At 44.1% G+C, this 142,264-nt stretch overlaps 9 protein-coding genes and 1 long non-coding RNA gene across 14 annotated transcripts in view; 5 read left to right on the plus strand and 5 right to left on the minus strand.

Annotated features, from left to right (window-relative positions):
• LOC114451968 (uncharacterized) overlaps window positions 1-3,392 on the minus strand; it is a 17,922-nt gene extending 14,530 nt beyond the window's left edge. Inside the window, exon 1 of the long non-coding RNA XR_003672224.1 lies at window positions 3,327-3,392. This is a non-coding gene — a long non-coding RNA (uncharacterized LOC114451968). The remainder of the gene's footprint in view (window positions 1-3,326) is intronic.
• Window positions 3,393-8,351: 4,959 nt separating this feature from the next.
• poc1b (POC1 centriolar protein B) lies at window positions 8,352-42,857 on the minus strand. Its single transcript, XM_028430369.1, has 12 exons — window positions 42,572-42,857; window positions 42,069-42,153; window positions 41,780-41,951; window positions 41,512-41,691; window positions 41,258-41,365; window positions 40,894-41,009; window positions 40,352-40,485; window positions 40,210-40,278; window positions 39,959-40,111; window positions 39,791-39,868; window positions 9,415-9,729; window positions 8,352-9,014 (listed from the first exon to the last, which is right to left on the minus strand). Exons 1-12 carry the CDS (start codon window positions 42,584-42,586, stop codon window positions 8,850-8,852), a joined length of 1,590 nt encoding a protein of 529 aa, XP_028286170.1. The 5' UTR covers window positions 42,587-42,857; the 3' UTR covers window positions 8,352-8,849.
• A 310-nt stretch (window positions 42,858-43,167) lies between these two features.
• On the plus strand, window positions 43,168-49,033 carry cep41 (centrosomal protein 41). Of its 2 annotated transcripts, none has more exons than XM_028430372.1 (11): window positions 43,168-43,287; window positions 43,593-43,656; window positions 43,757-43,804; window positions 45,250-45,311; window positions 45,459-45,528; window positions 45,610-45,742; window positions 46,439-46,590; window positions 46,661-46,728; window positions 46,815-46,929; window positions 47,012-47,236; window positions 48,041-49,033. In XM_028430372.1, the coding sequence occupies exons 1-11, from the start codon at window positions 43,255-43,257 to the stop codon at window positions 48,157-48,159; spliced, it is 1,089 nt and encodes a 362-aa protein (XP_028286173.1). In that variant the 5' UTR covers window positions 43,168-43,254; the 3' UTR covers window positions 48,160-49,033. The 2 variants fall into 2 exon arrangements, with proteins under 2 accessions (XP_028286173.1, XP_028286175.1); XM_028430374.1 differs by having other exon boundaries at window positions 45,613-45,742.
• Window positions 49,034-49,614: 581 nt separating this feature from the next.
• Window positions 49,615-54,456, minus strand: LOC114451612 (carboxypeptidase A1-like). 2 transcript variants are annotated; one of them, XM_028430371.1, is made up of 11 exons: window positions 54,325-54,456; window positions 54,043-54,118; window positions 53,784-53,918; window positions 51,352-51,456; window positions 51,171-51,272; window positions 50,985-51,086; window positions 50,807-50,917; window positions 50,624-50,714; window positions 50,157-50,356; window positions 49,991-50,075; window positions 49,615-49,906 (listed from the first exon to the last, which is right to left on the minus strand). In XM_028430371.1, exons 1-11 carry the CDS (start codon window positions 54,390-54,392, stop codon window positions 49,719-49,721), a joined length of 1,263 nt encoding a protein of 420 aa, XP_028286172.1. In that variant the 5' UTR covers window positions 54,393-54,456; the 3' UTR covers window positions 49,615-49,718. The 2 variants fall into 2 exon arrangements, with proteins under 2 accessions (XP_028286172.1, XP_028286171.1); XM_028430370.1 differs by having other exon boundaries at window positions 54,037-54,118.
• A 2,403-nt stretch (window positions 54,457-56,859) lies between these two features.
• LOC114451786 (carboxypeptidase A1-like) lies at window positions 56,860-59,449 on the minus strand. Of its 2 annotated transcripts, none has more exons than XM_028430649.1 (11): window positions 59,318-59,449; window positions 59,052-59,127; window positions 58,793-58,927; window positions 58,603-58,707; window positions 58,422-58,523; window positions 58,236-58,337; window positions 58,058-58,168; window positions 57,875-57,965; window positions 57,397-57,596; window positions 57,228-57,312; window positions 56,860-57,143 (listed from the first exon to the last, which is right to left on the minus strand). In XM_028430649.1, exons 1-11 carry the CDS (start codon window positions 59,383-59,385, stop codon window positions 56,956-56,958), a joined length of 1,263 nt encoding a protein of 420 aa, XP_028286450.1. In that variant the 5' UTR covers window positions 59,386-59,449; the 3' UTR covers window positions 56,860-56,955. The 2 variants fall into 2 exon arrangements, with proteins under 2 accessions (XP_028286450.1, XP_028286449.1); XM_028430648.1 differs by having other exon boundaries at window positions 59,046-59,127.
• A 597-nt stretch (window positions 59,450-60,046) lies between these two features.
• On the minus strand, window positions 60,047-63,080 carry LOC114452476 (carboxypeptidase A1-like). The gene is made up of 11 exons (XM_028431804.1): window positions 62,929-63,080; window positions 62,270-62,351; window positions 62,034-62,168; window positions 61,848-61,952; window positions 61,663-61,764; window positions 61,474-61,575; window positions 61,273-61,383; window positions 61,095-61,185; window positions 60,674-60,873; window positions 60,487-60,571; window positions 60,047-60,379 (listed from the first exon to the last, which is right to left on the minus strand). The coding sequence occupies exons 1-11, from the start codon at window positions 62,994-62,996 to the stop codon at window positions 60,192-60,194; spliced, it is 1,269 nt and encodes a 422-aa protein (XP_028287605.1). The 5' UTR covers window positions 62,997-63,080; the 3' UTR covers window positions 60,047-60,191.
• Window positions 63,081-67,628: 4,548 nt separating this feature from the next.
• On the plus strand, window positions 67,629-77,451 carry tes (testis derived transcript (3 LIM domains)). The gene is made up of 7 exons (XM_028431925.1): window positions 67,629-67,821; window positions 71,622-71,707; window positions 73,386-74,142; window positions 74,605-75,096; window positions 75,963-76,178; window positions 76,251-76,409; window positions 76,629-77,451. Exons 1-7 carry the CDS (start codon window positions 67,795-67,797, stop codon window positions 76,818-76,820), a joined length of 1,929 nt encoding a protein of 642 aa, XP_028287726.1. The 5' UTR covers window positions 67,629-67,794; the 3' UTR covers window positions 76,821-77,451.
• Window positions 77,452-111,948: 34,497 nt separating this feature from the next.
• cav2 (caveolin 2) lies at window positions 111,949-115,686 on the plus strand. Its single transcript, XM_028431011.1, has 3 exons — window positions 111,949-112,242; window positions 112,493-112,680; window positions 113,850-115,686. Exons 1-3 carry the CDS (start codon window positions 112,093-112,095, stop codon window positions 113,998-114,000), a joined length of 489 nt encoding a protein of 162 aa, XP_028286812.1. The 5' UTR covers window positions 111,949-112,092; the 3' UTR covers window positions 114,001-115,686.
• A 3,136-nt stretch (window positions 115,687-118,822) lies between these two features.
• Window positions 118,823-127,927, plus strand: cav1 (caveolin 1). The gene is made up of 3 exons (XM_028431805.1): window positions 118,823-119,172; window positions 119,910-120,077; window positions 126,095-127,927. Exons 1-3 carry the CDS (start codon window positions 119,137-119,139, stop codon window positions 126,434-126,436), a joined length of 546 nt encoding a protein of 181 aa, XP_028287606.1. The 5' UTR covers window positions 118,823-119,136; the 3' UTR covers window positions 126,437-127,927.
• Window positions 127,928-136,044: 8,117 nt separating this feature from the next.
• met (MET proto-oncogene, receptor tyrosine kinase) overlaps window positions 136,045-142,264 on the plus strand; it is a 56,891-nt gene continuing 50,671 nt past the window's right edge. For both annotated transcript variants that reach the window (XM_028430719.1, XM_028430720.1), the window contains exons 1-2: window positions 136,045-136,277; window positions 137,525-138,719. In XM_028430719.1, coding sequence (XP_028286520.1) covers window positions 137,526-138,719 — 1,194 coding nt within the window. In that variant the 5' untranslated portion in view covers window positions 136,045-136,277; window position 137,525. The remainder of the gene's footprint in view (window positions 136,278-137,524; window positions 138,720-142,264) is intronic.

Here is a 142,264-nt window from a genome sequence, read left to right on the forward strand (position 1 = left end):
GAATGCATCTGTTGAATAACAATCAGGGATGCTTTTCCTGTAGGCTGATTCAAGATCTAGAGTACATGGCCAACATTATAATGCGTCCAAATGTGTCCTTGACCACATTTCAGAAGGAAAAATATTGCTCATTTTAGACGTTCAGATACATTACTGACCCACACTGACAGACGTGTAGCATCCCTGCTACCAGCTAACCAGCTATTTCTATATTTAGAGTCATGGTAGGAACAAAAGGAGCCAGACAAGTCTCACATCATGACAGTTTGGCTAAAATCTAAACCAACATGGGTCAAATTTCTGGGCCTGAAATCTCAACACAATGCAGAGTTATTGTATAATAAGTCAATAGAATAATAGGTCCTAGCTAAAAATGCAGGATTCATAAATAAATGGACATAAATGGATCAATTTTAGGAGAATTAGACACACTGACAGGAGCCATGTGGCCGGAAGATGAGGTTATCCAGGTGGCAGAGGAGACCTTCCAGGTCACACAGCAGAAGATTAGGAGCGACTCCGCTGTCTCGACATTCAGTGAAAGGTCAACAAAGCTTTGCTGATTAAAATGGTTCTGTTAAGCTACAGCAGTGAGGGAAGACAGACTGGTACTGTCTGTCTTCCAGTGCAGGTTGGTTTTTATGGCTAAGATTAACAGCGTCTCTGCACCCAGCCTGCACAGAGCAAGTCAGCAGCACATTACGCACGGAGCACCCACGATTTGTGCTCTTTTTGTCAATTTTAATGGGATGATTCATGCTCAGACCTCTCCAGAGAACACATCTGATTGCGCAAGGAGGATGACGGTTGTATTCTTGGTTATGGTTGTCGATGTACAGTGGGGTTGCTGACGCATGTAAACGCACTTTGGGGTAAAAATGTGAGATTGCTGATGATTGCGCACATGAAGAAGAGAAAAGTGGTTCCACCTGCAGCGGAGCGAACGCCAGCAGGTGTCCAGGTGTAAATCCACTCAGTAGAAGCAAAGAGGATGGAGGGACGGGTGAAAGAAAGGAGGGATCAGAGCAGGAGACACTGCTGTCACGTACAGCAGCTACTGGGAAGTGGGCTACAAACAGTGGTGCATTGTGGGAGCTGACCCAGAGGCAGGAAAGTGCTGAATAGAGGGCTTTGGCTTAGAGCGGTGCTGAAAGTACTAGAAAGGGAAAAAAGGACCTGCAGCGTCCATTCAGAATTATCACCGACTGCAGACCGGCCTATTTATAGACACCAGCTAATGTGCTGCGTGAGGACGGTGAAGGAAAATAAAACGGAAAATAATCTTTGTAAAAAAGACATGATGTCACAAAGATCTTCTGAGCATGTGCAGCACTTTAAAGTGATTAAAGTGAATCTGACTCCGTTCACATAAATCCACGGAGGAGCCGGAGAACCTAACCCGCTCTGACAGGGGACGTGTGGTGTCCTGACTCTCACTCGGACTGGCTGTGACAGCAGGCTTAGAGAGAAAACACTATTAACCAGGAGAGGATCCTCCAGTCCGGAGCCAAACACATGACTGATCAGACACATGGGAGGCCGGCGGGAGGAGGAGGGAGTGACACAGTTACTCACATGAGGAGAGCGAAAGTATCCGGATCTGTCAGCCCGTCTGTCAATCACACGGAGAGGGAAAACGAGGTGAGACAGAAACTTCGGGTTTAAGATTAAAACCACTTCTTGCATCTGGCACGGTGCCTACATTAACACAGATTATCAATGGCAAGCTGGTGAGCATGTTTACCTGACTGGTTAAGCTTCTTATGACATCTGCCAACTGAAAGGAACCATGCCAGGAAATCTGTGAATCAGGAGCTCAGGCCTGCATGTGCTGATATCAGTTCATATTATACTGTACATTAGACCACACAAATACATGTTTAAAACATAAACACAGTTAATGCAGCTGACCTGGACATGGACTAAAGACAAACCAGGACAAAAAAAAACAATCCTGACTGCCTCTGAGGCCAGATGTAATCCTCACAGAGGCCCCATTCACACTGGGGAAATCAATCTGGCTAGAGCGGGATTCGCGCCGTATCTGGATATATCTGGATACGGCGCTATCAGGATATATAATATACATCCTATATATCAGGATATATTTTTCTGAGTGTAAACACCGCGAATCCGGCTATATCCACCACTCGGTGCCCCGAGTTTATTTTCCACAGGGCTACAATGGAATAAACTGCTTTTTAAACCGAAAAAAAACCAAAGGAACGAGTGACACAGGACAAAAAAAAACAAAAAAAAAACACGACACATGCGCACACGCGATCCTACTGAATGGACGAGGTGCTACATAGTGGTTTGGAGGACCGCAAACAAGCCGGATTAAGCTGGATTGAGTGCGGACACGCGTGTGTGATAGCCAGATTTGAAAATAGGTCTGAACGTATCCAGCTTAAAGGCTATCTGGATTCAATCCTACTCTAGCTGGATTAACTTTCTCCAGTGTGAACGGGGCCTTTGTATCAAACATCCTGCTGAGGGCCTCACATCTGCACCATGAGACCAAAAAACTACACCAGGAGAATGTTCTAAATATTAAACCACTGTGTTAAGAACACAAACTTCAGATTCACAGAGGGCGTCACAGAGACATCATCCACTGAACTTGATGGTCATGGAGCCAACACATCACCCATCATGTTCCATGGGTGGAAACACACAAAATAACATACAGACAGCTCAGAGTGTGTAGTTACTGCATGCAAAAAGTTGTGTTATTTTGATTTTGACAGCTGTATAATAAGCAGGAACATGTGGTGTTATGGCGATTTTTAACCCCTCCTGCTTATTGTTTTATCTATTTATTGATTCATAAAATGTGCAAAAAAAGAAATAAGCCTTCAAGATTTCATGTACCGTATGTGGGTCCTCTTCCAGTCATTGATATCAGCAGACATCTTGTAAATAAACCTAGCTGAAGAGAACGCTAATAAATGTTGGCAGGTATCATAAGAAACAACACTGACCTCTGAAGGATGAAGAGGAATGGATCCAAATGATTTCTTATATTTATATGAAACAGCAATATGAAGAATTTTACCCATAAAGCAGCAGCCATGTTGAAAATGTGTGTGTGTGTGTGAAGTGTACATAGGATACACCAGTCAGAGCTGCCACCCACAGCTCAGATGGCGCTTCCCGTAAATCTGTCTTCCTCTGAATTCACACACACACACACACACAAAAACAAGCTTTGATAACACTGACACGATTAAAGCTCTTATCTCACCAAAGTCAACAAACAGGCCAAAATACTGAAGCCCACTCTCCTCCACACAGAGTTAAACACACACACACACACGACTCACCGATCCGAGGCTGTGGACGGCCTGGCGGGAAGGATGTGTGTCCCACTAGAACGACCTTAGACCTACATGGCCCTGGACCAATAACACCACAGGATGCCAGGAAGTCCAGCACTTCCTTATCAGAGGAACGGAGACAACCTGTTCCCATGTTTTGTCCTTTAGTTCAGAGAAAAAAGGATCCAGATAAAACACGAGCCATGTCAGAAACCTGCAGATTTTTATTATTTCTGGGAAGAAGACAAAAAAAGTTTGGAGTCAGTTTGGAGCAGAAAGCTGATAATTAAACTGCAAATGTGACTTTTTTTCGAGCCAGCCTCAAGTGGCCATTTAAGGAACTGCAGTTTTTAGACCAAAAAATGTGCCTTTTTTCATGCATCTGTTCCCCTTTGTGCACCCGGTATAAAGCAGCTCATGATCATGTTGTGTAAATATATGAACCGAAGGTATGTAAGCAGGGAAAGGCATCTGGAGCTGAAGAGTTAATTCGTTTTCTTAGAATATAGCAGCTGGGATTAAATTAAAGTCGCTGTGTTGTTGCCGGTTGAAGGCTTTCTGGACTGCAGTGTGCCCTGTGTTATGTGCCATGGAGGGGTTTAGAACAGTGTGTGTCCAGGATACAGGAAGTCTGAGGAGAAACAAACAACATTTTATTAGCCAACAAAGGAAGGGAAGAGGTCGGAGCTGCTGTGTACATGCATCTCTCTCTGTTTCCTGAGTGAAAGAGGGGAGCAGGAAGGCTGAAAGAGAGCGGCAGAGACAGAAAATCAACTCAGGGATCAAATGACAACAAACAGATCATGCAGGAGCGGAGGTCCCTTTGAACCTTCCCGGTGCGGAAGTCAGCTTTTTTTCCTGAGCCCGCTCTCTCTCTCTCTCTCTCTTTTCTTTTCTTTTTTTTAAACACTCACTTTCCCCTCCTCCCATTTCCACCGGAGATAAGCTTTCAACACACTAAGCCCCGTAAAAACAGGCCCATGAGTGTTTAAGCTGAGACCAGTCTGCAAAGATGTCCTAACGTGCGGCGCTGCATCAGGCCGCCGCCGCCGCTTCCCACTCTCTGTGTGGTCACAACATGCTCAGTGGCAGCAATGATCATGCAGTGTGTGGTGAGATTATTTCAGGCAAATTACACAATCAGCATTTCAAATGTAACACAATGTGAAAACAACTATCACAAGCAAAAACTATCATTTTATTCAAGTCCTCCCTGGAAATACTGTCCGTGTATTCTATGGTTTAGTTTCTACTGTGTGCAGTTACTTTACTGTCGGACAAGAAAAGTACACAAATGTATGTTTTTGTGTGTCTGTGAGTGTCCAAAAGTCTGGTTATCAGAGGCTGAATAAGAGCTTCTGACATTTTTAATGTCCAAAAATTCACCTGACGCAAAGACACCAGCGGTCAAAAATACTCTGACAGACGAGAGGTTTGTTGGTGCCAAATCTGTACGGCGTTTGTAAAAATTTAAATAAGTGCAATAAACCATTTTGTAATTTTTGACCTTTTGGTGATGCACTGCTATTCTGAAGGTTTTAAAGGTAGGGTAGGAGATTTTGAAAGTAAACACACGCCCCTTTCTCTAGGAGCTCACCCCGAAGCCACGCCTCCCAATCACATGGACGCGCATTACCTGAAGACGAGCTGCGGTCTGTGACTTCGGCCATCATGCACGTACCTCTCTGGTGCACGCAGAGCAGGAAGAGAGTGACAACCAGCCAATACTCTGCGCAGGGTCCAGAGGAGGATTGGCTGATGTTCTTAGCGTTTTATAGCTTCCACAGATGATTAATATTCTTCGTTTTAAAGCTAAATTGCCGAACTAATTGGATTGTAAAGAGAAGTTACACTAATTTAACAAAAAGTGCATCAGAATGAAATTTCCTACCCTACCTTTAAAGAACCCAGAAAACGTTGAATACCAAAAGAAAATGTGATTTTTTTTAGAGCCTAGTTATCTAACTTTATTGGCTAGAAGCTAATAGCTAGCTACTGTCTCATCAAAGGTGTTGCATGTAGACAACACATCCTCATGAAAAAACGCCCCATTACCACATACAACACATGGTTACAGTGATGATAACGGAACATATGGATGTATTGCCTAAAACACAACATTATCAATATTACCTTAACTGAACATATGATTTACAAATCATAATGCGCACTCAGGAGTCTGAGGTTCAAGTCCCCTGACACCACCAGCTGTTTTGTTTTCACCTGGTATCTGGTTTTGTTTACACCTGCGGATACATTTTAAGCTGAGGACAGACTACGTGATTTTTTTTGCCTGATTATCTGATATCCAGTCACGCAAAGTCTGCAGCAGTCTGCACTGGTGGGGAACAGTCGGAGCAGATATCAACCTGATGTTGTTCCCGGTGAGGACGGGTTGAGCTGAGTAAAATATCATTCCAAACATCAGTCATAAATATGGAGGCAGAAGCTTTGATATGAGAGGCCAACAGATATAGTGCATTATGTAATTTAAATGTTTACTTTTCAGCGCCGCTGTAATAAAGATGAGGAGCGGTTTGGTCATGTTTACATGTGACTGGCTGACAGAAGCAGGTTTTTAAAGCCTTCTGGCAAACAGGAGTCGTTTTTCCAGCCGTGGAAAAGTCAAACATAAACAAACATCGGCCACAGGTTTTCATGTTTACCTGACCCCCTGTGCAGCCATTTGCACAGGTGTCACATGGTGTGTGTGTGTGTATGTGCATGTAAAATAAACTGCAATCAATTATAGTTAAAGCTGTATGTTCAGAGAGCCTGACTGTAACTCAATAGGCGTGGGTGCAGGATCCTCCTCTCCTCTCCTGCCTTCGTTCTCTACACTCCCTCCTCCTCCTTTGTCCCTGGCCTCTGTTTATCGCTTCATCCTCTGAAGAGGGTTAAGGGGGAATTTCCGAAAAGATAATCCTGTTTTTCAGAGATAGGTAGGAAGCGGCAGGAAAGAGACGAGGGAGGAGGAGAAGAGAGGCTCTCAATTCAGTTGGGAGCTAAAAGACAATGTTTGCTTTCCGCCTTGTGCCAGCTAGGAGGCAACAGCTTCACCATGTGTGCTGCTAAACCATGAAGCTCGTGCTCATTGATGAGCGCCTGAAAACAGAGAGAAAAATATTTTGCGAATAAGGCAACAAGAAAGAGCCAGAAAGCTCTACTCTCATTAAACTAACCTGTATCAAAACCCCTGCAGGTAAACGGGCTCTGTCCACAGACAGTACATGATTTTACGTCTTCCAGCCTGCAGGATAAAGCCATGCACATCTATGGAAACAGCACAATCCTGGCTGGAAGCAGACAGAACTATAAAAGCAGAAATACAAAATGAAATAAAATAAAATAATAAAATGTAATGCTCATTGATTGAAAAAGTCACCTCAGGTGTTAATATCCTGGGGGAAAAAAAACATATATGCTCCATATTCTGTACGAAATTCTGCAAAAAGCTGCAGAATTGTTTACTCCTGGTTGCATATAAATCAGTCACGGCTTCCTAGATGCACCAGGAAATACAGAATTTTTGGTTTTAGGGTTCTGAAAATCAGTTTTTATGACAAATGTTCTTCATGCCTGCAGCAGACAAACAGATATAAACATCATCTAATAAAAAGGCCAATATCTATTATAGCTTGACGAGTCATTACATGTGTCTAATAACCACTAAGAGAACATGGCTTCTACAGCTGTAAACTCAAGGACAAATACACAAACACACACACGGCTCAGCAGTAAACTGCGGCCATGCATTCGCCTGGTGGCAGGTCCGGCAATAAGAGCTCCTTCCTCAGTATCAACAGGAAGCCCCTCCTCTATAGGAAGCTATTAACATGTTATGGGATCATGTTCACAGGGCACTGAAAACCACACACACACACACAGCGCACTTGTGTTCACTGTAAAACAAGGTCTGTGTGCACTTAATGACATCGAAGTGGAAGTGAAGGTGGAAATTGGTCATTAACTGCTGCCATGTGACTCCCTCCTGCTTCTGTAGCCGGCCCGGTTTGTTTGTTTGTGAGTTTTCACTCCTGGACCGGTGCTGTCGCCTCTAAGTGAACAGCACAACAAATCTGTCATCTTACAGTGCAACACCTTACAAAACAAGAACGTTTAGGGTTTTTATTACAGCAGAGAATCATTCAGGTTTCCAGAGTTTGTAAAATGAAGTGACGTTTGGGCTCTTCATGACCAAAAGTAAATGGACGCTACATTAGCACGCTGCTGCAGTTCAGCAGCTGATGATTGTTTGCATTACTGACTGACTCCAATCAATGTACTGTGATAAAAAACAAGTGATACACTAGACAGCCAAAAGTATGTGGACAGCCAGCCACCAAATGTGTTCGCTGGCCTCAGGTCAGATCAGGACAGGCACGCCAAAGAGGGAAGAGAATTTCATTGAGCTTTGTTTTGTGCCAACAAACGCACAATGTCACCATCTCACTCATGATGTGCCCTAAAGCTGCAACAATTAGTCAATGATTGGTGATTTACACTAGTCAGTCCGTAACACATCAGAAAAACAGAGCGGCTAAAGCTGCACATGGTGTCCGTTTACTTTTGGTCACATACTGTACGTAGACTGGATCTTTGGTAGTGAATAGAGGATTTCTTCCTTCCCTCTTTCCACAGCACCAAAGATGTCGCTGAGGACACAAATAGGAATACGGCTCTAAAATTACAGTTTTCCATTTTAAATGGTTTTTGAATTTCATCCAGTCATGCTGCATGACTTCTTATGTCACATGAAACAGCAGGTCTTCAAACCCACTTTATGTAACTAGGGGGGGGGGGGGGGGAGTGAAGGATGTGGTGAGGACGCCAACAGCAGCCAGTGTAGAGCTCCCCCTTTGTGTGGCTTTTTTATGGCTTCCTCCCACCTCGGCCACATCGCTCAACCACATCTCCGCCGCTGGAAAAACATAAACAGCCGTCGCCGTCTGAGCACTGGGCCGGCCGTAAATCTGGATATTTGACAATGACATGGGCGTTGACACTTCACTGCTTTTAGCCCGTTTTTTATGAATGCATGCTCAAAACTATATATTAGCTTTCATTCATTTATTATATTAACTTATTTGAGGCTTTATGAGCACAGCTTGCATTTAAACATGACATTGTGATTTTGCAAAAAATTCAATAAAAATACAGAAGCACCGGGCTGTTAAAACACCTGCTAACTCACAAATATACACATGTAAACAAACACACAAAGAAGTCGCACGGCAGACAAGCACCGTCTGTTTTCATAGCTGCAGCTGTCCTGTGCGCACACACACACACACACACACACACACAGGGAATGTCTGCTTGTCTGTACAGCTGGATGTCCTTAAGAGGTGCAGACAGACATGGAGAAATATGTCGGTATTACACACACACAGAAAATTGGTCATGATTAACCCTCTGACCCCTGAGAAAGACCACCAGAGTGGACATCTAAAAAATGTCACACACACACATATGTTTTTAGCCGTTTGGCGGTTGACACAGTTTTTGTGAGTCTGAGCGAGGATGAGGTCATCCTAAAGAGAAGTGGACAGGCGAGCCGTCCGTCCCCTCGCTCTCCATCCTCCGCCTGTCTCCCGACGCTCTCATGTCCTTGAATATCTGTGACTGGTGGAGGAGACACTCCTTCAACTTGTCCTCAGTCAGGGTGAGACGCTCCTCCAGCACTGAAACCGTCTGCATGAGGTGGAGCAGCAGGGGATGGGTGGAGGATGTGAACACACAGCAGTGAGACAATCATTATACAGGATGCTGTCTCAAACACAAAATTAACAAATGAAGCCATAAAAACCTGCTTCTAACTGTTTAATTGTGTGTTTTTTTTGCCTCTTTTTGGTCACACACACATCACCCAGCAGCTTGCTGCAGGGCTGGGACATGGAAACTACTGCGAAGTGTCACAAACAGCAGTTTCTGGAGTGACCACTGGGGGCAGGATTCAAAAATAAGCCCTTCATGTTAAAATGTTTAAATTCACAGCAGAGATAAGGATGTTTTGCATAATCAGTATGAGATATAAGACAGTATGAAGGACCTGTTGCTGCATGTGCCTCCACCTTGCTGCATTCACACTCACCTGTGTGAGGATATCCAACTGTTGGACAATATGCTGCAGGGTTGAGTCCAGACTCGCAGGATGCCCGGAGAGGACTTCCAATGGGTGCGTCTGCACCGTGTCCTCTTCCTCTTCCTCTCTCCTTCCTCTTCCTCCCCCGCTGGGCACAGTCCTCTTCCCAGCACTCGAACCAGCCCAACCACCACCCTCGGTCTTCGTCCATTCTTCAACTCTTGACCCGGCGTTGTGACGTGCAGACAAACCGTTGGAGTGGTGAGTGCTGGCGGTGGCGGTGGCGGTCTTTGTGGGCGTCAAGCGCGTCCAACTGTTTAAGAGCTGGAGATGAAAGCAAAAGAGAATTTTTGTCATAAGTGCTTCTCTCAAATCTGCCACGAATTGTATCGCACAAGAAACCCACATTAAATCAAATCTGACACGTACTTAAGGACGTGTCAGTGAAAACAATGGCCTCTTAACAATAATGCCCCATTAAAGGGCCCGGCTGACTCCAGCTCCCTGCTGGAGTGAACAGGAAGCACAGAAGAGATATAATTCTGTGGAGGATTTAGGTGTGTTCTGCTCAGCCTACAAGCATAAAAGGAAAGATTTCACCTCTCTCTCCATGTTTGCCATGTACCGGAATCAAAGTGTGAGAGAATAAATCTGAGGTGATATTTATCCTGACTAATATGCCACAGCAACACTGTGCATCCTTCCTGTTTTATTGTCAGCCGAGCAGGCCTTGAGCTTGTTGCGACTTGGCAGACTGAGGAAGGTGGATGACTCACACTGCTGGATGACTGACTGAACGGCAGACTCTGTGACCGACTGACCACCTCCCTCACTCTCACCGAGAGACACGTTCACAAGGTTTATTTGCACTGTAAGACGCAGAGAGCTGCAGCCACCAAGTGTTTCATTTTGTTGTTTTTTTGGCCTTTACTTTTAGTGAGAACAAAGACACATGGAGAGAGAGAGAGAGAGAGAGAGCATGAAGCTAACCAGGGAGACGTTTTCTTTGTCAATTATCGGAGATGACAAACATGGCATCTCTACAGCAGAGGTTCAGTATTCTAGAGTCGAAGGACGCCTGTCCAACTTTTCAGAGTTTGATGATCAAGCCAGAAACTTTCTGTTGAATACATCTGAATGTGGAGTATTTCTTTAAAGTTTAGAACTGGACTTTAAAGCTGCTGCTACCTCCACATGTTCATCCCGGACTTCACAGCTTAAAGTATGGCTACTTACACAAGCAGCGGACAATAAGGCAGCATTAGGAGGAAGAGGAGGGCTTGCAGTGTAGAGCTCTTTATTAATAATGTGGAGCAAAGTCATAGTAATTCAAATGTGAAAGGTGGTGTGGGGGTGTAGGTGCTGCATGGAGGAAGAGAAGAGGAGGTGAAATAAATGTGAGGGATGTGTCAGGAGGATGAAGGAGGAAGGAAGAGGAGGGTGTCACACATTCCAGGCCTAATGCATGGAGCAATCGATTCCGGCTTGCTTCCTGCACACTATCCTCACTTCAAAGAGAGCATGGAGGGAGGCAGCAGAGGGAGGAGGATGGAGGAGGATGGAGGACAAAGCTGTCAGTGTGTGGATGGTGGCTCTTGCTATCTGTTGCTTTCTCTCTGTATTTTCACCCTTGTTGCCCGCCGCCCCCTCCTCCCCCTCCTCGGCTACATCTGGTTAACATCTGCTCAGCTCATTTACGCTCATGTGATCCAGACCTCCATCTTTCTGTGCCTCCCCTCCTCCGCCAGGAAGTTTGGGTGCAATCAAATGTTTAACAGGCAAGGTATCCCAGCTGGCCTGTGTGTCAATCAATGCATGCACACACACACACACACACACACACACACACAGCAGCAGACTTGACATTAAAAGCTCTGCTGGTTTGTTGCATGTCTGTCAAGATGATTTGAAAACCCTGTTTACAAAGGTGCCATAAATAAAAAATAAAGTTACTGCATAATTATTATTACAAATGTCCGAGTCCTTTTTGCATCCAGCAGAGCCACGCAGAGCTGAAGCGTTAACAAGAACCTCATAATTTAAAGGGTAATTTACGAGATTAAATCATGTCTGTTAAGCGCTGCAGACTGTCAGGGGTCACGGCTCGCTGTAATGGTGGTCAGCGGTGGCAGGAATGTGGTGATGGCGTGCTGCCAGCCACGGTTTCTATTCGATGGGAGATGAGTGGGTGGTTAGGTTGGGGTTGCAGAGCAGAGCGGAGCGGAGCAGGAACTGGCTCCTGTTATAATAAAGAGGCAGCCACGGTGACATGAGGGAGCCCCGCGGCTGATAGGGAGGCATCAGGATGTGGCCTCTAAGGCCCCGTTCACACTGGAGAAAGTCATTCCAGCTAGAGTAGGATTGAGCCCAGACAGCCTTTAAGCTGGATGCGTTCAGACCTATTTTCAAATCTGGCTAGCACACAGTTGTGTCTGCACTCAATCCGGCTTCATCCAGCATGTTTGCTGTCCTCCAAACCACTAAGTGGCGCCTCGTAATATACAGAGTCCGTTCAGGCCGCGGTAGGACCGCGTGTGTGCATGCGTTGTGCGTTTTTTTTTCCCGTGTCACGCCCCGTGAACCGGAAGTAGCACATCGCTAACCGGAAGTAGCATGTCGCTAGCCGGATTCACAAGCCACATTTGTGTTCACACCTGAGCCACATTTGAGCCAATCCGGCTAGATCCACCTCTCGTGGCTGGATCTAGCCGGATTGAAACCAAACTGGATACTGCCGAATTCGAGGTGTTCACAAAAACCATCTGGATACATCTGGATGCGGCCCTAATCCCGCTTTAGCCAGATTTTTTCCCCCAGTGTGAACGGGGTATAATATCACTAGGGCTGGGTATTACCATCAATTTCCTAGATCGATTCGATTTCGATTCTTAGGGTTTTAAATTGATTAATCACGATTCAATTCGATTCGATTCGATTCAATCTGAATCGATTCAATCTGCTCTTAAATAATGAAAATATACAATACGTTGCAAAATACACGTCTTTATTTTGTAAATTTGACAGTTCACATGTAACTGTAAACAAAACTGTCTTATCCTATTGTATTAAAAAAAGTGCAAATGTAAAAAGTGCTCATATGAATGTTGCAGAAAATTGCACTTTTTACATGAAAAAATTAGTATTAGTATTAAATATTAACAATCGTAGACAGTAAACTTAAACTGTCACACAGAGATCCTTGTTGAGGAAAAGGAGCTCATTGACATTTGCTGACTGTATTTTCATTCGTGTCACATCTTTCACAGATGTATACATCACGGGGATCACAGTTTCATTCAGATGTTTACGCTGCACCATAACGTAGTGTGGTTCGAGCATCTGAATGAGCTGCCGGAATCCTTCAGTTTCCACTGCCGAGTATGGGCGTAAATCTCTGCAAACAAAAGTTGCGATGGCCTCTGTTGTCTTTATGGGCCACGGAGACTCTGACGGTAATGCTGGCAGGTCCTTCAGTTTCTTTTGTTTTGCTCCGGGCGGTGTACTGTCGGAAGCTAAGTTTAGCGTAGTGTGGTACCTTGTCAGGTGGTTTCTGAGGTTTGTAGTAAACCTACAATAACTGAGCTCTGATTGGCATATCTTGCAAACTACCTTGGTTTTATCAAGCTCTTCGTCCTTTGTCCTTTTAAACTTGAAATGATTCCACACTTCGGATTTCATTTGGGATGGCTTGCCGAGCGGTGTTTTCCCTGCCTTAGCCATTTTGGCTGCGTGCCTGAATGACGCGACGTACGACTGCGCAGCTGCGTCATCACGCACCAGAGCGCTGAGGGAGGAAAATCACACAACACAAAAAAACTCGATCTCATGCCCTGTGAATCGATAGTGCAAAATTTAAATGGAATCGATCCGAAATCGATTAAATCGATTTTTTTACCCAGCCCTAAATATCACTCCAATCTGTGTAATGTGAATGGCACAGACTGTTGACAAACTGACAGGAGTTAATGCTAATCAGCGACTATTCATTCACAACTTGACTGCAGCAGATTTACCTACAATGGCAGCACTGTCAGAGGAGCGATCCAAACTAAAATGTTAATGTTTTCATGATCAAAAGGATCCTCGAGAGAAAACAGATCACAAATAGCCTCCACTCCTCAGTCTAACCACAGATGTCTGATCAAAAACATGATTAGCATGAGCTCCAGAATTAGCCGCACTCTCTCTCTCTCTCTCTCTCTTTGGGCAGGAAACCTCCGACACTCTGACCCTCACATAAAAAAGCTGTTTGATCTTAATTGAGGAGCCTCTCAGATGTAGCACATCCTCTCCCTGCTCCACCTGAAGCCACACACTCATCTTCAAGAACCAATTTTCATGTTTATTATTACCGGACGTAAAAAAAAAAAATCCTCCTCCTAATGAGGTGAAGTTTCTCCAAACCAGGTCAGTGTCATTTAAAAAAAATGATTAAAAATTTATGCACATCTTATTGATGAGATTTTTAGAGGAGAGGTCAGAGCCTCCCGTCCACAGGAGAGGACACAGCTGTGCTCTCCATCCCTGAGATGTTTAGTATTCACACTGCCCTCGTGAAGACAGGCACCGGCTGTGTTTTATCATATTGCGACAAACACTGTGAGGAAGATTTAAGCATTAAAGCTAAAACTCCAGTGAGAACCTGTGACTCAGTGTTCTTAAATGTTCTAACACAAAGGATAAAATCTACTGCAACACAAGTCGTTCAAGGCCCAAACTGTGTGAATATGACGAGCAGGTGAAAGACTCACCTAGGTGAATATTCATCACAAATTATAATATACACAAACACAAATTACATTTTAAGGGTTTAGTTCTCACAGATGTTCTCACATCTATGGCAACAAGGGAAAAACAGAGGACACACACACGTCTCTGTGCACGTTTAGAAAGACAGTGTCCAGTGTTTCATTTGTAGAAAGCCTGCAGAGTGGCCGAGCATGTGGTGTCGATGGACATCACATCTAAAGCTTGGTTATGTTCTCTGGAGGCTTCAAGCTGCAACCTCTGGTGTTCGAAACTGCAGTTCACCTCGCAGCCTCTAGGGGCTGGCTCCAAAAGAGAGTCACTTACCATAGACCACCATGTTCAAATGGCCAACTGCACGGCAGAAATAAACATGTTTACAGCCTGATATACAGAAAACCAAAAATGACTCGAATGAGTATCACATCAAACATGTGATAAAAGGAGTGGCGGCGGGGTTACTATCAAGTACTGCCGCCACTCCTTTCCCTCCTGACCCTCCTTTCCTGCATCAGACAGTCTGGTCTTGTGATGGGAAGGCAGCGTTCCCTGGTCACCGGATGCCATGTAATGCCATTAATAAAGAAGCAGGCTCTGTGGCGGAAGGAAATCCTCGCTAAAAGTAATAATAAATAAATAAATTAAAAAGAGGGAGTAGCTGGGCCTGACCCTCGTCTGACAGCAGAGTGATTTTTCACTCGGCAACCACCAACACCACCCATATACAGCTGGAGTCATGCTGGTGAATTCCTCCCTCGATTGTTTACAGCGTACTTTGTCTTAAATTGCCTATTTCCCTATTTCCATACTTATATGTGCCGTTTCGAGTCCATAAGTGTGTCAATATTCAGAGCATCGGTCGGTTGAGGAGCTGAGTCTGACACAAAGGAGGCTTTGAACCATCGATGGTCGTCATTTAGGGAAAGATGAACACATTTAAAACAGTCCTGCAGGAAAACAGTGGACGGCGCAGTGTGTCTGATCAGGAATTCAAACAGGAACTCTCATCACAAACAAACTAACATCCTCCTCTCCTCTGCTGCGTGAACAGAAATTCAGGCGGCTTGGATTCAACTGACATCTGCCAACGGGCGTGTTCCATCCACACCTATAAACTAGAATCATTTCTCTCCGTGCGAACACAGACAACCAGGAAAACAAGCACGTGGTCACATGATTTCTTTGTCAGAGGTGCGGCATTACATCCACTTGATTCTTCATCCTCGCTCCCTTTTTTTTTTTTTGTGTCTGCCTCCCACACTCTCTAATGAAAAGATCCTCACACACACAAAGAAGCAGTAAACACCTTAACCTTGTCCTCCCATGATTCAGCGGGGCATGCAAAAGAAGCTAAAGGGTACATAAACTTAACGAAAGTCAAGCATACAGAAGAGCAACTGCTCCTGGAACTAATAACAACACACATTCTGACACACACACACACACCTTTATAGAAACACAGCCAGGCAAAGTGAGCGTAAATAAAAACAAGTTCCACTGAATGGATGCCACAGCAACTCATTCATAACACATTCTGAGCCTTTAAGCACCAAGAGTCCTCACTGTCTGGATGAGCCGCTGAACCACAGTGTCAGTATTTATTTGATAATTTATGCATGAAATGCCGCTGTTGGACAGAAGGTGTGGATGGAAGTGTCGAGACTAGCGCATGGAGAGTTTTCTTTTCAAGGACATGAGACATTTTTGGCAGGAAACTACATTAATAAAGTGAATCTTCTAAAATAACCATATGTCTAAAACTGCGTCAGAATATTGGATCTTCCATTTAAAGCTACACTGCAGAACAAAAGCTGCCTGCAACAACACCCATAGGTCTCTGACAACAGGTTTTGAAGTTCAGTATGGCCGTTACCCTCTTGGCAATCCTAAAGCGGGTAGCACAAGATCTGAGGTGTCATGATTATGCGTAGATTTCAGCACAGATATCATTCTTTTTGCTGTAAAGTGGGGGACCTAACACTAACGGATCCCCTTATCCTCAGCACTTGTCACTCGACTTGCTTCATATCACCAAGAAACACATCGTTATATCATCCTGAGGGGTGCTAATGATCCTGGAAACACACCAAACTCAGATGACAGAAGAAAATGCAGCACTGAACCTGAAACCTGAATAAACATTCCAAACCTGGTGAAGCTCTTTAGTGTATTAATGTGAAACATGTAGGTACTTGCACTGATCAGGTCACAGGTTACCACTCATGTTAGACAATTATGCTAAAAATGAACCCACACAGCAGGCCTTTGGATGAAAGCATCCTTCTAAAAAAAAGGGTTGCTAAGTGTTCATTAAAAACATGGTCAAGCACTCTGGGTGTAGGTGTGCAAACAGGCTTTGTTCGCCATCAGGATTTTTATTTTGTACCACAACTCATCACGTGCTAGTCTATCTTTATTACCTGCATTTGGTCTGAAGATTTATTCCCACTGCTTGAAGAGGAATGAGTCACACTGGAGTACATGTCGTGATCTGGCTGAATAGCCCTCATTACCGCCAGTGTTGTGATTCCAAAACAACAAACTAGCGTCCATGCTGAATGGGCTGCAAACCTTATTAAAGGTTTAGAGCTGCAGCACATTTTACAAATAAAGAGATCAGACTGAAACAAAGACAAAAATACTAGTATGCAGCACACACACTGCGTCTGATACAGGCTGGCAGACAGTTATGTACATCGGTGTAATCACATTACAGCCGCCCAGGTGTTAATTCAATCATTCCAGCTCGGCTGTGGTTTTGAAGCAGTGTCCTGCCAATGATCTGGTGTCCCTGTGCCCGTTTTTTGAAGAGGACGCTCCACCCGCTTATGTAACAACATCATGCCAAAGATGAGTCATCGTCATGGGACACGGAGGTTAGGCTTCCTGCAGTTTCCATGAGAAGCAGCGATGCAGTTGTGAAAACATACATGGTTACATACAAGGACACTGAAGCACACGCAAACAACACAAGCGACGCACAAGCTGCAACAAACCTTTTGTGCTATTGGTGCTCTGGTGTAGTCCTGCAATAAACGGACAGTTTTTTTTTTTTTCCACACACAGACCATGTGATATGTGATATGCTATATCACATGCTAGGTGCTAGTAGAGTGGCTGTTGCAGGGTTTTTTATTAATAGTATGATTATCATAAAAAGCAGCTTCTTCTCCATTTTGTTGGTCTTGCACCAACCAGCAAGTTTTACATACAAACAGCGCGGTGAATATCTGAAAACCTCGACACGATCTCTTTTCAAATGTCAATATTAAATCCATATAACAACTTTCTATGGAAGCAGCGACTGAGTTGAAGGTAACGCTTCACAATAATCCTTTGTGGATACTGCAAGCACCACGAGCGCAGCACACACACACACACACACAGAAGGTCAAACCTGAACTCCTGAGTCGTGCAGTAAATTTACCACTTATTTGATAACTTAATTTTCACTTGTATTTTAAAATCACCCACGAGGGAGGAAAGCTTCTCCTTTCAACAGTGATTACAGCTCAGGCATGTAGCTGTGTGTGTGTGTGTGTGTGCGCACAAGTCAACAAGTCATCCATACAACGGTGATGTTAGGCAGGCATGCTGTGGCGGAAATAAACAAGCATGTGTGGCGGCGTGGCTGTAATGCATGTGAACAGGAAGCTATTAACATGGCATTACCAGGCCAACAAGGGGCAGGAAATTAAATTCCGCTGCCTCTGAGAAGGCTGCGTCCCAGCCCTCCCTCCTCGTAGGTAATTGATTATCATGGCTTTTCCACAAGCTCCTGTGCTCATATGAATTTTCCACTTGAACCTTCTACATGTCTTACATTATTAAAGCTGAACATAATCATCACTAAGCTTCCAGAATGAACCAGGAAATCTGGGTTTAATTTTAAACACTACGGTTCATTCGCTGCTGTATTACTAAATAATGCAACAGGAGCTTCATTTAAACTTTTCCAAAACTTCTAATGTTGACTTTTGTGATGATATTTCACATGTGCATCAACATAAACCTTCCTGTGGGTCCTTCACAGTCCAACACACTCCCATCGGATAAAGTGAAATAGTCAATTTTCATGTGCACTGACAGGTGGCGCCATTCATGCTAATGCCGGGCGGCACAATTAAATTTTTTTTTTTTTTAAATTTTGAAATACTTTAATAATCCCATCAGGGTAATTGCAGCAAAGAGCGCCACACACCAGTGAGTGCACTGGAGGCAATGTGGGTAAAGTGCCTTGCCCAAGGACACACAACAAAGACTAGGGAGGACTTGGGATCGAACCCCAACCTTCCGGTTTTTGGACAACCGTGTTTAACGACTGAGCCCTGCTGCCCTAATTTAATTCATTTTAAATGGATTGTCTTTAAAGCCTGCATTGTCTGATTGTCTTTCTTCTTCTTCTCAGTAGGCCGGACACAAACCCAGGGCTCCTGGTTAAAGGTTTAGTGCAGGTTAGAGCCATCTGGCACCATTCTCACTTTCCAACACGCTTCATACTGTGGTCGTCATGTACAAAGCTGGACGATTCCTGTGAGCGCGCACTAGAGTGAGTGATTATATTAACATTTTCCAATTAGCTACTGTCATTCCATGAGTTGCCAACATATGGTTTACTCTATTTAAAAAGACTGATTAGATATAGGACACCCCTGCATGCAGCTTCTAAATGAGGCATCAATCGATTGGACAGGGACCAATGAAAAAGGTCTTCATTGTCTTTAATCAGAAATGACTGCACAATGAATGTATATGTTATGTGTTTATTCTTTAGTTGAATATTGGAGGAGGGAGAGCATGTGACTTTTTCAAGACTGTGCAGTCATGCAGAATGTGATTTGTTTTGCCCTTTCAGGCCAGAAGATGTGCTGCAGAGCCGCTTATTATTTACTAAAAAATATTATCAAATAATAATTTGACCAGGAGTTCTAAAACTTTGCTTCTAACTGTCTGAAGTGCCACCAGGAGTCAGTCAGACTGCACACCACCTCTCCCCAGCTGACAGTAAATATGGCCTGACACTAAGCCTGTTGATCATTAACGTCTGCTTCCTGTCACGACTTTCTTCACTCCAAGATAAAGAGGACAAAGCAAACACAACCTGCAAACATTTCGAACTCACACCCATCATCCAGGATTGTTTTCTTTGGTTCCCTCTGAACGGACGGCAATGTGGAACGGACATGTTTTCTTGTAATTCACTTCACAGACACCCGCACTGTAAATATACTCAGTCTGAAGTGAAGACGTGCGTCGGTGGTGTTACAGACACTGCAACACACCCGGGACACTTGAGCGCTGCACACACTGAGACACCATCACGCCCATGCAAATATGCCCACGTATAATTCTAGACGATGTCTTGATGCTGGTAATTGTGTTTACCATGTGGAGCCATTGTACTCATGTTTTCACATGACACCTGTTTGCAGTCTGGTTTAGCCTCTGTTTGCTCTGAATCACCTCATTTAATGTCCTGTATTAGAGCCCTGACAGAGTTTTTAAACTTTTTTAAACGAGTGAGTCCCATCTTTCATTAAACATCTTAGTAATTCAACTGATTTTAAAATTTTGGACTATGTGAACACAGCTGAAGTAGAGGTAGAGGACCATGCTACATAGTGATATATACATTTACATGATTAAAAAGCTAGCACTGCTTTAAACAAGCTCATTGAGTGCACCTCTGTCCAGGTAGGTGGGTTTGTAGGTGTTCATACACCTCCAGGAACAACAGTGGTGACCAGAGCATCTCTCAAAGAAAACTGAAGTCCTGGATAAAGTCCTGGATAGGACAGGAAAAAAACTAAAATACTTAAATGTGGACAACATGGCTCTACCTCCACCCACTGAACAAAAGTGAGGCCCAAATATCCTGATTAACAGGTGTTTGAACCACAGTCTGTGCAGCGATGGTCAAAAGGTGAAACCACATTGTTGCTGAAACAGCCGTCCATATGAGCACTGAACATTTGGACAAAGATTAGCATGACAAAAACTAGCTTAAGCTATTTCTGGGAAGAAATTAGTTTTTCATTAGTTTTTAAATTGGCTTTGTGCACAGCTTCTGACCGATATTGCAGCCAGCCACCAGGGGGAAATCCAAATATTTGGTCTTACTTTAGGGGAGCTGTCATGTCGTCCATCTTTATATATAGTCTTCTTTTGTACCCACAGTGTCATATTGAAATGATTCCCATGATTCCACTTCTTAACCTTATTAATGAATAGTTTGAACAATGTGGGCAGAGGTTTGCTGGTCTCTGGGCCTGACATCTGAACCACTTAGGTCATCGATGTAGACATTGCAGAACAGGGTTAGTCCATGTTTCCTTCCTTCTCCTGTAACTTTCGGTTCCCGTCTTTCATTTTGCCAGCAGCACCGCTTCTTCTCCTTTCACCACTCCCCCGTTTTTGTCCCGCCTCTTCCTCTTTATACTTCCCCTTTTTTCTCAATTACGTGCCAAATGGCAGTGACTCCATCACCTCATTGTCTGTGTCTATGGTTACACCCCGACTATGTACACCTCTGACTCAACAGCGCAGACACAAAAAGGGAAGAAAACATTACAGATCAGGATCTGTTTTTTTTTTTTTGTCACGAAATGACACGTCCACTCTTCATCCATATGCAGTCTAAACTCTCAGTCTCAATCAGCATTCAGCCGTCTGTCTGGTTTGTTGACATGGCCTAAAACCTTGCTTGTTGTTCAAAGAGTATTAACAGTAAGAGCTCTCACTCCTTCAATTACTCACACCACTACATACAACACACAAACATGCAGTGAGGCTGGGGGTCAGGAGAGAGTGGGACATCAGTGTTATTAAAGATCTTTGCAGCACTGTGAGGTGATAGAAACAGTTTTGAAAGGCACGCTTGCTTCTGGCTCTGATGCAGCAAAACTAAACCACGTACAAACAGCCTTTTTTTTTTTTTTTTTTTTTTTTTTTTTACGGGCAAGCTCTGCTGGCTGCCATGTTTACGTGCGTCTCTGTCAGATACAGGTGGGGGAGGGCTGAGCCCACAGTGTGGTGCATAGGCGTTGGAAGTTAAAATCAGTTTTCATGAAAAGCAAATCGTCCTAAAACGCAAATTCAAATTAATTGATAAAATCAAGCCCTATCCAGAAATACCAAACTCACTAACAGGTTCCCGAAGCCTCTCTGACCGCTCCCGACCCGATAACGAAGCCTATCCCAACCTGACCACCCGCGGAGTTCCATCGGATCCAGAGACATGAAAAGTTTGGCTATTTATGTGTGTTTTCACTTTGGCTACAACAGCCTATACTCCTCTCAAGACATGACCATAGACCAGATGGGATCCGGCACCTTTATGCATGCCCGCCTGCTCCCGCCCGAGGCAATGTTACTCCCACCCAACCCTATGAGATCTGCGTCGGGTCCTGCAGAACCCGCGGGAATTCCCGCACGTTGCAGGTCTCTAGTAGCAAGTATAATGATGACCAAAATAATCCAGATCAGGTTGAGTCAAGAAGGACCCTTGCAGTATGACATATTGGCAAGATGTTATTTCACTTCTATGGAAACTATCCAAAGCTCCATCCATATCTTTGTGGCTCAGCTTTATATTCTTTATTTGGGTAGAAAACTAGGTTTTTTAGTAAAAGGCAACAAGAATGTGGTTCTTTCCTAAATGATTTTGCATCTGTCCCTCATAATTCTTGCTCCTTAACCCCAACCCGCATCTTCTTGTGTGAATATCGACTCACGTATGTTAATAAAATCTGCTGATACACTGGTCTATAGGGTGTAATGATAAACTCTGGAGCCATGGTGCAGCTCAGGTTCCAGTGGGAGCACATTTGTTGTTAGTAGCAAAGCTACACAACACCATAGCTTCACAATACCGTATTTTCACAACCATAAGGCGCACCACATTATAAGGTGCAGTCTCAATTACGGGGTCCATTTCTGTACTCAACACATACATAAGGCGCACCATTTTTTAGGGCGCATTCAACGCTAAAACTTCTACGTTCTACCCTATTGGCATACGGTGGCGTAACTCGCCACCCAGTCTTAGTAAAGCTGTGCTCGCCGTCTGCCATCCATGGCTCCCACGCCACTCGCAACTTTACTTTGAACGCCCTGTTTATGCCAATGTCCAGTGGTTGGAGTTCTTTAGTTAACCCTCCCGGGAACAAGGCAAGCTCTGAATTCATCTGCTTCGCCTGTTATGTTTTTTTTTTTTCGGTGGTGAGAAATTTTTAGGCTTTTATGTGCGCTTTAGGTGAGCTTTAAACCATGTATTACCTATGAATTCCTAATAAAAAGGAGTTTTTTTATTGATATGAGAGACGAATATCGTAACTTTTCTGAAGCACTTCAGATCAAACACCAGGGTTGATCTAAGGCCACACAGACAAACACAATAAAGCCGCTTTCCAAACAGGCTAAACAGCATTAGCTTTGATGACATACACCTATAGCTTTAGTGCAACATTCTTTTAAATAAGCTTTGAATGGATCGACATCACACAGCAGAGGTTTCTATGAAAAGTCTCTTACAGACCAAATGAGGCTTTCACTGAGAAGTTCAGAAGCTCACATCCCAACCAGAGGTTTTTCTTCGGCTTCTTTCCCACCAACGTCTCAAGTGGAGGCGAATCCTTTCACAGCGAGGAAGTGAATGAGCGTCATTGTGGCTTTGCATGGGATTAGCCCATTTTAAAGCCCCTTAGTAAGATTTACCCACATTATTCACATTTTAATGGACATTCCCACCCACACATGCACATGCGGGCGAAAATCAAAATCCATGGCAATGAAACAAGAGGGCAGGCGGCTTAATCCAAGAGAGAAACATTTCAAGGTCCGGTGACCTCACTCAAGTGTGTTGTGTGGAGACAATGAGTGTATTGAAATTATTGAATTTAGTGAGCATGGACATACAAAAAGTAACCAACAAGTGAAACTTTTAATGGTCAACACAGTGTCCTTGGATGCATACTGTATGTAAGGGATGCTGTGTGTGACCAATATCGCCATTTCTGGTCACCTATGATCATCCTTGGTGCCATTCTGTGCCAAGGATGGGAGCAAACACTGGAGATCAAACCTGAAACTATTAGTTTGTCCTCTGGTCGCCAAACAGAGTTTGTATTAGCAATTAGACTTGTTTTAAAGGCTGTTTCTGTCTGAGACTTCGCAGGTCACAGGGGACACTGAGGTCTACTAAAATAAACAGCAGCTATTCAAAATACCAATCACATGGCTCTGCTGACCAATTATAGATGACAAAGTGTGGGGCAGCGTTGAGCATGGCTCTACAATCATTCTGACAAATTAGGTTAGTCACCCTGCCCACACAAATGCAATGTTAACCTTTTATATACACGCGGCCCGAGGACGGGACGGTTCATGTTTTCACTGCAATATCTCCGTCTGGGCGCAGCCATTTTGTGCTCTTTGTTGACAACCTACACCTCGTTGGAAAGCCACTTCCCTACTCTATTGATTGACAGCTCGTTTGACCATACAAAAGGATCGAGGGCCTGTCCCTAGCCAAAAGAATCCAATGAGCGACTATATCGAGCGAAGCACCTCCCCCCACTCTTACGCTTGTATTTTCAGCCCATTATATTTGACGCTGAATCTGATGCAATGGACGTATAGCCAATAAGATTTCCGTCACGGGGATGTCCCACATGAAGGGGTTGTGGAAGGAGGGTGGGCTACAGGCCTAAGCGTAAACATGAACAATGGATGCCGGCTGTCCATGCGTAAATGCGTAATAGTGAGAGTGAGCGTATATCTCCATTCCAGTGGTATTTCCAGTGACCAGAGAGATGGCGAAACGCATGGAAAAGAAGAATTACACTGTTGAAGAAGTTATTGAAGAGTGTACGAGACGGGAAAGCGACTTTTCTGACGAGGATGTGTCGGATGCGCAAAGTTATGTGTCGTCTGTTGACTCGGTGGAGGAGGACATGTTCATTGAAGGAGAAGATATTGTCCATGACAAGTAAGTGTAACTTTTATACATGTTGCAGTTTTATAAATAGAATGTAGACGTTTCAAAGAATTAGTGAATACAGTGTTGTGTCCTTTGTTTTGTTTACCTGTGTGGGGGAGGTGTGCGCTTTTACTATTCCTCCAAAAGTAGTTGTGGAGGACTGATTTGTGAGGTGAACAATGAATACAGCTACAGTTGTTCTGTGAATGAATATCTGATATATACATACAACCATACATACATCTATAGTTATTTTGTTTTATATATATTTTGTGCATTTTTAGGCAAACACTGTGTTCTATTTCATTTACCTGTGTGGGTCCTTTGTTCTGTTTACCTGTGTGGGGGAGGTGTGTGCTTTTACTATTCCTCCAAAAGTAGTTGTGGAGGACTGATTTGTGAGGTGAACAATGAATACAGCTACAGTTGTTCTGTGAATGAATATCTGATATATACATACAACCATACATACATCTATAGTTATTTTGTTTTATATATATTTTTTGCATTTTAGGCAAACACTGTTCTATTTTGTTTACCTGTGTGGTGTGCACTTTTACTATTGATTTGTGAGGTGAACAATGAATGCAGATACAGTTGTTCTGTGAATGAAAACCTTATTTTTTGCATTTTAGGCAAACTGATTCAGATACAGAGTGGGAGCCAAGCACCAGAGCCAGAGCAGCCTCCTACTCCCAGTGTACAACATCACAAGCCAGTCTACATCTCTGGTGACAGTAAGACACCCATCAAGCTTTCTAGCTGTGCTTTGTAGCAGCCCGTGACTGTAACAGTGGCATACTGAGAACAACATGTGGCTGTGAAACCTGTGGAATTGTAAACATGTAAACAGTTTGCTGTAAGTAGTTTGGGTATTTGTTTAGATAAAGGTGTTGTTTTTGACCATATCTCTTGTTCTGAGTCTTTTCTTGTGATGCACAATTTCAGTTTCAGTAGAATAATGAGCATTCAATGTGTTTTTGCTTCACTAACATTATTTCAATCATACTAATAGTGAATCTGAATATGGAATGAGGTTCCTCTAAGTGGCACCTTTCATTAGAGCTCTCATTGATGTCTGTATGTTGAAGCATTCCAGAGTTATGCACTTTGGTGCCAAAGTGTCCATTTGGAGACTCCAAATGGCACTTTTTGGAGAGCGCCTGGGAATACCTACAGAAAAACCTGTCCCAAATGGTCATTTCTTGTCCAATTACTATCTACTTTTAACTGGGAATAGGTAAGACTTCAGCCTGTGTCACTATATTGTCATCTAATCAACATCACCATGCTCCAGTTGTCAAGCAGCCTTTTTTACAAAAAAAATTTAGGCGAGCTACAAAATCTTTTTATTTCTCTGTGTTTAGACTTCTCTCACTGTTAACCATTTGCAATTGCAGTAAATCACACAGCTAAAATAAAAATTTCAGAGTGTTACCTTCACAATGAGACCAAGCTTTTGCACATACTCCTAAGGGCTCACAAACAGCTTGTAGTTTAATTTGGGTATGCCTTTGACAGGCGTTTCATCAACTATTGAGGGTGGTGTTAAAGGGTTAAGGAAGTATGCTGCTTTTAATTAGCAGTCTGTTTCACTTCACTAAAACAGAAGCACCATTAGAGGAGAGCACAAGAGTTAATGTTGCAGTGGCAATTAGATAAAAAAAAAAACTAAAAATGGCTAAAAATGACATACTGGGCTTGCTCACTGAAATGTCAACAACGATCCACAGACACTGTGAACACTCTCCAGCCCCCCCACCCACGAAAAAGCCAACCTGTGGGAAACAGTGATAACAGGTGGCTAAATGAATGACAAGAAAAGGCCAGTTGATTGGGCTAGAAGCCCTGAAAGCAGAGCAGCATCACAGAAAGCACTAAAAGAAGGAGGTAGTTGGGCTGCTTGACTGATAGCTGGAGCAGTGGGTGATGGAGGTCACGCTGTGCCTTTGCCCTTCACGGTACAGGCAGGAGGGAGCAGACGGAGCTGCCCCAGGCCTCGGCAGCAACAGGGGGGCTTTGTGGCCTCATCATGAGTCCCTCCTTCAGAAAGACACACAACAAGAGGACGTTTCTGTCCATACACGGTTCTATATATTTGTGCAACAGCAGTGCTCTTATGAACAGAAACAGCTTGATCAATTCAAGGCTCATATAAGCTGTTTTTGGGCTTTTAAAAGAGTTCCACTGTATTGTATTGTTTTTGACATAAATGGAAGATCTGATGAACTTAATATTAAGGCTTGGCAACAAAACAATAATAGCTACCACAAAATAACGTCTTGAGACATGTTGTAACTAGATTAGGATGATTAGGATATCTTCACATAGATCACAGGTAAATGTCGTAATTTTCGCACAAGCACGGCTGCAACTAATGACTATTTCAATAGTGGACGACCAATTTGGACTGCTGATTTGTCATTGCTTCATCCGTGACCACCACCATGCCTGGAGCCAAAACCCTCGTGCTTTAAAACTCTCTCTCTCTGTGTGTGTGTGTTACACTTGCATGCCATGCGATGACGTCACTAACGAGTCATCGACTACTAAATTACTTGTCGACACATTTTGCCCTCGAATATTACTCGAGTACTCGACTAATCGTTGCAGCCCTAGTCAGGTGCAACTACAGCTGAGAGGACACAAAGCTGCAGTTCCTTGAATAGCCACTTGAGGGTGGCTGTAAAAAATGAGTCAATCCCCATCATAGACCTCCATGTTACAATGTCATTAACACGGCGGCACCAGAGCCTCCCACATCGGACACACATTTAAGGTTACGCTGTCTTCAGACTTTAGATTTTTTTTTTTAAGCTCCATCCTGCTCTGGTGACAGCACTGAGGGTGAATTAGTTCCAGGCTGGAGGAGCTACTGTAAATTAGGCTGACATTCACCGCTCAGACCCCACACCTCAAACGATGGGATACACAAGGACTGTGATGGATTTCCTGAGAACAGGCGGTACCATGTAGAGAGAGAGAGACAGAGAGTGTGTGTGTGTGTGTGTGTGTGTGTGCGTGTGCGTGTGTGTGTGTTCAGGGTTAGCACATTGTTTTTAAAGGAGCTGTTCTAACAGAGAGGCTGACAACGTGACCTAGAAGCAACTGCTGATGCAGATCTCATTTTAAATTAGGTCTCCTTGTCAAAGATGTTCAACAACATTTAAGGATTAATTTGTCTGCAGTTGTGACTTAAGTCCCGTCTGCAGACTGGTAAGTCTCTATACTGTGTTTTAAAAGGCTGCCAAAAACAAAGAGATTAGCAATTTTGTGTTGTGCACCCAAAGCTGATTATTCCAAATAGCAAAAAGGCACGTTCGGCCCATTTCTCGAGCACATTTCCAGTCTATCCAAGAACACACAGATCACCTTGAAATGAGATATGTACTAATACAGAAAGGAGAGGATTACAGTTGTAGAGACAATCCAATAGGTGAGCTCGGGATCCAGCACAGCTGAAGGTAGGTGGTAGATGTGGGTGATTCTGAGGGAAAAGAATCTTTTTTTTTTTTGAATTTCTGGAGATGTGACAGCGTTAGTTGGCAGAGGAGGTGCTTATTTGGTAACCCCAGTGACATTCCTGCGCTCACCCACCTCCTCTAACATCAAAGCCAGGTTTTCATGTAGGCGTTTGGTCTAAATAGCACAGGGGATGGTTACATCAGATTCTGTGTATATTGCTAAAATATCTCATCCACTTCTGCCTCGAAGGCCAGAACAAAAGGTTAGCCTGGTTTTGTGCAAATTACAGTGCAGGAAAAAATGACATTATTGGATAGAATAAATTGTTCTTTCCATAGTACTGAAATGACAGTGGAACATTTTCATACCAGTTTATTCCAGGAGTCGTGTTTGCTTAAACATACAGTGGTCAAAACAAGTAATGTAACTATGAAAGCAAGGTTAATCCTTGATTGTCAATTAGGTGCTTTGACGACCTCCACTGCTGGCTTAAAAGCGATTGGCTACAAAAACGTCAACAACTTCTGCAAACGGAAAGATGATCGCTCCATCCAACCATTCTATAAACTGCTCACGGTCGTGGTAGCTGAAGTTAGAGCAGACAGGCTCAAACATAACGTCCTCCCGTTCCTCCTTGGGCATCCCTAACCACTAAGAGGCCAGCTGTTCAGGCCTGGTAAAGAAAGAATATTTTCAGCTTTCTACTCTCAGTGTAGTCCCACTTCTTACCTAAACTCAGGGACTAAAGCTGGATCCATACTCCACGAGAACGGAGAACTCCCTTCCCCCTGCCGACGTTACGCCCATTGTGCAGCAATCGGACACATGGCCCGGGCAGAACTTTTTCTCTCAGTGCTGTGCGTCAACCATGCTGTGATTGGTCGGAATTTATTGTGGGCGTGATGAATGTGGAGAAGCGCAAGAGCTTCTTCAGGTGCAGAACACACAGACAGAAGGAGGAAGCACAACGACGATGGACAGTTTAGATGAGCAGCTGGCAAACAGCTCCTGGAAGGAGAAACACGGCGCACAGAGGAGAGCGTCTGTCCAAAAGGTGGCGATAAAAACTAATCCCAGTATTGATCACGGCGTTACAGCGGCTGGACGCGCACATTAAACACCAGGAGACGGGCTGTATTATTGCAGACAGTCATCCACACGTTTACATAATTAAACTCACACAGACCAGAGGTCTGCTACAGTCAGCTGCACTGATCTTCTGTTGTCATGCTGTGCGCCCTCTTCACTGAGCATTATCAGCTCGTTAGGCCAGGTAACCACGACTGTGCTCACAATTTACAATACAATTGCATTGTCAACCTTTTGTGTGTGACGTGCGCTGCGTGGGAGGGCCGTATGAGGAGCTCTGCACACACACGTCTCGCGGAGTATGGTACCTCCGTGCGGAAACAAACTTTTTTTTTTTTACTCTTACCACCCGTGGAGCGAGTTCTCCGTTCTCGTGGAGTATGGAACAACCTTAACCCGAGCCATCATCTCTGCTGCTTGTATTCCTGATCAGATAGACAGCCAGTGGGCTTTGAAATCCTGTGAAAATGGCGAGGAGACACAGTTCTCACCAGAGCACCAAGAATGGCCATTAAATCCTGTACTGCTGCAGCTTCTCCTACAATTTACCCTCGGGGACACCCAAGCAAGAGCCATCTCCCATTTAACCCAACAAACGCAGACTGGAGGAACCTCAGCTCTACAGCTTGTTGCTTTCCAACACACTGCAACCACACAGATAAAAAAAGATTTAGAATTTACCTCTTCCTCCTGCTGAACCTCTTTGAGGCCATCAACAGTCATCTCCATGACCTCGACTACAACCACAGCCTTTATTACAACACATTAAACACACATCTTTACATAAAAGTGTAACTTGAGACATCATCGATAGAACAGGATGTATAAGAACCAGAAGGAAAATTCTCAAACAGTGGAAACCTTCTTTTTTGTGTACTGCCTCCACAAAGGTCAGAAGTTCACCTCAAACAAGCCAAACCTTTAAGCCCACTCAGTCCTGAAACAGGTGGATCAACAGAGAAGTGTCAAGAGTTTCCTCCAGAGCTCGAACAAACACCGAAACTATTGTGTCGTGCACCAAGCGTCTAAAACAGAGGAAATGTGGATAGAGGGAGTGTAAGGAGTGTTTAAAAGGAGCATGGACTGAATGAAGAAATCTGTGTTTAAAGTGAAGCTTAACAAAAAGTAAAAGTTCAGTAAGAACACAATGTACAAAATGTGAACATCCTACGGATGCAAAGAAAAAGTAACATGATGGATTCCTACACCAAATCCAATTGATCCCTGCCAAACTCAGACATCCCTTGCTGACCAGAGTTCTTGTCAGTTCCGCTCACATGAGCCGCTCTAAACATAGTTCCTGTTGTGTGTGTCACAAGATTGCTGAATGTTTCCTGACAAGGGCGACGGATATCTGTTCAGACCGAGGCCTTTGAAGTGGTGCAACTGATTCAACAGAGCAGCATTGGGACTCTCTAAGAATAACTAACTAACTGTGGAGAGAGAAATAAATGGGTGACTTCCCTTCATTAGGCTCACTTATGTGATCAAATATAGCCGGTCATGAGGGGGACTCACAGCACGAAGGTGGCGTGTGGACACTTTAATTGAGGGAGAGCTGTAGTAGGTCAGAGCGAGGATATTTTGGTTTCAGTTAAACAGTTTATCTTCATCTCCTTTTTTTTAACTTTATAACAGTTCATTCAAAGTTCATGCTGAACAATATCATAGTTAAAGAATAAGTAGCAGTTATAATATGACTTTATTATAATGCTGATGGAGACTCAAGCTCAGTAACATGTCATGAATGAAACTGGCTTCTGGAGTATGGTTTTCCATTCTCTACGATGTGGGCCTGCAACCATGGAAACCAAGAGCACATTTTTAATGACTGCTGGATCTTTATGTGTTTATATTTTTAGTCATTATCAATACAAATGTCTCCAATAAGTGTATTTCTCAGGAATGAAATGCCACCTTAATGGATTAAAACAAAAGTGCACTCATTCCAAAAAATGTCTGCATCTTCCGTTAATTAATAACTCTTTTTTTCCAGCAGCATCACATTTATGGCTGAACTGTGTAGAAGGCAGTCGACTGTAACACCGGCTATTCACGAGCTGTATACTGTTAAGGCCGTTACATAACTTTGTACAACAGTTAATGCTTAGACAGCTGTATCCAAGAATGATTTCAAGGATGATAAATATGTGACAAGTCAGTTAAAATAGCAAAATAATCTAAAAGTGTTTGATATTTATATTCTAGGAGAAAATATGTTGCCATATGGAGGGCTTACGTGTGTGTGTGTGCATATGTAGGACAGCAGGAGGTTAATCTTTCCATGTAATCTTGACACATTTCCAACCATAAGTATGACTCACATCCTTTCAGCTCTGAGAAACCCAACCTGGACATTACTGGACAGGTAAACAACTCAGAGGGAGAGAAAGATGAAAGAGTGACGGAGAGGATGGCCTCAGAGGAGGAGGAGGAGGCGTGCTGTTTCAAAGTGTCACGGAAAAATCCTGCAACTGGAACTTCATCTGCTGTGAACACCAAAGCCCGGAAAACATGCAGCTAGAAACACCTGAATTTCCACTTAGGGATCAATAAAATATCGATTTATTTATCATCTGCGTGCAAATATTACCATTTTCAAAGGCGGTCACTCTCACAGGAAAGTGCCAAAACAGATGGATGTCTATGAAGGAGCTTGGATTGAGCCGCCTTGCCAAACAAAAGCCTGTTAATCAGCTTTAGCGCTTAAGCTAATTCCAAAAGGACTGCAAAGCACCTGTGGGAAACTCATTTGCCATTCAGAACAACCCAAAGGCTAATTACTAATAGTCTCAGTGTAAGACAATGCAAGCTCTCAGACTATGCTAGCGACCCAACTTTTCCTATGTTCCCACACATACCGGGCTCGCGGCCATCACAAAACACTTAAGCGACTTTACCCAAGAACCTTACATCTGAACCCTGACAAACAATCGTATTAGTAAATAATGCAAGAAACTCATGTGCACTCTCACGACATAAAAATCTTTTTTTTTTTAACACAGATTTTGGCATAAAAGTAGCCTCTTTCTTGGCTGGCTGGGTTTATAATATCTGATTAAGACAAGATTTACTCAAAAGATCAAAAAGGTACCCAGAAGAAAGTGTCAGACAATGCTAAGCTGTATGCACAACAGCTTCTCTATTATAATCTCTGATTTTATTATGGGAACATGATGAATGAAACTTGGCTGCATGGAAGACGGGTGAAATGTTTACACATACGGCTATTTTTTAATGATTTAAAGTTAATTGAAAATCTGTTTCCCTTTGAGTCCAGTCCAATCACAAAGAAAATATGGACAAACATAAAAAAACAAGAGGTGAAAAAGTCATGAACAGATATATATCACCAAGGAGAAAGAGGAAGAGAGTGGAGGGATCAAACAATAAAAGCCCATTAGAGCCGTCCGTCAGTGTGGCTGTGGTCAGAGGTGGGGGATCCAGTTATCCCTCTCCTGGGAACACAGAGATGAATGACTTCCTCACAGGTGGACTATGAGCTTAACAGAAGGTGGAGCTGGGGGGGGGGGGGTGTAGCAATGAGAGGAGGTGGGGTTTAACCTGGGACGGGGGCAGTTTTGGGTTACAGCTGTACCTCCGGAAAGAAACCGTGACCCTGCGGCTTTCTCATCTCACAGGAAGTGTATTTGTTTTCGTAGCCCTTTCCCAGTAATCCTCTATGCACAGAGACATGTAGGAGGAATAACACACGTGTGTGAGACAAAGACTGATGTACATGATGGACATTAACATAGAGTTTCATATAAAAAAACTCTCAACAGTCAAGTCTACAGAGACTGTTTTCAACCTACCATCCAGTTAAGAATGCCATTAAAAAAACAATTTCTAAGAATCCACTGAAAGTACAGTCCTGCCTCAGCTAACCTTCGCCCTTGTCATTCAAGGCCTGCTGGTAGATGCCTCTCTCAATGAGCGGGGGGAGAAAAAAAGAAAACACTTTAAAAAAGAAAAATCAATGTCTGTTTTTCTTCTGCGAGCCTAGATGAGCCGAACAGAAATAAACCCGGCCAGCAGCAGAGCCGTGAGGCGTCTGATCTGCCTACGCGGTTCACCGGGCCACATCCTCTCTGCCTCCACTCAGGGAGAAAATAGCATCAGTGCAGCAACACTGCCAGACATTAAGGTAGCCTGTTATTTCCACACACATACACACACTGATTTCCTTACATTGGATAAGCAGCAGCTGTCTGCCACAGTCAGACACAGTTAAACACGGAGAATACAAGCATCTGGCCTTGATACATTAGCAGCAGGTTTTTAAACTGCGACAACAACATTTTCAATTAAAGCTACTATTCCAGCTTCTATTCTGAATGACTGGTTACATCTAGAGTTTTTAAACACACACAGTTAACAGCACCTGGATACTTTTGAATATCTTTTTACTTCAGTCTTTTCAAACTTAGTGCTGAAAGAGTGGCAGAAGAACGAAACTTACACACAAATGTGTGCAGGTAAACAGGTGAAAATCAGCATCAACTCAAGTGGATTCCTTTGTTCAGTGGAGGGCTGTTTGTTATGTGAACAGCCTGTAGAAACATGAAGGGATGGTCACTTCCTTCATGCACAGCTCCTCATGACAGCTCCATAACGGCAGAAGCTACCTAGCGGCTCAACATCCAGACCTATGACAAATCATTTAATGTCTTTTAGTGACATTCACATCTCCACTCTCTCCTGTTGTTTTCTTTCCAAATACACTTTTTTTCCATAGTCAAGATGGTGACTATGACGACATACTGCACATGTTTAAGGCATAGACTGTAGCTTCTCAAAAGTGAGGTCACCTCTTGACCTCTACTGCACAGGTGGCACCTTTTATCCAACATAGTACCCATAAGAAAGACATTTTGGCCTCATTTATGTAGACAGATGGAGGTTTGAGGTGAGCTGCTAATGTTTAAGTGATGTAAGGGGAGAAGTAACAATCTATAGAAGATAACAGAATTTAATTCTACAGCTATCTTTAGTCATACATTAGCAACAAAGAAGAGCAAGTGCCATCTTCTCCTTCTTACCAGGATCTTACAGGCAAGGTGACAACGACAACATCATCAAATCCTTTTCTCATCTAAGCTGTATTTTCCATCTCTTGTTTTAGCTTTCACCCATTTCTCCACACAAGCAGGGAGCCGAGCTCAACACATCATCATTTGCCTTTCAGGTGTCCCGGTAATACCTGTAATAGACCTGCCTGTCTATTTTTAGCCCACCGACTGTCAGCACGTTTCCGCCCGAGGCCCCCCTGAGGATACAAGCTGTACCCTTGAGAGAGAGAGAGAGAGAGAGAGAGAGAGAGAGAGAGAGAGAGCACATTCAGAGGAGGGATGGTGGAGGTGACACGCGAGGAGGGAAGCCCTTGGAGTGACAGTGGCGGAAGAACACAGCTCAGATGTAAACCGTGATGTGTCACAGTGAAATAACTCGTTGCAGGGTTATTTAGTGACTACACAATTCTACACACCTAAACTATTTTTTTTTTTGCTCATCATCCCCAAAAGAAACAGGATGAAACAACCAAACAAACATTTTACACTGTGTCAGTTACTGCCCCAGTTTGGGATACACTGCTGTTATCAGAGTATTAAAAACTCACTTTAACGCCTGTGTAGCTGCAATCAAAGAGAAACACCTCTCCTATTCAGAGGGGATCACAAAGTGTATTCTGTAAGTGAGTGTTACATAAGCAGGAGATAAAGAAACAAGCAGAAAGAAAGGGGAGAGTGGTGACACAGGTGACGAGGGGGGCGTGGATGGGAATCTGAAGAGAGAATCCTCCTGAATTAGTGATAAGGCTTGTCCTCCTCTTGTATTTTTGATGAGGAATATCGAGTTTTTGGACACTCGCACGCAAGCGCCCGAGAAAGTCTCACAGCAAAACACATGGATAAATGACGTGAAGCCGGGGGTTCCACTCAAGAGTCAGAATGAAGTGTTCACATCGGAAAACACGAAAAAAATCATAAAGAAATTTGATTTAGTGTTTATAATAAAAAATAATGTTTTGTTATGTGTGCCTGCATTTTATCTGATGGATTCTGAGGTGGTGAGTAAGAAGGATATAGTATGAATGAATGTGCTCCATTGTGATTCGAACTGAGTGTGCACGAACGCCTGAGAGCAGCACAGTGTTTGTGTGTGTGGGTATGTGTGTGTGTGTGAGTGTGTTACACGGTGTTATGCAGCCTCTGGGAGTCCGTGTCCTGGTGGAAAGTGAACTCCCTCCCTCCCTCCTCCCTCCCGTTACTATCTTTAGCTCATTTCCGTCGTGTCTTGTCACTCGTGTTCTCCTCTACAGCACTTAAATCTGGTATCTAAACCTCCGGGCCATTCAATATCCTGTACTTCCCCTGCCCAGGAAGCAAGAGAGGGCTGAGGGCGGGGTCATCTGTGTTACTGTAGACGCACACATGCACACAATTAGACAAACATGTATGGCCCCACACATTCATTCACACTTCAATGCATCCACCTGAATGTAGATGTTAAAAATCAGGGCAGAGTACCATAAATATACTAAAATAATTCACACAGGACGGACACACACACACACAGAGGTCTATGGCACCAGGCCCGCTGGTAGAGTAGAGGACAACTTGTCTGGTCAAACTGGCGTCACTGCAGGGACAACAGAGATGGCGCAAGTAACCATATCTAACCTTCTGCTATCTAATCGCCTCTTAAACACACTCAGAGCACTGCTCGTCTCTGCGGTCTCTGCTTTACAGCCATTAATAACTAAAGTAAATAATATCTCACTCCAATGCTAAATCAAACATGTTTTTGCCTTTCTATTCTAAGGAAAGTCATGATGTGTGTCCATTGTTTCAGCAGTAAACTCCCATTATAGGGTCAACAAAAGATCTTGAGTTCAACTATAGTGACGACAAGATTAGCTTGGATAAGATTGACGCCTAATCATTTAAAGACAAGCTCAGTGTGTAATATGCATATGCACATTTTATCTTAAGATTGTCAAAATGTATGCTAGTCTGTTAGCCTGTGATAGAGAGCAGCTGCAGATGTGGTTTACATGCATCACTTTGTGTGTCTATCAAAGCTCTGTAATGCTAACCGGGGGTCAGGGCAATGCCCTGCATCTCTCTCTCTCTCTCTCTCTCTCTGCTGTGTAAGGATGTGATGTTTGCTGATAACACTCCATTCAGAGTCTCTGAGCCCTGATAGTGCCACAAGCTCACCGCACAGCTTAATGGCTGAGAGGGAGTGAGAGGGAGAGAGAAAGGGAGGAAGGAGACAAAGACACAGCTGATGCCACATCGGTGTAATGATGTCACCTCCCTGCTCGTGCAGACGTCCTGCATGAAAGTAAGAATCTGCAAAGAGAAAGTTTTTATTTTTCAGTAAAATGTTTAAGCCAAAAATATATGGACGGCTCTTCAACAAGCGTATAAAAAAAAACGAACAGAAAACTAATGCATAAATGAAAAGAGAGGCCCTAAATTTAGGACACAAAGGTCAGGACTGGCAGCAGGAACTCTGAGTCCAGGAAACTCCCCATCCAACCACCCACGTATCCACCTCAGGCCATTTGCATCTCCCTGCTCTTTGCTCTCTCTCTCTCTCTCTCGCGCCAATTCTCCATCAAGCTCTCTCGCCCCTTCTCTCTCTCTCTCTGTTGTGGCCTACGCTCGTGCCCATTAGAGCAATGGAGGAGAAACACGGACGCAGAGCGGAAGGGAAAGCACTCCAAGGACGCCAGCGACAGTGGAGGGAGCAGGAAATAACCAAAGTGGGAAGTCAAGAGGAAAAAGAGGACAAGGAGGACAGAAAAGACGAAGTCTGCCGGGTGATGGGAGCTGACAGTGGGAGTAGCACTGGGGGCTCCCAGCTCCCAACCAATCTAAACAGGAATGACCCTCACACTCCAATACCCAGTGACTCATGCACCAACAAACCCCTGAAGTGCACATAACCTGGAATATCTGCATATTACACACACATGCAGGCTAATTCACGGCCATTAGCACTAACTTGACTGCATTAACGCAATTAATAACCAGCACAGAATAGGTACAATTCGCTTTGTGTGTTATAAATTTGCGTGCAAGGAGCCAGCATCCATGGTGCTATTTTTAGTGAGGGTAGAACTCATGTGTATGTATTAAACGTAGGTGACACCAGGGTGCAGCGAGTTAGTCAGTGAGTCTAACAGGCAGGCAGAACTGCAGCGTGGCTATTATTAGAGCTGCTGCTCCCTGGTCAGGGCCCCTAGGGGCCCAGGCACCGGCACGTGGATTCAAGCTCTCTCACTCTCTCTCTACCCATCTCTGTGATCTCTTTTAATACCCCCCCCCCCATCTTCCTCTGATCTCTCACACTCTTTACATTCAGGCACTCACTAGAGATTCATACAGAAAGAAGAAGAAGAAAAAACAAAGGAGCCAGAAATATTTCCCCAAGTTGTCTTAGAAGCCTACGACTTACAACTACAGCAACAATTAGAAAAGCTGTGTAATGTCCTTTTTTATGTTGGATCAAGGAGAATATACATTGTTTGGGTGACAGTATTTCTACAGCGGCAGAAAAAGGAAGCCAGGTTGCAGTTCTTCACACAACCACTGGGGGGCCAGGCTCCAAAAGTGAGTCAATCTATGTGAAAACACCCACCTTTACAGCAGCAATTGATCACACCTTGATGAAACGAAAGAAGGGACTATAACAGTCTACTTTGCTCATACAATAACTGCAACTAAGGCTGGCTCAGGTGCTGCCAAGATGGCGACAGCCGGAGCTCCACAACGTCACAAGAGGTTTGTCCCTCTTTAGTTACAGTCTATGGTTTCTTGTATTTACTGGGAACTAAGCAGTCAATTCTTTGACTGAAATATATGTCCAGCTCTGATTAGTAAGCTAGTGACACCCAGGATGAGTCAAAAATGATTCTAATATACAACACAAAGGTTTTGGTGTGACTGTATAGAGTGTACGTACTAGTGCCACCTAGAGAAAAAAAACTTCATCTTAAATAATTTAAGATGGCAAAACATGTCAGAGTTAACACTTAACATGTGTGAAAAGTGATAGAAGAGAGCTCACAGACCCTGCAAATGCAAAACACATACTGTGTGGATACTGTTTTTTTTATGACTGTCCATTCATAGAAACTATTCATATAAAGCAGGTTATGACCCGTGTCTTCCTCCTCCCATTCATACACACACACACACACATCTGTGGTAACGTCCCAACATTTTCAGTCATGAATGGCTGATTTATAGCTGCCGGAGTGTTTACCGGAGTCCTGAACCACAACCACTTATCTGACTTGGCCATCCTCATTCTAAATGACTTCCACTTGGCTTGCTCCATTCACTGTTTCTTCCTCCCACACAGAAGCCAATGGCAGGGAAGGCGAAGTAGGGCAACACACTGAAGAAAAATCACTACCACGGCAGAAGGAGCTGTAATTCATGTATACTCAACGTGGTTCTTTTTTCAGAGATTGGACAAAAAGATATGTTTTCCCCATAAATGCCTCTCTCCGCCCTGCAGAGAAAGACCTTAGCACAACTTGACAAACGGCTGTGCGCCATTTCACTGCAGATTATACAGTATTCATACACAAAAACATGCTCATATTCTGTCAGGCCGACTGCCAACATGGCAACATGCTGAGCTTCTTTACAGTGGGCCCATCCATCTTTGTTTACAGTCATTAACATGACACTCTGACACAACGTCACTACATCTCCTTACATCTAAACCAGTCAGCCTCAATCCTGAAGTGAATGCACACCGTCTGCCAACCACTCATTACGTCTGTACATTAGGACCTAACTAATTCAATCTCATGTTATCCAGGATCAATATTTGTCGAGTAAGCGGATAGCACTAATTCACATCCAGGATTTTACCTTGCAACATAACAGGAACTTTATACTCAAGTTCAAGGGCAGGTTGTTGCCCTGCCACCCCTGATGGGCATTTGACCGCAATAGGAAAACAATACTGAACGGTATTATGAGGAAAAACACAAGGTCGCATTCACATGTGTGTCAAAAAACCCAAAGGGCAGCTGAAATGTTGGGAAAATGGGCTTTTAATAAGAAAAAAACATGCTGCCCTACTGTTCTGACAAACCAGGATGGAATAACAAAACCATCTCACTGTCTGAAGAAGTAGAAATTTCCCGCATGTTGAACTGTACAGGGAACTAAGATATAGAAACTCACATATTAAGATAAGATATGTAAACTCATTAAAGTCCTCTAGCTAATGGCTTCAATCTTCCAATTGTAAATTGTCATCATTTTCTTGAAGCAGCATGGCTGCCGCAGCTGCACAGAGTGACACACTTTGGTAATTATACTAAAGAAAGGTAATCGTTACCTCTGTGATGTGGGTTTGATTTTACGCAAACGCCATAAACCTGTTGCAAACTAGTTCCAATACCTGAAACAAAAGCGGTCACATTCCCAAAAAACAGAGCTGAAGTGCAGCAAACTGCCAGCACAGGACACCAGAGGAAGGGAAATTACAGAAGGCTCGGCATTTTATATTCAAAACAATCAACACCAAGTATGAACCACAGATTTAAAAGTAACTGAACAAAAGGTTTGAGTACAGCAGGAGAAGATGACATTTTGGACCCAGCTTCAGTGTGCACCACACCATAGGAAACCAGGCTGTAGATATTAAATAGTAACAACATGTTTTGTTGGCCATCCTGCCCAGTACTGCTGCATTGTGTTGTTTTTCTACAGGTATACTGAGGATAAACACAAGCAGTCATGGCAACACATGCTGCAGCCCTTCTGGATCACAGCGTCTCTGACAAGTGAACGGACTGATTTTCACTGAAGCAAGTTTAAGTGCAGCAGCAGGATGTAACACTAAACACAAGTCTACACTGCCACCCGGTGGTCATGACAGGAAGCTACTCAAAATAGACCTGATCCACATCAACATGTAATTATTTTAATTTCCCCAAGGAGTCCCCAAGGAAATAAAACCAATGTTGTTTTCCACCTGTCTTTTTTTGAACAAATTATGGAAAAAAAATCACAAACACACAGTTTAGAGTTAATATAAATAACTATTGTAAGAACTGCATCAGCTTACCGTGTTGTTGTAAACAGCCTCACCCAGCTCTATGACATGTGGATCAGTGGACCGGGTGTCTGCCACGGTTGGACTGATCTGTGAAGAAAAATTCAACAGCTGATCCCTCTAATAAACAGGAAAGTCTACATCTCAGATGTACTACCAAAGAACTGCCATGCCCTAGACCTGAATGGATGTGGGCTGTTGGTGATGAAGGTGGGGTCTCCTCGGATGAATGTCAGACAGGTGCGGGGGGGGATCTGGGCTGGACCTGCGGCTGTGCTGCTGTAGGACGTCCTGATATGATCTGCTGTCGAAATTTGTCCTCCAAAGCAGCACCTAAGGGACCGAGGGACACACACCACAACTTCTATGATAAAACAGTACAACCTTGAATATTTATAGGAAGTGTTACTGCTTAGACATGAGGCACAAACCTGACGATCAGCTCCCCCTGAGACAAAGAGATCTCCTGCCCTGGAAAAGGCCACTGTGATCACAGCACCCTGAAAGACCCAGTATAAAGTGTTAAAGACTTGAAAAAAACAACAAACATAGAGGTCTTTGCTGGAGAATCACCTTGTGTCCATGGAGAGTGTAGATAAGACGTCCCTCCAGCAGATCCAGGATCTTGACAGTGTTGTCACTAGAGCCACTGATCAAGTAGTTGTTGGACGGGTGGAAGGAAAAACTATTGATTCCAGCACTGTGGACTTAAAGAGTACACAAATAAGCTACATACTCCCACCAAGTGATTTACAGGCATCCTTTAAAAAATGTAGTATTTTAATTAAATGCAACATACTTGTCCCTTTTTTATGTCCATCTTTTTTGCATACACTGGGGACAAAGTGCATGTTAGCCAGTGTAAACCTCTTTGCTGACATCTCCATGTTATTGACTAATACTTAACATTAATTATATCTGACAATATCTGACCATTATTGAGCCTCCCTAAATTACATGAATGAGAACCGAGCATCACTATGAATGTGACTTTTAACCACCAGCCTAAGTGATCAAGTGCAGCAAATTTGGGGCATTCTTAAGACACACTGAAGCATAAAGACATAAAACTAGACAAGTATGATTACATACAAGCCTTCGCTGTTCTGACATACCTTGATAATGCTGAAGCAGCCTATTGGTGCGAAGATCCCAGATTTTCAGTGAACTGTCGTCTCCTGATGAAGCAATGCAGGTACCACTGGGGTTGAAATCAACAAATGTCGCCGATCTTTGGAGAAATAAAAACATTTGCTGGGGTCAGTAACCCTGCAACTAGATAACGCATGTGCAAAAAAAATGCACAACAACGCCATCTATAGGAGAGACGGTGAATTAGCTCTCACATCAAATTATACTGTGTGACTTTCTGGTCTTTCATCAGGTGTAAGAATTTAAAAAAATATGAGGTAGGATGACTACTAATTCTATTACAAAAGAGAAAATGTTATGTGGGAAAAGTTTCATCACAGGACGTACCCTCCACAGTCAGTGAAACAGTTGATACAGTGTTTGCTAGACGCGTCCCAAAGCCGGACAGACCGGTCGTCCCCACACGAAGCTATAAGCCTGCCATCTGGAGAGAATCTGCAGACAGGATAAAATATGAGAGGCGCATTACACCGCCTGAGCGCATATCCCCCTTTCACAAAGAGCCAAAGAAGTGGCTTATCACACACACACAGACATGCTACACTACAAGAAGCTACTGAGGATGCGGTGCTGCCTGGTACCTAGCACAGTGCACCCAGTTGGTGTGCTGAGTGAGAGAGTAGATGAAACACTGGCGTTGAACACTCCACACTTTGACAGACTTGTCATCGGACGCGGTCACCAGTTTCTGCCCATCATGGGAGAAAGCAACACTGCGCACAGCGGCCACGTGAGCTTTGAAAACTGTTGACTCTCCTTTCCTGTAAAACATAACAAACAGCAGATTGAAAACAGTGCCATTCATTTCCACAACACATTTCTTTTACATGCTTTCACATGCTGACTCACATGGTAGGTGTCCACAGTCTAACTGTTCTGTCTTTAGATGAAGTTGCCACCAAGCTACCAGACGGGGAGAAATGCACGCCGGTGATGGCATCATTGTGTCCGACAAAGCGGAAGGCCCTCGCTTTGGGGGCCAGATTCCAGATCATCAGGGTCCTATCCATTGATCCTGAGGCTTGAATGGAACAAAACATAACATTAGTAAACATTTTAAATGAACTAGCTGCATACATCTTTTTTGGAAGACAAACAATATAGAGAGAACATCTGAAGAGGATCTGTGAATTATTACCAAGTTGTTTGCAGTTTGGACTAAAGTCTGCACAGGTGACAGCATCCTTGTGACCTTTAAAGTGTCTCTCCAGGGTGGGATCCTCCTACAATAACAGTGATTACAGTCAGTTTAGACAATAGTATTCAGTGTCACATAATTTTGACAGGAAATAGGAGAAAGCAGTAGTTCATTCTGTCTTTGTGCTTTGGAGGCTAAAGTAGGCTACATGGAGGGCTGGAAGTCCCCTGACACACCCCGTCAGCCTGTGGGTCCCACCATGACAAGAGACTTAACACCAAACACACATAAACAAACTCAAGAGTTGCATAGAGTTCTTTCAGAGGTGCAAAGACTTCACAGAGAGGACCCAGGGTGTGTTTGACAGCAGCCCCAACCACAAATCCTCTTAGCTGAGATGCAGCTAGCAAACTTGCCGACTCGGCTACTATTAGCACTAGCTTAAGTTATCAAAGTGAACACACTTTAGCAATCATTACTAGTATCGAAACAAATATACTCACCATAACAGACGCCATTGGTGTAGTTTATAGAGAGAATCTAGTCTTCTCTGAAGGAAATTTGAACCGACCCGCTGCTCTGTACTTCCATTAGTGCGCCTTCAGAAACTGTCTCAGACATGACTTATCGAACTCAGATTTAGCGTTGTGTTGCTCGACAGATGTTTAACAACAAAAAATACACATACAGTGCAATGATATCTACATTAATACGTTTACAAACAAACTTAGATATGCACAACAAACCAAAAAATGCAATACAAGCTGCAGCTAAACAACCTGTGGCTTCATTCTGTAGCTACGAATGATGCTGCCTTCATGAAAAATACAAAAATATATAATACCATAACTAAAGCAAACGCTCTCTCACGTTTTTACATTGTTATAACCCCAAACACGATGAGTTAATATAACATTCTATAAAATGTAGTAGGCTATAAAATCAACAAAATCTGCAATTATGTGAATATATTGTTATTGTTAATTACACTGATGCGCAGTGAATGCAACACGTCGTTAAGATGGAGCGTCCTCCGCTGCTAAGCAACTAGCCTGTCATTACACGTCACACTGCTCCGTTGAGCCTAGTATCGGCTTCACTGATTGGTCAGAGTAGAGGCACCGACGAATCAGCGCAAACATTATTAAACTCCCAAACTGAAGTTTGAGTACTTGTGTTTGAAAAGATGTCGGTGAAGCAGAACATCGGCAGTGTAGAGGTAACATTAATTAAATAACAGCTTTACGTGGTTTATTTGCCCATTTACTGGTTATACCGCGTTATCCTTAAACTTGTGTTAATGGTACAGTGAGCGTTCTCGGGATAACAAAAACAAATTTAGCTATTTTAGCAGGCTAGCTAGTTAGCAACGAGTACTGTGTTACCATACCAACAGCAATACACCTGTTATAATGTTAACCTTAGCTAGATGATTTATTCTTTATAAATGACTTTAGGCTAAGAGATTTGCTGTTAAACTGTTGCTTTAGGTTTCACGGCTGTGTTGTTCTTTCCGCATCGCAGTACATGAAAAAAAGGATACCGAAAAACGCCAAATATGAACACATCAAAACACGACTGGACACAGGTATCGTAGCTATCTTCAGATGCACTACATACATTTATATGCAAGTTATGACGTGTCAAAATGTTCATTAAGTGTGTCTTTGTCCTGTCGTATTTGATAGGATGCAGCCTTACCAAGTACATGGAAAGACTTGAAGAAATCAAAAAAAGTGAGTTTGTTTGTATCTTGCATCATGTCCCAACCACTTTATGAAGATTTTGTCAACATTAGAAGAATTTCTTAAAATGGTCCTAAACCATTTAGAGCAAGAACTAGATAGATACTATCTTTATAATATTCTCACACAATGAAAATTAATCTTTATTTTTTGAATATGTCACAATTGATTGAAGTTGATTCAGCAATCTTGTTTTATGTTAGGAACATATTTTACTTGTGCATGACTTTGTTGTGACGATGTAGTAGATTACTTTGGCAGCGGTCTTCAGACTGACTGAAGGCCTCCCCTCAGACAACGCTTGGTGGCTCCTGACCACCCCACCATAGTTTACTTTAGTTTTCATCGGTTCCTGAATGCCTGGGAGTGACATTTGATAAGACTACATAGTTGAGCTATGGCTGTACATGTCAGTGTCATATCATAATAATCCTTATAGTTTTAATAAACCTTAAAGTCTTCATATTTCAGATCAATAAAAGGCAATAAATGGCTGTTTCTGAGACAAGGACAGTTTCTGTGTCTTCAGTAGGGACACATAGATAGACCCATTAAGTAAGATAAGATAAGATAAGATAAAACTTTATTAATCCCGAAGGAAATTCTTGAATAGAGTTTCTGTCCCCAGTTGGTTAGTAGTTTTTACTGGATTTATGACACGTGTATAGTCCTTTGGCAGAACCTTTTTCTGAGAACCAGTGGATCAGATCAGCCCAGTTTGTATCAAAGACACATACAGTACGATCCAATCCCATTAAAATAGTCTTCTGTCTCAGGAGAACTACTCATGGCACATTTAAAGATTTGCCAGCTCGGCACCATATACTCCTAGGTGCACTTCAAGGGGTGAACCAGCAGTCTCACCACTGATAAATAAGTTCTTTGTGGACAGTGGCTGTCTGCTGATTTAAGTCGCACAGATTCCTCTAATCTCCACTGGAGGATTGTGCTGCTGCCCAGCACTGATTAAAAACAGCCTGAGCAGTATGGTTTCGGTGCAGTGGTGACAGCTTTTGCTGGCAGACAGAATGGGAACAAACAGGCTGCAGTTGAGTAGAGTGTTAAAAAAAGGACCTCCATAACCCCGGGCTGTTGCACTGTATGTATTGTGTGTATTTTGCTCTGCAGGTGTTAGCACTGTGAGGTAGGGATGGGCAAATAACCGAAAATATATCGAAACCGACATTTAGACCCTCTAACTGTCGTCATTTTTACTTGTGACGATTAATTCTGTTATTACGTTTCGCGCATATCGCACGCACACACACGCATACAGGTTCTGAAGTTTCGCTGCTGAACGTCGGCAGAAGCAGCAGTTTAGGTGAACGTTTGAGGCGTTCAATTAATCGCGATATTGATTTTAAGTAATATCGCCCAGCCCTACTGTGAGGGTTCCTTCTGCTACATCATTTCTCAGACAGCTCTCCTTTTTCTAGACTACAGATATCGAAAAGATGAAATCTTCAAGCGCATGAAGGTCACAACTTTTGCACAACTGGTAAGCATCAGTGTTTTAACTTGTGGCGCTGACTGAGAGAATTAAATGAGAAAACCTGATACACCCCTAGTGATCAATAATTGATAGATCTGCTTTAAACATCCGCTCTGAATCCACTGAGCTCCTTCATCTTGTTTTTCTCACCAGATTCTTCAGGTAGCTTCTGTTTCAGACCTGAATGAAAGTGAGACCGATGACGGGTCACACGCTGCAGAAGGTAACACAACCAGAAAAGAGGTATCCACTGTGCATGGGTCATAAACAGCACTCACGTTTGAAATGTATGTTATTTGATTAGCAGACGATGTGTCAGTGGTGTCCAGTGCAGACCTGGAGTCTCTGCCTGAACACATCAATGGCTTCCCTTCAGACCATCAGGATGCAGGAGACGGGAGAGATGTTTGCCACACTGCCCGGTCAACACTTTTGAGGTACTGTCGTCTAATAAAACAACCTGCAACTCAGCCCCCACTGCACACAACATAGCATATTACTCACAGATTTCTATTCAAAGGGTGTGCGGTTTTTGTACCAGGGTGTAAGCAATGTTTATCTCTTCACATGCAAACGTGGAGGTCTTTGGAACCAGCCTCATGTGGCGACTTGAGGAATTGCAATTTTTGACACTACTGCACTGGCTTCATTTATCACATTCTTTTGTTGAGGCTGTGCTGGCACTGACTTCTGTTTTCAGGAGGTATAGCCACCACTGTACCTGGTAGATTACATCTATAAATGAATTTGTACCAGACATGTGCTAAATGCTCTCTACTGGTTTCTGAAATCTTAGAGAGAATTATAAAACACTAACCCTACACCCACCCATTTTTATTCCCTTTAGGCTGCCCATCCCTTACCCAAACCTTAACCTCCCTCAATCTGTTCCTAGCCACCCAGCTCTCTCACCTGCATCACCTAGCTTGAACAGGAACCTAAGGAGTGTAACTCTATCTGCGGCCTCCCCCTCGGGGGAGGTGACAGACTGGGCCACTGCAATGGCAGGGTTTTCAGGACACCTTCACCTTGTGTGGAGGACAGATGGAGGGAGAAAATAGGGCAGGGCTGCGGTAAAGTGGAGTGACGCTGTTGAGCTTGGCTTACTGCCACATTTACCTGACCTTCCACAGTGTCATCAGTGGAGTGGGAGAACTGAACCTGGATCAGAAGACGCAGAATGACCCCATCCCCGAGCCTGATGACAGGCCCTACCCAGACTGCCCCTACCTGCTGCTGGATGTGCGGGACCGCGATCAGTACGACTGCTGCCACATCATCGGCGGTGGGTGAGGCTGCTCCATCAAACGTCTCATTCTTAAAGTTTCCTCTTTAATCATCTCTCTCTCCTACAGCACACAGTTTCCCCATCACCATGTTATCCCGAACAATGAACCCCTACACCAGAGACGTGCTGGAATATGTATCCTTCAACATAAAATGAACACGAAGTCTTTTGATACCCGCTCACAAGTGGATGTTAACTTGACCTTGACTCACAAACTGTAGAAAAACGCAGCAGGGAAGATCATCATCGTGTATGATGAGGACGAGAGAATAGCCAGCCAGGCGGCGACCACCATGTGTGAACGAGGGTTTGAGAATCTGTTTATGCTCTGTGGAGGTAAAATCCTAGATCATAAACTACTTCCGTTTAAAGTTGTGTGATCTGTCGTGAAGATGTTAGTTTGATCCCCTCCGCACAGGCCTTAAAGTAATCGCTCAGAAATTTCCAAGCGGGATGACAACAGGCTCCTTCCCGGCCGCCTGCCTGTCCTCCGCCACATCTCTGAAGGGCAGGAAGTGCTCCGCGCCGCAGCAGCCAGCACAGCCAGCACAGCCAGCAGAGAAGAGGTGGTGGTTCACGTTGGATGAGCTGAATAAGATCCAGGAGCACCTGGAGGAGATACTCGTCCCAAGTAACACAAACAGTAAGAGTCCACCGATAGAAACCCAAAGTAGGATTATATGAGGTATTGATCCGCAGTGGTGGGAACGCCCCCTCCAAAGTCAATCAGTCAGTTCAGAAGTTGGTTCCACCTCTTTTAGTTCTGTTTTTTGTGTTGTTGTGTAAAACAGTATTTATTTAGCAAACCTAAAGCCAGAAGAAAAAAACATGTTTCCAATGTTTAATACCTGCATGTGGATCCACCTTTAGCAGCAGTAACTTTACTCTCTCTCGTCGTTGTGAGGGAATTTTCGCAGCATTAACTACTTCACTGATGTTTTTTGGCATTCACTTATGCACAGACCTCTAAAGACACAGCAATCGATCTGGGCTGAAGTCTGGACTGACTACACCATTTCAAAGCCTTGAATATTTTTCAGTCATTCTGATGTAGATTTGCTGCTGTGCTTCGGATCTTTGTCCTGTCGCATTTCACCTTGCTTTAACAGACAGATGGTCTCACATTTGTCTCTAGAATACTCTGGTACACAGAGGCGTTCATGGTCCGCTCATCCGTCCACAGGACATTGTTCCTCACGTGTTGTGCTTTGTTCAGATGCAGTTTTGTGAACCTCAGTGACGTGTCCATGTTCTTTTTAGACAGAAAAATGTTTTCCACTTGTGAACACATATAATATTAATATCATCCAAACTTACTGCAGTGACTACTTTGTGATTTTGGTGCTATTCTGAACTAACATGTCAACACATCAAACACGCCACACAAGGTGCGTTCAGGTGCGCTGCCTTTTCACATTTCTGTTCTGCTCTGCCTGTGTCTCTGCAGGTCGCATGTCCAGCCGCCTGTCAACGATCAGCTCTCAGTCCAAAGCGTCCAGTCGTCAGAGTCTCTCCACAGCAGGGAGAGACAGCTCCAGGCTTCAGAGCAGCAGGCCCTGGAAATAACCCCCAGCGCTCCCTCAAAGACAAACTTTCGCAACATACGCAATTTCCCCACTGTGAGACCAATAAAGGTATCCTACAGGACTACAAAGTCCTTTATTTCAGGTTAAATCCACCCTGGTCCTGTAGCAAAAATAAACCAACAAAAACATGAAATTTCCACCTTTACCCCTGAAAATAAAGGTTTTAATCTTGGAAGTCATTAGCACTACACATCAACAGCAGCCATATTAATTTAAACTGTCATCAGCCTTATTAACCTCAGACAGAAGAATGACTTTTGAAAAATGTCGCTTCATTTCAGGCTTTTCATTTTAATAATGATGTTCATGTGACTGTTTGCACAGTGAACCACAGAACTGATGGTTCTTTTTTGCACTCAAACATTTATACACTACTACAGATTCTCTCGTATTTCTCTTCAGATTTGATGATTGTATGCTGGACACATTGGTTGAATGTAAATATATCATGAAGGACTTGCTGGGAATCTCTGTATTAAATGTGATTATAATGTATAATGAGGCATTGTAGGGCGTGGCCCATCTGCATTTTTGTGTGAAAAGTACTGTGGCGATGGTTGATCTGTCGAGGCTCTCACACACATTTACAGGCATTTTAATGTGTCATCATTCAGTCATAACACACTTATAAGCAGCACCTCATTTTATCCAGATTCATTTGAACAGTATTGTTGATTTGTGGCCTTTTTGTTTTGTTGTGATGTGTTATATAGTGACATATTGTTTGTGTTATGATCTAAACTTGGACACATTCATGAAGCCTTCTGTAGATTCTCTTTTTTGATAATTCACCATCAGACTTAACTGACATTGAAGTGGTTTTAATGTACATGACTTTGTAAATAAATGTTAAAATAAAGCCCATCACACTTCAGAATGTTTGGAGGACTTTATTTTAGTTTATTTTAAAATTATTTAGATTTTGTGTGTCAAAAAGGTGTTTACTCTACCAAAATTTAGGATTTAATTTAATTTTAATTACATGATTACATGATTAATGACTCGATCGGAATCGGACGTTACCTCCCGATCAGGACTTGGACTCTGTGTCTTGTAGTGCAGGGGTATAACAGTTGCCTTTGGTGTGAGAGGTCCTGGGTTTGAGACCTCGATGTGTGAAATGTCCTAGCTTGGGAAGGCTAAAGCATTTAAAGTTGGCGGCAATGCGTTGCGGGCAGTTTGGCGAAGCAGCTCACTTGTGGAAATCGATGAGCAGTCAGTGCGATGAGCAGTCAGTGCGAAGCGCTCTGGACACACACATGAGTTTCGCTTGCAACAACAGGCATAAATTTACATTTAAATGTAAACATGTAAATAATACAAAAAAGCTTTTATCTGTTAGCAAAATCAGACATCTAATAACCGGAGAGTAGAGGTGGCTGTGACTTTAAAATCTATTGTCTACCATTAAAAAATAAAAAGTTTCAATCTCTGCTTCACACAGATATTTAATATGTATTTATTTAATTAACAGCAGGTAAAGCAAATTATAGAATTTATTGAGGACTTAAATGTGAAATAATGCAGACAGAGCTCATTTTAGTACGGGTTCTTGAGAGTGTGGTCCATGATGGTCATGAGAGCCAGCCAAGTCTCCCTGGCAGTGGGGATGATCTGATCGGCTGGCAGGAGGAAGCCGAAGCGCCCGGTGTCCCTCAACTCGAAGGTGTAGCTGTACCTGATGCCCTGGGTGTAGGCCCAGTCGATGCTGCCTCCGCTGGCTTGGTCTGTGATTCAAACAGGCGTTTATACTGTAAGTACAGATGGATTTCCTGAATTATCTACACATTGTGACGTTTGAAGGAACTCACAGATGGTGTCGATGACGCTGCCGAATCTGTATTGAGTGCCATACAGGGAAGCCAGGTCTGTGACGGCCCGCTGAGCCAGAGTGTTCTATAAAAAGAAATCATTTTTGACGCACTCGGTGTCATCATGTACAATGAAAGTTCTGATGTCAGACAGCACTTTCTCTACCAGCTCAGCTCGGTTACTGATAGGCATAGGAGTGAAGCCGAAAGGGTACAACAGCAGCTGAGAGTAGGAGTGGATGGAGATGAAGGCCTTGAAGTTGTTGTGGGACTTCACAAAGGTCACAATGGACCTGACCTCAGACTCGGAGTTAGCCCTGGGTCCACGATAGGTCTGTAAGCAGGGGTCATTGCTGGAGCCAGGTCCTGCATGGGACAATAACATGCCCAAAAAAAGGGCAACCAATCAGCATTCATACATCTGTCTCTGCCGTCTCTGTAACCTCTGTTGCATGATTTCCCATAATCCTTCACTCTGTATACACGAGTTTCACACTTTTTTATTCAGTAAAGTTAGATGTCTTTCTGATTGTTCTATATACTGTAGAAAACACCCTGAAACCTTAGCGCCATCTTGTTGCTTTAAGAATGCCACTATTGAGAACCAGGTTTGAGGTCAGCGCAGAGACACACCTCCAAAACCAGCGTCCCAGTTCCTGTTAGGATCGACTCCGACGCAAGTTGTACCAGGGTTGGGCTTCCTGGTCTTACGCCACAAACGGTCCTGCAGTGTAAACATCAACGCTTCAGAATTTAGCTTCATTTAATGATAGAAACTGATTAAGCACAAAGTGTAGGAAGACATGACGGACTCACGTTACTGTGGGTGTAGGCAAATCCATCAGGGTTGGTCACGATCTCCAGGAAGATGTCCATCTTGTTGAGGATGGCGGTCAGAGAAGGGTCACGTCCATAATCAGTCACAATCTAAACACAGGACACATTATAGCTGCACTATGGAATATTATTAACACTTATTATAGTGAAACAGCACCTTCTTGGCAAACCAGGTGCCGCTGGCCTGAGTGACCCACTCTCTGGAGTGGATTCCAGTGTCGATCCATATGGCGGGACGGTTGGTACCACCAGTGCTGAACTAAGACACAGGATGGTAACAGAGGAGCCATTTAATTCTTTATTTTCTCATCATTTTGTGACCAGTTGTTCTTTTTTCTTTTACCTTGAGTATGTTAAGGGGACGCCCCTCAAAGCTGGGACCAATCACAATCTTACTGACCAGCTTGGGATTCTCAGCCACCAGCATGTCCTGGAAACTGTAGATCTGAAGCACAGAGGAAATCCTGCTTAATACACAATTTTGTTTTTGTGTCAAAAATATTGACAAAATTCTCTGTACTGACCTCACTAAGAGTGTGGTACCTGGAGTACACAAACTTATCAGTGTTTCTGAGCTCAGAGACACAAGCAGCAGACTTCATCTCCTCCTGTTCCTCATCCAGCATCGCCTGCAGGGGCAGTGACATGGCAACACGCATGATGTGGAAACTGCTGGTCTTATTGCAGCCTGATTCAAGTAATCATACTGCATATGTCAGGGTTAGTAAGATGGCGGACACAAATGCAGATTTAGCTGGAGGTAAAAGTAGACTAAGTTCTTTAATTCAGTCCAAGGTTCGGTACATAGAAAAGCAGTCGGCGGTACAAAAGGGCTCAAGCAAAAGCGATAGTCAAAATCCAGTCCTGATCAGTACAAAATAAATCCAAAAAACCTTCGAGAGGAACTCAGGAAAATACTAAAGCTTCATACTGCTTGAGATGGCTGGCACGTTAGGATCACTCACAAAACGAACTGGCAACAAGAGGGAGGAAACACGGACTTTATACAAAGGAGGGCGGGAAGACAATAGGACACAGGTGAGGCACATTAGGGCGGAGCAGGTAATCAACGGGAGGGGGAAGGAACACACACGAGGAAGGGGAAGTCAAAACACCAGAAACAAGAGGGAGAACAGTGACTACAAAATAAAACGGGACTGGAGACCAGAGGCGAAGGAGCACCGGCGTCGGGACTGGAGACCAGAGGTGAAGGAGCACCGGTGTCGGGACTGGAACTTGGGAGTGGTGGACCCCCAGGGTCAAAGCAGGTACTAGGAAGAGGAGGTCCACCATGACCAGAGCTGGAACTCGGGAGCGGTGGACCACCGAGGTCGGAGGAAGAACTTGGGAGCGGTGGACCACCGAGGTCAGGAAAGGAAGCTGGGGACGGAACCCCACAGGGTCAGAACTAAAGTCAGGAGACGAAAGCCCTCCAGGGCCAAAACTCGAAACAGGAGACGAAAGCCCACCAGGGCCAAAACTCGAAACAGGAGACGAAAGCCCACCAGGGCCAAAACTGGAACCGAGAACTGAGGACCCTTCAGTGTCAGGCTCAGTCACTATGGTTGAAGGTCCTTCTGGGTCAGAACGGGTAACCAACTCTGCAGGGTCAGGGCTGGAACCCGGACATTCTCCAGTGACAGAGCTGGTCACTAGAGCTGAGAGTCCATCTGGGTCAGGACTGGAACCCAGAACAGAAGACCCCCCCATGGTCCAAACAGGCTTCCCCCAAAGTCTCAGTCTGTGTTACTTTGGTCCCAACAGATATTAAGTCCTCCACCACAGCGGATAATCCATTAGGAGCGACACAGGCAGGCCCCAAAACAGGTGGTGTAGTCTGGGGCGTGTTCTCGGGAGACAAAAGGGGCAACGTCATCTGGAGCCTGCCCTCAGGTGGCAACGGGAGGAGCGACGTCGTCTGGAGTTCGCCCTCAGGCGGCAATGGGAGGAGCGACGTCGTCTGGAGCCCGCCCTCTGGCCGAGACGGGAAGAGCAACGCCGTCTGGAGCCTGCCCTCTGGTTGAGACGGAAGGAGCGACGCCGTCTGGGCTGAAGCCGTGAACGAAGCTAGGGCCGTACGAACGGCCCAGGCAGGGAGCACCGGAGCCACCGGAGAATGAAAATTATCCATCTCCTCGAACACAGGTTCACAATCTATTCTCATCCAAGGCTCGACAACCAGCATTTCTTTCATACGAGCCCGTAGTTTCTGCGTTGCGTTCCAAAGGGCTCCTAGCTTTTGCAGCAGAGAGATGCGGTAGGAACACAACCGCCGAACCTCCGTATTCTCCAGAGGAGGAGAGGACATGTGGTCTATGCAGTCCACGGCCTGTTGGAGCTGGGCCTTCCCTTGATAAATGTCCTCCCACGTAAATATTACCTCCACTGGATCCTCCATGGCTGCTCAGTCCGCTGCGTCCAGTTATGGCCAGTTCGTAATGTCAGGGTTAGTAAGATGGCGGACACAAATGCAGACTTAGCCAGAGGTAAAAGTAGACTCAGTTCTTTAATTCAGTCCAAGGTTCGGTACACAGAAAAGCAGTCGGCAAGGCGAAGGTACAAAAGGGCTCAAGCAAAAGCGATAGTCAAAATCCAGTCATGATCAGTACAAAACTCGAGAGGAACTCAGAAAAATACTAAAGCTTCTGACTGCTTGAGATGGCTGGCACATTAGGATCACTCACAAAACGAACTGGCAACATGAGGGAGGAAACACAGACTTTATACAAAGGAGGGTGGGAATATAATAGGACATAGGTGAGGCACATTAGGGCGGAGCAGGTAATCAACGGCAGGGGGAGGGAACACACACGAGGAAGGGGAAGTCAAAACACCAGAAACAGGAGGGAGAACAGTGACTACAAAATAAAACAGGAAATAACTGGTAAAACTAGAACTAATGCAACAGAAAATGTACTACAAAATAAAAGTCCTGGCTGAAACCATGACAGCATACCTGCAGGTCTTTGATCATGATGGAGTACTTAATGTTCTGGGTCTTCAGGTACATTTTGACAGACGGAAGGCTGTGGACTGAAACTCTGACATCCACAGGAGTGTTCACATCAGACACTTCCCTCCAGAAATCCACCTGTCAGAACACACATATGTCTTTAATTTTGAAAATAATATAAATAATGATAATAGACAAATAAATAAAGCTAGAGCCACATTCTTTTATTTTACAGTTTAATGGGGGGATAAATGACCTCAACCTCCATCATGTCCTCCAGTTTCTTGATAGCGGACAGTTGGAAGTCATCCTTTGGAACGATTCGAAGAACCTGATGCCTGCAAAAAGAAGAACCATAATGTTTAACAATACTTTACTCAACATCCAGACAGAGGTAAAGTTACTCAAGGGTGGACGCTGCTTCTGCTTTTGCATAAGTTTAAAAAAGGACAATAAAGATTTAAGTCTTATTACACTACACATTACATTTTGAAAGCAGAAGCAGAGTACCCCAGCTGAGAGATGTCCTGTTGGGCCCCCTTACCCCTCAAAAGTCTCCTTGCCCAGAACGATCCCAATTAGCACGACGAATGCAAGCAGCCCCCTCATCATGGCCAACCGTGACAACCTGGTGCCAAACACAGGCTTTTATGCCTACCAGGTCACATGTCTAAACCGCAGGCTTGTTCATATATCTGTTTTCATCACATCAAGGGTTGCACCATGCTCCTCCCATCCTGAGGTGGTGTCCACTTTACAAAGAAAACGTTAGGTTGAACAATAAACTGGGCTGTTTCTTCATCCAGTGGGTGAACATACAGAAGGAAGCATCTGTGTGAGAAATTGTTCTATGTTTCTTAACTCACTCTGAGATTCACTGCTGTGTGCTTTGGATCATTGTCCTGTTGCATGACCCAATTTCTAATAAACTGTAACAGTCAGACAGAGGGTCTCGGGTTTGTCTCTGTTACACAGAGGAGTTCATGGTGGACTCAATGAGTGCAAGGTGTCCAGGTGCTGTGGCTGCAGCACAAGCACCAACCATCAGCCCTCCACTGACAGTGTGTATGAGGTGTCCCTGCTGGAATTCTGTGTTTGGTGTTCAGCAGAGATGATGGTGAGCATTAAGACCAAACAGCTCCACTCAGGTCTCATGTGTCCATGGGACATTGGTCCACATGTATTGTTCTGTGTTCAGGTGCAGTTTAGTGAACCTCAGTCCTGCTTTTTAGGGAGAAGAGTTTTTCTCCTGGTAACCCTTCAGACAAACTGGACTTGTTCACTCTTCTTCTAATTGTTCTGTCACATTACCACTGAGCATGCTCAGTGAGGCCTGGAGGCTCTGACATGTAGCTCTTGGGTTTTTTTCTTTGTCTCTGATCTTGGGCTGAATTTGCTGGGATGCCCAATCCTGTGAAGACTGACAGCTGTCTTGAATGCTTTCTATGTGAATAATCTTTCTCACTGTAGAACACGTCAGAGTCTCTCCACAGCAGGGAGAGACAGCTCCAGGGTTCAGTGCAGCAGGCCCTGGAAATAACCCCCAGCGCTCCCTCAAAGACAAACATTCGCAATTTCCCCATTGTGACACTAATAAAGGTATCCTTAATTCCACTACTACAAAGTCATTTATTTCAGGTTAAATCCACCCTGGTCCTGTAGCAAAAATAAACCAACAAAAACATGAAGTTTCCATCTTTACCCCTGAAAATAAAGGTTTTAATCTTGGAGGCCCTACACATCAACAGCAGCCATATTAATTTAAACTGTCATCAGCCTTATTAACCTCAGACAGAAGAATGACTTTTGAAAAATGTCGCTTCATTTCAGGCTTTTCATTTTAATAACGATGTTCATGTGACTGTTTGCACAGTGAACCACAGAACTGATGGTTCTTTGGAGGAGACTGCTGTCACGACCTGGTGTTCATTTATGGTTTTGTTTTCCTTGTTTTGGGTTTCTAGTTTAATCTGTGCCTTTTTGTGATAGTCCAGGTTGTTGTCAGGCTTGTGTTTTGTTCTTGGGTTCGCCTTGTCTTGTGCTTCCTGTTTTATTTTGATAGTCCTGTGTATTGTCTTGAGTTTTACTTCCTGTGTTTTCCCTCCTTGTGATTACCTGCCCTGCCCTAATGTGTGCGACCTTTGTCTCGTCTTGTGTATATAGTCTTTGTCCTCCCTGCACTAGTTCGTTTCGTCTCTCGTGGAGTTAGTGTGTCTCGTCCTTGGGGAATGTCTTTGTGTCTCGCCTGCCATGACCTCTGGACAGCTGGACAGAGTCATCAGGAAGTATAATGTCTGAGGCGTTGTAGGGTGTGGCCCATCTGCATTTTTGTGTGAAAAGTACTGTGGCGATGGTTGATCTGTCGAGGCTCTCACACACATTTACAGGCATTTTAATGTGTCATCATTCAGTCATAACACACTTATAAGCAGCACCTCATTTTATCCAGATTCATTTGAACAGTATTGTTGATTTGTGGCCTTTTTGTTTTGTTGTGATGTGTTATATAGTGACATATTGTTTGTGTTTTATGATCTAAACTTGGACACATTCATGAAGCCTTCTGTACATTCTCTTTTTTGACCATTAGGCTTAACTGACATTGAAGTGGTTTTAATGTACATGACTTTGTAAATAAATGTTAAAATAAAGCCCATCAGACTTCAGAATGTTTTGAGGATTTTATTTTAGTTTATTTTTAAATTATTTACATTTTGTCAACAGCGATGAACAGTCAGGGCAAAGCGCTCTGGACACACACGAGTTTTGCTTGCAACAACAGGCAAAGTCATTGCAGTATCATTTATATGGCGCAAAGATGCAGGATTGCACAAATGACTGCAACGAGTGACTTGCTATTTGCCTTTGTAGAAGATCCCTAGTTAACACACAAGAAAAAACTGTTCAAAGGATTTAATTTGTCTATTAAATGTAAATTTGTTCACATGTAAATAATACGAAACAGCTTTTATCTGTTGCAAAATCAGACATCTAATAACCGGAGAGTAGAGGTGGCTGTGACTTTAAAATCTATTGTCTACCACTCAAAAATAAAAAGTTTCAGTCTCTGCTTCACACAGATATTTAATATGTATTTATTTAATTAACAGCAGGTAAAGCAAATTATAGAATTTATTGAGGACTTAAATGTGAAATAATGCAGACAGAGCTCATTTTAGTACGGGTTCTTGAGGATGTGGTCCATGATGGTCATGAGAGCCAGCCAAGTCTCCCTGGCAGTGGGGATGATCTGATCGGCTGGCAGGAGGAAGCCGAAGCGCCCGGTGTCCCTCAACTCGAAGTTGTAGCTGTACCTGATGTGCTGGAAAATGGCCCAGTCGATGCTGCCTCCGCTGACATGGTCTGTGATTCAAATAGGCGTTTATAGTGTAAGTACAGATGGATTTCCTGAATTATCTACACATTGTGACGTTTGAAGGAACTCACTGATGGTGTCAACGATGCTGCCAATTTTGTATTGAGTGCCATACAGGGAAGCCAGGTTCGTGACGGCCCGCTGAGCCAGAGTGTTCTATAAAAAGAAATCATAATTTTTGATGCACTTGGTTTCATCGTGAACAATGAAAGTTCTGATGTCAGACAGCACTTTCTGTACCATCACATCTCGGTTCGGGGTAGGTATACGAGTGTAGCCGAAAGGGTACATCAGCAGCTGAGAGTAGGAGTGGATGGTGATGAAGGCCTTGAAGTTGTCGTGGGACTTCACAAAGGCCGCAATGGACCTGACCTCAGACTCGGAGTTAGGCCTGGGTCCACGATAGGTCTGATAGCAGGGGTCACCGCCGGAGCCAGGTCCTGCATGGGACAATAACATGGCCAAAACAAGGGCAACTTTTCAACCAATCAGCATTCATACATCTGTCTCTGCCGTCTCTGTAACCTCTGTTGCATGATTTCCCATAATCCTTCACTCTGTATACACGAGTTTCACACTTTTTTATTCAGTAAAGTTAGATGTCTTTCTGATTGTTCTATAAACTGTAGAAAACACCCTGAAACCATAGCGCCATCTTGTGGTTGCTTTAAGAATGACACTATTGAAAACCAGGTTTGAGGTCAGCGCAGAGACACACCTCCAAAACCAGTTTCCCAGTTCCTGTTAGGATCGACCCCGATGCAATTTGAACCGGGGTTGGGCTTCCTGGTCTTAAGCCACAAACGGTCCTGCAGTGTAAACATCAACACTTCAGAATTTAGCTTCATTTAATGATAGAAACTGATTAAGCACAAAGTGTAGGAAGACATGACGGACTCACGCTGCTGTGGGTGTAGGCAAATCCATCAGGGTTGGTCACGATCTCCAGGAAGATGTCCATCTTGTTGAGGATGGCGGTCAGAGAAGGGTCACGTCCATAATCAGTCACAATCTAAACACAGGACACATTATAGCTGCACTATGGAATATTATTAACACTTATTATAGTGAAACAGCACCTTCTTGGCAAACCAGGTGCCGCTGGCCTGAGTGACCCACTCTCTGGAGTGGATTCCAGTGTCGATCCATATGGCGGGACGGTTGGTACCACCGGTGCTGAACTAAGACACAGGATGGTAACAGAGGAGCCATTTAATTCTTTATTTTCTCATCATTTTGTGACCAGTTGTTCTTTTTTCTTTTACCTTGAGTACGTTCAAGGGACGCCCCTCAAAGCTGAGACCAATCACAATCTTACTGACCAGCTTGGGATTCTCAGCCACCAGCATGTCCTGGAAACTGTAGATCTGAAGCACAGAGGAAATCCTGCTTAATACACAATTTTGTTTTTGTGTCAAAAATATTGACAAAATTCTCTGTACTGACCTCACTAAGCGTGTGGTACCCGGAGTACACAAACTCATCAGTGTTTCTGAGCTCAGAGACACAAGCAGCAGACTTCATCTCCTCCTGCTCCTCATCCAGCATCGCCTGCAGGGGCAGTGACATGGCAACACGCATGATGTGGAAACTGCTGGTATTATTGCAGCCTGATTCAAGTAATCATACTGCATACCTGCAGGTCTTTGATCATGATGGAGTACTTGATGTTCTGGGTCTTCAGGTACCTTTTGACAGACGGAAGGCTGTGGACTGGAACTCTGACATCCACAGGAGTGTTCACATTAGACACTTCCCTCCAGAAATCCAACTGTCAGAACACACATATGTCTTTAATTTTGAAAATAATATAAATAATGATAATAGACAAATAAATAAAGCTAGAGCCACATTCTTTTATTTTACAGTTTAATGGGGGGATAAATGACCTCAACCTTCATGATGTCCTCCAGTTTCTTGATAGCGGACAGTTGGAAGTCATCCTTTGGAACGATTCGAAGAACCTGATGCCTGCAAAAAGAAGAACCACAATGTTTAACAATACTTTACTCAACATCCAGACAGAGGTAAAGTTACTCAAGGGTGGACGCTGCTTTTCAGAAGATAAAAAAAGTTAAAGGACAATAAAGATTTAAGTCTTATTACACTACACATTACATCTTAATACCCAGCTGAGAGATGTCCTGTTGGGCCCCCTTACCCCTCAAAAGTCTCCTTGCCCAGAACGATCCCAATTAGCACGACGAATGCGAGCAGCCCCCTCATCATGGCCAACCGTGACAACCTGGTGCCAAACACAGGCTTTTATGCCTACCAGGTCACATGTCTAAACCACAGGCTTGTATTTTTATCTGTTTTCATCACATCAAAGATTGCACCATGAGATGGTGTCTTTACAAAGAACACGGAAGGTTGATCAATAAACTGTCATCCAGTGGGTGAACATACAGATGGAATCATCTGTGTGAGAGCATGCTCAGTGAGGCCTGGAGGCTCTGACATGTAGCTCTTGGGTTGTTTTTATATCTCTGATCATTGTCTGATCTTGGGCTGAATTTGCTTGGACGTCCTCTCCTGTGAAGATTGACAGCTGTCTTGAATGCTTTCTATGTGAATAATCTTTTTCACTGTAGAACATTGAAGTCCAAATACTTTGAAATGGTTTTATAAGTCTTTCAGATGGATGTGCAGTAACAGTTGCTTCTCTAACACTTGTTTATGTCTTTCCCTCCTGGCACAGCAACAACATCGACTTTTATAGAGCTCTGCACACCTGCTGCCAACTTAGATACATACTTAACTTCCACAAACTTCTGTCATGGTGATAAATCATTGAATCATAAAAATTCCATTCAATTTAATTTTATTTGTATAGCGCATTGTGCAATCAGAATTGTCCCAAAGTGCTTGAAAAACAGGAAGCATCAGGTTTCCTTTGTGCTCATTTATTGATCTGTGTTTAAAGAGTCACTGAGTATGATGAAGAGGAAGAAGATGATGATGATGATGATTTTAGTCATAAAGCTGAAACTTTATAGTTTTTCCACCTTTTCACACACACACACACACACATATTAGTATGGGTTGTTGTAGGTGTGGTTCATGATGGCCATGAGAGCCAGCCAGGTCTCCTGGGCAGTGGGGATGATCTGATTGGCCGGCAGGATGAAGCCATAGCGTCCAGTATCCCTCAGCTCGAAGGTGTAGGAGTACTTGATGCCCTGCTCGTAGGTCCAGTCGATGGTGCCGCCGCTGGCTTGGTCTACAATTAAAACACATGATTATATTATAAGTGACCCTACGACCCTAAAGACCTTCACTTTCTCTGACAGAAACAAGATATAAATTCAAATTGTTGTACAAACTCACAGATGGTGTTGATGATGCTACCATATCTGTAGCGAGTTCCATACAGGGAAGCCAGGTCAGTGATGGCCCTCTGAGCCAGATTGTGCTGTAGAAAGAGATCATATGTTTTTTACTTATAAATATTCTGATAAAAGAACCAACAACCATTGCTGCTTTTTTTAATTTTTTCGGACATCGCCTTTCATACCAGCTCAGCCTGATCCTTTGCAGGAGTCTTGGTGTATCCGAAAGGGTACAAGAGCATCTGAGAGTAGGAGTGGATGGAGATGAAGGCCTTGAAGTTGCCATGAGATTTTACAAAGTCCACAATGGACTTGACCTCGGACTCGGAGTGGGCCCTAGGTCCGCGATAGGTTTCTGAGCAGGGGTTACTGCTGGCACCAGGTCCTACACAGGACCACAACAAACCAGGATGTTGCAAAAAAAAACATTCCCACTCAAATTAATGTAGGCAACTGAAGCACATGACTTGTAGCAGCCGGAATATTATCAGCAATTTAAGTGTTAAAGTTAAAGTTGCTGCAGACTGTAAGACGATAACATTTGGCACCACCTGGTGGTTGCACAAGATATGACATCATACCAGAGAGACAGAAATAAGACATTACCTCCAAAACCAGAGTCCCAGTTCCTGTTAGGATCGACTCCTGCGCAGCTAGAACCGGGGTTGGGCTTCCTGGTCTTACGCCACATACGGTTCTGTAAACATCAACACTTCAGAATTTAGCTTCATTCAATGTTAGAAAATAGTTAGGCACAAAGTGTAGAAAGACATGATGGACTCACGCTGCTGTGGGTGTAGGCAAATCCATCAGGGTTGGTCACGATCTCCAGGAAGATGTCCATCTTGTTGAGGATGGCGGTCAGAGCGGGGTCACGTCCATAATCAGTCACAATCTAAACACATTAGATGAAGACACATTACTCACTGAAGGAGGTCAGAAGCCTCAGAGAGTATAAGCACAGTGTGTTAGGATGAAAGAGCACCTTCTTTGCGAACCAGGTGCCGCTGGCCTGAGTGACCCACTCTCTGGAGTGAATTCCAGTGTCGATCCAGATGGCGGGGCGGTTGGTACCACCGGTGCTGAACTAAGACACAGAATGGTAACAGAGGAGCCATTTAACTACTTCTTTTCCAATTATTTTGCGACTTAACATCGTTCCTTTTATTTTTACCTTGAGTACGTTCAGGGGACGTCCCTCATAGCTGCTACCGATCACAATCTTGCTGACCAGGTTGGGATTCTCAGCCACCAGCATGTCCTGGAAACTGTAGATCTGAAACAGGAGGAAATGTTTTACACATGTTATAAACCAAACATCCACTCAGCCTGGCTACTGGCAGAAGAAAAGGCACTAACCTCACTGATGGTGTGGTACCTGGAGAAATCAAAGCTGTCAGTGTTCCTGGGCTGAGCGAGGCGAGCAGCAGCTTCCATCTCCTCCTGCTCCTCATCCAGCACCACCTGCAGGTCAACAACATCATGACATCTGGCTACCAGTTTTCTTTCTTATTAAAGAAACAGATTTCAGTTCTCATGCTGTACCTGCAGGTCTTCGATCATGATGGTGTAGTCAATGTTCTGGGCCTCCAGGTAAATTTTGACAAACTGAAGACTCTGGAAGGGAACTCTGACGTCCACAGGGTTGCTCACGTCAGTCACTCCCATCCAGATGTCCACCTGAAGGGACAAACAGATGTTTCTTATTCTGAAACCAACATACTAGCATAATAAAAATGCCACATAATTGAATTTATTTGTCCTTGTGGGTGATTATTGACCTGAAACTCTATCATCTCCTCCAGGTTCTTGATAAGAGACAGCTGGGCCTCATCCTTGGGGAGGATTCGGAGCACCTGGTGCCTGCAGATAGAAGAACCACAGTTTGAACCAGCGGTTATGTAAGGACTGCAGTGGTGCCAGGACACACATCATCCTGCTTATTATGGGTAAATTAAATTTACTGATATTTTTTTAGCAGGTTGGATGTGATCCTAGTCAATGATGTAAGTCACAACCATAGCAACAGTCTGTTACACATAGCAACAGCCACTTAGAATCACAACATTCTTTCTGCAGCATGATTCCAGACGCACAGCTAAAGTCAGAACTGATACAAGAAGACTAATTCTGCTGCGACATACGGCATCATCAGAGCTCTGGCTTCAACATCACCCACTCAGTCAGGCATTGCATGAAGAGCAAGAAGCAACTGAGATGTCATAGATCTGCAGAAAAACTGTGGCAAGCTGGACCAAAGATCTAAGCACTCTAAAATAGCTTCAGCTAGTCAACTTTTAACAATTATGCAAGCTGCAAGAGAAAAAGTGGAACTGTGCGGTCTCAGAAAAGTAAGCTTCTCACTTCTCTTATCATGTCACTGGCTGCTGAACCACCTCCACCCTGCCCAGCAGTGAGAGGCTGGGTTAGGCCCACTTACCCCTCAAAGGTCACCTTTCCAAAAACGACCACAACCAGCGAGGCGAATGCGAGCAGCCCCCTCATCATGACCAACAGTGTGAAAACGGTGAGGCCAAAAGCAGGTTTATATGGCTGCCGGGTCCCGTGTCCGAACCACGACCTTGCTTAGGGAGATAGAAGTGTGTCACCAGCTGGTCCTGTTCCCATGCCAGCCTGGAGAAACCAGACATACTGAACTTGTTGTTAGTCTAAAGAGAGAAAGGTTGTTCAAGAACTGTGGGAATGTTTTTTTTTTAATGTCATCAGGTCCATGCATAAAATTAAGCCGTAAAATCACCAAAGAACTGTTCTTTAATCTGTCATGTGGCTCGTCTATATTTATTTTAAACTATAAAGGGCCCATGTCTTCTGTTAAAGCTGCTTTGTCAAACTTAGCATCACATATTTGCAATAATATGTTCTCACGCATGGTTGTGGTGAAATCAATTTACACAAACATAAAATAGTGAGCTTTAGCCATCATGCTAAAGTTAAGGGCTTGCTTTCATCATGCTAAGCTAATGCCATGTTCATAAAGATGACTGACCAAGCCTTGAGTTCCTCAAGGGTCCATTTTAGGGCCACACATATATTTTAATCTGTTCTGGCCTAAATTCTATTTAAAGCTTGTGAGTGGATCTTGTTGCTCAGGAAGAGCCTTAAAGTGTGTTTCTGCTTCCTCTTTGTTAGCGGTGAGGCGACAGGAAGCATCAGTGTTCTAAATGCAACTCCTCTGCTTGGGAGCATGTACATGAAACACTTCCAGACACATGTTAAACAAACAAACCAACGCTTACATCTGGGTTTCATCGCAAAATAAGACATCCAGGTAAAATGAGGGCACCTGCACTAACCAACAGAAACTCTCTGGTATGTGCTCATTGAGAATGTTAAATATTGAACAAAAGATAAGACTTTCAGAGCTAAGCGCAGCTAAAATTCTACTTTTGTTTAAGTTATGGATGCTTTCTTATTCCAAAGAACAGACATTTAAATTTGTTTAGCTTAGTAACAATCCTGGACATTACTCACTAATGCCACACCTGTCCAACGTCCCATCTGAAGTCCAGTTTGTCTTATGTAATCCAGTTGATAAGGTCCGTGCAGACGAAAGGTAAAGAGACGAGTGGAAAAAAGCAGCTGTGGGATTCACAGACGCTGTATTTGCCCCACATCCATGTGTCCTGCTGAAGCTCCGGCAGGACGCTGAGCTCCTACCAGCCCGCTTTAGGCATCACTATGACATTCTGCTCAGTGAAACAGCACTTTGACACCATCTTACTTCCTTATTCTCATCTATTTTCTTTTCTTGAAACGTGACATGAGCATATTTGAATCACAGGAAGTCCGGACTCAGAGACATTAAAGTAAAAGAACAGCAGTGCAGCCATAAAAGCCATTAAAGGCTCCATATGTAAACATTTGAATAAGTTAACAATAAATTATTTTAATTGCCAATGTGCAACTTAAAAGTGAGACCTTCCTCGACCCCCTCTTTTGCCTTAAACAGCCTGGGTATACTGTTTAAACTGGCTTAGCAATGCTAGCTTTCATGCTAACTCACATTAGCTGCCTGCTAGCTGCAGGACAAAATAAGAGAATGCAAATCATCCTCTCACTCACTCAAATGGCCTTGGCTGATGTGGCTGTTAGTTTGGCTATGCTGCAATTTTGCAAATTACTCAACGTTATAGCAGCAGGATTAACACAGCGTGGCTAAGTTACAAAACACTGTTTGAGCAAATAACAGCCATCTGCTTCACGCAACCAATCTGGCAACTGATTTTATTAGCTAATGTCACAACCTGTGAAAACATTGAAACTTGCTAAGATGTAGCTATGTTAGCTGGCATTAGGATAAGCAAAGAAAAAATGTACAAAGACGTAGCTACATTAGTATAATTGCTAATTTTGGAATAAATTGCCATTTAGCTGGATAACTTTAGCATAGCTTGAACAGAACAGATCATCCTAACAAGTTTATAGTTTTTTTATTTATAATAAAATCACATATGTACCGAAGCGCTGAACTGCCACAGTAGAAAAAAAAATGTAATCACTATCTCGTTATAACGTCAAATGCTATCTCGGTATAAATATTATCTCGTTATAACAACATATTATCTCATTATAACAACATATTATCTCGGTATAATGACATATTATCTCGTTATAATGACATATTATCTCGTTATAATGTCAAACCTTATCTCGTTATAACATGATATTATCTTGTTATAATGTGAAAGACGCTATAACGTTATATTGTCATAAGACGCTATCACGTTATTACAAGTGCACAGTAACAGTACGTTGTGTCACAACAAACCCAGCTTGGATGCAGTGAAGGTGATGCAGTTTGTACCCATCGAGCCTTCTGTGTCCTTCTAGCTGATCGATGAGAAATGAAGCTACCTCCAGAGGGTCGGTCTCATTCTTTCTTCTGAACAGTCCCATGCATTTTAAAATCCTTCAGAGTGTCTGCATACTGATCACAGTATCGTCCACTGTGCGCAGTAAGGACAGAATCTCCCCATGTCTTAATCCAAGCATGAAATAGAACTTAATTAAATCTTGTAAATGAGTCATTTTCTGACGTGAGCAGCAAACTGGTTAGGTTAGGCTACTTATAAACAGTTCATTTTTTATTACAGCAATAAAATGTATCTCGTTATAACGAGATAATATCACTTTATAACAAGATAGCGTCTTATCACGTTATAACAAGATAGGTTTTGATGTTATAACAAGATACGGTTTGACGTTATAACGAGATAATATGTCGTTATAACGAGATAATATGTTGTTATAACATGATAGCATTTGACGTTATAACGAGATAGTGATTACATTTTTTTTTCTACTGTGGCAGTTCAGCGCTTCCGTACATATGAAACAAAAAACGAAACAAAAACACAGCAGTGGTCATTGTCTCTTCAGTTTACACTAAATTCTGATATATTAAAATAACTTCTCTTAGCTAAGCCTTTCTAAACAAACAAAACACATGGACCCCTTGTGAACAGTGGTGGTTCAGAAGTTGCATCCGCTGCAGTGTTTGCAGCTGAAACTCAGACCCCACCTAGCAACAAGAAATTCTATTTTCTGATTGGCCAATAAGTGGCTAATTCCAGACAGCTGTACCAGTGCACAGTAGGCTGCCTTTGACTCCTTTATATGATAATCTCTACTATAGAAATGTCTGTGCTGTGAAGTTCTCTCTTCTTCTTCTTTTTCTTCTCTGCATGAGAAATGCTCTGTGTGGCGTGTGAGTGTGTGAAGTTGTTGAAATGTGTGTGTGTCTCACGCTCAGAGGCCTGGTAGCTACATTTCAGCTAACTGGTTAAAGTGGCTAACGTGACCCCTGACCTTCATGTGGATTTTTCAAGAATAAATAATAGGTATGTAACGCACAGATGCTCTCAGACAAACATGCAAACACTGACTGCAATTTACTTATTGACCACAGGTGTCGCTCTTTACCAGTTACTACCGATCTTATCTGACTTGGAGTGAGTACTTTTAAAGCCAGTGTTCACTCTGCTTCCTCTCAGAAACACAAGGCTGCAGATCACATCATTCTGCAGCTTCATGCCTTATTTTTGGATGCTGCAGATGAAATGACGACATGTATGGAAACAGTTGTCTGAGAGTTCACAGGCATTCCAGACCACATAGGTCAGCCATCACAGTGAAGCTGAGTGCTGCGTACGCGCTCCTCGAGCCCCGCTCTGTGGCAGATAACACCACTCATGACCCGTCAGGGTGTGACGGTGTCATTCTCAGCACAGGAAACTGCTAACCAACATTGTTTCCTGTAACTGAGGCAACACAGCAGCTGTTAGGAAACCACAAGCAGCAGAACACAAAGGAACCCAGCTGTGGTGTGTGGTCTGTGTGAACAAAAAAAAACAGCTTTCAAAATGAATTTAAATATTCTCACAGAAAGGCAAATTAAAATGTATTAAATTAATGTTTGCTTTTTTTTACAGTGTGTCCACTAAAAATTCCAGCAGTGTAAATATATTGGAAGGAAATAAATATTCCAGACTACAGCAGGTTGAACGTGTCAAATATAATCACATCCTTTGTTTAGATGAGAGCCCGCCCCTGCTGTTCGCTGATTGGTTCATTTGCTCTCAAGCGTATGTGTTCCCTGTTCCCATTGGTCAAGATTAAAACTCTTTCAATGCGGAAGTTCCCCCTACACCCCTCCTCCTTGGACATCAATGAAAAGTGAACGGGACCTCCAGAGTGAAAGTAGCATCAAGCTAACACAACAAGAGCAGATGTCCGGAAGTTTGGCGACGCCCTTTCAAAATAAAATACAAAAAGGGCGGAATGGGCCATTTAAACTGCAGCTCACCAGTGTCATCACTGCATCAACACAGAGACTAGATAGGAATTAATTTTATCAGTGTTTTGGAATAAAATGTAAGTCATAGTCGGATGGTGTGGACATATACATTTCTTTTTTTATGATATTGGAGTAAGTGAATATTTTTGAGGGAGGAAATAAATGAAATAGAACACTGTTTTGACCGAATTTTATCACATACACATGTGTACTAAAATGTATTGTTGTAAAAATATATATGTATTAATTTCTTCTGATCATGCACACACTGGGTTGCTTTATTTTGAAATGTGAACCCGGAAGCTGTGCGCTTGAATCTGTCACTTGACCCGGGAGCGGAGCAGGACCTCCGACAGGAACGCGGTGGGAGCAGCGGAGAGTGTTTTATCTGCCTGGTCCGGCTTTTTGTCAGTGGTTTGTTTTTGTCAGCTGTTCGAGGAGAAGCTCCTCCACACACAGAGGGAAACTTCGCGCCGACAGACACACAAAATGGAAATAGAGAAGGAAGTGAAAAAGGTAAGATTTCTCCACGACCTCCAGGTTCCCTGTCGGTGTCTCGGTCTGACCGGGAACGCCCTGAAAGGTGTGCCGAGGAGGGGGCAGGTGGCGAGAGAAGTCACGGCGTCACGGCTTTACGGGTCCATGTTAAAGTCATTTCCCGTTATAACATTTTAGTTTTACCGTTTTAACTTAACACTTACTTCCCTTTAAGAAATAAGTTCCCATTTGAAGGAGCTCCACTTGAAAAAGTTTCAATATGGCGTCACCAAACTTCTAAAGTTTCCAACATATTAGAGATTATTTATCAAAACAATAAGACAAGATGCTGAAGCCTTATGCAGGAAAGTTCCTTATTTTTTTCTCTCTCTCTTTTTCTTGTCTGTTTCCGGTTTGTGGTGTTACATCTTCCCCTGAGGCCACAGATGTTTCACAGAGGAGGTTTTCTACAGGGACTGTACAGCTCCTTGTATTACTGTATATTTTTATGTTTATTATAAAATGCTTAATGATTAAATAGTTACAAATTTGTGGATTAAGGTTCTGTCTACCTTCAAGAGCTTGAAGTGACCAAGAACCTGAACAAGTCCAGTGGCCTCGCCTAATGCTTCCAAAATTAAAATGTAGGTGTTTAGAATTTTCAGTAAGATGATTAGAAAACTGCAGAGTTTGAGGATCGAGGCTTTTTCAGATCCTGTCCAGTGATTCTTTTGTTGGGCCCCTCCATGGAAAATAAAAACTACAGTGTACATTACTTAAAGAAAATGAGCCTGTAAATTCTGTCTTTATGTGCTTCCCCCCCTCCTGACAGCAGTGTCATTATGACCCAGTGATTAGGTGGGTGGAATGCGCCCTGTGGGTCCCTGTTTTACACCCAATTAGAGACATTAGAATGTCAGCTACAGCAGCTAAAGAACCAAGAAGCTGGTAAAAACACACAACAAATTTCAAATACCTGTCCCCACGATGCACCATACTGACGTCCAGCTGCTGTTAACCACGCAGTGGTAAAGTCTGAAATATAAAGCCACCCAGGCTGCAGTCTACACCCTGGATTGAGGTGTTCACCTGCCTCACTCCATCATCTCCCCCTCCCTCTGTGCCACACCTGTATTTGCTGTTTGGTGCCTTGTACTGTTGAGTTTACTTGAGGCACGGGGTCTTTGCATAAAGATCTGGCAGCAGTGTGAAGGAGCTTTACATCGCCTCAGGGCGGGGAGAAGACGGCTGGTGTTTGGAAGCTGAAAAAAAGAAGTGGGTCTGCAGCAGCTGGATGACCCAGACTGCCTGACATGTGCTGCTAATCCCTGGAGGAGAGGAGCGTCCTGCTGCGGCTGCAGGGTTTCTGTTCGCTGGAGGTCTTTATTCTCAAAGTGCCACCTCTGTGTTTGGATAACATTACACTCAATTAAGCTCATTTGTCTCCACTAAAAGACGGCTTTGTTACGACTGAGGGCTCTGTGAATTCATGTTGCAATAGATTGGAGTGATCTAATCCTAAAAGATCCAACCTGAACCAATACCACCATTTCCCAATGTGCTAAATTGCTAACAGTTTGCTAGCTCTGGCTAATACTTCACTACTAAATAAGGCAGGACCATGCTCCTTGGTTGTTAGGCTTCTTCTTTTTTTTTTTTTTAGACACACGAGTCCATGCAAATAAGAACAAACACTGGAAGTCATGTTTAAACAAGACAGAAATATCTTCAATTTTACTAAATATGTGCTGCACTTTCAGAGTTTTAAAAGCCTTCATATTGTTTAATATTGACATATTTCTTCTGTTTTCAGAAGGCGCTACAGTGAAAGTAAAGTACAGGGGGAAAAACTGTTCTTTTTAAGGATTAGTGCACTTTTTCTGGCTTCTTTTTCCTCTAAGAACCAGTTGACTCAGTGACTCAGGGCTGTGAGTCACCAGTCTGTCTAAGGTGCTTTGTTGCACACAGATGTCCCCAAAATTAATGACCATGCAGGCTTAGTCATAAGACACACACTGATTAACATCAACAGGCAATGCAGATGGTGTAACTGGGTTACACACACACACACACACTGAGAGACATCTGCCTGGAGCAGGCAGTCGGCACCTCACTAGGCCTGGGATTAATATTTAGACATACACAAGGTGTGACTATCTAGCTCAGTTAAACTGAATTAAACACACTCAAATTTGATCACGTTCTAGATGCAGCAGCCTGAAGATATTTCAGAGGATTATTTAGATTAGATCAGTACCAGACTTTAGTCACTAATGCCCTAATTTTAGATATAACAACCAAACAAAGCTCATTATTCTGGACTAAAATTCTGCTGTAAAAGTGAACCTTATTTAAATTACTACTGCACATTATGTTAGTCACCGTAAATTGCATTGAAAGAGAGGCTGTGCTGTTAAAAAACATCAGTCTGCATTCCTTAGTGAGGGTCCTCTCGGTCAGATCATCTCTTTTAACAGCAGGGGTGCCTGCAGAGATCCTACCAGGCTTCCATCATCATTGAATACATGCCCATATATGGTCATGAGCTGCCGCGATGGCTTAAGGTAGACGAGAAGGAAAAGAAAAGAGAGCGTGTCTCGAGACTGATGTACCTTTTCTCTTTTCTTAACATAGGGATGACAGCGCTTTTTTATGAAATATAAAGTCATTCATGGTCAGATTGCAACATGCATATTAACAGTTTGATTTAAAACATGTATTTGCACGATAATAAGATCATTCTGCTAAAATGTTAGAGAAATCTAAAAAATTTAAACAGGCACACAACCATCCAAAAGTCCAGTTTTATCCAGATGTGATAAATTATTTTTATGAATCCTTCAACTAAAATGTATGTTGTATTATTATGAGTAATTAATTGTGTAGTGCAGCTCCACTCGTGACCAAGGCTGCAGCCAGCAGCTCTGCTCGCTTTAGCCACATATTTTAGTTCCTCAAAAAGCAGATGAAGACACATGAGATGTCTGACCGGAGATGTGCTGCTTTGGATCATCAGCTGTTCTTCTCCTTCTCCAGAACTTTCCCTGACATCATTCTGGGTCAAGTTGATCTTCATCAGTCCAGAGAATCTGACTCCAGAGCTGTTCAGCTGTTTCCTGTCTGACCTGTCCTCTCTGTTCTTGAGTGTGTTCAGTGGTTTGCTCCTTGCTGTGAAGCCTCTGTATGACTGTAGACTCTGACAGGCCTGCCTCCTCCAGAGTGCTCCTGACTGGTCTGGATGTGGTGAAAGGCTTCTTCTTCATCATCATCATGGACAGAGTCCTGTGTGTCTTCAGCTGTCTTCTGTGGTCTTCCAGGTCTCTGCTGTTGCTGAGCTGTCAGTTCAGTCCTTCTTTTTAGGAATGTTCCAGACTGCTGTATTGTCCACTCTCAGTGCTTTGTGTCTCTCTGATGGGTTTAGTTTGTTCTTCAGTCTGATAACGGCCTCCTTCACCTGCACACACACCTCTTTAGGCCTCATGTTGAGAGTCCCAGTGAACACTGAGGTGACTGTAACACTCAGAACCACCTGCAGGACTTTGATCTGATTGATTAGTCGTGGAGCAACGAGGGAACAGGACACACCTGGACATGCTGCTGCTTCTCAGACAGATGTTCCATTAAATATGAGCCACTAAACATTTGTGTGTATGGAAATGACTGAATTTAAACAGAAAGTCTTAGGCTCAATTCACTGGAAACATATCACTGTTCTAACCCGTCTGTGTATACACTGTTCTGCCTGAAGCATCCTCAGAATTTCCGCTCTGTGTTTATTCAGTTAAAAAAAAAAAAACGCTGATAGCATGTGTGATCTCCTTTGTGTCCTTTGTTTGCAGATGACCCTCGGCCACGAGTTTGGAGCTGGAGCAGCCTGTTTGAAATGCAAGGACAAGTGCGAGGGCTTCGAGCTGCATTTCTGGAGGTTTGCACTCTTTATCTCTGCAGCATCACACTTTCTGTTACTTCCTGTGTTGAGATGTGGGTCAGTTAAGAGCAAGTCTTAAACACGAAGGGCAGCCTGCTTATTCAGCTCCATGCAATAAAAATTCATTGACCCAGTTTTAATAACATCATTTTCCTCCTTGCTTAATTAAAAATACTCAGAGACATCAGCCTAATAGGAACATGCTGTTCTCGAGAACAGGCGCTCTTCTAATGTTTGTCGGAGCACAGAGCTCCCACGTCCCATTGGGTTAAAGTGAACAAAGGTGACAGCGCTGGTGGAAACGTTAGTCGTAGAGTAGTAGAGTGAGGAGTTACAGCGTATTCAGAGTCTGATGCCTGCAAATTCATGGTTAGTTTGTCCAGCGTTCCCTGCTGGATACGAGACCACCTCCAGAAACCCGCAGTGGGCCTTTGTGCTGGTGCTGCGGCCTGCGTCACGGCACCTGGCGCTGTCTTCAGAATAACCAACCATGTGTGCTTAATTGTCCAAACAGAGCTGCTGTTCCAGAACCACTGCTCCAAATAAAAGCACACGTTGTAACAGACAGCGTAAAGCAGGACCCCGGGGTGTCAGGCTGTCCAGACACTGTCGCACAAAAACAATATTCTACTTATTGTGATCAGCTTCTTCTTGCAGCTCCACACTGCTGAAGGTGCTCCTTCCCCCAAATGTGAGGGCCGGGTCAGGCTGCGGCATGCTCTGCAGCAGTCATAAATTATGTCAGAAGTTACGCTACAAATATGAAGAAAGTTGTGCTGAGACATGTTATAAGTACAGATGGAGCCTATTGTGTTGGAGTACTTCTGTGTTTGTAGTCTTGGAAGTAAAAAAAAAAAGTTCAAAAGTTAGTACCCACTCTTATAACTCTGTTCCTTTTTGTGGAACAGATAAGTATAAGGCAAACACACCTTTAGATGAACAACAGCTGCTGATGATCAGAACTGATCATCAGCAGGTGTGCAGACCTCTATAAAAGCAGAGAGCAGCAACATCTGACAAGAGGGACTTAAACAATGGTGTTAGAGAAGCAACTGTCGCTGCACATCAGTCTGAATGAGTTAATAAAACCATTTCAAACTGTTTGGACTTGGACACTGTTTAGACACTGTTCTACAGTGAGAAAGATTATTCACATAGAAAGCATTCAAGACAGCCCAAGATCAGACAATGATGAGAGACATACAAAAAACCCAAGAGCTACATGTCAGAGCTTACAGGCTTCATTGAGCATGCTCAGTGTTAATGTGACAGCACAATTAGAAGAAGACTGAAGGGTTACCAGGAGAAAGACTCTTCTGTCTAAAAAGCACATGGAACCACAACCGAGCATCACAAGACTGCATCTGAACAAAGCATGTGTGCTGAACACCAAACAGCATGAGGAACGTCTCATACACACTGTCAAGCACGGTGGTGGAGGGCTGATGGTTTGGGCTTGATCTGGACACCTTGCAGTCATTGAGTCAACCATGAACTCCTCTGTGTACCTAAGAGAAATGTGAGGACATCTGTCTGACAAAACAGCTTACTTTAAACATGACTGTAAGCTGAGAGGGTTATTCAGTAACATGAAGTCCTGGAAAAAAACAGATGAGTTTCCATGTTGTATAAAATGGAGTTTGTTTAATGATGATTTTTTTTTTGTTTCGTGTAGGAAAATTTGTCGAAACTGCAAATGTGGCCTTGCAGATCACAATGTGGCCATGGACTCAGAGGAGAACAAGAAGGTCGGCAAGCTCTTTGAGGACACCAAATACACCGGCCTCATCGCCAAGCTGAAGACAGACGGCATCCCCGGTTACCAGGGCAACATGCTTACCATCACTCTGCCAGCCCCCGCCACTGCTTACACAGTACCACCCAGTGCTTCCTCCACTGTTGTGCCTCCCTCTGCCACAGCTGGTTTGGTTCAGCCTGCAGCAACCTCTGCTGGGGTGGCACCCGGTCAGGTTCCGGGTCATGCTCCGGGTCAGGCTCCTGGTCACGCTCCTGGTCACGCTCCTGGTCAGACTCCTGGTCATGCTCCTGGTCAGGCTCCTGGTCATGGTCCAGGTCATGCTCCGGGTCAGGCTCCTGGTCTGGCTCCTGGTCATGGTCCAGGTCAGACTCCTGGTCATGGTCCAGGTCAGACTCCTGGTCATGCTCCTGGCCAGGCCCCTAGTCATGGTCCAGGTCAGGCTCCGGGTCAGGCTCCTGGTCTGGCTCCTGGTTATGGTCGGGGACAGGCTCCGGGTCAGGCTCCGGGTCATGCTCCGGGCCAGGCTGTACCAGCCAGTGTTTCAGCAGCCAAGACAAACAAAGTGCCGGTGACCATCAGTGCTACAGCAGCTAATGTGGTGCCAGTCCCCAAAGATGTGCCAGTAAAGTCGGTCACCTATGAGTGGGCACCACCAGTCGCCAACAAGTATCTGGTACGCATTACTGTTAAAGACTTTTAACTATTGTATTTTAATGACCTGGTCTTTAGTACATTCCACAGATTTTCAGATTTAAGTCAGTACTTTGTGCAGTCAGTCAGTAACGTTCACTTTGCTCTCCTGGAGGTAGTTCTTCAGTAGAAAAGATGTTTCGGGTTCAGAGGATAATGGGCTATAGTGCTGTAATCACAGCAGCTCTCTGGACCTCATTAATCTCCTGCTTGGACTTACTCAGTGTAAACTCTCAGCTTTATTTAGTCTGGTCCTGTATCTGCAGCAGCCATGTTTTTCTTGTCATTTCACCACAAGACAAGGTTCATAACCGGCTCTCTCTGATTGGTCCAGCACTAATCTCTCTCTCTGCTCTTCCGGTCTCTGTCCTTCACACCTTCATCACATCTTTCTGTATCCCATCTGAGCTGAAATGACATGTTTAATTCCTCTCCTTCCTTTTAGGCAGTGCGATACATCGAGCTGCTCCCTCCGGAGAAGCGTCCTGTGGCTGGCACAGAGGGAGCGGTATACCGTCGGCAGCAGATGGCCCGCCAGCTACCTGAGCACGACCAGGACCCGTCCAAGTGCCACGAGCTGACCCCCGCCGAGGTCAAACAAATGCAGGAGTATGTTCGCAAGTACAAAGACGAGGCCCTGGGAGTAGGAGACGTCATGCTGCCTGAAGAGATGGCCCTGGTTCAAGCCGGAGCTGATGTTGGGGCTAGAGATACAGCTGGAGCAGGGAGGGGTGGACCTGCAGCACATGTTGGAGCTGGAGCTGGAGCTGGTGGACCTGGATATACAGCTGGAGCAGGAGCTGGTGGTGCTGCACCACATCCAGGGTCTGCGAATGGACTGTCTGCTGGCCTCGGGCCAGCTGGTGGAGCTATGGGTACTGCTGCCACTGCTGGAGCCATCAGGGTCCCTGGTGCTGGATCATCACAACAGAACTTTGTAAGACCTTTATCCTTATCTAGTATCTGTATGTTAGTCTTTTTTATAATCTATGAGTCCACTGAAAGGTCATGAGAAATAATTCATGCATCACTATCGGTTCTTTCTAGTGTAGCAAACTGTGTTAACCAGTGAGAGGTGCATATTTCAGCACCCTTCCACAGAGATACAGGGCTTTATGTCACTCTAAAAACTGCTTGGAGCTCTTGTCCACTATAAAGTGTTATTCCTAGATGGGACACTAGGTGGTGCCCTAAGACCAGCTCTAACCCATCCCCGCTCCATTTTGATGGGCATTGATTTGATAAGAGTTGAGAGGGACGTTTCATGAGTCAGTTGGAAGTTTTCTACCATCACCACCATGTGGAGTCAGTTCACTCTCCCTGTTTGGATTCTTCTGATTTGTACCTGCAGCTGTGATTCATTAAAATGATTTTAGAAGTGAAACAGGCAGCAGCACAGGATGAGCTTCTTGTTTTCAGTTACAAACTTTTCACATTACTTACATGCGTCTCTGTTCTTCTTTTTTCACCCTCTGTGCATCATCCTTCTCTTGTCCAGTCCTGTCAGTAAACAGCTGCCGCCTTATTTTAATTAAGGTCAGCTTGTGGCGCTTTTGTGCTGTAAAAGGAAATTTCATAGATTCTCCCACTTCAGAGTGCAGCGATCAAAGCAAACAGTCCAAATGTGTCATTTGTCAGATCAAAGAGGGCCACATTTCACTTTGCTATGGACTCAAAGCGAAGGATATTACTCTTTGTCTAAACCTACTGCAGTGCATATTAATTCTTAGGCTGTAAAATACTTTGTCTCCTTTTTGAGTTGTTTGAATCTGTAGAGTCTGAATCCACCTTCTTCTCTCCTAGTCGTGCTATCATTGCCAGCAGCCCATGCGTAAGGGCGAACCCGCCGTCTACGCCGAGCGAGCCGGCTACGACAAGCTGTGGCACCCAGCCTGCTTCGTGTGCTGTACCTGTAATGAACTGCTAGTGGACATGATTTACTTCTATAAAAAAGGCAAGATGTACTGCGGACGTCACTATGGAGACAGCGAGAAGCCCCGGTGTGGAGGCTGTGACGAGGTGAGGAGAGTTTTTTTAGTTTTTGTCATTTCTGTCATCATTCTGTCTTCAATAACAATCGTCTGTCCACAGCTGATCTTCAGCAACGAGTACACTCAGGCCGAAGGCCAGAACTGGCACCTGAAGCACTTCTGCTGCTTCGACTGTGACTGCATCCTGGCTGGAGAGACGTATGTCATGGAGAACGACAAGCCTGTCTGCACACCCTGCTACATGAAGAACTACGCTGTGGTGAGTTTCTTTAATGCAGGTGGGAGCTGTTTCACCTGCACACAGGCGATTCAAAGCATATCAGTGTAGCTCCACATGCTACAGATGTTTAAATATCAGCCAAATAATCACTGAAGTTTTGTGAGTGGGTCAGTTATGGCTCTGAAGTTGCAGTGTTTTTTCCCACAAATTGCTGCCTTTCAGCATATTTTGAATGATTTGGTTGCTCCCTCTTCCCAGAAATGCTCATCCTGCCAGAACGCCGTGGAGCCCGAGGCTCAGAGGGTTTCCTACGGCGAGCACCACTGGCACGCCGAGCCGCAGTGCTTTAAATGCTCCGGCTGCTCCAAGTGCCTGATCGGCCAGCGCTTCATGGCGGTGCAGAACTGCCTCTTCTGCTCTATGGAGTGCAAAAAGAAAACCATGGGTTAGAGGGCCGAAGAGCCACCCGCTCTTCTTCATCCACGGCGGCCGCGAAAACGAAATGCAGAGCAAGCGTACACTGGAGCATAAAACACAGTGCCTGATACTAATATAGAGATCACCAAGTTCAATTACATTTGGCTGTGCCGTCTGACAATTAGACCAAAACACCGACACGACTCGTCTCAGACCTCCACTGTCTACAGTTTATTTTCTTTTTTTTGCACTTTTCTTTTACAGATGAGATTTTTGTTGTTGAATATACCGCTTCCTTCATACATAAAACTACTGATGCTCTCTCATATGCACCAAAACACCTTAATACTTCAGAGCTTAGAGGTAAACATTGTGACGTAGTTTATTGGTTTGTTAGGGCCATATATAAAAACAGAGCCCAGTGGAGGAAGTGGGATGCAAAAAACAAACATTTTGAGATTAAAGTCATAATAGAAAAACATAACTGAAAAAATCTAATTTTTTTTTTATAAAATATCTCCATTTTATTTTTAATTTGTAGCACATGAACACACATGAACTTGTTTTTTCCCTCCAGCTGAAGGAAGAACAGCAGGTTTACAGAAAACGCTTTCCTTCCCATGTACTTTGACTTTCCAGCAATAAACTGCACTTTAAACAGCTATTTTTTGTCTGTTTATTTTTAGTAATTGCAAAAAAACACTCTACACATTACAGAGCTGACTCTTCTGACAGATAAAGATCCGACTCCTCCACCCTCACAGGTGTTTCCATTCATGTTACTGTCATTGTCATTCTTCTTTATCATTAGTCCAGCTTGCTTCCACTCCTTCAGGGCCCTGGTGTTGCTCCCTGTGACGCATCACCTGTCGCTCTCTGATGGGAACTCCATAGCAGGGCGGCCATGATGGACAAACCAGCACCGAGGTGCTTGTGTTTTTTTATTTCACCATGTGGAAACTGCACAATTCATGGAAGCTCCATCTCCAAGGAGGCCCATTGTCTTAGGTGGCACTTAGTCCAAAAGCTCCGCTGCTTATTTCCCCTCTCTGAGCCACAGCTCCACCTTGATCTGACCGAATGACCATGGATCACTCGGTCAGAACCTCCAACATCTTCCTGCGTGCTTTCTTTAATTTTTTCTTTTCATTCACACTTGTTCCGCTGTGGGAAGTCGGGGCATTGTTGGCTCCAGGAATCACTGCTTTGAATGCGTTCCACTTTTAACGGAGAGTTAAAACCTCAGAAAGCAGTGCAGGGAGGGGCGGGGTCATCTTCCTGTAGTATTGTGTGCTTGTTGGAATTTGCATGTGATTTGTTTCCTATAGTTGAATTTGCATTGTGCTGCAGGAATCTGGTTTCATTGTTGGAATTTGCATTGAGAAGAGAGAATCCATGACATAAATCTACCTGCGTGGATGTCAAGCAGCAGCAGTGCAACCTGTGTAAACAGTGAGTCTAAGTCATATATGAAGGGAAAGAGATGAGATCAAATCCAGTTCTGTAAATTACTCAGAATCAGCCAGAGTACAGGGGTGTGGGGACGCCACATGACACCAGGCAGGAGTCTGTTTCTGGTTAGACTAATCTGTTAATCAGGAAAAGCAGTCCATCACACACTGATCATGTTTAAACAATCAGGCATGGTGGGGGGGATGTCTGCAGGTTTACATGGAATCGTATCTTCATCTGCTGCAGGAAGACAACACATCCTCATCTGAAGCTGATGAGTTTAGATTAAATCCTGTTTTGGAGCCACTAAGAGAAAAACACTGCTGTTCCTCAAACGGCCACTTGAGGCTGACTCCGAAAACAAACCGTCCTCCATGATAAAAGGACCAACTTTACAGTAATATACGCTTTGTACTGTCCAATCCAACACCTGTCCTGAGGAAACTAATCAGTTGTATTTGCCTTTTTTGTGCGAAATATGCACATAAAAGGCAAACTTGCCATTGTTTCACCTAAAAGACGTCCGTGACAGTCAGTACTTTTAGTTGGGCCTCTGTTCCTTCCACTAACATAGAGGAGGCGGACTTTATGACCTATACTGCAGCCAGTTTTGGTCTCACTTCATGGTAGCTGCCATGTTGTCCATCTGTATATATAAGCACAATTCTTCTGGTGAGATCAGGCTTTATTTTCGTATGCTAGCTTACTCTTGTGTCTTACCGTGATACTTTAAGCTATCATGAATTATGCGCGTGTTCTCTGGTTCAGCACCTTCTGGCCATGAGGGGCATCTTAAAAGCTCCTGGTACACCTGAACATCTCACATTCTTTACTTCGTTTCCTGGCTGCCAAATCAAAACTAGTCATTATCCTTAACTTAAGCACATGTTGGAGAGGCAGACACGCAGCCAAGATACGAAGTCAGAACAGCCCGATAACATTCCTGTAACCGTTCAGGCACGTAAAGGATTTTTTAATCATATGATAAGAGCAGAATACAGCAGAAAGAGGAGAGGCAGGGATATGAAGTGTGATTTATTTCATAACAAAAACATACTGTGTTTTTTTTTTTTTTTAGATTTTAGACACAAATAGCAGGTGGAGGTGAAGACTTTTCCTTCCTCCCAGCCATAGAGTACATCCAGTTCTGACCCATCCTGGTTAAACACAGACGTACTGTACGCTGGAATCTTAAAACTGTTCCTGACTGAAGACGAGCAGGAACATCAGCCACCGCAAGAACTAATGCCAGCTCTCTGAAAGTCCAACAACTCACCACCCACATTCCTCCCATGAGGGAGGAGGAGAAGGAGGAGGAGGAGGAGGAGGAGGAGGAGTGATTCATTTTTATGGAATGGCATTATAGAGCAGGCCTGGTATTACAGTTACAGGAGTGATCATGTTCATTGGTACAGTCAGACCGGCTAAGTGCACAAATATCTTCCACTGACTCAGTGTCTGTTTTATTGAGTTACAGTATTTAAACACTGGGTTACTCACAAATCTTAACAGTTGCAGCTTAGTTAAACACATGATATGATAGTTAAACTGCTGTATAGTGTTTCCATCCAATGATGTAAATGTCTGTGAACTTTTAAAGCTCACCACATCTCAGGGTGGCCCAGAAAACACACAGTGGAGAAGGTGATTGGATGAACCATCAGTCTGAGGAAGAGGAAACTCAACAAGCTGCAGAAGATCGTTAAAGGCTAGCAGCCATTAGCATAGTAGTTTAGACACCATGTCTTCCAGCCGACACTCCTCCTTCAGCATGCTTCCTTCTGTGTTTATGTCCTCCTCCATGTCAGAGGTGCTCTCTTGCTCAGCTCCTGTTCTCCTACATGATGAGCATTAACCACCTCCAGCAGGGGTCACTCTCCTCCATGGACATGTGCTTTATGAATTAGAGTGTGTGTTGCTGGACTTTAAGGTCTGCAGGAACTTGAAGACTTAAAACGATCTGTCTGACAATGTGGAAGCACCTGTTAAGCAAATGTCTGACCGAGGTCTGTCTTTATAGGTCTGAGTGCAGTCCTTCCTGCTTCCAGCTGCTTTTATTCCGTAGATGCATTTTTTTGGACTGCAGCATTTAAAAATGTACAAATGTCTGCAGTCAGAAGCAGAGAGGTGGCTCCACATTGGCAGCATTGGTCAATATTTGGTAGCATTCATTAGTGATTCAGAATCTCATGGTTTATTTTCCTGGCGAGGACCAGCTGCAAATGTTTCTGTGATGTTACTAACTTCCTGTTGTCTATGCTGGTTGCTCGGCAACCTTGCAATGACCAAAAAAAGAAGTTGTCACTGCGACCTGTTGTTGTACAGAAACATGGATGCACATGTGCATGTTTCTGAGGGTTCTTATGCTGTAGGCAGATCTGTGTTTGCTGTATTTTATGGAGCTGGACCTGCTTCAGATTAACTCCGTGTATCCTGGTAACAGTGTGTGTTTCCTGATAAGTTGTCAGTTAATGAGTCGGTCTTCCAGCTGGCAGTGTTTGCTTCAGTAAGACACGCTGATAATGCTGCAATGAAACCGGAGCTCTTTACTGTCTGAGGCTTTTTACGACCAAGTGTTTTCCTGAAGATGTTCGCTGGTGATCGTGTATAGATGAGCTCAGTCATCTGTGAAGTCAAATCTTACTAACAGGATGGTGAGCAAGTGGTACATGGTGCTTTGTCTGTGGCTCTCACTCACTGGTTGTCTTGGGATCATGGAGTCTGGATCCAGCTCTCCCCTGTCCATGTGTGGACACTGCAGAGAGAGACTCCAGCAGCTGTCCCTGCCGGGTACCAGCAGCTCTGCACAGAGCCTCCTCTTCCTCCTCCCTATGTCTGATTAAACCCGTCTCCACCAGGAGAACGTAACATGAGGTCAACAATACAGGCCTGGAACTAGGGCTGCAACAAACGACTATCAAGTTTCGCATAAGTACGGCTGCAGCTAATGACTATTTCAATAGTGGACGACCACTTTGGACCGCTGATCAATGTCATTGCTTCTTTAGCAACCACCTCCATGCCTGGATCCGAAACCCTTGTGCTTTAAAACTCTGTGTGTGTGCGTGTCTGTGTGTTCACCCATTCCCACATTTGCCCGAAACACATTGCCGACAAATCTAAACACTTACTCCACACCAACCTACAAACGACTCACCCAGGGCCTCTTGCACCCAAAACGCTGATGATCCCGCTACACCACAAGCCAGAGAATCATTTGCCGCTGCAAATGTGTTACACTTGCATGCCATGTGATGACGTCACTAACAAGTCATCGAATACTGAATTAGTTGTTCATGCATTTTGCCCTTGAAAATTACTCGAGTACTCGACTAATCGTTGCAGCCCTACCTGGAACGTGTGCGTATTTTATTCTGGCTACAGCTGTGTGTTCACAGGGACTCGTGCTGATGGTACTGGAAAGTGGAAACTTTACAGTGAGTGAAAACAAAACAGGTCTCAGTGTCAGGAGGACTCGAACATCAGATGTGTCTTCAACCTACCTCCTTATTCTGACTTTTGTGGCTGTATCAGTCCAGCGTTCGTACAGCAACATTTTATCTTGAGGTCTGATTCCTCTGCACTGTCGGCTGCTGGTATCAAAGTCTCACATTAAGGACAGGACAATCATGGAAAAATGTGAAAGTGGGATTTGTAATCCAATATATGACAACCTTTTGACTTTTTCCTGGCAGTGGCAGCAGCTGCATGGAGGAAAGAGGCACACTCACACACACTCTACTCAAAGCTGCTTTAATACTTTAGTGTAATACATGCAAAATAGCCTTAATGCAACTATTTCCACCATATTAGCGTGCACTTCGATGTGTTGTATGTTGTTTAGAATGCTCCACACTGAGGCTGCAGTCGAACTTCTCATTACGAGTTTCCCTTTCCTGCCATTGTTAGCCGCACTCTTCCTCCTCCGATCGGTCCTGGAAGCTGGAAAGAATTCTCACAGAGGTAATCAGCGCTCTGCTCAAGGTTACATGATGACATGATTCTGTTGTCTGGATTAGAGGGCACCAGACAAAATGAGGCTTTATTTATTATTTAATTAAGGGACATTACACGTCTTTACCCCCCCCCCCCCCCCCCAAACACACACACACAGCAGCAGCATGAGCCTGGCTTTCATATGTGATCCAATTTTCTCTAAAGACTAAATGGGATTGTGGAATTTTAAATTTACTGCTGGATAAGAGCAGCGCTCTGAGAACAAAGGGAGCAGTATCTGGTCCTGAATGCATCATTACTTTATGTGCATGACTCATTTCAACCGTTTACACAGTCAACAGGCTTTTTTTTTTCTCCACAGTTTAAGGTTTGCTTGAAGAGAAGCTGAAGGTCTGCAGCACTGAATACAGAGTTTTAAGGGTATTTATTAACTTGTGTTGACTCTGGATGCCTTTAAAAGTGAGAAGCTCATTTCACTCAGCTAACCTGATCTTTTTTATCCTTTCTGTGAAGTTTAAATTTTATATTTTGCATATTATGACTTTTAATTAGTTTATTGTTATTATTGATTAATCCGTTGCTACTGCATACTCACCTGACTTAAGGGTAATGTATGTAAGAGCTCAGGCTGCCTTTTTGTTATTTAGCGAGGTAAGTAATCCTTAGGTAAGGTAAGAATTACTTCTTTCAGCAATTGGTTATTTGAACAAAATTTCATGTTCAGGCCTACTTCTTCCATGCTGCCAGCGATGCACGAGAAGCAACCTAAAGCTGGGAAACCCAGACCGCTCTCACCCCCCACATCCACCTGGGGGGGTGCTGAGACGTTTCCAGCCCAGCCACAAGATGTAATCCTTCCAGTGAGTTCTGGGTCTGCCTGGAACACATCAAAAGGGAGGCACCTGGGGGCAGCTGGCTCCTCTCAATGTGGAGGAGCCCCAGCTTTGCTCCAAGAAGAGCTCTTGTATGAGCCTGGTAAGTGAGACTTCATGGTGCAGGTTAGACTCCATCAGGGCGGTCCTTTGACACTGATTCTGTTCGTACTCTACATGGCAGACAACGTTCTCCTGTTGGCTCCTGTTGACCTTCAGTTGAAGATGAGAATCTGAGGAATTTGATTGCTTCTCTGCTCCTTAAACTGCACCTGATCTGTAAATAAATCTTGATTGATACGATCAAAATGATTTTGCAATGATTATTTAAAAGGAAAAAACAACATTGTGTGTTGTGATATTTTGTTGTCATCTGTCTTTCTTTTTCTTGTTTCATGACACCTTGATGTCTAATATCAGCTGCAGAAGAACTAATGATACTGATTTTAGTCGAATAAAATCTGATCTTCCTTCTTGATTTCACAGTTTAGCAGCACAGAACAACACACAAGCAAACTATTTCTAATGCAGACTAGATATGTGCCACACAAACACACGAGGTCCTTCATGCACTGGATTCTTCATCTGGTTTTAATGAGGGGATTCCATGGCTGTGCCAGGCAGAGCAGAACGGAGCAGTGGAAAGAAAAAATCCTCCAGAAGAGACTCTCATCTCCTGACATGGAACAGCACTCTGATGCTGAAGAGGTGTGTGTGTGAGAGAGAGTGACATACCAATATCTCTCCCTAAACTAACACGGATTAACCTACTGACCTGCTTTACAGTGCGGAATGTAAAATTATGAGCTCTTTGACTTCATTTAGCCAGTAAAACTTTATTATTGACATAGTTTCCATCACTTTACTGGCTCTGAAGAAAAGAGTAAATAATGAAGACACTCCTCTATATAAGCTGCTACACACACACACACACACACCACATGTTCCATTGAATCCAGAGATCACTCACAGACTCTTCAGAGGAAACTTCTCATTCCACACTCCCTTATGTCTATGATCTCATTAACCTTTTTACATGCACATACTCCTCCTTCCACCACTCATCATGCTCCCATAACTCCCTCCCTACAGTACAAAAAAATGATTAAAGTAAATGTCCGCCGTACTGTAGCTTGATAAGAATTCCTCTCTTGAGTTTTGGCAAGCGCCAGGCCCTGGTTTAAGAGCCTGTAAATGTCCGAGGCAGGAATGTGAGGTTGCCTTGTATGGTCATAAAAATTGACTTGCTAGTTTCTTTTTTTATACTCACTTGTGTCTTTTTTTTTCTCTGTGAGGATTTGATACACTTTCACTAAAGAGCACAAGAGAGGAGGAGGAGGAGGTGGAGGTAAAAGGAGTGGGGTTCCCCCCCAACCACACCTATCAAGGAATACATGGAGACATTTTTACTCCTACAATCAGTCACTTTGTTTGCTAGTTTGGCTCTCATACTGGTAGCATAGCATTGTTAGCATAATCCTGCCTTTAGGCAGCAGCAGGAGATCACAAACTCAGATCCGTCCAGCCAGGCTTCCAGCTGGGTGCTTGTAGTCGGTGGTTTGAACCAATCAGGACGGTTAACTGTGACAACAGCATGTTTTACATACATATAAATATGGCATCAATCATAAGCTGACATAATCATGAGGTTATTGAGATCACAGACTGACACAGATCCATCCTGTGTTTGGACCAATCAGCATCCTGTAAGGGAGTACTGGCAGTCATTTGTGTGTTTTAGGTGTCACTGGAAGCAGGGACTTTTGTCCATACAAAAGTCTATGGACATGCTAACTGCTACTTGCTAGCTTTCAAAGACCATCTGAGGCTTGTTGTTGTTTCCTCTGTGATCTGATTTTTTTTTCATAAATGTGGGTCCCTGTCATAGATTGTATATAAAGATAGACGACATGACAGCTCCTAAAAAGTGAGGCCCAATCACGTTGACCGCCCCTTGGAGGATGACTGCAGTATAGGTCATAAACTAGTCCTCAAATACATTTTTATCACACCGGTCTGTGTTCACAATCATATTTATTGTTAGTGTTGGCTCAAAAAGGAGGAAGCAACATGGCGCTGAGCAGCTAATAGAGCAGCCAAGCTAATGACTCAGGATAGAAAGGAGTGTTTGGGTAAAAAAGTGATGATGCAGCTTCACTTCTTGGCCTTTGGCTCGAGCCATGTCGTCGTATATATTTATGGTTTTTAATGATGGGAAATAATTTGTTTTGACCCCAACAATGATCTGTACCCAAACCTAAACGAGGAGCTGAACAAACAAAAGAAAGCAACAGTCCCACAGGAGGCATGAACCCCAGCATCCGGGGTGAAAGTCTGTGTAAAAGTCAGAGCCACCCTCCACACAGGTGTGTAGTCCCGTCCCATCTCATGTGTGAGTATCAGCTCTGTTAGATTTGAGCTCCAAACTGGAGGCGAGAGAGACAAACCCTTCCCTCGTCCGTCCACACTCTCTCACAAATTCCACGAGCGAGCGGTAACGTTTGTTGTCAGCCATGGCCCAGTTCTCACCTTGTGACCTTTGACCTTTCATCACTACACCCACACTCCAAGCTACTGACCGGTGCCAAAATCCACACATGGCCTGTTTGAGTGAGTGAAGGTTTCCATGGGCAGCCCGTCTGATGGATTCCTGCAGGAAGCTCTAATTCAGAGAAAACAATCACACTCAATGCATTCATTAAACTGTTGGCTGGCAGACGGAGAGAACTGTAGACATAGATAAGAAGACGCAGCTTAAACTCAACCCTCCTAAAGCTGTAATTACTTCATATGTCTCTGAGGGGCCGGCTCAGTTTTCATAATTACATGACTCCTCAATGAAGATCTCTAAATGTAATCCTGACACATCCCATCAGAACGATCGACCTGTTCCAACACCGCTCATGTTTGTTGAACAGTGTGTGGAGCACCAGTCTGTGCTTGTTGAAAGAATGTTTTCATGGGAATGTTACTGCAGTCGTTCCCCAAGACAATAAGCATGAAAATAACTGAGAATGATTCTGGAAATGATGTAAGAGAAGCCAATGTTTGATTAAACCTTGTGTTACTGTGAAAACTTCCTTCAGATTTCTCTGTAGATGGCTTTTGGCTGGAGATGATGCAAGGTCCATAGACACGATTCAAGACATCATCAAGAAATGAAGGCTCCAAACGTCGCCATCTTGACAGTGTGGGACTAGTTAATACAGATTTGGGTAAAGAAGTGGAGCGTGAATGGAGCTGAAGGAGGCAGATGGTCAGAGTGACCTGTGCTTTTGTGTACTTTCTTGTTTTATTTTTTAAATATCATTCCTCTTGTGTTAGCTTTAAATTGCTGCATATTCCTGGTGTTCCTTGGTTGCTTCTATTTCCTGTTGTATTGTCAGGAGTCTGACTCCAAGGCCACCACTTGGACTACAAACATGGCGTTCCAGTATTTTTGTATGACATCTCAGAGTTTGGACTTACTTTTGCCTCGTTTCTGATTCTTCACCTCTCCCTTGCCTGTTCGGACTGATTGTGGTATTTTACCTTTGCTTTGGACTGTTTACTTGAGTTAGCGTGCCCCCTTACCTGTTACCTCTGCTCGTGGACTGCCTTTTTGGTTACGACTCAGCCCAGACTCCGTCTTGCTCTGGTCAAGCGTTTTTGGTACTGCTGTGCTTGTTTAGGACTGATCTCCTGTGTACCGACTTGGACTGTATTAAACTTACCCGTCTCGTCCTGCACCTTAAGTCCTGTTCCCTTTGCGGCCCTGAACATTTTCTTGTGTCTCTTGTTTGCCTTACTTCCTGTTGTGTTGATTGGCTGCACCACCTTCCAACCACCACCTGTGTCTCATTATCTTCACCTGGTAGCCTGTAGCCTTGGTTTAGTCTGTTTTGTGTGTTTTTGTGTGTTTTTGTTGTCCCTGATTTTTCTGTTTACGTTGACTTTTGTCTCTGTTGTCCACCTGTCATGTCGGAACCCCACAGGATCAGACCGTCCTGCTCTGCTTCTGAGGCTGATTCGACCAATCAGACTTTAAGCCAGCTCGTCTGGTCCTGAGCTGCACTCAGCTGTGTTTTCTGCCCTCCCGTTCTTAGCATGCTTCTCATGTTGACACAGCGCCTTATATATGCAGATGATGAACGCTTTCTGTTTCACATCTGGACCGACCTGCTCTGCATCATCTGTCAACACTCTGCTGCATAACTCTGCATAACTCTCATATATTCAACAGGTGAAGAAAGTGTGCTAAGCTCCTTGGGGTGAACACAGGGTTTTTGTGCTGCTGAGTTTGACCTCTGACCGTTCGAAGTGGCAAAACACATCAGGAAAGTGTGTTTTTGTTTTAGAGCATCAGTCAGTGTGTGGAGGCTCCGGCCAGGAACTCGGCTTTGATCTTTCTGACAGTTATTTTTCTGATAAAGATGAGACGTATTCAAACTTTCTCTTGGCAGCGCTGCTCATCCTACCTCCCGTCCCGGCGCATTCGGACTTGATGGGCAGACCTGAGCTTGTTGTGGTCCTCAAGGCATCGAAAGTACACACAGCAGCGTACAGTGGCAGAGAGAAGGGAAACAGCTCAGTAATCCCTGAAGAAAAGGAAGTTTTACTACTGTTTGTTCAGAGGCAAATTGAGCATGTTAGTGCGTGGGGAGTGGTTGTCTTTTATCGTGGTAATATTAGCTCATCTCTGCTCAACACAATCACTGAAGGGAAGCAGAGCAAGTTCAGTTTGGATGTTTTTAATCTGTTTCAAAGGTAAAGGTTTCATTACAAAGCTTTATTTTTCAGTATTGTTACAATAAAACTGCTGAGATTAATGCTTGAGGTCAAAGAAACGTGATGATGATCAGGGCCCATCTGGTAACAATAGTGCCTCCTTCACTGCCTGACATATCCCAGGATTCATTGCACCATCAATTAGGGTTGCATTCTTTGTACAACAGAATACAGGGAACTCCACAAACTGAACACAAGTATTTGAACTGCGTCATGCAGCCTTCAAGGTCTACAAAGGACGCAAAGACCACATCCTTTCGAAGGATGCATGACCTGAACTGGGCCACATGGAGCTATAGCCCAAATGAAGGGACTATTTTTTAGGCCACCAAGTATTTCAGCATCAGTAGCAGGTGGATAAGAGATGGACCAGTTGTATCCATATTCTTTGCTTGTTGCTGACACGAGAGTCCTCGAGGGCATTTATAATAATTAAGTGCTTGATTTTACTTGAGTGAGGATTTTAGATGCACTTCTATATAAGGCATTAGTAAGAATTTTGTCTTAGCAACTTCACCTTTTTGACCTCAGTATTTCTGTGTATATGATATTTCCGTGGTCACTTCCTGGGAAATACCCGGCTCAGCTCTGCATCCATGTGCTGGTGGGTTGTTAGAGTCAGGGATAACGTCTTGAATGCGGCAGTCTTGGAAGAAGGAGCAGCCTCCTCTAGTGATGCCACTGTGTTCTTATAGAGATGAGAGTAGTAGATGGCTGCACAAAGGCCCCTCATGTTGTGTAATGGAGGATTTGAATGGCTGTTTATGTACTCTCTGTGTGTTTTCACTTCCAGATGAATGGTTCTGATAATTGGGCTCAACAGGAACAGACTAAGTGTTATGGTTAGAATTAGATATGAAACAAAAATAAAAGCCAGAACACACAAATTTAACCTAAGTGGTTAAAAAAATGATAATTTGTTTGCCTTCCTTTGTACATGTGTCCATGATTGCTCAAACATTAGCAGAGAAGTTTCCTCTTTCTAAGTAGATCTCACTCAACTTGACAAATTGCTTCATGTGTTGATCTGGAGCCCAGATCAGCATCAAGGCCTGACTCCTGTGCTGACTGGGTCATGTGTTTCCCAACCATCCGTCCAGACAGACAGTGGCTGAGGCCCTTTATAACCCCCCCGGTGCCCCCTGAAAACAGGCGTCCATTCAGCCAGACAGCACAATTTCCACAATGTCACAAACTAATTCATGTCGGAGTGGGACTCTCCCTCTGAGACTGGACTCTATTAAAGTCACTGAGGTATGAAAGCGCTGCCACAGCAGTGTGTACCTGTGTGTGCATGTAACACACACACAAATGCGCACAATGCCGCCATTGTAGGATCTCCACCTTCAAGTTTTGGCTGCACTCTGTCCCCGAGAGAAATTGTTAAGAAAAATGTGTTTCCCTTTTTCAGTGATTACACACACACACACACACACACACACACATACACTGGCAGTGGGTGATTCACTGATAACTGTGTGTTTCAGCATAGGAACATTCCTCTGTAATCCCTTTTTATGAAGGTGTTCCCCCAGCTGCACTCATTCCAAATCAAGCTAATCCACACACATTCTGAACATCTCTGCCTCCTCTTCCTCTTTGTTCTGTCTCCTGGTGGTACTGTATGCTCACATCGTGGTTTGATGATGGGCTTGGCGAACTTCAGATATCACTGTTCCTGGACAGCTGTGGAGCAGCTGTTGAAGTTGTAGTTCCATTCCCCAGAAAGAGGCCACTGTTGGTTCTGAGATACAGAAGCTACTGAAATTAGCATTGAAGCAGCAGAAGGAACAAATCCACTGGACATAAAGGAACCTGGACTGTACCAGGTTCCGTTCAGAGAGAGTTTCCATTGATGCTTATTATCAGCAGCTGTAATGGACAAACATGCAGAAACAGTTTGTGGCCTCCTGCAAGCTCGTTTTCCCACAGTTTCGCTCTGTGTGTGTGATGAGACTGTTATTAGCTGAACCCTTTCACTATTTATTTTCTAACAGCACACACACACACACACACACACACACACAGGAGAATCAGTATTTCTCTATGTGGCTGCTGAAGAATACACTTGGCCCCTCTGGCTGTAATAAATCCTATCTGCTCTCAATGTGAAGCACCATGGAGCTGTGGAAGGAATTAGCTTTTAGTAGCTCTTCTCGCAGTCACTGAGGCCACACTGTGTGTGTGTGTGTTTGTGTGTGTTTGTGTGTGTGAAGCTCGGGCCACTGAGAGTGTGATCAGTCTGTGTGTGTGAGCCTGCATGCAAAGGTGGTGAATAGCTTGTATCTTTGTTCCTGTTTTTATATCCTGAATGCCTGTGTGTGTGTGTGTGTGTGTGTGTGTGTGCATGTGTGTGTTCACCATGTTCACCCCTCCCAACAAGCCAACCTTTCCAGATGAACCCAGCAAACATATCTTCCATTATTATCTACAGTCTATTGTTTCAGCTGTTTACTTTCGCCTGTTGAAGTCATTCCCTGCATTCCAGAGCACATAACGTTCACTTAACACGGAAAGTTTACCCAGTCCGACTGCTGCTCCTCACTCCTGAAGCTCAGATCCTGCAAGCATTGATTAACTTATTACCATTATTTTGGTAGCTGTGGGTCAAAGGTCAAACTCACTGTAACCTCATGTTTGTGCCATTTGTGTGACGCATTCTGAGGAATGTTGTGAGGAAACTCTGCTGAAATCTGGTACAAACATTCACTCACAGCTTAATTGATGACAACATGGTGATGTCAAAGGTCAAAGGTCATGGTCACTGTGGCAAGTTCTGATCCAGAAATGAGGTCATGAGTGTGATATCTGCCCTTAAGACTTTTCTTTAAAATTTGGAGTGAATCTGAAAAATGATGATGACCGTGACCTTTGGTCCGTTCCATTCTCTCATGATTATGTAGAGGTCAAAAAGTTTTGTTGAAAACTTAAACACACATCTTATCGCCACATTTTGTGAGTTTAATATCTCATGACCACTTGAGGGAATTTTTTTCAGGCGTCATTTGAACTTGAACAAGTTGTGTTATGTTAATTAAGACCAAATTTACCACAAGTGGATAAGATGATTAAGTGGTTACATGACTCAGACCAGCCTGCTGGAACCAACCACCACCCCTCCTTACCTCCTTATGAGGACTTTTCTGGGTATGTAGTCCCATGATTGGACGATACGATCATGTGTTTTATTTTTTACATGTATATTTAAATATTTTGTGTTATTGTTTTGTGTTCCACACACACGCAGGAAAAAAACACAACCACTGATCCTGAAGAGAGGCAGTGTGAGGACAGACACATCCTGCATTTGTGTTATTAGCCTTTTAAAGAATGTAAGGACAACAACACTCGCAGATGCATTTCCCAGATTTTAAGAAAACATACACAACATGATGCTTTGGATGAGCATCTGACTTTAAATTACACCTCTTCATCGCCATGCAAAATAGACATTTTAGCGTATGGTTAAGCTAATGGTAGCAGATCTATACCCTGCACTTATACACCAAGACGTTACCCCGCAGTGGAAACCTCCAAACTGACTCCAGATGTTTTATTGTTCAGTGCGGAGGAACATTGGGTAAATAGGCAGGTCAGCTGGGGACAGCGGGCCGCACTTTGATCACGAGCAGAACAAGATTAATCCAGTAAGTGAATTAATTAGAAACCATAACCGATCTGGGCCTGAGGCCAGCTACCCCGCTAACCAGAGAGACAAGACCCAGACTGCATGTGGACAAACCCACAGCACAACCCTGGTTGGTATCCTTTGTTTTTTTTTCTGCAGGAGAGGAGAGCTCTGGTGTGATCTGATGTGTACAGGAAACACCGGGCCCAGGTGTCTCCAATCAACCTGAGTGAAAACACAGAGCCAGGGCACATAGAACAGAACATTAACTCCTATTTATACTGTGTGTGATTGTACTGGTGTAAAATATGACTTGTATGTTGACGTTTTAAAGTCAAGTGTCAAAAATTGCAGTTCCCTCTGCGGCCTCTGGGGGGCTGACTCCAAAATGTAGTCAATCCACACAGACCCGAAATATACGTATATAAGATTAGAATTCGCAGAATTTATGGCTTTGAGTGACAAGCAGGTGTCGATTCAGATCACCAGCTTCAGCCTCTTTGCCTGTAGTTGGATTAATCCGGAGTTAATCAACTGATTGATTATTGTTGATATCATGGATGCTGAATGCATAGTTATAAACAGTCCATTAACAAGGTTAGCTCTGCTAACATTGTATCCTGCATGTCAGGAAGAATTTTGTGCAAACCCTGTTAAAGTTTTCTGCATATTTTCTTTGACTCGTTTTTAGAACCACCCTCAAGTGGCCACTTGAGGAACTGCAGTAATCACTAGCTAATTTTTAGCTACCAATACCTACATTTTTAAAGTTATACCCGTCGACCAGGTGTATTTCAGAAAATAGTCAAAAATACATTTCAACAATAACTCCAATAACTTTACACATCTGATGAAGATTCAGTGTGAAATGTCTACATTTGGCGTGCCATATTCTCTGACTGTTTTCAGACACAAGGACAGTTGCTCCAATCATATCAGGTCTTTTCTTAGATATCTATGACACGGCTTCCCCTGTCACCTCAGAGGAAAATGGAGCCAGTGTATTTTACACCCTCTGGGATCATTTCCCTCTCTCTGTCTTCATATTTTCCCTCCTGTTTAAGCTGTTAATCTATGCAGAGGAGTCCTAGCCAAGGCCCTCTACTGTAACCCCCCCACCACCACCACCACCTCTCTCTGTGGTGACAATACACGGAAGCAGCCAGCTGAGGCCTATTTGGGTAACACAGAGTGCTCTCTGGAGTATCGTTTTCACATGCAAAGCTCCAAAACATGCCGTCATATCCTCGCTGCTGCCAGGCAACATACAATACTCCGAGCCAGAGGACGAGGGCGTGTGCCTGCGCGACCGGGCTCACGGACAGATTTACACACATCAGCCGAAGCCCCATTAGCAGCGCAGCGTTTCCACTAACAGGCTGAGGAAATCCCTGCTCCTGACCCGTACGTGCAGGCACACTAAATATCTTCCATCACGTCGGCCCATCTGGACTGCACCACGTGTCCACAGGGGTGTCCTCACACATGCAGACTGAGTGACGTCCCCATTCAGCTGCCTCTGTCTGTTTTTTTCCAGGGGCTTTTCCCCCCTTTTGCTGTCCACACACACACACACTACTGGATTTTATTGTGTGTGAGTGTGTGTCCTGGTGAAGGACACACACTAGCGTTCGTGTGTGCAAGTGCATGTGGCTTTGGAAGGAATTTCATGGGATGATAGGGTTTCCTTGTCAGGCCTTTGACAAACTCTCCTACATCCTACGGAATTCCCTCTGCTGCTGCAGACGGAGTGGCTCGTCTTTTCCATTTTCCTGCAGAGTTCCTGGGATAAAATGAATTCCAACCGATAACCATTCTTCACAGAGTCTGGCTGATTACTTATAATCAGATAAAAATGCAAAATAAGAAGCTAAACATACTAATATTCATGTTTTTCTGTTATTTTTAATAGATTTGCTGCAAGAGCTCTGTTGTCCTTAATTAAGGCAACACATTCATATTTTATAGCTTCAAAATGCAGTACGTGTGTATGTGTGTGACAGCTACCTTCATTTATGCATCCGTTAAATGTTGTCTTTCTATAGTCTGGCATTGCCCTGTGAGTATCAGCCAATAACATAACCTACTGTTATATTATTATAACTTTCTGTTTTTCTTACTTTTATAATTTTCATCTTCAGTCACTGTTTCTTTGGTTTAGATGCCAAAACTACCTGGTTAGGTTCAGAAAAAGAGATGTGATTTGGGGAAAAAAACATACTGTTTCATAATGAAAGGCAAATTTAACATTTCTGCAACAAGCTTCACCGCCTTTTCCTTGATCCCAATGTGCCACACAGAAGCATCAGGGGGGCTGGTTTAGAAATCAGAACGAACAGTTGATTTGAAAATGAAGCTGGATAAAGTGTCTTAAATGAATAAATGAATAAAGTCAGAGATGATGAAGAGTAAGCACAACTAGCCACAGATGATGTTTGAAAGTCTTTGTAAGGAAAATATGTGTCTGTGCTCGCTGTCATCACACCTAAAGCCCATAACTGCCTCTCAGGATGCTGATTGTTTCGAACCACGTGTGGTTTGGTGGCAAGCAAATAAAGAAGATTCTATATGCAGTTATTCACATGGCCACTAGAGGGTGCCTCACTATTCACACAACACATTAAAGCTTAAATATGAGTACAAGCTTGACTTTAAAAGCTTTGCTTAAGAATCACATGAACATTTTTTGCAACAAAAACCACAAAAACATCACTTGTTTCATCACTTGAGCACTGCTTCGATTTATTTTTAACATAGAATTGTGGAATTTGTTGTCATTTACAATAACACCTCATCAAGGAAAGATTTATGTGGTCTCTACAAGGCGAATGTGTCTTAACGTGATGCTTTGAAATCCTCTAAATCCGCTCCAGATCAGTTTGCTAAGCGCAGCTCTGGTCTCTTTGGTTCGAAACTGTCACACCATTTTTCCTCCAAACATAATTTTCATTTTGGAATCCTGCTCTGTTAAAAATACTTCTCGGGCCAGTTTGCATCAGGGCTGGAAACTATAAAACAGCAGCGAGCTTGTCATTAACCGCTTCACTCTGTGGAACGTTTCGCCTCTGATGTCTTATTTGTGGGCCACGTTGTCCCGGAGCCCAGCCCGTCATCCGAACCCGTCCTGCCTCCATCCAAAGCCGCACGCTCATGTTGAGGAGGGGAGGGGGTGGGGTTATGTAACCTCTCTGTGTTGTCATAGCAACATGCCGATACAACTAGAGGTAGAAGGGGAGACACCGGCCCTGACAGAAACAGGACGCGGTGGGCAGAGCAGGAGGTACGTCATCTGCAGAGCATTCAAGCTCACTGCCTTGTGGTTTCACAGTAATGGTGTCAGCATGTGTGTGTGAGTGTGTGTCTGAGTCTGTCCATTGAAGAATTCAGTTCAGTTTGAAATAGATATGTAAATTCTGTGAGCATATTTTGTGTCACTACAGTCTCATTTTCACATGCATGGATTTATCCATGAATGTACTGTACAGAGCCTGAGCCCACAATGCTCACAGTAAAAATAACTGTGCTTTGTCCCTTTATTAGTTAGTTTTAATACAAAAAGTGTGCATACACAATAGAGACGTCTGTGACTCGGCAACAGCACGCATCCAGACCTGGTTCTGTGTGTTTTGGTAATACACCCTGAATTTGCATGACAGGCAGGTGAGACTGTGTATAGAATGAGTAGGTGTAAAACATGAATGCAGACCCACAAAATTAAAGGTTCCATATCCGAGATTTGACTACATTAACAGAAGCCATTTCATTGGACTTATCCGATAAATCAGCTACATCGTCATTCGATCAACAGAAAACAGAAAACACAGAGCCTGATCAACAGTAACAGGAAAAAAGTCCTCTTTGATAGGAAGAAGCCTGAAGAACGAGCAGGCTGCTGATGTTTGGCAGCGTTAAGGAGGAGAAGAGGGGGCAGATAGGACAAAAAGGATACACCGATATATCAATGTCCTGTCCATCCTTCCATCACTCGTGAACAAGAACTCCTCCACTTGAAGCAGGAGCTCTCCTCCAACCCAGAGAGGCCACACTGCCCTTTGTTTAAGAGGATCTGGTGTTAGCACGCACAGACACACACACGCTGAAAAAGCACACGCACACACACACTTCGACCAGTCACACAGAGAGGGAAGAAGAAGGGAACTCTGTTATTCAAAGGCAAGACTGAGTCACCAGGGCTGAGGAGCACCAGAGAGGAAAGACGCAATTCTTCTTCCACTGCTGAGCAGCAGAGGAGAACGAGGAAAGAAGAAGGTAAAGCTGGAGACCAAACTACGGCAACACGGAGCGCCAAATGTCCTCGTAAATGTTCTCACACTGCACCATGTCCTGATAACAGACTCTGTTCGCCTGATTACAAAGACATCCTTTCTCTTACACTGTGTGTGTGTGTCTGTGTGTGTGAGAGTGTTTTATTATTGTATCCAAGGCAAAGCGGCCGTCTCTAAGTTTCCATGGTCCTCCTCCTCCTCCTCCTCCTCCTCCTCCTCCTCCTCTCTCCTCCTTCTTTGGAGTGGCAATTTCCTGAACCAAGGCCAGGAAACTCTGCGTCGGTCAGTTGGGCTGAGAGGCAGAGAGGATTGTGGGAAGGCAGGGACCAAGGGGAAGGGGTGTGCAAGGGATGGTTGAGGGTTGAGGGAGGCTTTATATAGACACTTCTTTGCAGATACACCTCGGTTTGCTGATGTTAGCGGCTAAGTGGAGGAGGAAGGAGGGGGAGAGAGAGCGGGAAAAGGAAAAAGTGAAAATATCTTTTTTCAATATGAAGTTCTAAGGAGGGTTGACTCACTTTCAAAGTCACCCTCAAGTGGCCATTCGAGAAACTTGCAGTTTTTCTCACTCATTTTTCAGCTAATAATTAACAGAAAATCGAGCCTTTCACTGCAGCTACTAGCCTGTAAATGTCTCCTTTATCCGGACCTGGGCCCTCTTCCCAGCTGTTGTTCCACAGCCTGACCTCTGACCTGAGATTTCCTATATGAGGATCAATTAAAAACATGCCATTGCATCTTGTCAGACGTGGCGACCGGGAACCTGAGAGGCCGAGATAACGCCTCTAATTTCATGTTCAGCTGCACAAAGAAAACAAATCTCTTACTTCCTGGTTGTTATTAATTAGCCTCCCCTCAGCCTCTTGTGTTGCTTATCAAAGAATTTAATATGTACACAGACACAAACACACGAACACACTATGCTGCACACTGCCCCCCCACCCCCCTTCCCGTTCCCTCGTTATCTGCCTTACACCACTTCCTGAGTGGAATGTCGAGGAAGGCTCGGCTCACTCTGGCACAATGTTGACATCGCTGGCACAGCGTGAGGCCGTGTTTGAGTGTGTGTTTCTGCTTGAGACCGACAAAAGAGAAGATGTGAGATTCCTCACAGCTGAGCTCATCTGAAAGTGTTTTAAAATAAAAACTACCTGACTGAAGTGTAGCAGAGTGTTGAGGCTGGTTTGCAGCTGTTGCTGGACCACAGACTGGCATCAAGACTGGCATCAAGCACACACACACACACACATGACCAAAATTCCAAAATCCACCAAATATAGGAAGGTCTCCTTATATCATTGCTAACATTATTGTACACTGCTGTAGTTTAAAGCCTTTAAGCCCTTAGGCCCCGTTCACACTGGAGAAAGTCAGTCCAGCTAGAGCAGGATTGAATCCAGATAGCCTTTAAGCTGGATACAGTCAGACCTATTTTCAAATCACACATGCCTGTCCGTACTCAATCCGGCTTAATCCGGCTTCTTTGTTGTCCTCCAAACCACTAGGTGGCGCCTCGTAATATACAGAGTCCGGTCAGGCCGAAGTAGGACTGTGTGTGGGCATGCGTCGTGGGTTTTTTTTGTCCCGTGTTGCTCGTTCTTCCGTGTTTTTATTCCTTAGTCCTGTCGAAAATAAACTCAAGGCAAAGCTGTCGTAGTTCGACGGTTGTTTACACACGGCTTTTTTACGTGACCGGGACACTGTCCCCGTGACCCGGAAGTATGACCTCGTTAGCGGGATAAGATAGCCGCATTTGTGTTCAGACCTGAGCCACCTCTGAGAGGTGGATTGAAATCAATCCGAGTATACCCAGACTCAGAAAAAAAAACTATCCGGATATATCCAGCCAAAATCCCACTCTAGCTTGATTGATTTCCCCAGTGTGAACAGGGTCTTAGAGCCTGGGCTCCCAGCAGGTGCCTGCCTTGTTTGCTGGGACCTTTCTAAGTGATGTGCTTTATGCTGATTAAGCCAGCCTGTCTTAGCCTGTATGTTCCAATCCTCACAGACCTCCATGTAAAAATGTCTTCAACTTTACAGCAGAAACAAACGCCATTTTATTAACATGCAGGCTTACAGTTATGTGGAATTATGGGTGTGTCCACTTTGAGTGACAGGTTGTTGTATTGCGATGTGACAGAAGGTTCATCCATTTATAGACTTTTAAATCAGTCAGTCTCGAAACCAGAGCGGCAGAGGTTCAGCTCCTTCAGTCACAATTACAGACAGTTTTGGGAGCGATTATGCACAACATGACAGCATACATGGCATCACGCCCAAAAAAAACTCTGAGGAACGGTCTGATCATTTTTAAACGAGGCTGAAATTACAGCGTGAGAAACAAACACACATATTCAGACAGAATGTTGGTCTCATGCATGGAGGAGGAATAACAGCGCCACATGAGGATACCTGTCACCACAACAACAAATGTTCTTTGGCCTTTAAAAGTCTAATTCTGGGAGGAAAATCATCTATTTGCAATAAAAATATGACAGCTTGTAATTCTTTTTCCAGCCCTGTCTGATCCCAAGAGAAGCCCCTTTCTGACCCCGCAGGCATTGACTTTAAAAATAACCAACACTCTTTGTAAACAGGCAGAATGTCAGCGCCCATGTGTGGCGTGTGTTTAATTTTTGCATGACGACGACATCAAGAATGTTTTCTATAAAAGGAGCTGAATGTTTTAGTTTGCTGCTGTTTAACATCTGCACAGCAATGTCTGTAAAAAACGACTCACCGTCAATAAAACAAAGCACTGAGGATTACAAGTGGAGTGATCATAGATTTCTGATGAGTGGTTATGAATCTAAAATATACAGTTTCAGTTTGAAGATTTTTTTTCCATATTTGGAAGATTTTCTTTTTCTCCATCCATTTCAAACTGTTGTGGACTTCATTGTTCTACAGTGAGAAAGATTATTCACATAGAAAGCATTCAAGACAGCTGTCAGTCTTCACAGGAGTGGACATCCCAGCAAAGACACCCCAAGATCAGACAATGACCAGAGACATACAAAAAACCAAGAGCTACATGAAGACTGAACAAGTCCCGTTTGTTTAAAGGGTTACCAGGAGAAAGACTCTTCTAGGTTCACTAGACTGCATCTGAACAAAGAACAACACTTGTGAAACAATGTCCCATGTCCTATGGACACATGAGACCAGAGTGGAGCTGTTTGGTCTTAATGTTCACCATCATTTCTGCTGAAAACCAAACACAGCATGAACACCTGATACGCACTGTCAAGCACGGTGGTGGAGGGATGATGTTTTGGACATGTCTTTAACGCAGTTGTCAACTAACCATAAGGTTGGTGGTTCAATCTCCACCCTGGCTGCATGCTGAATTGTCCCTGGGCACCAGTTACCTCAAGGCCGAGCACCTTTGAGCAGGTGGGGGGCCTGAATGTGTATATGTGTAGTTCCAGTGCTAGTTGACCAAAGCTAAAGGTCATAGGTTACCACAGGGTGGGCCTCTGGCCTGTAGGGTGTCATTGTTACATGTGAGTAGCCCAGGAACATCCATCCATCATCTGAACCTGCTTTGTCCTGCAGCACTGGGTCATGGGGGGGGGGGGCTGAAGCCTCTCAGCCCGGGAACATTCCTGGAAAATAAAAACAGGGGTGTAAGAGCGAGCGCATCGGACCACACACTTCCTCTGTTTAGGAACACAACCTGCAGCGCTGGTGGGAGGATGGGCTCGGCCCAGAGTTCAAAGGTGACTCCTCACAGGAGGAAAGCAAGCAGGAGGAGGGAGGAGATGTTAGGATGCAGGACTTCAGGGTGTGTAAGTTGACTAGGGACAAAGACTGGAGATAACCTTTGACCTACATCTAATCATTTTATTAAGTAAGAAGGTTTATTAAAAGAAACATCTGAACCCTGGAGTTTTGCTTCATAGCTGTGTAAGTGGAGAAATCACCGCCTGAGGACAAGCTGACCAAGTAAAGGAGATAGGATGGGTTCATTTACATTTCAATCAGGAGAGACCAACTAACAAGAACGTACACATTTATGTATCAATGTGTTTGGGCATATAGAGGCAGATGGGTTCATTTTCACCTGGATTAATTTGGTGCTACCAAAACAACGACGGCTGGAGCTTCAGAGATGCTATGGGGGCTGTCACAGCAGGTTGGTACACCTCTAACCTCACAAGGCAGGATTTTTGAGTCTCCTCACTGAAGCTTTATTGTAAGTTCCCAGAACACCATCTAAAGTTTGTGTACTTTGAGTAAAATCCCACAACTTCACCAAGATCGAGGACAATTAAAGGAGGTCAGAATGCGTTGTCTTCCACTTAAATAAGTAAACTTTATTTATGTGATACTTATGCTAAACATAAAGGTTCAGACTCTCTTCGTGCATGGCAGCACGCTGCCCTGATCTGTTCTTCATCTTGTCATCTGTTGACGTAGAAAACAAATCAGCTTCAGCGGGCTGAGCGAATGGACGATGCCAGACGAGGCTGTAATGAGTGAGTGAACTGAGCTTTCCTCTTCCAGAAGTGGAGCTGAGTGCTTGTTTGTGGAACAAGGTGGAAAGAAAATGGGAGGGGGCGACCCCCTAAAAATATCATCCAGAAGCTGTTTTGTCAAAACCTGCCTGACGGTGAGAGAGAGGCTAAGGAAGAGGGTAACAGAGTGGGCAGTGTCTCGGCTCAGATGGTGTGGGTAAGGTGAGAGAGCGGGAGAGGGAGCAACATAAAGAGAGGGAAGGATTAGAGAGGAACTGAAAGTCAGAGAGAGAGAGAGAGAGAGAGATCAGGCCTAATTACAGACGAGTCAGGACGGTTTTAGCGAGGGAACTCCGTGGAGGCAGGCCGTGACTCAGAGAAGGGATATTTGTTTTACTGACCCTGCGGTTGCTTCCCAACATGGCAACCGCCTGTTCGCAGCATAGCAACCGCTCCTTCCAGCCCTCCACCACGGGGAGATTCCTCAGCACAACATACCATTTGAATTAAATGAGAACCAGAAGCCTTATCATCAGCAGGCAGTAAACAGGGTTTCCCAGAACATTCAAACACACACACACACGACATGGGGTCGTGTGTGTGTGTGTGTGAGTTTGTGTGTGAGTTTGACTGACCACTAAATAAATTCATAATATACCATTTAGTCCATACATAGCAATCTAAGTAGAGGCTCCCAAGGCCTAACCCATAGGATGGATTATGTCTTCCAGCCTGCCTGGACCCCCCACAGGGAGCTGGAGGAAGGTGATAGAGACAAAGAGTTCCTGGTGTTGTTACAACAGCTGTATATCACACAGTAACTGGCATCAGTCCACTCCGACACTTCTGGTGATCTTGCAGTAGATGATCTGATCTCGCGCCCCCCTGACACCGTGAACTGTTGTGTTTTCACTCAAAGTCACGTTATAGATAGAAAATCTTTTCCTTTTGCTGTCACCATTTTCAGCTGTCATGATGACAGGACAATACATTAAATCATGCACACCTGAGAAAACACCTGTGTTGTTTTTGTCCCTTATTTTGCTGTCGAATCAGCACAAATCTCCATCACAGTATTTTTCCTCAGGATGTCATATTATCATATTAGGATGAAGGCACAGCAGTGTTGAATGAATGTGTGCACAAAACCTGACAGATCAACACCAGAGCAGACCTGCATGTCCTCCTTTCAGCTACACATTCATTTTCACAAACTTCCAAATCACTTTTCAGGGTCTTACCCCTGTCACCATCCAATGAATGTACTGAAAACTATGGGTGCCACCATGGCCCACTCCCACTGGAGGAGTATGAAAGCAGATGCCTCAGAAATGATTTAAAAACTGTCAACATCAGAGGTTAAGTGTGTCCACACACACAGCTGAAGACAATGCAGTGCTGTATCTGTGGAAGTGGCCCAGGGCTGCATGATCTATCTTGAGTTTGAAGGGGGGGGCACAAAGTAGCATCATTAAAACCTGAGATTTCCCCTGGCGTGTTAAAAGAAACCTTTGTGCCTTTTTGAAAGCCGTCCAGCAGTGGCCATTTTGTGTGAAAGCATCATTCACATCCTCGGGTTAGATTTCTGTGGAAAACTACCGGGGAGGCACTCTGTGTGTGTGTGCGTGTGTGTGTGTGTCAGCGAGCCAACGTGTCTATTGGCTCGGGGCTCCTCAGCTCGCCACACCCTCCATGTGTGTGTCAGGTGTGGACGCACCTCAGGAATGAGAGTACATCGACACAGTTACACAGTCAGTGAGGAATGTGTTTTTGCTGACCCACTCACACACACACACACCCTCTGATTGAGCTGTTATCAGAATGAAATCAGAATAAAAGTTATATACCACCTCCTACCATCAGCATTTCTGACTCAGACACCAGACGCTGCATTTTATCACCATAGCAACAGGATTCATTACAACGGAAACAGAGAGATGTGGTAACTCAATACATTTGTTTGTGTCAGGAGTGATGTTGCTCCTAAAGGCCACAGAGACACACTGAGTCAGTACAGGCTGCACTTGTTTCTTACTTTGAATCCTAATGATTCAAACTTCTGACCCAGGAGCCGCTTCCTGCTCACAAAACATTCTCATGAGGCTCCCATGAACAATGACAGTATCAGAGTTCATTGTCAAACCCGACCCAGAAAAGGATTACATATGATACAGTGTTTAGTGTCAACAAAGGAAGTAGTTTAGCCTGAGGCGGATGTAGCATGTAGCATTTCGTAACCACAGTCTTTCCATTACTTTCTGTGGTCCTTTAGGCCTCTGGGGGATGGCTCCAGAAATGAGTCAATCCTCATTGACCTCCAAGTCAAAATGTCAAAATAGACATGTTTACAAAAACTGTTTGGGTCTCTATTGACAAGTTCACTCACCCCTGTGTGGTGGGTGAACACCATCCATCCATCCATTTTCCTCCACATATCCAGGCTAGGGCCACAGGGGCAGCAGAGTATGAAGGGGGGGGGGGGTACTGAGGTGTTCCCAGGGCCATGCAGGGCCTGCTACTGGTTGGACATGCTCAGAACATCTCACCAGGGAGGGATCTCATCATCTGGTTAGGATGCACCATGGAGAAGCAACGTCTTTCTAAAAGAGAGGTTCATTTTTCTGCACGTTCTGCACTCTGCTGAGTCTCCTTCTCTGTATTGTAGTTATACAGTCTATGGTGATGACAAATCTGCCGGGTCAGAGGTCAAGATAAAAATAGATTTGGGGTGTGAGAGGATAGAGTTAGGTGAAAACAGATGATTCGCTGATTGGACCAGCCAAAAGTAGATTGTGATGACAAATGACTACAAACAAGCACCAATCCATGCCAGTCAATCTCAGTCACTGTATCTATACGTGACATGACCACTGGTTGCTAACTGTTAACATCTTCCTTATACATGTACAGTATATTAAGTGTGTGTGTCTGCTTTCTGTTCCTCTCACATGGACTGAGAGCAGATCATGCTACACTGACAATTCCAGCTAGTGCTACACTCTGTTAGCATGCTAACTTAGAGGTTCTTGGTATCAATTTGTTCATGTTTTTGTTTATATGATCCACCAGCCAGGTGCTTCAACGGACTCTAGAACTCCAAAGAACCTGAGTCATATATCGATGAACAGATTTTTGCACATTTGTCTGCCATATTTTACTCTCTTGCAGCTTTTGAATCTGAAGTAAACAACCACCCATAAATGATACTGATATATTTCAGCTGCATAGTTGCAAATCTTGTTTTTGCCAAGTAGAAGCCGAGCCCTTGCATTCTTCTGCCTGACGGAGGGTGATGGAGCATACGGAGACATCTTTAAACGGTTATTCCGAGCTTCCAGTTAGAGCTGCTGTGGTTTGGAATACAGTACGTGGGCTGGTGCAGATGTCTGTCTCTGTGTGTGTGTGTGTGTGTGATGTGCTGATTCTCATAGAGGAGCTGGGAGTGTCGACCCAACCTGTGTGTGTGTCAGGGTTGAAGGCATGAGTAGGGCTGAATGGTTAGAGGGACGTCCTGAAGGATGGAGCTCATGTTAAGCTCAATCCTGGAAGATCTTTACTGTAACACATTATTATGTGTGTTGGAGAGGATTTTCTCTTTTGAATCAAACTGAATGTGTGTACACAGACCTTCATGCATCACTTCAGCCTGTTATTGTAGGGCCACTTAAGCCTTGCTGTAGCCTTTGGCTCAGTTGTGCCTTAAAGTTATGACCTTAGATCAGCAAGAAAAGTTCAACCTCTGTCTTAGTTTGGATGTTTTTGTTGACATTTATAGGATGTTTGGATATCTTAACACATGTTTGAGCAGCATACATAGTTGAAATGAAGAGAAGCGACGGTAAGGAGGAGGTGGTACATTAATATTTGTCATGAAAAACGTGACATTATCAGACAGATATATGTGCGTGTGATGAAATATGATCCTATATGTGTTGACATCTGCAGGGGAAATGAGATTTTGTGTATGTGTTTGTGTTATTTTAACAGTTTTGCTAGAGTTCTAAGGCTGAGTTGTGTCTCAGTTTAACCTGTTTTTGTTCCTTTGTGACACTCAGAGGTGAGCTTGCTGCCTCCAGGTTCCTTCCTGTCGTCGCTGGTATCCAAATCAGGTTTCAGACACTTTGGTGTTAGAGCATTTGCTGTGTATCTTTTGGCAACAGCTGGGTAAAGAAGAAGTGATACAGATCATGACAGCAGAGACTTGGCACCAGCCTGTGACCACAGCATCATGTGCAGCTGCAGCATTGAGAGATTTCATCAACAGTTTCCCCTCTGACTCAGTTTTTCACAATGGTTGGGCTGTGTTGATGCTGTCTGAAGATGTTCAGGCGCGATGAGTTTTCCATTAAAACATGTTAGATCAGAACCAGCATGAGACTTATGTGATGAAATCTGCAGCGCATCATCCTCTGGAAACTGCTCTACTGAAGCAGTGAGCTGTGATTTAGTCTTTTTTCAGTACTGTTTTTACTATTTTACACTGTTTTATATAGTATACTTTAGACCATGCAGTGCTGTAGCAAGATGACGACTGATGATGATGATGATGATGGTGTGCAATGGCCCATGAGGTGGGACTACAGTCAGCCAGGTCTGGTTCCACCTTGGACCCTTTGCTTGGATCACATCCAGAGCAGAGCTTCCCTTTCTTTTGTCCTTGGAGACTTGGACTTGGACTTTTGCTGGCTTCCTCATACATCACCAGTGTTGGGGAGTATAATAATGGTAATCAGAATACAGTTACTATGTTGAAATCAGTGAATTACACGACTGTTCTTTCACATGTTTTTTTACTCTGATGGATGAAACATGTCACGTAAAAAAATCATCTTCTTACAACAAAGATCCTGTTTACGGCAGATGTCTTACTCCTTATCGTTTGTCTCATTGTGTGGTCATATACGTGTGTATGATGGTGAATAGTCATTGGAGTGAGAGCTCTTACCGTCAATACAACATCTTTGAGCAAAGCTAAAGTCTTTGGTTCATGTCAGCAAACTGGACAGAAAGCTGCAGGAGACAGCGAGGACAGAGCAGCCGGACTGATGGGGGTCAGAGTCTGAGTCTGAGGATGAAGCGCTGCGTGCTTAATGCTCCTCAGTCATGATGCCAGTACACTGTTAGCGTCACTTGAAGGAGTGAACTAGTTAGCTGTTAGCTGTAACATGGTAACATGGTTCATTCAACAGGTTGGTTGTTGGATGATTTATATACCAAATGTCAACACTGTTAAAGCTGCCTGCTCTACTCTATAGAACACCTGTTGCTGTCATCATGGAAGGGTTGTCCGTCTTACTTATAGATATAGAGAGGTGAATTTTCATGTTCAGATTGTCAGTCTTCCTGTGCTGGTGTCATCGTTTTTGTTTACACGCCTCACTGCTTGTTGTAAAGTAGGCATCAGCTTGGGCTGACTCGACACTGGAAACAGTGTACCAATGTGTGCGATGTGCATGACCCAACAGCTGCTCTGCATACTTTCCTACGCTGTCATCCTTCGTGGTCACATGACCCACAGCCACTAAATCACTTTCAAGGAGGTAGAAAAAAAACATCAGTATCTTCCACCTGGCTGCAGCCAACACTCATCACTAAGACACTAATTCTTTGTCTGCCATGCGTGAGAGTAAATTACATCCCTTTTGGCACGAGGCGTGAAATCTCCATCAGCCTCTGCAATGACAGGGTGTTACCGAAAAGATTAGAGGGAGTGCACTTCAAATGATGCTCTCTCTGCATTAGTGACTTTGTAGTTTAACTAAATACGAGCATAATAAGGCATACAACCATAGAATGAGCAATCATTTTCCACCCCGGGCTGTTTATGTTTCAGCAGTGACAGGTGCACACAGCTGAGGTCATATTTTCCATTTTTTTAGAGTTATGATGACACAACAGGCTCCTTGCAAAAAGGTGGCGAGCTGAAAGGTGATGGAAAAGTGATTTGAATGTTTTCCTGGCAGCTGCAGTTTCTAATGTGATCAAAGCTACAGCGCTGACTGTTTCAGATGCTTTCATTCACATCTGCACACCGAACGCTACACAACTGCAGGTCTTAATGCCTGATTCAGATTTTTTGGTGAGCCTGGTCTGCTACCACTCTGCTGTGTGAACCGACTGCAGCCTTGAAGTGACCCGCATGGGATAGTGATGTGACGGCTTTTAGCGACACTGACTGATGAGAACCTTTGAATACGTCTGCGAGCACCTTTCTGTATCACTTTCACGGCAAGTCAGTCGACATCTCCTTCATCTGTGAGCGAGCGCGTTGGAGTTGGGCTCTACTTCTGGCAACAGGCGCTTGTTGCTAACAACACCACTTGTCTGCCCGCTCCTGTGTCGCAGAATTGTGACGTCTGTCGCCTTTCACTGACACATAAGTCGGATATATGCTGCATAGTCGTTCAGACTGAGATCGCATTGCAAACAAAATCAGATACGTATCCGATTTAGCACCACATATGAAAGTGGCCTGGGTCAGATATATAAAAAAAATCAGAATTGAGCTGTTCAGACTGTCATGACAATATCAGATACAGGTCACATTCGTGCAAAAAAATTGGATTTGGGACACTGTAGCCTGCAGTCTGAACGTAGCCTTAGTTACCGATCGATTCATGACAATTTCTAAATGTAGTGTTTTGTACTGCACACTCACTGAAAGCATTTATTTTGGTATGCACTGCAAGCTTTATGACCTTCAGCTGTGTTTGCTAACAGCTTCAACAAACATAACAGCCTCTCAGAGAGAGAAACAAATGTCCAAATTCCCTTTCTAATTGTGCCACACAGTCTAAAAGTATTTAAATGTCCCACACAGTGCCTGGCAGAGCACTCCTGTCTGAGGCTGATGGGGTTAATAACTTGTCAGCTTGTGGTTACCTGAAATGTTATGCATGAAATTAGCTTTGGTTTACCTGCTGAACATGGATTAACAAACCAAACTCTGAGGCCTGAGGGGAAGTGTTTACAGCTTCCTGTGTGATAGACACACACACACACACACACACACACACACAGGATAATCAAAGTGTGTCTCCTGTGCATCCAGTTTGTTCAGCAACAAACACACAAACACAAACTTCGTTCCTCTTCAGAGGAAGAGCTCCATCCTGGTCGATTACGGGATGATTTCCAGGGACAGGTGACACAGATGGAAATTTACATCTCACAATCTGAGAGTCAGATCTGGGCTATTTTGGAAAATGGTTTGAGGGGCTTTTCAGCTTGTTGTGAAATTTTTCCACAGCTTAGAAGAAGAAATGTGACAGTCAGTGCCTCAGTGTGCCGGGGCCTGTCAGGACATTCCTCCCTCCATAACTGATATCCACCTTCTCATCTCTGCTTCCATCCATCCACCACATCTGAAGGCTGAGCAGGAAGACGACAACACGAGCAGCTCAAGGAGCGCTTGAAACTGAACGCGTAAAACTACACATCGCTGCAGGTCGAGGCCGGTCGGAATCCAAAAGTCCATAAGACTTACAGTGAGCGCACATTCTGCTTTCATTTTCAGAAACTGTTGGTTCATTGTACATTTTTAGACAAAAGGAACACTTCTGCAACAAACTTCTCTGCTGTTTTCTTTAGCATTGTAGCGAGTCCTCTCCACACTTCGACCACAAGAGGGCAACGTCAGTTGGTTCAGTGACCTCGAAAATGTAAGTGGTAAAACTGCTGTTTGTGGTTGAGAGTGCATTAACTATTTAGCACCTGTAGCTAAAGAACAGATGTGTGTTGTTGCTGTTGGGGGGAAAAACATTCAATAAAGAGTAATCACACTTTTATTTCTTTAATCCAAACATTTATTTGGCCACATTTCATATTTCAGGTACTTTGTTCATATATTTAATATGTAGTTTATACATTATTTAGATTTGAAATGTAGGCTATATATCTTTATATTTGCACAGCAGTGAGACAGAATGCAATTATCATTATCGTTGCTGTTGTGGTTGTTAGATGTCTTTTTCTGCTGTAATGTTAACATGGAGGTTTGCGGAGACTGACTCACTTTTGGAGCCAGCCCTCAAGTGGACACTTGAGGAACTGCAGTTTATTTGGTCTGTGTTTGCTTCACGTCTCCTTCTTGTTGCTGCACTGTATGGAAAACATGTCTGGATGATATTAAACAGCTTATTTCAGCATAAACACAGAGCTGTGCCACAGAATTACTTTGCCTGTGTGTCAAAAACAGAACTTTGGCTACAATTAGCGGCTTGTAAAGCTGAATGTGGACCATGCATAGAACTGATGACATAATATCAGCAGTACAAATGTGTCAATGAATGTCTCATGTATCATCGCTTGTTAACGTGCAGGATGCCTGGTTCCATTCGGCTGTGGTGACTTCCTTCAGCTACCAGCTGTTCTGTGCCAGAGAGCATTTTCCTTTTATTCATTATTACTGGAAAGAATTTTCAGTGAGTCACACCAGCAGAGAAGAAGCAGAAAAATAAAATCGTGCTCACCAGACACCAGGCTGCTTCACCACCTCACAGAAACCAGGATCAGGTTTGTGACCCGCAGTCGGTTCAGCAAACAGAGGAGGCTACACAAGCCTGAGCTGACAGAAATAAACACACACACACATGCAGCTCTGCAGGCCATCACAGACAGAATTTACCTTACACAGACAGCCTCATACAGACAGTACATGCACGAATATAAACACATGAATACAACACATGTGTGTGCTCGCATTTTAAATATAGACACATGTAGTATTTATACACAGTGTGTGTGTGTGTCAAAACCTTTGCTGCTCTGCAAGACGACCTATCAAAGAGAAGCTTCCTGGATCATTTTTGACCCGACAGGTTGTGTATTCATTTTTCATACTAGTGGAAAATGTCGCGTTTTATGTGCACGGTTCTGGGGCTCATCCATCATACACTTTCACACACAGCACAGTCTCTGTAAGCAGAGCCAAATCTGTGATTTATAATCATTATTATGACGCCAATATTTCTGTGATTTAAGCCGATTTTCTACCATAAATCAAAGCGGTGGAATAAACAAAGTTACTTTGTTTTCCTTTGAATGATGGAATCTGAGATTAGGGTAGAATGTTTAATAATCCAAGTGTCGGAATGCCAAATGATAACATACCTCCACACAAGAGCGCAGGAACAGTCACACACAGATCTAATGAACACGCACCTTTCACCTTACGGTTCTTGAGGTGATGTGTGTTTCCAGACCGGTGAGATGAGAGCCCTTTGGGCGTGACAGGAAATCCCTGTGCGCTGCTTGCGCGCTGATATCATTGTTCCCTCTGGAAACTCCTGGACAAATAAGCATTTGTTCCTCGTGAAGTCAGCGGAAGCGCTCCACGGCGAGGATCTCCAGGGAAATGCTGGATTGGACGTCCTGTGGCTGTTTCCAATGCATTAGCGTAGATTTTAACCTGCAGGATAGAGAGTATGGCGGGTCAGACGGAGGTCACCTGAAGCCAAACACCTGCAGGTGTATATTTTACTGTCAACAAATCAAGCAATGAGGGAGAAAAGCCCAAAAAATGACACATTTAGTCACACCACATACATGCACATGTGTTTCGACTGATTGCCTGACCTGTAGTTTTTATTGCCAAGCCATGAGTGAAAGTGAAACTTAAGTAGAAGTGAAATACACAAGCTGGCTGTCAGTCAGGCAGCATGAACCCTGGAGTCCTGAAAATTCGCTCCACCTTGGGTTCCACCTCTTCTCTGCTCATATTGGGAGTTCAGATAGACTGTGACACTGCCAACATGCTTCATACAGAGACTCCCTGTTAGGTGATGATCCAGGTGCATTTGATCAATAGTTAAGCATAAAGGCATATGGTCAGGTTTTTAAATGATGGTTTGGGTTTTGGTTACCATGGCAACGATTCCTGCTCGTCTGTCGCTGTCTCTTGATGCCTATTCCTAAAGTCATTGAAGTCAACCCGCATCCACACTCACATACTCTCATGTCATCACTGTCCTGCCTCCACCCTGCCGCCACCCCCCCCCCCCTCTCGCAGAGTGCTTGTTTGTCAGAATCGCCCCTGTGTGAGTGTTAATCCAGCAGGATTGTGGTGTTGTATTGTTGCCGTGCTCAGGGACAGGGATCACTCTGATTGCTCTGAATGCTGAACGGTGTTCTGCTTTGCTGTCCTGGCCTACTTTTTTTGTCTCTCTGTGTCATTTCCAGGCCTCTCTGTCTAAACAAAAAGTGGGTGTTGTTTACAGGTCGCCCAACCACAGGCGGGCAGGGTGCTGGCCTGGCCGCACAGACAAATGAGATGCAAAGTGCAGGTGGCAGGTTGGCCTTTCAGCGCAGACAAAAGGGAAGCAAATCCAAAGATGTTCTGATGTTTATTTGAGGGAACATCAGTCACCTCGTGTATTTTATATGTTTGCTTTTATCAGTGGTTTTCTGAGCTGAACAGGTGACTGTGGCAGAAAAGCCTCTGACTGGCAGTGATCCTTGTCTGAGGTTTGTGCTCACTCTCATGCTGCAGCTCCACCAAGATGCAAACCAGAATGGGTGTAGCATGTCTCTGAAGGATGGTTCAGGTCTTCAATCATCAGATACCCTCAGTCAGGGTAACCCAGTGAGGGTGTTTAACTCTTTAACAGCCAAGTTTAATACAGGCCGTCTGGACTTGTTTAAACACCCAGTGACCCTGGGTTAATCACTGAAGACCTGACCAAGAAGCACAGTCAGGTTTATTTCAGATCTTTCCAGTTCCAGGCATGCAGAATGACACTGCTCACCCCAAGAGTCAGTCCTCGTTTTCCCTTCTGAGAGATGGCTCTGTGTCTCTGTGACCAAAAACCTGTTGTATTGATGTTCTGATGATGCTTTGTACTTTAGAAACATCCAGTGTTTGCCTTCTTAATAAAACCTGACTGTACTAAAGCCACAATATTACAGTCCTGGGCACAGGGTGGCTGCAGGTTGGTTTGAACAAACCAGACGAGACACCTTAGGGTCATCTGAGCTGCACCATTTTCCTTGAATTTGACTGATGACCCTAAACTAAATGCAGAAATCTGAATATTTCTAAAGCTTTCAACAGGTTTAAAGTGGCCAGTTGTGCTGCCAACTCAATCAAATATGCAGCGCTTTCCAGGAGATCCTAGAAATGTTACTGGACTCTCTTGGGCCCTGTCCCTGCACTGAGTGGACAACGAGTAAAGGATGTCACACAAACATTTCTGCTGATGCTTGTGGTCATAATTTGCATGTGTGTCTCCCTAAATGCACCTTTTAAGCAATCTAGACCCCAATATCAGCTGTTTTCTAAGAGAATCACCATCAGGTGGCCTCTACGTGCTGCCTGAGGAGAATGTTATCCTGTTGTGGTAAGACATCTGAAGACCTGCAGTTATTCTAACAATGTTGGCAGGTTGGTGAGTTCAGAGCATGAAACAGTCAGAGAGCAATAAATCCAGGCAGCCCAATAACCCAAACAAACAAAAGCTGAGGTAAATCAGCTCAACAGGTGGGGCAGCAACAATCATCAAGTGTTAAAAAAATAACAAACAGGAGGCTGCTTCTTTCCAAAAACACTGAGCCTGGGGGAATTCTTCACCATAATTAAAATGAACAGGTGGTTACAGTTTCCAAAACATTTCTGTAAAAAGTGAAAATAAATCAGAAGCATCACATGTCTGTCATTAAACCCAGAGGGCTAATAGGTGTCCGGAGGCCAGCAGCACTCTGCACAGCAGCGGCTCTCATCAGTGTGCTGTTGACATGGTTCTGCGGCTGTGACTCTGAGCTTGTTGTGTCTCCACGGCCCCCACGCTGCGCCGCTTTCCGCACGGGGCGGGGTGGCGCTCAGTCCGGCGCACAGCGCAGAGCGCACCGTCTCCGGCTGCTCTCCCTGCTTCGTCTGACAAAGAAAACATGGGTCTGGAGAATGAGAAATCCGACACAAGTATAATCATGGATGAAGATGAGTTCAACAGATCGATTGAGCCAATTCTGTCGAAGAAGGGGAGGGTGTACACGGCGGAGCTGGACCGGGATCCAAACGACATCAACGCGCATCTGAAGGTAGAGTGCGCGCCGTGTGATTGTGTGTGGTGATTCTTTGAAGCTGTACAAAGTATCCACTTGAGTTATCGCTTACATTACAGCCTGACTGTGACCTTTTGTCAAATAACGAGATTAATAATCTGCAGCATGAATACCTGGAAGTGGCTGCCTGCGCGTTAATCCAGCAGCGCCTTCCTGTCACTGCCTGCTGTAGTTTATCGGAGCTGACCGGTCTGTGTGTGCATATGTGTGTGTGTGTGTGTGACAGGTGGGTTTTGAAGATGTCATCGCGGAGCCCTTGTCCACGCACAGCTTTGACAGAGTGTGGATAGGAAGCCACGCCGCCTTCGAGCTGGTCAAATACATCTTCTACCGCCTGCTGAGCACGCTGCTGGCCGTGCCCATGGCGTTCATCCTCGGACTGCTGTTCGGGGTCCTCAGCTGCATTCACATCTGGTAAGTTGTCACATACAATGTGAATTATAATGTTTCATACAAACACTTCAAGGCTGCAACAGTGATACAAACAGAAGGAAAAAACCCTGGTCACATGGGTGTAAAGGCCAAAAACAACATGATGTGACTCTCCCTCCAAGCCCACTGCACAAACACTGAAGTTATTCTTGAAACATGTCGTCATTGTGTTGTTTTTATACCTTTTATTTGTATAATTATGTCATGCTTATGCCAGGCCCGCACAACGGAGCAGAACCAGGTGCAGAAACCCTGCACATATAGCCTATACATCCCCAACCACAGCCCCAAAGAGCCCATTTATCAACACTTGATGAAACAACATTTTATGCCCAGAAGAAGTGAAGCGGTCCATGGAAAGTTGGAAGGAATGTTGAGTTCCACTGGTAGCAGAGGAAAGGTGGGGGAAAAAAAATGCCCCGTAGTACCCTTTGCCAGATAGACGGCATTTCTAGCAGCCATTGCAGCTTCTTTTCAGAGCAGTGGGACATTCTTCACTAACTTTTGTGTGACCTTTCACCCCGCTGAGGTCAGGAGGAAAGTCACAGGTATTCATGCGGAGCTGTGACACAGAGCCCGTCGATACATGTGGAATGTGAAGAAGGGAGATTGTGTCAGAGAGGTGGTGGTGAGGGGAAGGAGGGGGGACTGCTGCTTCAAAGAGACAACACAGCGTTCACATGTAATACAAACAGAAAATAGGTGTGTTTCAACTCCAGGAACTACCCGGCCTGAACTTCCCCTGCAGAAGACGCTGGTGTGATGAGATCATCCTATTCAGCATTTGTGTTTCCATGGTAGTGCAGCATACCCCCAAGTACACAAGAAATCTCCATGAGGACACCAGAGACCTCCAGGACTTATTGGAGAGGTTCACAGCCAAGTGTGAAGCAGCGGAGATGAGAGTCAGAGGCCAGAAAAAAAGGGGCAACGACCTCTCAAAGTTAGAGATGTGTTAATGACTCAAGCAGGGACTTGAAGTGTCCTGGGGACCAGGTGCAGATCAGGGAAGCATGTGGAGTAATGCAGGCTGGCTTCTGATCTGCTGTGGTGAAGAGAAAGCTGAATCAAAAAACAAGGACATATCAGTCCTGTAAACAATGGCATCACTTAGAAACATTAAAATTAACTCTTTCATCTCCTCCTTCCAGGCTGGTGATGCCCGTCATCCACAGCTGCATGATGCTCCTACCGTCGGTGCAGGTGGTGTGGAGGAGTCTGACGGACATGTTCGTAACGCCGCTCTTCCGCAGCATGGGAAAAAGTCTGTCCTCCATTCAAGTGAAGACTACAGAAAACTGAGCTGAACGGTGCCGGTGGAGCACATGAGCTCTGTGAACAGACGCTAAATCTCAATTCTGATCAGGTTGAAAATTGATTTTGTAACTATGCTGTCAATATCATTTCATGGACTTTACTTCAGTGTGCGTGCACGTCAACATATCCTGAAACCCTCGCAGTGTGCAGAGCTCATGTGCACCACCCAGAATGTTTTTCTGATTGTGACCAAAACAAAAAAAATTCTTGTCATTCCTTTACTTCGAGGCTGAGAGAGATATGGAATCAGCCGCTCTGCTGATTTGCTGAGAGATGTAATATTTCTGCTTTTATATATATATTGTATATATTGCCAGGCATTCAGCTAGATGTTGAGTGTGATGAACTGACAGTCTGCTTGAGATTTAATATTGAATAGCTTGATGCACATTTGCAGGCTTGTTTGGCTGAATCTGCTGTGTTGACCTCACAGTGCATTCAGCCTTAACGTTGACAAAGGAAGCAGCACCATGTGTGAGCTGAGCTGGTTTCTGACTTATTTATGCATTCTCAATTGGCAAAGAAACACTTGAGGACTTCAATTCAGTGCAATGAAGACTTCACCTTTAAGTACTGTGTTTGATTCTGGTACATAAATATGCAGCGTGAAGCTGCTTTGTTGTTATTGCTCTGTAGAAGGGGCCCACCTGTAGTCTGTATTTGTTGCTCAAGGTGGGATAAAAACTGAGAGAAATTCGACAATTTAGCCTCCTGAAATGGGTTTTTTGCTTCTTTTAAACCAAAACCAAGCATATTTTAATGACTCAAGCGAAGTCATAGCTGCCATCCATTCCTCCACCTTCTTCTGTTGAATAGTGGAGTTCAGTCCTTATGTGGAACTATTTAGCTGTAGGTAATATATGACTACAGAGTATCCATGACGTCACCCATAGATTCCTGAAGCGCTGTTTTGAGTCTCTGTTCCGGCTGAAGCAGGAAACTTGCCCTCTGAGTTGGCACTCAATGCGGTCTCACCCATATAATCAGTAAATGGGGATCAAATTGCTTTGGGAGCCTGCCTCTAGAGGCCACATGGTGATCTGCAGTTTGTGAAAAACACAGTCTGTGTTTTGTGACATCACGAATAGGTTTCCAAAAAGCTCTTCTGGCGGCACCTTAGTCCAAGTTACAGCTGATAAATTCACATATGTGCAAAGCTGTAGACTGCTACTGTTAACATGGATGTCTTTGTGGGTAAGAGCCTCCAGTGGCCACTTGGGGAACTGCACTTCCATCCTCTCTCAGCCCTTAACGTTGCAGCAATAACTGCTTGGTTAGGTTTAAAACAAACAAAAAGAGAAGCTGAAAAATGAGTGTGATGAGCTGAGAGTGGCACCACCACAAACAACCGCCACATCCAGCTGATACTGAGTAACCGGAGTGTTTTCGCCTGTGCGGGTTCTTCTCTGCAGCTCTGAGAGGGCATTCATGTTAGGATTGTGCAATAGTGGAGGACAGGTGTGTGGTTAAAACCTTTTCTCTCCTCAGCAATGCACAGGACGCTTTAAATGCTTTAGGGTCTAAGAGATCCTGATATGGCCCCCGACAGTTAGTGAAACAATACTTCTTTCATTAGTTTGGATTTTATGGATCAAACATAACTGTGGATATTCTCCAAATGTCTCCAATGTGTTTTTCATCAGCAAAATAAAGACACATTTTTGTCCTCCAGGTAATTCTTCTGTGTGTGGCTTCTTCTCTGTGTCACCAGGAGATGAGTGTGGTCGGGATATTCAGCCGAGTGCCAGAAATGTCTCGTAAATCACTGTGCTCTGATTGCATAAGACACTTTCCTATACACAGATGAGCTGTGGGTCGATGGAACATGACCGGAGGCTTCGCTGTCAGACCTGCAGGCCCGCACAGAATATCTCTCTGTACATCTGCATGTGTGGATCATACAGTGAGAGATGTTTTTATACATGAGCAGATCCAACTTGAGTTCTCATACTTAGTGTCTACAGCCATTTTTAAGGTGCAGCACAGCCTCATGAAGATCATTTATATTGATTTATGGTGTTGTACAAACAGAAATGTCTTCAAGGGGACAAAACAACAACAAATATCACGATCATCATCCAATGCATGCTGCTACTAACGCGTTCTTTATGCAATCATATTGCTTTACTGTCACAATCTTCACATTTACTGACTCAAAGGGTGATTAAACGTTAAAGTGTTGAAGCAAAGTCATGTATAAAACTAGAAACTTTATATCATATGAAGCAAAAACATGACCAGAGGAGTCGATCTATTTACCTACCAGAGAGGAAAAGTAACCATGGAGCGAGCAGAGAGAACTCTCTTAATAAAAACAAAGACACATCGTCCTGGTTCAAGGTGTAAGTGGGGGTGTGAAGGGTTGTTTGTCCCCCTATGTTGGCCTTGTGATAGGCCAGGTGACCTGTCCACAGGGTGTACCCCACTTCTCGCCCATTGACAGCTGGGATAGACTCCAGGCCCCGATGTAGTACAAGACAAAGCAGGTTCAGAAAAATCGATGGATAGAACTCAGGAAGCAATAGTCCCAGAAGTACTTAACAGGTGACCCTGACCTTTGATGGCCGGTCTTCCTCAAGGCCTCAAGTAATAAAGTGAAGCCAGAGATCACTGCTGCCACAGCCACCCTCTCTACTTGTTGCTCCTCTTGTACATATAAAACCCTGTAACACACCTGATTTGTCATGCTGTGCATTGGCAAAGTAGCTCCTAACACTAATTTACATGTGGAAATCAGCTCCCTGTGATTTATTTCCAGACCTGCATGGATTCCTAATAGTGAAGGTCAATAGAGACTCTCTGTTCTTACTGATCTGAGCTGTTGTTGCTCTGGCACTCCATCAGCTGTTTCATAACTTGTTCAGTCAGTTTTCTGACTGACTTTTATGTCTTATCATCAGCTTAAACTGCATCAGCTGAAGGTTCCCACACATCCTGTTCTGTCATCAAACCGTAATTTACCCTCAATGTTGTTGACTTGAAGATGTTTTATGTCATTTACCTCAACACTTGTCAATGTTTTGTTAACCACCCGGTGCAACAATGGTCTCATGCTGTGGAAATGTTTACAGTTAGCAGGTAATATACTCACCCAGGTTAGAGACTGTTTATGTAGCTGCCTCTGGGCTGCAGCAAGATAACATCTTTATGTGAAACAGGTGTTCATTGGGTTATTTTGATCTGGCTTCACTGCCACACCCAAAAAAGTAAAGAAGGGCAAGTAGGCAGGTTTATTTATATAGCAGCTTCCAGTGTAGACACTGGGACGTAGTGCACAATAAAAGACAGTCAAGGCAAAAGTCAACAGTTTAACTCCTGTATCCTTTATTATTAAACCTACAGAGTATAAGAAACAACTTGGGATTTTCAGATTTTAATGTTTGGAATGGGTTTTGTACCATAATATGTCAAATTTAGGAACCAGCTGTAAACACCTGCTTCTAATCTGAGCTCTCCATCTTGGTCACAGCACGATGATGTAATTCATAATAAAGATTTTGAGTCATTTTTATTTGTTTTCAAACTGACATCAGTATTATTAAGTGCAAACCTCTGCGGGGAACTGGATTTTTTTTTTTAAAGCGGAACTAATGTTCGTGTTTCCCTGTGGGAGGTCGGGACATTTTTACCTGCGCTCCAAACATTAATATGAAACTTTTGGCGGTGTGTGTGAAAAACAATGCTGCTCTTTGATTAATAACTATTAATTAATTAATAAATCCATTTCAACTTCTCTTCAGTTAATGCAGACGATAAGATATGCGAATGATCTGTTTGTTTACGTTATGCTTGCGACGGAAGTGTAAGCTAATATGCTAGCTAACTTTGCATGTTAGTGAGGTGACAGTCTGTTGAGGCTGATTTGCTTGTACAGTGACTGACTCTGTGTGAAAATGGATTATACTGAGCTGGAAGAAGCTACAAAACAACAAGAAAACATCCAGAAACAAAAGAAACATCCATAGTAAGTGATTAAACAATATCATGATGTAACATGTTGAATGTACAGGTGCCAGCGCCTTGTCACGTTGTCTGAGACACTGATAAGATTTTTTATAAAGTAACCATCCACTCTCCAAACTGTTTAGTCCAGCAGGGTGATGGAGAGCTGAGACGTCCAGATGTCCTTAGCATCGTCCACCTGCTCCTTCTGGGGGATCCTCAGCAGCTCCAAGGCCAGGTGGGAGATGGAAACCCTCTGCCGTGTCCTGGGATGTCCTCAGTGACAGGTAAACCTCTAAAAAGGGAGACAGCTTCACCCAGCAGTGAACAACCTCAGCTGGCCTCTCTCAGGAGCTGATGCCTCTGTGCACTCTTGAGCTCTTGAAGACATGATTGCACTGACACACCCATCTGACACTTCCAGCAGTGTCTTCTTTCACATGTTTTGTGCGAGTGTGCCAGCTCCAAGGTGAGCAGAAGAATGCAAACAGACCAGAGTGGCCAGCATGCCTTCATAACCTTTAAAACCTGACAGCAGGAGAGTGCATTCAGAGAAGTTAGGTTCACCAAAGCTTTAAAATATATCAGTAAACGTGTTTTTATGATGTCTGACAGGATTGTGTGTTTGCTTAAGTCCTGTTTACCTCTGAAAAACGCCCTTAATTCTATTTATTTATTCATTCTGGCTGTTTTTATTCCCTGTGTGTTTTCTCGCCCCCCTCTATCCTTTTGAATCGGTCTCCCTTAGGCTAAGGTATGGCAAGTATCCACACCTTGCCATTCCCAATTAACGCCCACGTCTCCTTGCACAAAAAGCTTATTATACTCTGCCGTGATCCCCAAATAAAGTAATTCCATTCCAGCTACAACACCCCTTGAGTCTCAGATCACTGCAGCCTCTCCTGCAGCCGGCCGGGTTTCACGGTGGCTGTCCCGTCTCAGCTCACAGGTGGCTCCCGGGACGCGCTCTGCTGCATGAACACCAGAGGTTCCCCCGTCTGAGCTGCAGGCATTACATTTTAGTCACGTTCAGCAAAAAAAGGGCAGGAATTAACCGAGTATAGAGGTCCCCGCGAGGAGCCCCGGTCCTCTCACTTTGCGTCCACGCCTCCCACTCAGCTTCCGATATTGTCTTCTTGTCTGTTTCAACGCGCTGATCTCTTCAAACCTGAGGACAGCATGACAGGAGGACTGAAGGACGGCGACACAGAAGAGGTACAGTGAGACTCTCTCTCTCTCTCTCACACACACACACACACACACACGGCGCTTTTTGTGATACTGGACTTTCTTCATCCAGGGATAGATCGCTCCAAAAAATTAGCGTCCACAAGAGAATTCTTATCTTTTATTTTTTCTTGCACTTAGTTATGAACGCGTCTCCCACACACGCTGAGGGAATGTGAAGATCCATTGAGTACACATTAGCAGCCGGGTGTAAAAAATGAACTGTGGCCGTTTTACGCATCGATCCTGAGCGTTTATTTTCGTGCGTAAAAGTCGGATAACAAACTCACAAAGCTGGTTTAGCTAGAGATTACAGTTCTAAACCATAAACCATACACCATTTTATTAACTTAAACAAAAGCAACATCACAAATATACCTGAAGACCATTTTGTTTAAAACACGTCAACGTATATTTTCGCAAAATAAGTTGATAAGATCAGTGTTTAATGTTTGGAATATGCGCTTTTACGCACTCTGCCATGCTCACAGGTACATGTTGGAACTCACTGCATGTCATGTCAGGGTGTTGGATTTCTGTCTGTGTGGTGAGGACCCCTTGCGGCTGGATAGAGGGGTGTGGTGCTTCACTTTCTATTCATTTAAAGCCATCCCTGTTTGTTGGGCAGGCTGGGAACTTGCAGCTCCAGTCTCTCTTCCGCTGCAGCGCGCTGCACACGATTCCACCTCCTCCTCCTCTTTACGCTGCTCTTTTTTTCCTGATAGGAGTTTCTGCATTCACCGTTCATCCGAAAACAGGGGAACATTTACAAACCCAACAACAAAGACATGGACAACGACAGTCTGAACGAGAAGACGATGGAGGATGTCCACACGAAAGAGATCGACCTGGTTAACCGGGATCCCAAGCACATAAACGACGATGTTGTCAAGGTGAGTCAAACCTTGGAGGGCTGCTGAGCTTTCTTTCTACGCTTGTGTCAACTGAAACCAGCTTGAGTAGAATACCTGTTGCAGAGTTTACACAATCAGTGTTAAAAGAAATAACCTCTAGAAAACTCTGCTGGAGTCTGCGAGCTGTCAGACTGGTGTTTTGTGCGGCTTTGGCGCACACAGAGCTTTTGCGCACCGTTGCGCGCTGCTCTTCCAGCGGAGTTATCCCTCAGTGACTTTCCCCTATTTGGAAGAGCAGCATTACTAAAACTGGCTGAGAGGATCCAAGCAGCACGCAGCCCTCAGAGCGCGTCTGTCTGAGCAGTGTAACATCCCGACAGAGGAAACATTACGAATTTCCTGTTGTTGGAACGCACATTTCCCACACTGCTCGCTGCACACGCCTTGCTGCTGGGACATTCTTTCCATCAGACAGCAGCCTGGGCATAAACATAAACGTTTATTTAGTTCAAGAAGGAGAGTGTGTTGGAGCAGAGTGGTGCGCTGGAAGCCACCTGACGCGTCTGTGCGGTAGAGGGGCGCAGCAGCTGCGGCCGCCCCCCTCTCTCCAGCTGCGGCAGGTTTTTACATCAGAGTGGGGTCAACAGCTCTCTGCGTGAGTCAGGAGCGCCCAGGTCTTTGAAAATGCCTGAACTCTGCCTTGTTAAAACATGGGAAACACCCAGGTAGCTGGTTAATCTGAGAGGGGATCCCTCGCCACTCCCCATCCTCCCTCCTTTCCTGCCATTCTACTCCCTCCCTCCCTCTCTTTCCTCCATGTAGTTACGTCAGAAAAAGCAAATATCCATTTGTTTCTTTTTATTGGCTGCTGTCAGCTGTTTCATTGTAAAACATTATCTGATTTGGATTTTGTTGATTGGAATATAAGGAGTCAGCGCATGACCTCTCACTGCAGGAAGATTAAAGTGTTCCTCCTCTGTCAGTTTGCTCCTGGGGACACATGGACAGGACGTTCAGATAATGAAGATTGTCTCTTAAATATATGGAATCTGTTAAATCTGTTGAAACTGAATGTGAGAAAACACGCAATTGTTCAAAACTATTGCTTCTTTATGTATGAAAATGACTTCTAAATTCTTATAAATGCTCACTGTCACAGTGCTTCACACATACACTGTACTTTTTGTGAGGAAGAGGGGAAAAAGCGTCTTTTTTATGACCATCAGGCACTTTTCCTGCTCTGTGTCTTTCTCCTTATGACAGTGAGTCAGACTCTCCCTCCAGTCTCAGAATAGAATGCAGCTTTATGATTGTCCCGCCCCTCTCTAATCAAGTCAACAGACCACTGGAGAAATGATCTGGCGTCACATGTGCACACACTGTGAAAGAACAAGCCCGAAACCTTCAACTAGAAAGAACATTTGAAAACTCTTATTTTGCCACTTTGACCACTCTGTTCACCAAAGAATCACTTTCTTTCTGATGACACTTGTAATGAGGTTGTTTTATGTTGTGTAACTGGCCAGTAGCATCTGTTCATATCACAGGTCAGACTGTAATTTAAAAGCTCCTTTTACACTGGCTTAAAGGAGCAATTTGTAGTTGAGCTGTAGGATCATTTGTAAAAGGAGGAAGCTTTTGTTTCTGTTTATACTTCCTAGATACAGAGTCAGGATGTGAATAGAGAGGAAACATGTGTAAAACGTGAAGTTTTATTTTCTTATTTAGAGCCCAAGTTGATGTAAACATAGAGGTTTTTCACCACGAAGAGCCAGTTTAACTGAAGGATAGCATCCGAAACTCTTGTCTCCAAAATCACAGAGTAGTTCAGATAGTTGTATTTATTCAGAGAGCTAGCTGGGATGTAGCTTATCCAGCAGGTCATTATGTTGTTGGATGATTTCTATACTAGAAACAATGAAAACTGATACTGCCTCGCCCTCTCTCATTCGACTGAAGGATGCTACACTGCCTCGCTAGCCCATCTAGTGGCTCAAAGCAGTGTAGTGTAGCTGGTTAGCATGCTAACTTCTACGGGCATGTCTGAGGCAGAACTTTGTGGTAACTTTATGTCATACGTTTTTACTTGCTCCTCTGATGAATGCCAGCTGAATCCCGAGGAGTCTCCGGACTCCTTTTGGGCCTGAGAATCACAAAGGCGCTTCCTCCTCCTCTTCCTCCTCCTGCAAATCAGAATGAACTCTTGAGTTTTTACAGTGCGCTGTATACAGCAGCTCTGAGGTGGCTTGAGGTCAGTGAATCATCTTTGCCAAGAGGAAGTGTGTGTTCGGTGTGCCCCGATGAAAAGCACAAGCAGGGAATCTCTCCCAGCAACATTCATCCTGTGACCACACACACGCACACACACACTGTCAGCACTGACACATACTGTAAATGTGACACACACACACACACACACACACACACTGCCTTTTTTTTACAATCAAAGAAATAAGGGCTGTTTTCCTGTAGCTGCTGCAGCTGGCTTCAATCACCTGGCCCACATCAAACAACTTCCAAGCATGTGGAGTTTGCCCTGTTAGGAGAGTTTTTTTTCCCTCTGCTGAGGTTGTGGGTCTTTATTTAGCAGAGAGGAGGGGTTTGAGTCCAGCTGCGAGTGGAGCGACTGTGCCCCCACTGGAGAACATTTTTGAGAGGGAGTTGTGAGAAGTTTAAACTCCGGCAGCCGAACCAAAGTCCTTAAGGTCAAACCGAAAGGAATGGAACACTCCCTCTGGAACTACAAAGTCTTTCATTGGTCAAATCTTGGTTGTGTGTTTTTGACCACCACCATCTGGGATTTTACGCTGATGATAGATTTATTGACATCACTGTGTGAAACGCTCCGATGGCTTCTTCTGTAGGCTGAGACTGGTTGTCAAACTGGGATTTGTTTCTACCCAAATATCATGCAAATGCAACAAAGACTGGAGAAACATCATTGTATGCAAAAAGATTATCTTATCACACAAAGATAATCAGATGGACTCAGATGAAGCAGTTTAGTTCTGATGTATAAGAACAGGTCACATACAGTACTGTATGGCTCTCCTGCCACTCATCCTAATCTCCTCTCCTCAACCAAACCAAACATTTTCCCCCCTGACGACTAAAGCCCTCAGACTGACAAAGGAGTCCATTAATGCGCCACACTCTGACCTTCTCCTCCGGGGTTCCACGGTATCTAGTCAAGCCTGAAGATAGAGCTCTGGAAATAGCACAAGCCTTTATTTACTCCATAATACGGTTGCCTTGCCAACGGGTCACATGCCCACCCCAAGACTCCATTGTTTCATCTGAAACTACATAGGGTGTCCAGCTAAGAAATTTACCTAAAGATGTATAAATAAGGTTAAATCCTGTAGAATAAGATGATGAAGGAAAAACAAGCCTCTGTGCCACCCTGCTGTGGTCGTGTTTGTGCCTCCGTGCAGAAGGCTCTCATTTAGTCTCAATCAAAGTTCTGGAAACTGGCTCAGAGAGGGTCCACTTTAAAATTTGTAGCTGTGGAAAAATTAAATGGACGCCGCGCTGGTTTTGTGGCTGCAGTCAGATTTATATTATAAGGCTGTGAGAGAGGCTTTATGCTGAAGAGCTCTGGTCCAAAATATGTTGTTTAGAGATGGAAAAAAAACCCATGACATTCACTCTTACATAATGAAAAGCAGCACGAAAACACATCCAGAGATGTGCTCTACAGTCTGCACTCACCGGATTTCAGACGCGGTGAATCAAAGCTGTCACTCTGACGTCTTTCATCCAACTTTTCTTGACATTAGTAAACAAAATGGCAATAAAAGCAGCAACTGTTTTTACCCTGGAGGTCCCCCAAATGGTTGTTATTCAGTTATTTTGTAGTATTTAATTTGATATAATTCACTGGCCGACTCTTTGCACCTTCTTTCCAAGCTAGCTACTGTGCTAACAGGCCGTACTGCAGTCAGCTGGTCACCAGCAGTTTTGCAAAATAACCCCCACAGCTAAACACAGATTATTTAGATTGCTAAATACAGTAACCCTCTTAGGCTACTTTGTAACACCACATATTCATAGCATCTCATTTTTCATTCTTATATTAAAGGTAGGGTAGGAGATTTTATTCTGATGCACTTTTTGTTAAATTAGTATAACTTCTCTTTACAATCCGATAGCAACCAATTAGTTCGTCAGTTTCACATTAAAACGAAGAATATGAATCATCTGTGGAAGCTATAAAACGCTAAAAACCAATCCTCCAAGCTAATCCTCCGGGTGGACCCTGCACGGAGTATTGGCTGGTTGTCACTCTCTTCCTGCTCTGCACGCACCAGAGAGGTACGTGCATGATGGCCGAAGTCACAGACCGCAGCTCGTCTTCAGGTGATGCGCGTCCATCTGATTAGGAGGCGTGGCTTCAGGGTGAGCTCCGAGAGAAAGGGGCGTGTGTTTACTTATCTGGCTGACTCCCTGAGTTTTCAAAATCTCCTACCCTACCCTTTAAAGCCGCCTCTCTGTTTGTTAAATATGATTCAAAAAAGATATTCATATTCATATATAATATTCATCAGAAATGCGTTGTAATAATTCTCCTGTAGTTGAACAACAGCTAATCCAGTCTCCACAATCTATCATGCAAGTTAGTAGAAGTAGCAAAAATAACAACATTCTAGGGAAATATGCTTATTTAGAGTGAGATTGGTGCTAATAAATAAGAAGTAGATTTATAGATGGAGCCATCCAGTCGCCCCCTGCACAGCAGGCTTCATCTTAAACATACAAAATAGTTCTTTAGTTCTTTTTTCACTGACCCAACAACAGTTAAAGTAAACGGTGATGTGCTGTTGATCGCTCAGGAATGAAGCACTTCACTTTTCCATTTCACTGTCGCCGTGATGCTGGATATTATCTGCCTGACTTATTGATATTGCAGCCATTAGCACTCAGTAGCCAACTGCCCTGCTAGACGAGACGCAGTCCCAAGTGACTGTTAAACAAATATTGACACTGCGCTCAGAAGCATGGTGGGAGGATGAGAGGGAGAGAGAGGGACAGAGAGAGCAGCACTGGGCTGCCACTTTTCCTTTCCACTCGCATGAAGAAGAAGGAGCGTGATGTTCTGCAGCTCACCTGCAGCTCAGACTCAACTGGAACATCTAACTCCAGTTCAGAAGTAAAAAAAAAAAGTGTGTGTGTAGACATCAGTATTTTGGGTGGGGCAGATGTTAAAGTGTGTACCAGTCACTGCAAGGAGAGGGATGTAAATCTTGTCAAAATCCCACCCTGACATGTTAACAGGGAGTGAAGCAGCTGATTTATGTGGAAATAATGAGTTCAGATTGGAACACCATAAAGTGCGTGTGAGTGTGGGAGGGGGGGGGTGGTTTTATTTGCATCATATCATATCAGGCTTCTTGTGAAACACTATTGGCAGCGAAGGAAGACATTTGACGAGTCTGAATAATGATTCTGTGCTTTTAAAGGAGCAGTTCACCCAAATATATTCAGGAATGAATATACAGTTTCATTTATTTACTTGCTCTATGATGGACTGGCGACCTGTCCAGGGTGTGTCCCGCCTCTCAGCCGTGGATAGCTGGGATAGGCTCCAGCCTAGGAAGAAGTAGATGTTGGTCAATTTAATGATAATCAGCAGGTTTACGACTCTTACTAGTCACCATCAACTAGTGTTTATATATATTCAACTCCCTCTTGTGGGCAGTTGAATATAGTGCCAAATGTGTTGTTAAGGGGGAAACCAATCAACATGGTAGCCAAAAAAAAAATGGCAGAGAAGCTTTTGCAGAAGATGACTGTTTACTTGGTCCTTGTGACACCCTTCTGGTTAGCTGTTGTGACAGATGGGTTCATTTTAACCCAAAGTCTGGTCTTTTCCAAACCTTACCGCAGAGTTTTTGTTCTTAAACTTTACTGTGATTGAAAATAGAAGTGAAGTTTGTGACAGGTCATGAGGTGATCCTGCAGGAGCTGGATTTTACTGTCCGCCTCCCCGGACAGTAAAAAAATTATTTATTAATCAGCCAACACTTTCTCACTTTCCCTCTTTTCGTCCTCCTCAGGTGGACTTTGAGGATGTGATCGCAGAGCCTGCAGGGACCTACAGCTTCGATGGCGTGTGGAAAGCCAGCTTCACCACCTTCACTGTCACCAAGTACTGGTGCTACCGGCTGCTGACAGCGCTGGTCGGCATCCCCTTGGCACTGATCTGGGGAATCTTCTTCGCCATCCTCTCCTTCCTGCACATCTGGGCCGTGGTGCCGTGCGTCAAGAGCTACCTGATCGAGATCCACTGCGTCAGTCGCGTCTACTCCATCTGTGTGCACACCTTCTGCGACCCGCTCTTCGAGGCCATGGGCAAGTGCCTCAGCAGCATCCGAATCCGCACGACAAAGGAGGTGTAGCATCCAGAAGGAGGAAGAGGAGGAGGATTATTGGAAAGAGGGGTGGGAGGATGGGAGGGATGGAGCATCGCAGATGGAGGGAAAAGTCAGAAGAAGAGACTTTTCCACCTGATCCCGTCTTTTTCCACCAGCTGTTTTTTCCTCTCCACTGTTAACCAAACGGGTGGGCACAGGGAAACAAATAGGGTCATTTTTTTTTGTTTTGTTTGTGTTCTCTAGTTGTTTTGTTCCTCACTGTTAACTTCATCACAAGCAGGCAGCCGAGCTCTGTATCTTATCTTTACTTTTGCCACAAATTCCTTCCATTCTTTGTGTTTCTGTGCGTGAGGAGGGGACGTCAGGATGCACCGCCGTCATCCCCACGCTTGTTTGTGTTTTGAAGCTGTAGGCCAGGGTAGCAGTAGTGTGATGATGGGTGCTGGGGGGAGTGGGGTAAGGGGGGTTGGGTGGAGGGGAGGTGGGGGTCGTGACGGTCAGAACAGAAAGAAAGAGTGAGCACTGCCAAATTCTGTCTGACTCATCAAAAATCACACAGCCTCAGCAACGCCCCCACATGACCCACCGAGAGCCACCTCCCTGCCCAGCTCCACCCCGCTTCCCTGCAGTCTGACACACTGACCTGCCCTCGTTCCTGCATGTCGCCTCACCGTCCGCCACCAAAAAAACCCATCTCCGCTCACTCGCTCTCTGCGCCGCCTTCTCGCCTCACTGCAGGTTTTCTCACCGTCACCATCCCATGACTGAGAACGTTTAAATTTCACCAGCTGTTCGGTGTTTTCCTGTTCTGGAGACCTTCGATTTGTCCCTGAAGCTCGATGCTTTTGTATGCACATCATCATAGGTTTTTTTGTTCTCTACACTATGAATATGAAGAACTGAGGGGCTGATTTCCATTGTTTGATGTCCTACATGTACTGTATGGATGTGTATGCAGACCCTAAAAGCTTTGGCCTCATTCCAGTGCACTAATCTTTGGGAAAGTATTGTTAGTGAAAGCACTAATGAAAATCTCTTTTGCACCGTGCTTGTGTGGAGGTTTTGTTTTACACACTGTGGTACTTGCACAGGTTAATGCGTTGGAATCGAAAAACAATGTGAGGTGGAATGTGTGATTATTTCTTACATGGACATGATTTTTGCATCCTGCCTCCCTCCCCCTCCCTCTCCACTTTTGTCTTTTTTTTTTGTTCGGCTTCTCGACTGTGGACATGATGCAGAAAAGCATCGAACGGACACCTCCTGGGTCGGGGGTGGGGTTGGGGTGGGGTTAAGGTGGGTGGGGCTGGGGTGTGGCTCACGTTTTCAGCTCGCTTTGACTCCTCGTCGCCTTCAGTCTACCAGCGATGGTAAAATCACAGCACCTGATTCTTGAAATTAGTTTTTTAAGTTCTGAAGGTGACATTTTTTTATAATTAATGATTTTTTTCTTTCTTTGCTTTTACTGTACAATATCACGCCGTGCACATTAAAATTTAATATAATCTGGTGTCATTTTTGTTGTTTTGTTATCTATCACTCGAACTTTATTTAAACAGCACTTTACATGCAAGTAAGTGCAGTCAGTGTTGTACTGATGGTGACAGATGATTGACAGGTTATGACTATATATAAATTTAAACCAACAACAATAAAAAATAAGATTTAACATATGCATAAATATAGAACTTCAATCAAAAGAGTATTTTATGAGTGTATCAAGAAACCTGGTTCCCAACCTGGGGTCTTAGACCCTGTAGTGGCTCCGACGTGTCCAAATTTAAAATTGATAGGATCTTTCTTCTTTATACATAAATATAACTACAAGTAGGGACCATAAGTGAGACAATACATAGTTATTTTTGGAAATAAAAATCAATCAAATGTGGAATTTGGTGTATTTGTGCGTGCCGAGGGGGTCTCAGAACCTTCTTAGGTTCAGATTGGAGAGGCTCCAGAGGAAACAGGTCAGGATCTACTGTTTCAGAGAACAATAATAAAATAACAAAGTCAGCAGAGGCTCTTGTCTTGCATTTTGATAGCCCTCAGGGTGCAGAGTGCATCAGATGCAGCTGATTTGCTGCTCTTCAGTGATGTCAGTGATCAGTGGTCAGATCTAGAAACAACCCTCACATAGTGCTGGGTGTCTGGATGTGATTTGAGGATCACACAGAGCTTTTCTTGCTTGTCAGTTCTGGTCTAGTTCAAAGGATTTAAACCAGTTTGTCTGAACCTTAGAGCCATGTGATGTTCAGGCAGTAATGTTTGAAATATGTTTTCATTAACAGGATGGATCATGCTCCTTGTTGCACCATAGTCAAAATGTAACAGCAGCTGTTTTGTCCTTTCCTTTTCTGATGTGTGACGTTGAGCCGTAGCAAATCTAATTCTGTGAACCGTTCACAGTAGATCCTTGGTGAATGCTTCCATTGGTGTGCCGTGCAGGAAAAAATACATTAGAATGAAATCATTTCCAGCAGCGCTGCCCTCCACAGCCTCTGTCGTATCTGTGTCAGTGCGAGGCCTTAATGCCTGCAGTGTTGCTCACTGGCTCACTTTTTTCCCTCCCTCCCGAGCCTGGCACAACATTTCCATGGTTACTGGAGAAACAAATACAAGTGTTGAGCAATGCTCATGAGACTGTGGAGTCCAGTGTCTCAACTGTACTCAAGTTCATTTGCACCAAACAGCAGACGTGTAATCATAACTTCCAGAAGCAAACCTGGGTCGGCGCTGTAAACTGTACTGTCCAGCGGGAACGGGCTGTGGACATGTTGACCCAACAATGGTTCATTGTTTCAGTCATTCGGGGTTACTGTCAAGGACACGAGGAACAAAACAGAGAGAGTTGTTACTGTCTCAGTTTATGAATCGTAAAATGGAAGCAGCCAAGTTCCAAGTTTGTGTATAATATAACGTGACCAAAAGTATGTGGACAGCCATGTGAGACTAAACAAATCAGAGCAAACCTATTTGTGGGCACAGTGACGTAACCTTCGGTAGGGACCTGGAAGGGTGCATGGGGGTTTTTGATTTGGAGAAAGAAGAACCTGTGCCTAGTATGGGTACTGGGTCCCATGCTACAGTCCCAGCAGGAGCTTGGTTTGTGTTGCTAGCAGTAAGTAAGACTCATGCCTGGTGGAGGTTGGACTCTGTTAGGACTGCCTTTTGTCACCTTTGTGATCCTTACTTGGCACAGTCACAGGGCAGAAGGGGCCTGGTTTGTTGGCCTGCAGATGATGTGGTCCTGTTGGCTCCATCGATCCGCCCGAGTCTTCCAACTCTTATTGGAGGAGGAGAGTGTGCAGGGGTGGGCATGAGAAACAGCACCTTTCAACTGGAGGCCATGCCTTTAAACTGGAAAAGGGTGGAGTGCCTGCTCAGGGGTTGGGATGAATAACTACCCTAATCGGATGACTTCAAGTATCGACAGACGGATTGGTGCAGCATCTGCAGTTTAAAGAATCTGAAAAACAAAAGCATTTAAGATTGACTTTTTCTGAAGTACAACTTAAAGTGTCCACATACTTTTGGCAACATGGACAGTAAATACAGTCGAAAACTCATTATTACATATTCTGGGGAATCAGAAAAGTCTGTGGACACTGCCAACATTAATAATTGTGGGTGATAACATAATAAATATAAAAGGTAGAAAAGTATACACTTGTGATAAGGGCTGTAGTTTGAGGATCGTCACGCTCCTATTTTACAGTGCAACATTACCCTCTGGTGGAATACATTTAGAAGTGCATATGTACTGGTTGTCAATAGTATGTGGACACCTAATACATTTGCACACAGTGCATGTCATAAAGTGCAGCATAAAATGAGACAAAGTCAGGCTGAATAGACACAGTGTTTTAAAACATTTTGTATTGTATAGTGAGTGAAACATCACTTCAGTGGAAGAAGTTTGACTGTTGGTCCATCATCTGCTCCCTCTGTCTTTGTGTTCTATCATCTAAACACTACTTAGTTTTTTTTTGCCCTTGAATCATTACAGACACACAACTGTTCCTCCCACATTCATCTGTCAGCTGAGGTAAGACTGAGGTTAGATATCAGGCGTTTGTCAGACATGATGTTCTGTCTCTCTTGGGGGCTGGATGACTCAGTCAGCATCAGAAGCCTTCGTCAGTGGAAAGCAGGTGACACAGACACACTGTGGCTCTGGCAGCAGCTGTTTCCTCCCAGAGAGCGTCCTCTGGTCCTCTGGGATTCTGTGAGATTTGTCGCCATCTTTACATCAAGTACAGACATTCTGTGTAGATAATCCAGGAGGACGCACTGTGCAGGGTTTGCTTAGGTAAAACAAGTTTCACCTCCTGACCCCTGACTGTGAATAGCAGCTCTGCTACCTGTGAGGAGTTTATATGGTCAACGTCAGCTGTGTTTGTTTTACTCACTTATGCTGCTTACTTGAACACATTCTGTGTTTCTTATGTTTATAAAAAAAGGACAAACACCAGTTGTTTTGAGCTCAGCTTCTTCATCCTTTCATCATTTCAGACTGTAATGAGATCACATGACCTCATTACAGTCTTCTTTGTGGCCTCTGTTTTAGCGCTGACTGACTGCACATGAGTCTTCATGTCTTTTATTCTCTGGATCTGTTAACAGACATCTGCAGCTGAAACACATTTCGGAGGATTATTTTTAACCGTTTTTCTCGGGTCAGATCTCACGCACTGCCTCTGCCTGTTCTCCAGCGTGGCCTCTACTCATTTGCTTTCAACAAGCCAACCCTCAGGGAAGCTGCTGCTGCTGTCCTGGTTTGGCCCGACCACACACACACACACACATGCTCTGAGGCTGTTTGCCTGCAGGGCGTCATGTTTGAAATCTACTGACCTAAAGACAGAATTCTGTTGAATCTGTTTTGGTCTTTGTTTATCTGCCATGCTTTGACTTTCACCTGCATGCATGCAGATCATGTGACTCCTTAGAAAAACAAACTTTAAAATAAATAAATGAGAATGTGAGGGTGAATCTTTGACCTTAGAGAGAAGTAAAAAAAACCCTAAAACATTTTGATTCTGTTATTCATTCCACATTACCTGACTTTCAGTATCAGTGTATTTAATTTCTTTAATTGCCCAGTAAAAGATTATTGATGAGTTTACCGAAGCCTCTTTGTAACCAGACTTGAAATGAAACTTTACACACAAACACAGAATGGGAAAAAAAAACACATCCAACATTTTAGAGGAACAATCCGAGCAGTTCTTGGCATCACTCTCCGTCAGCTGTTGCAGCAGTGACTGCTGGGACCTATGACATACAGCAGGAGGAAGGCTGGCTCACGTCCACCCCCTCCGGCTCCGTGTTCTCCACAGCAGGCCTCTGCAGATGTTCCTCCCCCTGAAGCACACCTGGTTCTCTGTGTGTCAGAGTCTGCACTCTACTTTAAAAGGATATGTCACTTCCAACACGTGTGTGCGTGTTCGTTTGACTAAATTTAAATAAACTTCACAGGCTGAACGTGTGACATCATCACATGTTGATTCACTGTTTGATCTGCAGCTAACCTGTCAATCAAATGCAGACACCTTGGACCATTTTACCTTTAATTTAAAAAAATAGAATTAGAATTCAAATTTAAATGAAAATATAATAATAATTTTAATAATGTGTTATAATGTGTTGGACAGACACTAGACATTGTTGGTCTTTATATGAACATATAACAGGGTGTCATCTGCAAAGAGACAAAACAGAAAGTGCACAAAAAGAAAATGAGTGGAGCCTACAATAATCTGACAAATATGCTGCAATCCACAGTTATGCTTTATCAGATTATCAGAGACGCCAACATCAGCTTCTTCATCACTGCTCCTGTTGTACATCATCACAAAAGTGTGCATGTTGTGTGCACATCTGTGCGGTTTCTAAAGAACAAAGCTCCATTGTTCTGAATACAAGGTGATCCTTGTCTTGCTAACTGACTGACTAACTCTGCAGATGTGTTTGATATTGACTTGTGTATCTTTTGTTGAGTCACAGACTCCAGAGCAAACACGAGCAGGATGTGAAATCATGCCAAAGCGACAACTTCCTCCATCACCAGTGAGCCGTGCAGCTCTGCAGAAGGTTGTTGTGATGAAAGTGTACATTTAAATAAATGTTACGTCAGACCACAGCGAGCCAAGAGGAGAAAGAAAATGTTCCGATGTTTTACTTACACTTGAATGGGGTTTATTTTAGTCGAGGCTTCCACAGACAAACAACTTAGGATGGGAGAGTTTTAGGAGCTCTGGAAGGCTTCCAATAAACAGTTTAATAAAAAGACACGCAGCAGAGGAGAAATCCTGACTTTGACTACAACATAAAAACAGGAATGAGGAGGAGGATTATCACATTAAAAAGTTCTGCTTTGTTTATTATGTGTAAATATGTATAATACGCTAAAAGCACATTACATCCACAGCTGCGCATGCCTTTTTCCCGAGCCGAGGCGATGCCCTTTTTATTACATTACGTTATTAACGTTCATACGTCTGCCGATGGCCTCAATATTGTGACAGGACATGTGGCGAGATGCAGTTTATTGACTGCTGCAGTCAATTTCCTGTGATGTAGGAGATTCTAATCTTTTGATTTCCTTTCTCTTTCAGAGTATCTGAGAGGACAGGTAATGGAAGATGAGAGCTGAGATCTGTCTCTCTGTATATGGAACTATGAGGTGCAGCCCTCTGTCCTGGTGTTTTGATGGCTGGACCAAAAGGTGACAGAGTAAGGATGACAGGTGTCTATAGAAGAACAACAGAGAGGTAGGTTTCCAAAGAAGTATTTAGAAATGCACAATAAACTGAGTTTTTATTCATATTTAAACATCTCCACATGAGGAAAATAAAGTATGTTTGGTTAATATCAGGCCAAGTAAAACATGTCTGCAGATTAACATTAACACAAAATGTAGATTAGCAGGAGTTACAGATCTTTTACAGAACTTTTAGAAGCTTTGTGGAGCCGATCCATAGATGATTTTCAAAAGTCACTGTCTCAGGCATGCCTCAATGTAATTTCTTTTTGCTTCAGCATCTCAAGAATAAAATGTATAAAAACACATAGTCATAATTAAATTAATTTGACCTGCAGCTTTGGGCGTACAAACACTAGCAATGTGAATAAATGTAGAATAAATGAAAACAAGGTGAGAAAATATTCAAGAACTTTACATTTTCCAGTGCAGAGATTATCACTAAACTACATGCGGCAGTAGATTTTAAGAGTAAGCATATCAAATTTGAAATCATGCAGAATCAAAACAGCACAAACAACAACAAACAAACAAACAAACAAACAAACAAACAAACAACACAAATTGTTGCATATTTCCGGAAGAGATGTATTTAAATGAACAAACACAAACTGCTTAATCCTCATTCATTTGTCTGTGCATGTTGTGCCACTGATTAAAAGACCATCCCTCCCCTTTGACCTCCTGATTCCTCGTAACCTTTTATGAACCGCTCTGCTGAAGATGTCACAGTCATGCAGGCTGTGAACACTTAATCAGCCCTCTGCAGAGTCCATCTGCTGAATGAAGCTCTGATGGCTCAAACAGCATCAATCAGAGTTTACTGTCCTGATCAGCAGTGGACCCAGGTTTGTATTGACCCCGCAGGTGATAAATAACCTCCAGTGGATTAAGTTTAGGTGCACAACAAGCAGTAAAATCAAAGCTGAGTGCAGCCCGCTCCTCCCCGACAATATCTCACTCCAGTCTGTGAGACGACTCTCTCCACTTTCCACTCAATAGCTTGTAAATTAGCCCGGCAGGCAGGCTCCATTCTGGCACTGCTTGTTCACCTGGAGCACCAGCAGAGGGCGCCACAATAAGTCAGATGTGCTAAATGCTGTAGAAAGGGACTTTAAAGTGTCCGTTCAGTCAGATTATACATATTTTTTTGGAGACATAATGCATGGGCATAAGTATGTGGACAGATTCTGGAGCCTGTTAGAGTGTCTACATACTTTTGGCTACATAGAATATCCAATCAGGGACACATTCAGATCTCTTGTAGACTTCCCCACTTTGATCCCAGCCTGCACCACATGAAGACAAACAGGCCTCACAGTTGTCGTCGTGCTGCAGGTGTTGTGGTTGCAGGATGCAGATCATTCCTGCGGTGCATGTCATGCTTTGAGGTTTTCCACTTTCTGTACGTGTGCATGTGTGAGGTTCACCACCAGACCCACATTATTTCTCCTCCTCCTCCTCCTCTTCCTCCTTCATCTTCTTCTTCTTCATCTGCTGCTGCTGCTGCTTTTTTCCTTCAAGACCAAAAACAGAGTTGACCACCACAGGAGCCACACAGACACACCCCTCGGGTACACACACACACACACCCTGTGTCAGACACACCCCTTGGCATATGCGTCAGAAGTGCCCTGAGGTACGGCAAAAACTTCTCTAACAAACACTGAAGGCAGGCAGTGTTGAGAAACGTCTGCCGCCCCCCTTTTGTCTTCCTTTAAACATCCTCTGGTGCTGTTTGAGATTAAAGTTTGCGAACATTTGTTGCTGTAGTTTGCAGGTTGCCTAGCAACATCATAGTGCAAATATTAGGGAGAATGCAAATGTTGATGTGCTTCTCTGATTAGTTGATGAGAACTCTTTTAAATGTTTCATTATTTGAAACTTAAATTAACATAAAGTGCAGTTTGATAAGGATGATGATGCACTTTAGAGTGACGTCTGAGGAGCCATCAGAAAAACCAGCTCTGGATGCGGCACACGTCTTAAAAACCACCAAATCTTGATACTGTTAGGAGGAAAAAAAAAAGAAGAAGGATGATAAGAGGGGAAACTATTACGCTGCAGAGACACTTTACATGACTGACACATGTTAAAGATCAGTCGCTCATCTGCCCACTTGAAACACACTCTTGGCTTGTATCCTCCTCATTACAGCCTCACATGTCACTGTCCCCGTCAGAGAGCGAGTGCAGCTCCTGCCCATTAATTCTCCATCCACACACTCTGTTATCAGGCTCCTCAGTCTTCATTCTAAGTGCCCTCCTTTCAGGAAGTGGGACAAAGGAATTTTTTGTGCTGCCCATTGTGATTCATTGCTGAGGCACACACACACACACACACACACACACACACAGTTGGTGTAGCCTTTTTAACTTAGCTCATTATTTATGGCTGAGTGAGACATTTTAACATGACGACCAGGAGGCTGACTCAGAGAGGCGCTGGAGGAGAGTCAGGTGGAGAAGTTGGAGAAGAAAGGACCCTCGTCTGTCTTTGTTTCAGCTTCATCCAGGCAGGATAAGATTAGTGGTGATTTATTGGTCTAAAGTCCCCTTTGGGCACAAATATGCCATTACAATTATTACATCTCTTCCCCTTTGAATCCCTTTGATTTCTGTATTAGTGACAAAAAAGGACTTTTCTCTTTAGTGCGCAAAACTACTTTTTACACAAATAATAACCTAATAATCATGTTGTTTTGTCTGTGCCACACAATAAACGAAACTCTGACGCGCAGTTCGTGTTGCGGATCTGCTCTGCAGCACCTGGACGCGTCACCAGCGTCCGTGGACAGAAGGAGGCGGGGCTTTACGCGGCGCGCTGAGATGTGTGAGCAGCGGTTTGTGTGCTGGATGCAGTCAGTCAGTCAGTCAGTCAGTCACTTCCACGCGTTTCAGCCGGAGAGCCACGGAGTTGGTTTGAACTGTTTGGAAACACGCGGAGAGTTTTTTTTTTTTCCCCCTGTCACGGAGACTAAAATAAACCCTCCAGCGATCACTTTGAACTTAATGAAAAAGTTAAGAAGTCCCACTTCTGAGTGCGAGAGCAACGGAATATGATTTGAATCCACAGAGCGGACCGCACTCTGCTCTCTAACAGGTGAGTCCAACTCCAACTCTTTTCGCTTCCATGCGTAAAAACGCAGATGTGTCCTCACTCTCCTCCTCTCTTCATCACAGGGTTGTTTTCGTTTCACACCAGTTTCCCATTTGTGTGTTTTCTGAGCAGTGACTCACTTTCCTCTCCAACTGAAAACATTTTCACTGTTTCCTTCATTTTTTGTCCTCTGCAAAGAAAAAACAACATGCCATGAAATGAAGCTGTAGATTTTTTCTTGTTGTTTGGTGCAGGTGCGCGATAATGTGCCCCCTATTACTCATAATTTCAAAAAAACAAGTCGCTGCTTATCTTCCCCCACCCCTCAATGAGGGGAAACTGGCTGAAGTTGCCTTTTTGTCTCCTCTCTGTGTTTTGTTTTTCACTCTCATCCTTCTTAATATTTAGTTTGAGGGAAGTTTGCAGCACCTGTTTACCCCCCACCACCTCCACCCTGAAACACTCCACATGTTTTTGTATAAAAAAAAAACTTTTCTCCCTCTCTCTCTTTTTAAAGCTGCAAACATCTGTCAGAATGCGCTCACAGGGAATCCCAGTAAATTTATGCATAGCTGTGGGCACGGATATAAAAGCCAAATTCACTGAGCTGGATGTTATTGCCTTGTTTTGGTTTACACGTTTTAAAACCACATCCAGATAGGGTGTATGCAAATGCATTCTCTGGTGAGTCTAACTCGCCCTCCCTCCCTCTGTCCTCTCACTAAAAGCATCTCCCAGTGGATTACCATTTAGTTACTGGGGTTATTTATCATGTCGCACGGTCTCCCCCTCGGCTTCTCCCTCCCACTTCTTTTGTTTTAATTGAGTTTATCTCCGCTCCCTTTGGGCTGGTGCTGTCTAAACTTAGACCCGTGGTTGCATCGCCCTGCAGAGCGGGCTCCTCTCTGGGTGATTCACTGCTCTGCCTCTCATGCTGTGGTCGCTTTTAAAGCTGCGCACCACACAAGCCCGGCTGCTGGTCTGTCTTGGGTCAGTGGAGTCAGACGTAGAAGTGTCCACGATGGTGAGAGTGGTATTAAAGCTCTGTGTCACCATCAAGCTGCCTTCAGTCCTCTGAGAATATGTGGTGAAGTGAGTAAAGTCGGGCGTTATGAGAGACTACAGTGTTCCTCTTTTTCTAAAAATTCTCTCCAGACAAAAGAGGCCACCTCATCAGAGGTATTCATGATGGATGCTTCGGTTCTTTCTGTTTACTAACTCATTTCTCATGTCTCCTTTTTTTGGAACAGGATGAGTCTCCGTACGCTTCATGGCATCGTGTTGCTCTGGGCCTTGTGCCCAAACGTGCACGGACGCTGTGATAAATCATCCGAGACAACCAAACTCAACCTCTCCGTCACCTACGAGCTCCCAACGTTCACAGCGGACTTCCCCATCCAGAACATGGTGACGTTGGATGGGGTCATCTATGTCGGCGCTGTGAACAGAATCTACGCCCTGGCACCCAACCTCACCAAGCTGTCGGAGTACCACACGGGCCCGCTGTTCGCCAACAAGACCTGCGGACACCGGCGAACAGGCGGCCACAGCACAGTGGACAACCACAACATCGCCTTGGTGTTGGAGAACATTTACGACAAAGGGTTGTTCAGCTGTGGGTCGGCAGATCATGGCGTTTGCCGCCGCCACGTCCTGGACGACGACAGCCCAAAGACCGTAGATGAGCAGGTGTCCTGCTTTGCCAAGATGAAGCCCGGAATGAGCCACCCCAGTGACTCGGATGTTGTTGTCGGTCCCTCGGGTTCTCAGGTTCTCAACGTGGAGAGCAACGTCATCAAGTTTTTTGTTGGGAACTCTGAGATCCCAGGAACAGGAAACATTACAGGAAACGGTGCAGCACAACATCACACCATTTCTCTGAGGAAGATGAAGACGAGCCAAGATGGCTTCACGTTCTTCTCCAACTCCTCCTACATGGATCTGATTCCGTCTCTACGTGGAAACTACTACCTGCGCTACGTCTACTCCTTCCACAGCGGGCCTTTCACCTACTTCCTCACGGTGCAGCGGGTGAGTCAGGACTCTCAGGCCTACCACACCCGCATCGTCCGGATGTGCTCCTCCGACCTTGTGATCCGCCGCTACGTGGAAATGCCCCTCGAATGCATCAGTACTGACAAGAGGCGGCGGCGGCGCTCGGCCGAGGACGTGAAGGTCTTCAACATCCTGCAGGCAGCGCATGTCGCCAAAGTGGGCAACGACGTGGAGCTGCAGAAGCAGCTGAATGTGGAAGAGGATGACGACGTGCTGTTCGCCGCCTTTGCGCGGGGACAGCCAAACTCTCCGGAGCCAACGCCTAACTCGGCCGTCTGCATCATGTCCCTCAAACACATCAACAACATGTTCAAGATGTACATGCAGAAGTGCAACACGGTGGACCCGTATCACTTCACCGGATCGGATAAGAAGTCCTGCTACAACGTGGTAAGAGCTGGGAGGGGCTGGGAGCGCTCACAAAAACATAGTGTAAGGAAAGTTTTGTGTGGAGCTGACTGCAGATTCCTCCTGAGCATCGTCACAGCTTTACGATGTACTTTTCCTCTGTCGGTCATCTGTGGCGCTGGCTGTTTGATTTGTTGGTTGGAGATGCTGGTGGTCTCGAGTGTACTTCTTTTGTCCTTGAGCAAGGCATTGAAGCATGACCTCCTCCTGCTTGTGACCTCTGACCCTGGTTAATGGCATACACTGTACCCTCTTAAGTACACAGCAGTCTTTAAAGGGCCTGTTTCTCCTCCACTTGTGTTCCTGTAGTGCAGTCTGTGGCACTTCTTCTTTGTTTTGGCTCGGTGCTGCATTGCTTTGGATGTGAAATGGAAGCATGACAGTCAGTGCTGACCTTCAGCTTCAACATGAGGTTGTTTGTGTCCTTATTTGGTGAACGGCTTGTTGCTTTTTTTATTCAGGCAGTTTTTGGACAAACTGTTGGGCTGATGATAGTAAATATACACAAAAAAGGCAACTGAGGAGCTTTTTATTTTTTATTATTTTTTATGGCCAAATAGTTCTGGAGGCGGTTACCTGACCTGACTCCAGCTGGTCACAAGATTCACCAGAGCGGAAGAAGAAATCACGATAGCCCTGCAGAACAACACCTGGCATCAGAGTTACTATTGATATAATAGAAAAGACTTTAGTCTAATGTCCCCCCCTCCCCCAGAGCTGCTGCAAAATACTTCCCTCCCTGCAATCCATCAACAATCCTCCAATCAATCCGCTGAAGCACCTGATCAATAATGACATGAAGTTAACTGCCGACCACCCTGCCGTAGAATCTGTCAATATGTGTACTGGAGATGCCCCCTCTGTGACTTGATCTGCTGTATATCACCATGCAGGCTACAGGATTACGGGTCTCCTCCGTATAACATGCAGTGAATAGGTTCTCAAAGGGCAAGCACATACAGGAGTGAAGCTGGATTCATGTGGAAAGACCTGTCAAAACACTGGGTTTGTGTGTGTGTGTGTGTGTGTTACTATGGAGGTGTGATTTCAGCTCTTTCCATTAGCATGCGTAGCATTTTTGTTGCTCCATGACACTGCTCTTTTTTTCATCATATCATTTTTTTGGCTTTTTTTAGGCATCCACTGCTTTTCATGCTTGCACACAAACATCAATCAAGAGACTGGTGCAGGCTTGCTTGTGTTACACACTGATGGTTTTCCCATGAAGTGCATGCACTTATTATTTCCACTGCATGAGTTCTTCTTCGTGTGGAATTAGCATCACCTGTCTAAAAGTGTTGTTGAAGGCATGGCAGCCGCCTCTTTGGACCGTTTGTTGGCAGTTGTTTGTGTTGGGTGATAGTTTTTTTGTAGATATTGTAACAGAGAGACAGAATAGAAACACCTCACAGTGTGGGTCTGGGTCATACAGACAAACATTAAGAGTGTGTGCGGTTGTAGAATGTGGTTAAGCTCCAGCCAGCTTTACAAATACATGCAAACACCCCGTGGGTGCATCAGCCCTGACAGCTATCAGTGGTGGAGATCCACAGGGGAAACTGAGGAATGCTGGGGGCTTGTATAGAAGGGGAGCTGGGGGTAGGGGGGGCAGTGCATATCTGACTCTTAGCGAGCCGTGATGAATGGCTCCGGAATAACAGGGCATCAGCAGCTGGGCTGAAGATGATCCTCCCGACCCGCTGTGGCAGCCCGCCACACTGGGGAGGCCTCTTCCCTCCGCTTGCCCCACCAACCCCACCTGTTACCAGCACCTGTGGGAAAGTGGCATCAGTAACACCAAAAAAATCTTATTTTTTTTCCCAGGCGATATTTTGATATGATCACAAACAGAAAAAAAATATGTTTACAATTGGAGGCTGTTGACACGGTAACGCCTGAGTCAGAAGAACCGTAAAGTGTTTTTTTCACTCAGATTTTTGCTCAGTGTGGGCTCAGTGTTCACTGTAATATCTGTCTGTCTGCTGTACGTCCATATGTTATAAATATTTCACTGGCTGCATTTTTATATACCTCTACAAGCCAACTTTTCAGTCTACTCTACCCTTCTCATCTCTTGTAATCACGAATATCACACAGCAACTTGCAGCATTTTTGTCAGAAATGAGTCACTTACGGCTTGGCTGAGCAGAATTTTTGCAGAATTTTGTGAGTGCACACTGTTAATTTTGTGAGAATTTTTAATTTAGACATGCGGACACAACTGCACACACACACACTGCAGATGTACTGATTGGAGAAAAACCTCATCTGTCAGAGCCAAACACTTGAAGAATTCATATCATGTGACTGCTGGTCGCAAGTGAATCAGTCATGGCTTCCGAGTATAGCTAAGGACTGTGGATTTTTTATTTTAGGAGATTTTTCTTGGTGGAAAAAAAAAATTATTTTCGAAGTATTTTTATTGGGATGTGATGGGATGTTCATTGATATCTTTAATTTAGGCTCAGATTTGGTGGTTAAAAAAAAGCTCTGTCAGGATGAGCGTTTAAGCTTAGCACTCTGAGGATTAAACTGATTTGTCACAGAGCAAGAAAATAAAACTGAAAGTGGTTCAACACTTGAAGGCTGCAGAACAAACCACAGAGCGCCGGGCTCTCAGCTTCTTTGGTGAACAGATGTGAACCGTTCTCTCTGATGTAATGTTACACAGTGAACACATCCAGAGTCAGAAGCATCTATTTACGTATGTACTGTGAACTCACAAAGCCTGCTGAGCCACCGTGCACCGGATCACAACAAAACCCATCCTAACAACACACACACACACCCACCCACCCACACACACCTCTTTCTTTGTCTCCTGTAACCCCAAACACTAATTGTGTGTTTCCACCTCCGACTGTCTGTCTGCATGAAAAGTGCAGTTTTGATCAGTCAGAGCGAGAGTGTGTTATTCCGTTATTAGACATTCTTTCCTCTTGACTCACTTGATTACAGGGTGACATCAGTTCTGCTGGAGGTACAGGAGCATCTCTGTGCTGTGTAATTATCCCAGGACTCCTTCTGTTTCACTGCATCTCTGCCTAGATTTGTTAAATTTGACGTCAAATTGTGATTTTAAAAACACACCTGTGCAGCTGCTTTACTGCCCCTTCTCCTTGTGGTGTTCCTCTGACACACACACACACACACACACTTACACTCATGTTTTTTTTTTTGTTGGCACAAAAATCAGCTGTTTGAAAATATTTCCAGTTCATAGTTTAGGACTCCAGGCGCAGCAGGTTGAGAGCTGAAAACGCTGCTGCCAAAAGAGTGTTTATGTTTGAAGACGTTTTCCACTTTCTCCTTTTATTGCCAGGCTCCTCCTGTCCTCAGCTGCCAGGCTGAAGAAACAACCTGTAACGACAAAAAAAAAAAAAAAAAAGAAACGACTGCCCACCTGATGCTGCAAGCCTGCAGTGAAATAGTCTAATCATAGCAGCGCTTCTTAATAGATTTATGACTCTGTATTCAGTGGCATATGGCAGGTAGACTTGTTGTTATCTTGAGGGTTTGGAGAGATA

Source organism: Parambassis ranga, chromosome 19 (genome assembly GCF_900634625.1).
Source record: "Parambassis ranga chromosome 19, fParRan2.1, whole genome shotgun sequence".
Classification (NCBI taxonomy): domain Eukaryota; kingdom Metazoa; phylum Chordata; class Actinopteri; family Ambassidae; genus Parambassis; species Parambassis ranga.

Bases quoted from the DNA above. Each gene is read 5' to 3' on its own strand.
- poc1b (XM_028430369.1), bottom strand. The intron at 41,692-41,779 runs GTGAGTCAGCAT...TATGTTTTACAG, and splicing joins AGACTGTGGACACCTACCAT to GAAAGGAGAGTCAACAGTTT. The intron at 9,015-9,414 runs GTGAGTGTGAAT...CACCTCATGCAG, and splicing joins AGTTGGATATCCTCACACAG to ACGGTTTCAGTGCTGGAGGA.
- cep41 (XM_028430372.1), top strand. From the start codon at position 43,255: ATGTCGGTGAAGCAGAACATCGGCAGTGTAGAG. The intron at 43,657-43,756 runs GTATCGTAGCTA...CGTATTTGATAG, and splicing joins CAAAACACGACTGGACACAG to GATGCAGCCTTACCAAGTAC. The intron at 46,729-46,814 runs GTATCCTTCAAC...CACAAACTGTAG, and splicing joins CCAGAGACGTGCTGGAATAT to AAAAACGCAGCAGGGAAGAT.
- LOC114451612 (XM_028430370.1), bottom strand. From the start codon at position 54,392: ATGATGAGGGGGCTGCTTGCATTCGTCGTGCTAATTGGGATCGTTCTG. The intron at 51,457-53,783 runs GTATGCTGTCAT...CTGCCCCTGCAG, and splicing joins TCATGATCAAAGACCTGCAG to GCGATGCTGGATGAGGAACA. The intron at 50,076-50,156 runs GTAGAGAAAGTG...TTCTTTTTATAG, and splicing joins TCAGTAACCGAGCTGAGCTG to AACACTCTGGCTCAGCGGGC.
- LOC114451786 (XM_028430648.1), bottom strand. From the start codon at position 59,385: ATGATGAGGGGGCTGCTCGCATTCGTCGTGCTAATTGGGATCGTTCTG. The intron at 59,128-59,317 runs GTAAGGGGGCCC...TTCTTTTTGCAG, and splicing joins GGCAAGGAGACTTTTGAGGG to GCATCAGGTTCTTCGAATCG. The intron at 57,144-57,227 runs GTGAGTTCCTTC...TTTGAATCACAG, and splicing joins CAGCATCGTTGACACCATCA to ACCATGTCAGCGGAGGCAGC.
- LOC114452476 (XM_028431804.1), bottom strand. From the start codon at position 62,996: ATGATGAGGGGGCTGCTCGCATTCGCCTCGCTGGTTGTGGTCGTTTTT. The intron at 62,352-62,928 runs GTAAGTGGGCCT...TTCTATCTGCAG, and splicing joins GGAAAGGTGACCTTTGAGGG to GCACCAGGTGCTCCGAATCC. The intron at 61,765-61,847 runs GTTAGTGCCTTT...CTCCTGTTTCAG, and splicing joins GGTACCACACCATCAGTGAG to ATCTACAGTTTCCAGGACAT.
- tes (XM_028431925.1), top strand. From the start codon at position 67,795: ATGGAAATAGAGAAGGAAGTGAAAAAG. The intron at 71,708-73,385 runs GTTTGCACTCTT...TGTTTCGTGTAG, and splicing joins TTCGAGCTGCATTTCTGGAG to GAAAATTTGTCGAAACTGCA. The intron at 76,179-76,250 runs GTGAGGAGAGTT...GTCTGTCCACAG, and splicing joins GGTGTGGAGGCTGTGACGAG to CTGATCTTCAGCAACGAGTA.
- cav2 (XM_028431011.1), top strand. From the start codon at position 112,093: ATGGGTCTGGAGAATGAGAAATCCGACACAAGTATAATCATGGATGAA. The intron at 112,243-112,492 runs GTAGAGTGCGCG...TGTGTGTGACAG, and splicing joins ACATCAACGCGCATCTGAAG to GTGGGTTTTGAAGATGTCAT. The intron at 112,681-113,849 runs GTAAGTTGTCAC...TCCTCCTTCCAG, and splicing joins CTCAGCTGCATTCACATCTG to GCTGGTGATGCCCGTCATCC.
- cav1 (XM_028431805.1), top strand. From the start codon at position 119,137: ATGACAGGAGGACTGAAGGACGGCGACACAGAAGAG. The intron at 119,173-119,909 runs GTACAGTGAGAC...TTTTCCTGATAG, and splicing joins AGGACGGCGACACAGAAGAG to GAGTTTCTGCATTCACCGTT. The intron at 120,078-126,094 runs GTGAGTCAAACC...CGTCCTCCTCAG, and splicing joins TAAACGACGATGTTGTCAAG to GTGGACTTTGAGGATGTGAT.